The following is a 144,179-nucleotide window of genomic DNA, read 5'->3' as shown; positions in this document are numbered from 1 at the left end:
TAAACTATGCAAAATATGTTCTTATAGTGGGCTGTCTGTATAACCAAATGGAGTATAACAGAGTGAAGCCTCAATGCAGTGATTTCACGGGTTTGTAACGACCGACTGCGCGTCTGCATGCATGTCCGCGCACAATGTTTTGCTTTTGCTGTGAGCGCGTTTTTGCACCGTGCCGCAAGCTTTAGTCCGCAGCATATGAGCATTTGACAGCACACTAGCAACCATTGTTGCGTGGACGCTATCAGAACTCTTCAAAAATAATTTTGTTATGAAGACTTCGACGCCTAAGGCGACTGTGATGTGCCATCACGACGATTCAATTTTTTTTGTCTTCTAAATTCTTGGGCATTTGAATATTATTTCTCAAGTTGCAACACACTGAATGTTTATCGGTCTTCTCAGTGTGCAATTTCCCTCTCCTTCTTTTTCATAATCCAGTGCATTAATTCATAACACAAACATGACCATATGCCATGCCATGCCTTTTTTTTAATGCGCTTCTTACCGCTCCCTTTCCATTCTAGTGAACTTGCCAGAATCTAGTATCAGCAAGTTCATAGACCAAATAGAGCGTCATGACATTAACCGGGCAGTGGGCGCAGGCGAGCGTCTCAGTGAGCGTTTTCTGCTACTCACCGAACATCGCACAGTCCCGGCGCCGCAGCAGAAATATTCCTCGCGTCTGTGCTTATGCATACCCGAGTTGTAGCCGATGGCTGTCTGCCAGTTCTAAGGTTCGCCAGCCAAGCCTCACGCAGCTCCTTGCCTTGCGGCTACGTGTGAATAAGGCTGACACCGGGCTCCGTTGCGTGCACCCTGCACTGCGGCACCGAGCAGTAGCCTACCATGCTTCACGCCTCCAAAGACAGCCAATACCTGTTATAGTACTTTCAAACGTTGTCAAGCAGACACTCAAGGCGGTGAAGCCTCACCACATAATCAGAACAGTGGCGCAGGTGGGACTTTAAACCTTCGTTTTCGGCTCGCTTCGGCGCTTCCGAAGCAGCCAACGCAGCCGCTGTGTCCACGTGATCCCTCATGCCACGTCACGCCAATGATGGTGCCAGCTTTTGCAGTGGTGGAGCTCGCCCCCAATAATGTGGGTCAGACATAAAATTGTGCTGGATAACCGGGGTTTTTAATGCATTGCTTCTATGGGGACTTCGCAGGGACTGCGCTAATCCGTCGTAAAACCCGGGTCGTCGCAAAACTGGGGGACATATAACCGGGGTTCCACTGTAATAGCTTGAGCCACTGGGTATGTGCTCATGGTGGCGATGCGATTGTATTAACAGCACCATCATCATAGACTCGTCATGCATTCGTCATCACACTGTCGTGGATGCTCCATCGTCGTCATGCATTCATTGTCATGTTGCCGTTGTGATGCCATCATGCACGTTCCATTGTCATTCATGACGATAATGGAACGTGTCCGTAACTTTGCAAGTGTCCAGTGTCCATAACTTTGTAATCTGACTGTCGTCACGCCATCATTGTCACACAGTAGTCATTGTCATACCACTGCTGTCACTCTGTTGGCACCACACTGTCATCCTTCAATCTTGATGTCGCCGCTGTCACGCCATTGTCATCACTGCTTCATCCTTAGACAGTTATCGATGTGCATTAGTTATCATATCATTGTCATGTCGTCTTGGTCATTCGATTTCGCCATTCGGTTGTCGTCATACCGTCATCATCTAACAGTCTTCACGATATAGTCATCATCACTCTAGTATTACCATCACACACTGATTGTCATCCAATTGTCCTGATGCTGTCCTCATACAGCCTCCATCATTCCATCGAAGCATTTCTTTGCCATTCCATTGTTGTCACTGTGTCATCATCGTATAGTCATTGTTGTGCTGTCATGCTCATGGCCAGCCTTGACCCTGTGAGTGCAACAGCAAAGTGAGCCCATACCGGCAACAGCATATGCCGCATACAGCTAAAGCAATGGAGGTTTCAGAATGACTGCTACAGATTCTAAACCAACGCTTCTTCAGCAATGTGTCACTACATTGCTTGAATGCTGGTCACATTACCGTCGGCAGTCATTGCAAGATGGGTTTTGCCAGAATGTAAGAAGAATTCTTCAGCAGAAGAAGGTTGACTTAATCTGGCACACTGCACCATTTCTGCTGTACTATAAGCCTCATTTAATAACTCATTTCATATTTACCGTATATACTCAGGAAACGGCCGCAGGTTCTTTTCCGAGATTTGGGGTGAAAATTGGGGTGCGGTATTACACGGAGAAAAAAATAACATTTTTTTTCGTAAATATTTTTAGTGGTACTTGCCATTATTGAACTAAAGTACTTGCTTGTACTGGTTCTCCCTATTCTTGGCTATTCCAGTAGCGCGTCACCTGCCGGATGGAATAAATGGTGATAACCCAAAGACCAGCGATGACACAGCTTCAGAGGCAGCCACTAAATCTCGGAGGCTGTGCCTTTGCTACCTGGAGGTGCTGAAAACTCGGCACGGCTGCCTTGTTTTGTGACCAATCATTGGAAGAAAGCTTTGGGATTCTCATACCACACAACAGACAACACTGCCAACCGTCTCAAAAATCAAGGTCAACCGTCTCAAAAATCAATATACAAGGATAATATTTAAATATATCTTTGGGGGCTTTTTTTTCACGAAGTTCTGGGTGCTGCCTTTACAAGGGTGCATCCCTTACATACGTATGTATGGTATATACAGAAAACCCACATCACTTCGAAGAGATTATGTAAACAAGTGCGGTAAAAAAAAAATTTTTACCCAAAAAGAGTAGAAAGAACAGCCACACACCTAAACGTATTAATGCGCACATCACAATATTCACATACATAGATTATTTATCTTCTCTCTGGTGACCGCTTGCCATTCCTGACAAGAGTGGCTTTTCAGTAACTGCAGAAGCTGCACATACAGCTGAACTTATCATTGCTTTTCAACTTCTTTTAAAAGCCAATGAAATATTTTCAGTCACTCTTATATAGACACACAAGAATGACTCAATCTTACCTTGCCTTCTTGAACCTTTTGGTTGGAGTAGAGTTCTTTGGCAAGGCTGTGCAAAGGTCTCTGCAAGTCTTTATCATCAGTCCTGCAATATAGAAGAGAAACACGTCACCCACTTAGGTGCATGTTTCTCAGCTGACAGCACAATGCACATCTGATATATATAACCTCTACTGCTGATGACAAGATAACTTGCCATTACGAGCGTCCTCTGGTGCCGATGACACGTTAACTCACCATAAATATTTCGAAATTTTTGCATATGTATGTGCATATGCTTTCTGCTAATTTTGACACGAAAATGATACACAACTTTCGTAAATCTTTTTTTTTTTGCATTTCTACAACCTCTTTTGGAATTTGCCATGGAAGTTAAAGGGACACTAAAGGCAAATACTAAGTCAATGTGAACTGTTTACCTTTCCAGAAACCTTTCAACGCTTGTTTTGTGCCGAGAAATGACTTAGTTTACGAGAAAATTGTATCTGATGGGCGTGAATACCTTTGTCAAAATTCAAATCTCTCACCACCCAACTGAGGGAATGGTGACGTTGCATATGCAATCACCGCCTTTTCCTGCCGTTAGTGAATAAAACGGCGCCCGACAGACAGCGGCACTGAGCCAAGACGAAGCAGTGGATTCGCCGCTGCAGCTGCTTTTTTGACAAGTGGCGTAGATTGTTCGAACATCCCGCAACATCACATGGAAGTTCAATTCTTTGCTAATTGCAGTTTACGTGAATTTCACGAGCCAGCAAAACTAGCGCAGCACTACGCGATCAGGAAAGTACTGAAACACGAAAGCATGGGCAGCAGTGAGTAGAGTGAGAACGGAACCTTTCGTCCACCCATGTCATCAATGGTATAACTTCAACGAGTTTTTTCTAAACATGAAATGGAACTGGACAAGGAGCATTTATTTCATCTTACAATACAATATGAGGATGTTTTTTGCAAAGAGTGGTTGAGTACTAGTGACAAAATTTAACTGGGTGCTTTCGTCATCTGGCAAGTGCTTGAATGTCCCGGGGGAGTCTCTAATCCCGTGCTGCATTTACCTCGATTTCTCAATTATTAAGGCTCTGTTCGTAATAATATTGACGCCTTAGAGATTCTCGAGCACTAATCTATCACTTTAGCTTGACTTAGTATTTGCCTTTAGTGTAATAAGGCAGTATGTCTGGCAGACCCAATGTAGTTTCTGGATGGTTTGAATGCAGCATCAAAGGAAAATGTACACAATTGAATGGCCATTTCTGCTTCAGAGGAAGCAGACAGGATCTTCATTTGTTGTTTTCTCTCGTAACATTTGAACTCAATGCCCCTCCTGAGTATAAATTTGCCTGCTTTTCACTGCAAGATATTAAGTTCAATAACTTACTTAGTGAAATAGCCCTCTGCCACAGGATTCCCACCTCTACTGACCAAAGCACTTTTAGTGACTACACATAGAGCTCTTCTGCCCACTAATTTTCTTATGTTCATGTTTTTAACAAAAGCACATGCATAGTATGTGCCACTTATTCCCAATCCGTACATTAAGACTCCTTTATTGAGCACTAAATATATGCAGAAAGAAAAATTCCAAGACAAGAGCAAAAAGCTACTATTTCAGGAACTTACGAAGGCCCTTGCTTAAGAAGTATTCAATAGCCGACTGCACTATATAATGGCATAAATACGTAATAACATTATATGAGAGAAAATATACACATTCAGGCATGAACAGTTGAATTTAGGAAAATTTACAGAGGGCTCAATTGTTTTGAGGCACTGCTCCCTGGCCCTCAACGTCTTCCCCATCGGTCAGGGACACAAGAAAAGTTAACCTCCCCATGAAACTCTGTCTGCTCTCCTCACCCTGTTACAAAGACTTTTACAAGCTGCACTTCCCCACAAACCCGTTAGGAAGGAAACACATTGGCTCCGAAATGCTAGTTTATGTAAATGAACGTTTTGGTTGGAAACGCTCCTGAATTTTAATGACATAATGATATGAATTCCAAAAAAAAGCGAAAAAAATACACACACACATAAAGAAGTCATGAAAGACATGGGCAAGCGCTACTACCAACTGTTTATTCCAATCGACACACCCTCCGATTTTATAAAGTGAGCCCCGCACAAGTGTCGCATCCCTTTTTCCCATGTGAAGGTGCTAAACATAAGTAAAAACAAAAAAAGGTGAACTGCTGCCTGCTTTTGATAGCAGAATTCATGAAGTCCAGTTCGGCGCTGTGTAAAAGCAAACATGCTTCATTTACACAGATAGGTGAATTTTCGTGGATATGAAATGCTTCTAAAGCCACTCGAGCCATGTGGTTTTCAGAATTGCCTAAAATAGTGGTCTCAGAAAAAAGTGCCTCGCAACCACATGCGATGATATGGGCAACCAAATGTGCATATTTGTCCTCTTCTTTCTTAACTTTTAGCACATGCTCCCTGAGCTGGTTGTCGATGCACCGTGCATTTTGGCAAATGTGTGGAAATGCGTACATCGGCTAAACTGGTGGGATGCGTTCATTTACAAGATGATAGATGGTTAGCGTAAAGCAAGGGACAGAATGGTCATGCAAGGCCAACAGGCAGCGGCCAGCTCCTCATGCACACCTCTACTTTATCTTCCTTCGGCTGTGTCATGCAGCATGACAATATATGCTGATGCATAAAAACAAAATTAAAACCTCAAGAGGAGAGGCGAGGATGACATGGAAAGACAGGGAGGTTCAACAGTCTATAAACTGGTTTTCTACCCTGTTCTAGGATAGGAAAGTAAGTTCAAGGTGAGAGAGGCAGACACAAAATCAAACAATTAGGACAAAAAAGTGTACATAAATGTGATGTAGAGCATGAAAAGTCTCAAGCTCTGTCCCCTAGTTCATATGTCCTCAAGAAACACAACACATTCAACACCTTTTGTGAGGATAATCAGGACCACCAAGGAATCTCTCTTCCACCAAATAGAAATCGCAAAATAAAGCAGCACATTAACAAAAAGAACTGATGACACATTTTGAGCTGCTGTATGTGGCTGCTGTACCAAATAAGACAGGCTTATGCACGCTTTTGGACAACAGGCAATTCACTTGAGCGTTGAATATATATCGGGAATGTCATATGAGTAGCTCAATTTGCATTGTGAAGGAAGCATGGCTCAATTGCTCACTCTCTATGGCAAAATGAGCTTGCAAGCTCATGTGGTATTAAGCTATACACAATTGGATTGTGAATTCTGTGCTACTATGTTGTGTAGCATAAGCACCAAGTAGCTTTTGGCACACTTGTTGCCATGAAACAACTTGTGTGTTGTATTTGTGCAATGTGTCCCAAACCCAATACGGGCTGAGTATTATTATGAGTGATTTAGAATTTACAATGCATATGTGTTTTCATTAAAAAGAAGGCTAGTTCCATTTCCATGCTTTCAACAATGTTGCAGTAAATATCAAGAGCACACCAAACATTTCGTTCAAGGGACCACAGGCAATGAGCTCCTGTGACAGTTATAAGCAGAGGAGAGTGCAAGAAAGCACACCACCGAAGATGAGCCACAAACATCCCACAGAATCTATTTTTCTTGCTCAATTAAACAATTATGTATGTTTAAAAGTGAGTGTTCACACAAGCTAAGTGACTTTGTTCTTGTGGTTTAGTTGACAATACCAATACATATCACTTTATTAAAACATATTCAAATCATTTATACTTAGGGAATGAATATTGTTTGCAGAGTAGTTTGAAATAAATTTCGTCTTTCAGTTGAGGCCTCATCAAACCCTCAACTGACAGACCAGTTTGGGTGATTCCAGCTTTGGTCACCTGACTGCCCCTTAGGTGCCTAGCAGAATATGCACCACTCGCCTTATTCTAATCTCAGGTACTCTCCGTTCTCCAGTATTATGACTCAACTGCCAAAGTTTCTTTTAAGAGACTCTGCCGGTCCAGCAAAAAAAACATCCACTTCCTTACATATTTAAGATTTTCATGTAGCTTTCCTTATCAAGCATATTTTAAAGGGTAAATCATGACTAATTTGCCTTATATTAAAATAATTACATTCAGGTCGGTTGATTCCCGCCACTATATATACAGTGCTGTGCTGCTTTAAGTGCGATTTGAGACAGTAGTCGACTGATGAATTAGATGGCCAGGCAAGCTGAAAATAACTGTGCAGATTAACATACATGGTATACAGTACGTAGAGCACTGAGGTCTGCACTGGTTCACCTACGTTAAACATAAGCACTGCTATCACATAAGCAGCAGTATGCAGACAGCTACAGCGCTGTCGTGAGCACAGTAAAGCGGTGCCAGTGGCGTAGTGCCAGGAGGGGGCTGGCTGACTGGGCCCCTTACAGAAAATTTTCCGGCCAGCCCCCTACTCCCTTTTATGCGTGGCACATCTATGAACAAAGGCGCACATCCTTCGAACGCCCGCTCCAGACAAGTACAAGATGGTACATGCCTTCAGGCAGAGCAAGGACCTGCTCAAAGTAATAGTTGTATTATTATGCACCGAGTGTGAGAACCGTCAGGATCATTGCACAAAAGTGGCGCACTAGCTTACCTGCACACAAAGTTGCCTTCAAAAAACCCTGCGCGACTGGCTGGACATGTGTAACTGCCACTTCGAGAAAGTGCAGGAATTGTACCCATTTGCAGTGCACTGTGGCACGCGGAGCACAGCATAAAAGAAGGCACGTCTTCGGTTGCAAACGCGGCAGTGAGTAGAGGCACGTGAGGAACGCGGATAGGCGAAAAGTCTCCTCTAGGACCAGGACGTTCGCAAACGTCGCACGCATATTGTAACGGGTTATTGACGATCTGTCGTCCGAATTGTGCAGTGTGCCGCGCCAAGCACCGCTGTCGGTTTGCCTCGGCTTCGTGCTCCCGTACTGCCGCATCCTCACGCCGTACACGATGCTTGACCGCTTCCTGCTGCCGAGCTGCGGGGTCTAGTCGGCGTTGCCGCCTTGCTTCGGCCTCGCGCTCCCGTACTGCGGCATCCTCACGGCGGGCGCGATGTGCGTCCGCCTCCTGCTGCCGAACCGCGGGGTCTAGTCGGCGTTGCCGCCTTGCCTCAGCCTCGCGTTCCCTCACTGCCGCATCCTCACGGCGGGCGCGATGTTTGGCCGCTTCCTGTTGGCGAACTGCGGGATCTTGTCGGCGTTGTCGCCTTTGCTCGGCCTCGCGTTGCCGCAGTTCCGCGTCCTGGCGCCTGCGGCGTTGAAATTCAGCGTGCTTTGAACGCGAAACGGCACGCTGTTCCTCCGTCTGGGCTCGTATGCGGGCCCGCCTTGCTTCCTTACGTCTTAACTTGTTCTCGAGCTCCTCGGATGGTGTCCTCACGATACGCGGGGGCATGTTGGCAAGCAAGACAGGCAACTAAGGCGGCCTGGGCAACTCATCATACTGTTTCAGGGCAGCACCATGGCAGCACCACGGCAGCACAGGCTGAGATTTTGTGATAACGCGGGTACGCGGGTACGCGCACGGAGCGTCTCGAGCCACGGAGCGTCACTCTGCAAGTGGATGGATGCTACGAATATCCCTTTTGAGATCGGGTGGTGGGTAATGCGACCAGTGTCGTTATTACACGAAGCTATAGATATATCGGGAAAAATTAGCTCGATGCTCCTCTCTAAATACATGGGAACGGAGAAATAGCCTTTTTTGCATTTGCTTCTTGCGCCCATATTCGTGGTTGGCGGCGGTCGGAGATCGGACCGACGGACTATATACCGTCGGACTTGCGATATGAAAGGCACGACATGGAAAGGACGCGTCCTGTCGCGCGACCAAAATAGGGTCGGCAAGTGTCGCTCGCTCGCTCTAGTTTACCCGGTCTATGGGGCTCTTGCATTGCCCAGGGGGCGCTGCGAAAAAGGTGCTAAAAAGCGCCCTCTGTGCAAAAATGGGTCGTACCAAGCTCGGTCGTCTGCTTCGGAAAGCACGTTTACAATATGGACCCGCCGCTTTCGGTTGTGTTGTTTCACGGCCTGCAGCGAATATCGGGCGCCGAAGATTTTTTCAGGGGTGGCACGCTGCGTAAAGGCAAGAAATTATGCAGTGCCGAATACGTGTACGCCGTTCAAGAATTAGGCGGCGAAGTTTTAGCACCGTGTCAATCGCAAGTGAAGCGAGTCGCGTACGAAGTGGAACTTCAGGTAAGGTTTGCACGCCAGCTGCTAGATTCAGGCGCTCAAACGCGAGGAAATGCTTGTTATAAATGAATCCACAGCAGCGATAAGCAGGCATCATGTGTACAGAACTGCTCGAGCACACGACGGTACGTGCCGCGATGTACGAACTGCTCGAGCGCACGATCGTACGCGCCGCGACGGCAGTGGTCTTTCGACATGCCGCGAAACGGTGGGCCTCCTGCATTCTTTGTTGACTGCATGCCGCTAAAGAAGTAGTTATGCCTGCGTTGTAGTAGCGGCCATCTGTTCCTTTTAGTAACTGGTAATAACTGATGCAATGCATATGAGCTCGCACGTAGTACGTACGTGCGAATCGCGCTGCAGCGCGAGCTCGTACGCCGCTCGCTTGATGTAGGTTTTAATGACAGCGCTCGAACATCGATGTGCTGCAATCAATACTGCTTTGCTGCGTTGCCTCAACGTGCTGGCTTGAGATCAAGGATGAGCGCATTTAACTCTCTTAACCTGTGCTGCTCGTAGTGGAGTAGTGAATTGTCATCGAATGAGCCCGACCATTTGTGCTCATTTGCACACACCTGGTCACTTCACCACTTCGCATCGGTCGAATTGTTAATTGTCGCTGTGGCCGGGTCTCGAATCGTGAATTACCAGCCATGCCTGCTGCTATGTCGGTCTGCTGTCGGGACTGTAGGTGCAAAATACCGAACATTAGAACGCAGATAATCAAGCAAGCTTCAAGACAGGCGAAGCAGTCAGCATGGCGCGAAGTTTCGCTTACTCAGCGCGACGAACTGCAGCTATGCAGCGCGCCCGACGCTCCACTTCGTGAGGCCTTGAAGAAAAACGGCAGAATATGATGTTGGGATTCAGGCCTTCTTGTTCATGGCATCCCACGACGCAGAAGTAATGACGGTGACGCCTTCTCGAGGCTGGGCTAGGTCTCCGGATCGGCGCTACCGATTCCGTCTGCTCCCAGCATTGCGTCCCACGGCACACAGAGAGCCCGTTTTCGTTAAACTATAGGCTGCGGCGAGCTCGCAGCGTGGTTGACATGGTCTGCGAGAAGTGACGAGCCTTTTCGCACTCGCAACAGGGCAGAAATAAGTGCGAATCGACGCAAAACTCGGCCTAGAAACGTCCTTCGCCACAGCCAGGGCTCAATACAACCCAAGCTGGTACGACCCAGTAGCGCCGCCACCAGGCGCCGCTACTATACCTCAAACTCCAGCGCAAGACGCCCATTCGCTTGCATTAGCAAACATCGCCAATGCATATGGCCAATGTTTCCTGCACAATTTCTTTCTCATAGACCCGTCACAACTGCACTGATTTTGATTAGGTTTCTTACATTTAAAAGAAAAAGTTGAAATTTGTAAAGAAAGCAGTTTTTATTTAGGCCGTGGATTTTAAAATAAAAGTTATCAAAAATACAAAATTAAGTGACAATTCTCAGCAATAAAGAACGATATCACAAATCTGTAAACTGCACCTATAAATGTGAAGTGGACAAAATTGATGCAATGTACCTTTAATTTGTTAATTTTTACACAATTATGAATAATTTGAAAATGTGAGCTACATAATGAATATTTCTCTCGAATAGAAAAATTTCTTGGATGTCTTTTCTTAACCAGTAAACCGTGATTTTTGTTTCTCAATGTCACATTTCACCGGCTTCATTTTGAAGCATCAGTAGAAGTTTGTATGGCTGCAGCAGTAAACACTGATGTGTGGTTCAGCAACACAGTAGCTACGGTGCCTTGATGTGCATGAGGCAAGCCTACAATGCAGCCTGCATGAGAGCCATGAAGTGGCCGAATACGACCAGGGTGTCGGTGCCTTATTGCATAAACTTCACGAGAATAAAGCCCCTTTTGATACAAAAATATACATTCATTGAGTAAAACTTGAAGCAGCGCAAAGAATACGAGGACAGGAATCAAAAACAAATTCATCTGGATTTACTTTGTTGTGTTTCCTTTCAATTCCTGTCCTCGTCTACTTTGTAATGCTTCGAGTTTTACTCAAGATGAATCAACTCACCCAGATCAAGTTGTTGCTAATACATTCATTATATCTGATATGATCAGTATAAGCAGATATTCGTTACACGCTGGTATCAGCAATAAATATTCAAACTCACTTCATAACACAGCTGTGCTCATAAAATGGAGGTTCGAATATTGTTTCCACATTAGGGTAAGGCATGCCTTTTCACAGCTGCACTGGAGAAATAGCATTGAAACCCATGCCACCATGAACATGTTATGTTCATGGTCCTCCCTAATGCTGCAGACACTTCTTTCGTAGATGCGTGCCCTTCACTACTCACTACATCACAATTTCTCATCTGCTTGCGGCCGTGACAACCATGCATGTCATTTCACCAGTTGCTTGCATCAAAACACCCTTTCCCATAATACGGACAGTGCAGTGGGTACTGTTACGCACAACTTGCCGATTTTTCTTGTTGACACTGCGAGATAACTTCTCATATAAAGGAGGCAGAATAAACATTTATTTAACGAAAAGAAGATAGGAGCTTCCTTCTTTCTTGTTTTGCAGCCTACAACCCAATGGGGGAGGGGTCAGCACGGTGTATATGGTGGCTATTAGAAGACGGGTGCAAATTAACATGCACATTAAGAAGCACACATGAGCGCTACTACCAACAGCTTTATTAGGCTTTCCAAGATTTGGCTATAGATCCATAGCTGGTTATTTGCACCGCTCTTCAAATAGCTATCTCACACAAACTATAGCCCAACAAGAAGTACTCCTATGTATCTGGTGATACAAGACATCCGAGGGAATCTCTTGTCTCAGTATGGACATATGTGATGGTGCCTGTCATTGTTGCCCTAGTACAGCCTCGAGTTCGATCTTGATAAAGACTGAACTCGAGAGATGAATGTCATATTTCTGCAGGTGAAGTGCCCAATGGCTGAAGCGGTCGAACGGGCCGTCCACTTGTTCCGTGATAACTTGGCACTCTTCTCCGGAAATGCGATATGCACACTGTCTCAAGGGAGTCCATATATCACGTCGATGGTATGAGAAATGCTTGTCGTGCGACCCAAGGATGGTTGGTTGCAATCAAATGAAGAAACGAACTCCTTAAGGAGAGTAATAAGGTTGGTGCGATAAGATAAGAAAAGATCTGCGGCGATGGTGCAGTCGAAAAGGCTGAAGGCGGTGTTGATGAGACAGAAGTTATAGCGTCAAGGTGCAAACAGGTGGCGCCATGGTGAATGTCAAGATTTTCAATACACATGACAGCTTTTGCACAAATCCCAAGGTCTCACTGTGCGGTATGGTCACTGGACACCTGTGCAGATTAGATATGGGTATCAAAGCGGATTCAGATCTAACAGTGAGGATGGCGAAAGAGAGAAATAAGTCCTTGGGTGAGAAAGCATGTCAGACAGTCTAAACACCACGATGGAGTCTGGCATGACAGCACATGACAGGGTCACAAGCACTGACAGCTCCGGAGGTAGATCAGCATAAATGAAGACTTTGCAAACGCTGAGGTTGGCGCCGACCGATGGTGAGTCATATGCGGTGAAATGGCCACTTGCATGTAAGAGCAATCGATGATGGCACTATGACGTGATAGGAAGTCCTACTGGAGGATGAGACCATGAGAACAGGATGGCAACACAAAAAACTTGATACACAAAACGTCTTGGGGTGTCTGCGGTGAAACTGGAGCAAGGGAACCTGGTGCAGTGTGGTGATGTGGAATATGATGGCAGGGGTGGCCTTGCCATTGTGGCAGCGTAGTTGAGCGGCGGAGGTGTGACCCGGACAGGTAATTGGTTTAAGAGAACGCTACTGTGGTCTCTAGAATATTGGCTAGTCTGCCATCCACTAATGGGAGCAAGGACTGTTTCTGAATGATGGTGGCGGTGGTGCTGCAAGCAGTCCTCATGCTAAGGCACAGTGCTCGGCTGCCCGGCTGCATGTTGGCGAAGTGCGTGTGCTTCCAGCATAGCTTAGCCATTCCTTTCTTTTATTTTCTGGCACCGCGTACTTGTGCCGAATTAGAGCAATATTTGTTACAGGCACGATGAGAGGTTTTAGCTACGTAAAATGGTATTCGTTCACGAATACTTCTTTTGCTGAGCCATATGAAGCATGCCTGTGGGGTGGGGATATGACTCGAAACACAAAGCGATTGACTCCACAGCCTGGAATAGGTTGAGCACTCAATTTATTTAATCCTGCAATACTGCTGCCTTTTGTCAGCCAAGGTTGCATTGGTTAAAAGTGAAACAAAAAAATTCAAGAGGCACTTAGTTATCCCTACGTGGATGAATGTGAAAGCATTGTGACCACCATGTGATGCCTATGCACTTTCATTCAGCTTAATTTAACTTTGCCTTAATTAACACCAACGGTCATGGGTTGTTCTCCCGCCAAAGGTCAAGGGTACAAGTACCTTAATGAACTCTAGCTTAATTAAACCTGCCTTAATAAACTTTGTCTTAGTTGACATAACTGCCTTCATTGGCTCACTTGACTTTTTGGACCATCAGGGTCATCATAATGCTGAGAAAGCTGGATTTTCTGCATCACGAGCCATATAATGCTTCCGCATTAATAACCAACAGGAGGTACATGTGTGCGATTTGGCATAGTAGAGGGTAAAAAAAAAAAAATTCAAACCCAAGGTCATTCAAAAGCTACACAAGACAGAAAGCACTTCCGGTTAAGGGTGAGCAAAGACAGTGAGGAGAAATATCAGGACATTATGTCTTGATATTTGATCTTGATAGACCAAACTGCAAACAGCAAAAGTAAAGAAAACAAGAAAGAAGATCATTTTCAAAGCATGCACCGCTGATGCAAGGAAATGACGTGACATGTAAAGTTAATATCACACAAGAGCATCCGAATATGCTTCGACATTAGATAAAATTGTGGAAGCACATTCCACTCCGCGATAATCCCATGCAAATATCGAGCACATATGTAATCAAGCACACAGTCAAAACAAATTATAAAGAGAAGAAAGAAGAACTTTTAGAAAACAGTGTAAACAAATTACGGCACACAACATCCAATGATATCGCACGAGGTTTGTGAATAAGAAGAAAAACATTTATTTTTTAATAAATCAATTATAGAAAAAAAAGACAATTACAGGGCCCCGAGTGTGCGTCCCCGAAGTGATGCAATTGGTGAAATGCAATTATTTGCATCTTCTCATTTTCAAATGTTTTAGCTTTTCATTCTTTGCTGTGAGAGACTTCATGAAATAATGCCATGCACATCTTGGCATGCCACAACATTCCTGACAAGAAATGACCAACCCTTTCCCTACTGGAAAATGGGGGTAACGGAAGCTTGCCCTGGGTGCACCTGACCTTCCCTTGCACACTACTTTTCGTTACCTCTTCCTTTCCCTTGTGTGAATGTTTTCCTTCCCTGATACATACCTTCTGTGTCACGTTTATGTTTTTTACCCATTACCGGTGGGTTACTTAATCGTGATGAAGGTCAGGTGCACACAGGACAAGCTCTGCTTACCCCCATTTTCTGGTAGGGCAAAGGTTGGTCATTTTTTTGACAACCCCATGTATGTAAGTTGGTTTGGCGAGTATCCGCCTTTCAATGTGTGCCATTATGACTGGGCTGTCACTGATGTTCCAAGGAACACAGTACACAGTACGTTGAACAGTGATGGGAACATTCACTATCTGCCCTTTACCGAACTGTCTGATTCCGTGAATCAAGCGCCCAATACACCTGTGGCAGGAGCCCAACGCATGCGCACTTTCTCGCCTCCAGATAGTACCGTAAGGTTGCTGCATAACCCGCAGGCTTTGGCTTTGATTTCTACTTGTGGGCCCTATTTTCCAACGGTACGAAGCGCTTTCTTTCGCTTCGCGCGCTGTGGCTGGTACGCCTGGGATCTAGCTTTTTGGGATACGCGGCAGAACATTATTGTGCGCAATAGCTGCAACAGGACAAAAGCAATTGCTTCGACTTGCTTTGCTTCAGGTTGCAACAGGTATACCTTCGGGAACAATTTGCTGCATGCATGTTTACGTTTGTGACACATTGCACAACTCTTAGATAGCCTTTTTCGCTGCACACACTATGGATGCTACGTACGGGTTGAAGCTTTCTCTGAATCTGAAACTGAGACGTGTCGCATAACTCTCAGATAGCTTTTTTTCACTGCGCGCTCTACGACCACTATGGCTGCTACGTATGGGTTTAAGCTTTTGCTGGATCTGAAACTGAGATGCGTTGCACAACTCTCAGATTGCTTTTTCGCTGCTCAGGGTGGCTGCAACAGGACGAAGTGGTTGCTTTGCCCTGCGATTGCATCGGGTATATCTTCAATGGCACGATGTGGTGGATGTCCGTTCGACCTTGTGCAGCTGTTTGACAGCCTCTAGCTGCCAAAAATCCTATGTGTCTTTTTTTTTTTGCCTTTTCGAAAATGGCTCTTTTCGAAGGCATTCGAATGATGCATTGGCAGAGTTCAGAAATTTCATGCTCCTCTCACCGTGACCCTCTCCAGCCGATAAACGTCTCAGTTGCACGACTGAAAGCTGTAAAAGTGCTTATGCTGCAGCCCTTGGTGACAGACAAGCAGAAGTATATATACATGTATTGTGCAGGTAAGAATATCTTGCATGTAGCTATAGACCATTTTATTGGCGAGGAGGAATGTAGCCTCGATACAATGTGCCGCTTGTCTCCTCGCACTGGTATATGCGGATTCTGTTTTCTCTCAGCGGCAGCTTGGAAAGGTAGCAGTTTAATTGTGAAATTAGTGCAATTCTAACGTGTTCTGTCTGGGATTTCTTCGATATCAGATGAGTCAAGGTTGACAGACTATCACTCTGCTGTACTGGGCTGCAAAAATCATTGCCTGTTTGCGGCAGTGATTGGGCCCTGGTTGAGGAAAGGCTTCTGCCACACAGCCAGATCTCGAAGGTGGTGGTCCGGCATCAAGAGCGAGTTTCGTTTGCACACGCCAAGAGACACTGGCAAGCGTGAGGTGCATCTTCAGCCGTAGCGACTTCATGGACAACGCTGCTGGGATATCAAAGAAGCGTCCACTTTGTATTGCCAGCATAAACAGAATGAACCTGATGCCATCGCGTGTATGTTCGGAAGGTATTGTTCCCAGTGAGTGCATGGCGATGAACTCGGCATCCATGATCAAACTGCGATGTGAAAGAAAGGTGCGTGTTCAAGTCAGTCAATTATTGCGAATGGATGAAGTTAACTATTCCTTCGTGCATACACATTAAACTTATTCTGTTCAAACGTGTTCTAAGATTATCATGCTTCGCAATGAACATTATGACGGAAGTTGACCGAGGATGTATTATGAAAACTACATGCCGATTAAGAAATCAAAGTGTGTTCTTTTCCATTCTGTAACCAAAGTGTAGTGACGTGAAGCGCCGGAATGATAAGACAAGACTATGCATTGACGAGGAACCACGGAACTGCCCTTTATTCTCATGGCAATCGCTTATATACAACTGGCATAATTGACAGCGCCCCCTATACAGAACACAAAGCCATGCCTACCACGTGCCGGCTGGCCCTAGTTCACAAAGGCTCTCCCGTGCTTCCGAATCTCACCGGCAATCTGTCAACGCCGCTCATCATGTGCTGTATTAGTGCAGAAAATAAAGTTACTGTTGCAAAGAGTAATTGTTCATTTTTCAGATCTCTCAAGTATATGAGGTGCCCTTGCACACACACGCACCATTCGAGACCTATGAGGGCACATAATGTTTGAGTGCATCGCATGCATCTGGTTGATCGTGGCATATTCGTGGCCACTATCACAAGCTCATTTTATCCATATCAACAGCCCTTTCGACCGAGTTATTTTACAGTTCTTTATTGTGTAAAGCTTGATGCCCGGGTGCCAGATAAGCAATGTTTAGAATATTGTGCCGTGAAAATTTTAGGAGCACAAAAGCTAGCAAAACGTGTTTCCTCGGAGCTTCACAGTTACCTGGATTGGGGTGGACGCTGGTGTGGCACACCGCATTACACATGGAGACACCTCTTATTGTTGTCATCCTAAGTGATACCTTAACAAAATTCAAGGCTAGACATACAGTAATAACATGTTACATGTACACATTGCGTATACTTGACTTGCCTCCTATTTCGATTGTGGGCAGAGCTGTGGGAGCGCCTCTGGGCTTGTCTCCATTTGATAATGCAGCTAAGCTACAAGCTTAGTGACGAGATGCTAAGAAGTTTCCCAATCGAAACAACTTGTTGACACCTCTCGGGAAAGCGTGAAAACTTGCCACTCGTCGTCAACGGCACGTTCGCCGTACACCCTCCAGCGCAATCCCACATACCAGCCTAGCACCGGACGATAGACAGCGCTGTGATCGTAAAATGACGGCGCCCTCAATAAAATGGTCTATCATGGTCCACCATGTGGTCTATAGATCTGCGTCGGTGCCAGGAAGTGCACGCGTAACAGGAAAAAGATTTGGGCCAGCATCACAGACTTAATCTCGTGAAGACTGATGAAAGAGCAGAGCTGTTTGCGCTCCTTTCGCCCACCAAAGCTTAAACTTAGCTTAAAATTTTTTCGCACAACTGTGTCCAAACGTTCAGAAAGTCTTGCCTGAATCGTCCGTCTGCACCAGAAGTAGCCATCCTCTCTCTTCGCTTGAAGTTCTCTGTGACGCATAAGCCAGGATCGGACACTCGTCATAGCCGAGCCGCTTGACGTCGTTCATCCCGATGTGCGGCGTCGTATCATCGCTTTGCTTCTGCTTGTCTGGCCTGCAATTAAGGATTGTCACCCATCTTCCGGCGCTTAGCTTCGGCAGCATTAGCCTTATATTCAGGATCTTCCCGCTTACGCCTCATACACTCATGAGTGGCTTCCCTCCTCTTTCGCATTCGCTCGGCTTCTTCTTCAGGAGAAAGTATTCTCTTCGGTCTGCCCATCTCGACAGTAGATCAGATACTGACGCCGGCACACCACGGTGCGGCACACACATCTCTCTGGCCTCTCTTCCAGGAGAGCACCTGCACGTCAGAGCTTACGTTATTACGATTCCATATGACGCGCCTCCTCTCCATGGCAATTGCACCGCGCTGCACGCCCATACACAGCTGTCCGTCTACCCCTCCCTTACTTGGCCTTCCCCTTTTCCACTTTCCCGAGCGGAGTTATTTGTTAATGTTTGGCATGGCCACAGCTAGGCACTGCCACAGCTCAAGCCTGCAGCTCTGCTGTTAAAAAGTGCTGGGAGTCTTTTTGCGACGCGTTTTAGAAAAGCCTGTAATGCGTGCAGTGAAAGCCCCGTGTAATTCCCTATGCGAAGCAAGGCAAACCAACCGCTTCGTCCCGTTGCAGCTATTGGACACAGTGAAAAAAATGTAAGGGCACTTTGCTGAGCTACACTGCGGTAAGCGTGTAGTGTGTAAGCCTTTCTATGACTGCCTCTGTTGCTGTTGTCTGAACTGCTCTGTTTGATTGAAATGCACTATGATGTTGATTAAATCATTTATGCCAACCATTGCCGCTTGCGTTCTGCCTCTTTAGCACTGGTTCCGGGAGACGTGTTGAGTCGCTTTAGACGCTTTCTCTCGTTGATCTTCAATCTTCTGGTGTTGAGAGAATTTGGGCGCTGGCGTTCCCCACTTGAAGTGCCTTGTTGCTGGAACTTTTTCCGGAGGCGCTGTTGTCGCTTGCGTTCTGCCTCTTTAGCCTTCGTCCCAGGAGACCGGTTAAGTTGCTTCAGTCGCATGCATTCTTTAGCTTTCAACCTTCTTGTGTTGGGAAACTCTGGAAGATGCAGTCCCTTTCCACTCGAATGTTGTCGCTGAGCCTGCCGCGACTTGCGCTTTCGTTCAGCAGCGTGAGCGCGCTAGGTTGCTGGAGAAACGGGAGCTTGCTTCGGTAACATCCGACTGAGTCGGCTAGCGAGGAGCACATTTAATAAATGAGGAGCGTCTGCGTCTATCTGCATCTGCAGACGTTGTTTTGGAGCGCGAGGGTGGTGCCATCTACTGAGCGCACGCGCAGTACTCGCGCCACTCCGATTACGTCACGAGCGCCGACTAGCGGAGCGTGACATGTTCTGCGAACGGACACCACCGTGGTCGCGAGCATGAGCCATTAGAGAGTTTTAGAATAGGAGCCCCGATAGTTTGGGACCCCAAAGAGCTTTGCAGTTAGCGTTGGAGCACGCAGGGGTGAAGAACACGATGGTGAAGAGTTATAGGATAGGGCTTTGCATTTGCGGATAGTGTCTTCCGCTGACAGCGTCACTACGGCGTAAAAGAAAAGCCATTAGAAATAATTAAATAAAATATACCATTTTATGCTAAGAATCGTAATTTTTGACTTTCGTGTTTTATCGTTTAATTACAATTTAGAGGTTATTCTATTAGCAGCAAACAATTATCTACCCTTAGTTTTTATAACCCACCGTATGTACCTTCACCAGCCAAGCTAAGCCGTGTGAGGCCTACGAGCCATAATATCTACAATCGAATTCGGAATTAGCGGCATCTAATGAATCAATCTTCGTAACACACACTAGTTGAGAGAAAGCGATAACAGCAGTCACTTCTCTTAGCTTGCGAACTTCGCATGTTAGCACGAATCGAACCCAGTTTGGTGCTAGGTTAGAGCCGGAGGAAGGAAACTTCCTCCATGGAGCCGTCGCTTCGGTGGGTGCCACCATGTGTGCTTACCCAAATCTTTTGGGGCAGCTTTTGGGGCTCCCGCTGTAAATCAGTGAAACAGCGTGCCCAACGCAAAACCCAAATGCAGTTTGCGTCACGCGCTTGCGCAGTGGCTTGATGCTATAGCTTTGTGGCCCCAAACGTTTGGGGCCCCTATTCCAAAACTCTCTATGAAAGGCTTTCGCCTTAAAAGCGCCCGCCGATGTTGTGCGACGCGCCTCAGTTTCAGATTCAGCGAAAGCTCCAACCCGTACGTAGCAGCACGGGGGAAAATTGGCTGCGTCTTAGCTCAGCTAACCCTGGGTATGCAAAGCGAAAGCTTGGTTAAGTCTTGGTTTCACTTGGTTAACCTTTGATTTAGCTGTAACACAAAGCCAAACGGATTGTTGGTAAAGTCTTCATAGAACCAGATACACACTCGGCCAATCGAATGGTGTGGTGGACGAACCGTTGGTTCACTTCCTCGTCCACGGCCGCTGGGGCTGTCGCAGATTCTTGCAAAGCCTGCCTTAGTCTACGATTGTGGTCCCGCTTCCGGCGTTTTGCGAGCCTAACAGCTCGTTCTTCCTCACTCTCCGACGCTAGCTTCGCGCGCTTGGCATTCCGGGCTCTCTCCAAAGAAGCAGCTCGCCGGGCGATATCCGCGGGGTGGTCAGACGCCGCTTGACGACGACGGCTCAAAGCCTCCCGCTCCCGCGCAAGGCTCAAAGACGGGCCGGTCATGGAGAAAGAAATTGCCCGGCCTCGCTCTCATCAATGGCCAAGCTCACACCGCACTCCGTACTAACTTTTTTCTCTTTCTCTATGCTACGCGAGCGCGGCGTCTCTATGGCGGCGCTAGCTAGGCGCGCGGTGAGTCACGTGGTCAGACGGCGGCACAGCTGCGACCGCTGCGACGGCGAAACTCCGCCTCCGCTCGACTATGTTAGTAAATTAAAGGGCCCCTGAAACAATTCGGACAAATTTTGTAGACGCGTGGGGTACAGCTAAAGTTAATCATTTGCACCACAATTTGTGTGGAACGTACGGAGGATTACAAGTTACCCTCCTGCCCTTCTTCATAGACATGCACTTTCTCCTCAACTTGTTCGCCGAGTGATCGGGGTTAAGCTCCGCCTTCACTGGCTCTGCGTCATGATGGAACGTCGTAGCGTCGACTTCCGGTTCTCTAGAAGCGCGCGAAATGGCGAAATCTCCACAAAATCTCTCCGCCAGCTACTCAGTTTGTGTTCTAGGACCCCTTGCGACGCGTCATATTACCCGATGCGAAGCATGGCAAAACAATCGCATTTGACCCGTTGCAGCCATCGTACGTAATAATGTTCTACAACGCGTTACGTCACAGCGCGCGCACGAAAGAAAACGTTTTGTACCGTCGGAGAACGGGGCCCGCAACAACAAATCGATGCTAAAGCTCGGGCGCGCGGGTAGCAACTACCTGAAGGTGAGAGAGTGCGCGTGTGTTGTGCGCCTGCTGCTTTCGTAATTCTGCGCGCCTCGGAAACGGCGTCGTGGCTACATTTGACGGCGTTTTTTACCCGTCAAATTTGGCAGGCACTCTGGGAAAAAACTTCTACCACACCACATATTGGCGGCGAGGAGTTACGGAGTCGCCCTCTATCGGAAGCGCCTCGCTGGCGTAGTATGAGGGATCACGTGGCGCGCTCCTCATAGGTTTTGCTGTCAGCGCTCACTGAAAACACCACGCGTGAGCTCTCCCGGACATTTCTGTGAGTACTTTCGAAACGAGAGAAGTTTCTTACTGTCTAAATAATAATCTTGGGCAAACTGAAAACACACAATCGTTTACAGCCGCTATCTCTTTACCGAATACGTACAGTGAACGCCACTGCGCGCGGTCGCCGCGATGGAGTCTCCCGAACCGGCTTCTTGCGTGAAAGGTAGGTAAACGCTGAGAGCAAACTATGTGAAATATGTTCTTATAGTGTTTGTATAACTAAATGGAGCGTAATAGAATGAAGCCTCAATGCAGCGATCGCGCAGATTCGCAGCGACCGACTGCGCGTCTGCATGCTTGTCCGCGCACTGTTTCGCTTTCTGCGCGCGCGCGTTTTCGCACCGTGCCATGAGCTTAAGGCCGCAGAATATGAGCATTTGACAGTATACAAGCAACCATTGTTGCGTGGGCGCTATCAGAGCTGTTCAAAAATAATTTCATTGTAGAGACTTCGACGCCTACGGGACTGTGATGTGCCGTCGCGACGATTCAATCTTTTTTTCTTCTAAATTCTTTGAGCTTTCAATACTATTTCTCTAGTTGCGTCGCACTGTATGTTTATCGGTGTTCTCAGCGTGCAATTTCCCGCTGCTCCTTTTTTTGTAATCCAGTGCATTAATTCATAACACAAACATGACCATATGCCATGCTTTTTTTAAATGTGCTTCTTACCGCTGCCTTTCCACTCCACTGAACTTGCCAGTATCTATAGTATCGACAAGTTCATAGACTAAACCGTCATGACATTAGTCGGGCAGCGGACTCGGGCGAGCGTCTCAGTGCGCGTTTCCAGAACATCGCAGGCCCGGCGCCGTAGCAGAAATCTTCCTTGCGTCTGTGCTTGCTGCATACCCGAGTTGTAGCCGATGACCGTTTGCCGGTTTTATGTTTCGCGAGCCAAGCTTCACACAGCTTCTTGTCCTGCGGCTACGTGCGAATAAGGCTGACACCGGCCTCCGTTACGTGCGTCCGGCTCTGCGGCACCGAGCAGTAGCCTACCATGTCGCGCGCCTTCAAAGGCAGCCACTACCTATTGTAGTGCTTTCAAGCGTTGTAGAGGAGACACTCGAAGCGTGAAAATTTCGCCACTAAATGAAAACCGCAGCGTACGAGGGAATTTAAGCTCGTTTTCAGCTCGCTTCGGCGCGCCCGAAGCAGACGACGCGGCCGCTATGACCACGTGATCCCTCCTAGCACGTCACGCCGACGGTGGCGCCAGCTTTTCCAGTGGTGGAGCTCGAGGCCAATATACCACAGACCAGTAGGAACCTGTCAGAACTACGACAACTCTGCCATTTCCTCCGTCAAGCTTAGGCAAATGGGAGGGAAACTCGGGGTATACATACCCGTTTACAGTACTGTATGCGGGGAGCACTCCTCTGGTTACAGCGTCTTTGCAGGTGGAGCAAACTTGGTCTACGTTGGGGTAATGTTCGCGTAGCACTTCGAAGGCGTTGTCGCGCTGTTCCGGAGAACGGATTCCCGTAACGAGTGTCACGGTGTTATCAAACCAGAGTCGGTCACAAACTGTGCAAGACGTTCCGAACGTACGGGCGAGAAACTGACGTTCGAACCGTTTCGTTGTCGGTTCACCACCGTTGTCGGCACTGGTGCTGGCTGCTTGTGGGGTACCGAGGCGACGCTGTTGAAGACGCTCCGATTCCCTGGCCCGATACTCGGGGTCGTTAGCTCGTCGCTGCCGTTTCGCTTGGACATCCCGTTCCCTGTACTCGGGATCGACAACTCTTCTCCGGCGTTTCCTCTCGGCCTCCCGTTTTCTGAGCTCGGGGTTTGCCGCTCGTCGTCTTCGGATTGCTTCGGCCTCCCGCTCCCTCAGCTCGGGATCTTCCTCTCGTTGCTGTCGCATTGCCTGGGCTCGGGCGGCTCTAACGGCTGGATCAGCACGCCGACGGCGAGCCCTTTCACGGGCCAGTGCTCGCCGTCGTTCGTTGAAGGCTGCCTGTTCCTCGGGGGAACGCACAATGCGTGGCCGTCCCATCCGTTTTCCGATACCGAACTGAACGGAAACGATGCCGGCGCAGCGCGCGCGAACCCCTTTCCTGTGCTCTCCCTTCCCAGCGGAAGCGAAACGGCTCCGATTGGTTGCGCGCGCCGATGCAGCTGGAATTCTTGCTAATTACTCACTCCAGCGCCGGCGCAGCTGTCAGCTCGGCAAACCGCCCTATTGTGTGCACGTTCGCACAGGTGCTCTGCTCTGGGAGCAACAGTTTTTTTTTTTGCGTGACCACGACAGCGCCACTAAAACTTGTAAACCAATACAACCTTCGCTTGAAAACCGGAGACTCGGAAGAGGTTGTAAACCTCCTGCACCAAGCCGCTGCGGTGCATGCAGACAGCCAAGCAGACGACAGCAAAGTGCGTAGCAGTAAGACTGCTTGCAGCACCCCCTGCACCTTCACTCATGAAGCGTCTCGCCCAGTCTCTATGGTGCAGACTAGCCTATATTCTAGGGACCATAACGGTGCCATCAGAGATGTGAAAGAAGCGGGTAGTCGGCATAGGAGAGCGGTGCCGTCACAGAAGCTTAGTGGCCGAATGGGGGGAAGTGCGTCAGATATCTGGGCACGGATGGCTTATTGCATGGGCAGAGTCAGTGGTTGGGCAGGCTTCTGGCTTTGAGGGAGCAGCAATAACTGGTGGGCCACTTCCTCTCAAAATAAATCCTTCAGCTGAAGTACAAGAGCACAAGGATCGGCATGGCCAGCGGCAACTGCAATGGCCGCGGGACGGAGTAAACCTGCGGCCCCTTTTGGTGGCCGAAGTTATGCTGGCAGCGCAATTCATCGAAACTCTGACATAGGTTAAAGAGAATGGCGACACTGAATGGACTCCTGGCAAGCAGCATTGGAACCGAGTCATCCTCAATATCCTTCAGAATACATTTGATCTTCTCATCCTCGGTCATAGTTGGATTAACACTGCTGCAAAGATCCAATGCATCCTCAATATAGCTGGGAAAAGACTCGCCAGGCTGCTGTGTGCACTGGCATACGCACTGTTCATTGCATAGCTTGTGGGTATACAGTGGCCAAACAGTCCAAAAACAGGCCAAACACTTCGGTGAAATGTGTTTTGAACACAGACCAACTTCAGATGATTTGTGGTTCATAAACTACAGGTTTTGAACATCAGAAAGGTAAAATAAGAAGTTTTGTGTGGTCGTCCCACTTATTGTGAGTGCTTACACATTCATAGGAGGACAGCCAGTCTTTGACCTGAAGTTCTCCGGTCCCACTGACGGAGAACACTGACGCAAGTGACGGTGGCAGCCATTGCACAGAACACCTATATAAACATGTCAGTCAGTCATGGTGTTGGTGGGCAATGCACGAGTGCTGAGCTCCAGGGTGACTTAAGGGAGTCCAACAACCTCTGCCAATGTAATGAGATTTAATTACAGCAGGGATAACCAGTCTAGCAGCAGTGAACAGCACGAGCTTCCTTGCCTCCGAGAGTGGCTCACACCCAGTATGGGGGATTGGCCAAGAATCAGGTGATTTAGGAAAAAGATAATCCAAGTCTGAAAAGAATCACTGCTGAGAAATTTTGAATGGCAGAAGGAATGAAGTCAGATTAATTTTAAGGATTTAACAAGGAAATCGTCCTGACTCAATTGTATAAACCATTACAACTGCACCGACATCCCTGTGACAATCTCCCAGAGAAGAGGCTCACTCGCTATCACCGCACAGGTTGTTGTCGAGCTGCCACCAAAAACATGAGGTGCGGCTGCTTCATTACAACACCTGTATTATATACATGATACATGTACCACCCCTCGTGTAAGCACTGAACATATATTTATAATAAAATATTGGATGGAAGTGGAGACTATATACACTGGTACCAGCCTATGACAATTTGGAGGCGTTACTCAAGTCATAGCACCCGATTCTCCTGTATTTAGCCCCCTACTGCATTTAGGCAATTTATTATGTTTCTATTTATGCAACACAGACTGCATGCATAGGCTGCTATATGAGCTTGCACTGAGCGGCAGCAACAGAGCCATTAAGTCTAGGTGCAAAATCGAGACAGATAAATTGCAGTACTCCATGTGATTTGCTGTTGCTTGTGTACAGGTAGAAGGCTCAACAGTGCTTTTTCTGGAACACCTACATGTGATTGATATGCTACCGTCGGTGCAACAAGTACTGTGCCGAGAACATATCATTGCATTCCTTGCAAAATAATTACAGAACAGCGATCCTACATTTGTCTCCTAAAGCAATGAAGCAAACATAGCATCAGATAGGCACCACAAAAATTTCTGGCAATTGCTAGTTTTAGCAGGTTTACAGGGAGGAGATGCGTTTTAGCAGGTGAACACAGATATACTCTGTGAAATCCAGGGTTTGACGGAATCCCGTCTAGAGGGGAGGAGGCATGACAAAGAAGGTAACACCAACCAAGAAATTTTCTTGGCCTGTGTTCCCTTTTTCCATCAGATGTCCTCTGCAAAGCTCTCTTATCAGAGAAAATTCTTCACAGCCCTTATTCCGCAACATTGTCTGTAGGAGTGTGCTCAATTGAATTTCAGCCTTTAACCAATAAAACATTTCTTCAGGTTTATTAAATGAACAAGCTAGACTATAGCTTCATGGGGCAGCCATCTTTTTCTCTTGGGTTACGGGTAATGTGGAGCTGAAATTGACTGCGCCCCCACTCAATCATCAATTACAAAAAATTAAGTTATGGGGTTTTACGTGCCAAAACCACAATCTGATTATTAAACACATCATAGTGGGGGTCTGTGGAACAATTTGGATCCACCTGTGTTCTTTAACATGCACCTAAATCTAAGTACACAGGTGTTTTTTCATTTTGGCACCATCAAAATGCGACTGCCGTGGCCACAATATGATCCCGCAATCTCTTGCTTAGCAGCACAACACCATAGCCACTAGGCAACCATGGCGGGTCACCTATTACAGGCCCTTTCGAAAGTTGCATGAAAAGGTGCACTAGCCTTATGCAGGGGTAATGACTTGACCATACCTAGAGGGTTCAAGTTCCTTCACAACGAGCTAAGTGAGCCCACTGAAGCAAGACAGCCCAAACCATGTCAAACACCGAGCATTGGCACAACCATGACTGACAAATTTTAGCATGAAGAGCTGATCTGACTGCCAGAATCGGTTTATAAGAATGCTACTGGTGTGTGCAATGTAGTCAGTATCAAAACTATGTGGGATCTTCATTGCGTGGCGGAGCAATGCAACTGCACTGCTGCGCTGCCTACTGTCATGCAGCAAGGTATCAAGGCACCTGACACTCCCACATCAGGCGCGCTTTGCGAAACCTCGACACCATGCTGTGCGACAGTAGACAGAGCAGCAATGCAGTTTTGTTTCGTTACACCACGGATTGCAGATACAGCAAGCTTTTGTAGTTGACTGTACAATATACAACGTAACACAAGTGCCATAATACTGTGCCACAGCAAACACATAGGCATCAACAAGCTCCCAAGTGGAGATCAATAAGCAGTTGAGCATCTTTAGTGGTATGTACATGAGAGACATGGACAAGCCATTGCAAAATCTTTTAGTAAGCTTTACTTGAAGAGCATTTTTTCCTTAATTCTAGCTTGTGGCTGGGGCAAGTGTGACCACAATTTGAGTGGTTCCAGCTTCAACAATTTGCTGTAGTTGCTTGTGCATGAAGGAGGAGTGCACTGAAGCTTGCAAAGTGAATGTGCACTACAGTCAATTGTTTTATAGCACTAGCAAGACCATCATGACCATGCTTCCACAATGTATGCTTAAACTTAAAGATGCAATAAAATTGAATGGTGTTTTTTGCACATTGTGAGCTGTGTTCGATTTAATTTGTGTGCAAGGTTCTTACACTATGCATCATTCTTACATGTAATGTGCAACTTGATGAAGCTTATTATCTTGTCCCTCAAAGCAAATGATAATGCTGGTACACAGCACAAAATGCTGTAACACAGGCTTGTTGTGTTGATTGCTCTACAATGAAGTCAGTATGGGTAGGTACAAATGCTTGATGGCATATATGCATGCTGAAAAAAATGAGAGCGCAGAGATAAATTTATCTATGTAGCTGCAGCATCTACATAATTAGGTCCATCTTTTGCGACTAGAAGGCCAGTGAATTCGGGAACGCATTTCTCCACAGATTGGATCCACGTCTGCAACTCTGTCTTCTACCAGGGTTACTACGTGCGGAAGCAACACTTCTGTGCTGCCTGTGGCTCGGCGTGGCATTCACGAACTCCTATTCCTTCCGCAATGGAATAGTCGACAGCCCTAGTGACACCTGCGGCTGCGAGGACACGATCGAGCACCTCCTCTGTGACTGTCCCCGTTACTATGCACCAAGAAAAGTGTTCGTTGCCGTGCTAAAAAAACTGGAAAATCGCTCCTTCACAGAAGAAAGAGTTCTAGGACACTGGTCCAGACGGGTTTCAGCACTCAAGGCCTTAAGGGCTTTGCTGAAGTTTTTAAGGGCTTGTGAATAGTGTGACCATCTTTGAATGTTGTAGTGCATAGCATCGCGTTACTGTGTGAATTTTTCTTGGTTCTCCTTTTATTCCCTTTACCCCTTTCCCCAGCACAGGGCAGCCAGCCGGTACTTACACTGGCTAACCTCCGTCTTTCACCTTTTGCCTCTCTCTCTTTTTCTAATTAGGTTTTGGTAAATGTGGATTGGCTAAGAACAGGTTTATAGAGAATATGGTTTGTTAGGTACTTGTTTGCAGGATATATTGTGAAAGAAAAATTCCTTAACTTGGAATATTCCCCATTTACTAACAGAACAATACTTTTATTCATGAAAAATTCAAAGATGTCACCAGGAGCACTCGATAAAAGAACAAGCACAGATGCATAATCATGAATCACGTTACAATGACTTTTGACAAAACAATTTCATCATTCAAAATTTTCATAATGCATACTATTTTCTGAAGCAGCAGTTGCATGGGCATATACCTCTAGCACATGTCTGTAGTTCACATACTGTTGTTGGCCGAGATATCTCAAGGTTTTCAGATTTGAATTTGGTATCTATCTATGCAAGTGTTTATTTTCTTGCTATACTGAAGTTTAGCATATACTGCTGTGTCTTCCCACTCTGTGCCTTGGTTTAGTGCTGCTTTCTCCCTGTAATTTCTTGGTACTGCAATATATTAACAATAGGTAATAAATTATTCACACTGATGCTCTTCCTGCCACATGACTTGGATTGTTATTCACACCAGCTGTCCTCCCTCAGTGTTGGAAGTTCCACATTTGTGTGGCCCAGGTGCACTCGCTCCACTCACATCTTTTTCTTTTACTTGTTGCTCAACTTGCCAATCTTTTCTTTCTGTCACCCAGTTCAGTCATATGTCTGTGGTCACAATCCCTTCACAACTTGCTGCATGTGAATCAGAGTTATTGTCTTCACCGCAGCCATGAAACCATGGATGTGGGTAGTCAATTTCACTATGCTAAAGCATCCTTTCTAGTAGTGAGGACAGTGCAGTCATACATTGGGACCACTCTCTCACTCAACTTAACGCTAATGCGTTGCATGAACCTCTTGCCACACACCGAGGAGTGGGGCTTCTCGTTCGAGTGAGTCATTCAATGCCGCGTGACGTTGGCCTTGAAGGTGACACTCTAGTCACATGGCATACACAGGCAACAGCATTCGCCACCGCTTAGTTGCAACTTCTGATGATGCATAATGTTGGTTGCTTCAACAAAGTGCTAGCCACAGCTTGGACTCTCGTGAGGCTTTTCTCCTGTGTGGAGCCCTCAGGTGCGCACCGAGGACATCCTTCGCATTAAAGCCCTTTTGGATGATGTCACACATGAAAGGTCACTAGTCAGTGTCGGTCCTCTTGTGATTCGTGACGTGGCTCCTGGGAGAGTGAAGAATGGGTAAAAAAAAGCCAAATGAATATTACAGTGCAGAAACTGCTGTTTACTTGTAAAGCAAATGAAATGCTGGAAGAATGCGCCAGTGTACACTTGGAGCCAGTGTACACTTGAAGCTAAACATACTAGATTTACCAACAATATTTTAACAGCTACAAGCTCAAATCAACAGGAGAGGAATGTGTTGTTTGAAAAGTTAGCAAAAAATGAAAAGGGGCCTGCAGTGCTACTGAGAAAGCTTGCTCGGTGGCACTAAAAAAATCACTATGTCGAAATCTCCTGCACTCTGTGCGATGGACATAAAAGCAATGTGTGGCACTGTGATAATGGGTTAAAAATGTAATGTGCAATATGTTCACACAATATCTTGAGTAACGCAAAAAAATCTGGCACCATGTTTTACAACTATATTTTAAGCATTGCTTAATTATCATACAGCCATGAGCAAAGCATTGCAACCATGGGAATGACGCATGATCATGATGAGCACATGCTGCACCAATGGCTACCTGGTGGAAGCTGTTGTAGCCACAGAAGTCGCACTATGGCCTCTGGGATCGCAGTGCATGTTACTCGTACGCGGGGGCTGTGGAAATGCCATCAGCAGGCTTGGTGACCATTGTGCATTAACTTCCTCCATGTAACATCAATGCTTTGTCACTACTGGGTGCCGCACTACGACGTCATGGCGGAGTGAAGTGTGCAATCCAGGGCTGTGAAAATTTAAGTTTGTTACCCTCATTTTGTTTGTGTTTTGAAGTTTCTGTGACCAATAACTTGGGTTTGCGTGCGTGAATTATATTCCTGTTAGTCTGAGTTCTTTGACATGCTAAGAAAAAGTTCAGAGCAAGAAGGGTGGCCCTAAAAAGTATTCGACAGCTTCTTTGGGAAAGAACGAACAAATGACAATGCACAACACAGTACTCAAGGCCAAGAGTATCCATTTTCCTCTTGCTGGTTCTAAGGCCAGACAGTTGGATCATATTCAAGATGGCAAAGATTGCCAGATGATGACACAAGTACTAAGGTAGTGCACCCATCTTGTTCGTACCACTACTGCCATTGCCTGTGATGTTCGTAACACACACAGGCAAATGAAGCTGACTAATTAGTAGTTGTAAGTTTTACTCCAAGGCTAAGTGCAATACATCTGTTAACAAATACATCATGGACGGGAAAATGCTTCCACAGGGCTAAAATTGAAGCAACTTAAATGAAATCTCATATCTGTAAAAAGGTTTCACTCCAGAAATTCATAGGAGCAGAAGTTTAGTTTGGGCCTAGTACATAAATCGCCAAAATTCAGAAAAGACAAAGGATTCTAGATGACATAGTGTAGCTTGGTAATGAAGAAAGGTACAAGATATCTTGAAACTACACTATACTAAAATGTCCCAATGACTATACATCTTGCAAGTGGAAGCAGGCATTAACACAAACTATTTATTGCAGCATCAATGCAGAGTGATGATTCTTACTGCTTTCATCATCACCCATGCCAGTGTAATGAAATGTTTAGCTTCTGTCATTCGACGATTTCCTCCTTGTCTATGGTCATCTCGTCACCATCACCATATCTCTCACCACAAATGTGTGTTCTTCAAAAATTAATTTTCGCTTTATTGCTGCTTTTCATTCTACAACATCGTCTATTTCATGGTCGCACCTTATCTGAATGTGGCAGCAGCTTATGTGAATACATGCTGGCACTACTGAGCTTAAGTGAAATTATTATTTGTCATCAGAAAAGAACTCATAGCCTAATCAGATGCAGCACACCAGTCAGGAAATCAAGATGTCCTAAGTTCGAACGCTGGCTCAGTCAGTGGTGTATGACTTTCTTTTCTTTGCTTCATCACCCGACTACCGCTAACAACAGTGTTTAGCAAATGTCTGTCAGACTGGCAAGATTAGTATGACTGGTTGAAACCTACAAGTGAAATCAGCCATGAAGCGGTATGAGCCTTGGAATAGAAGATGAAGAAGCGCAGGAGTCTGGGTTCAGGAGAAGAGAAGGAGGAGGTGAGAATAAAATGTAGACAAGATGGACGCCAGTTCCACAGCAATGCTTTACGTTTACTGTGTCCTTTAAGTAGGAACGCTACATTATTTTGGCGCAGCCGACAGCAAACTCCAACATGTGGGTGAGATTTTTCCTTGAGGAGACCTCCGCGGACAAGATCATCTTTTCGAGATACCAAGCTGAAGATGAACCAGCGGTGGAACTACCTCGCGAACTCAACTCGGCAGAACTCATGAACCTGGTTTTAGAGAAGGCTTCCATGGACCTTGATGAACTACGTCGGAACGGTGCTGTGAACGTGAACTTGCCTCTGGTGATCTTCGACGAATTAGTTCTTCAACCGATGCGTCGGAAGGACTCTGGATCACAGTCGTCGACGGAAGAGGTGAGCCTCGTTTTGAAAGCACTTCGGCTACAACAAGAACAGATTTCGCAACAAAACCAGCTGGTGACATCGCTTATAAGCTCTTTAAACGCTGAGAAGCCAGTGACTAAATTTGTAGAACCTGATGCATTCGACGGCATGTCATCAAGTCCAGAAGGTTGGCTTGAATTCTATGAATATGCCGCTGGAAAGAACAACTGGCACTCTAATGAGGACAAGATTACTAACATGCGTAGTTACTTAGGCGGTGTTGCACGGAAGTGGTATGATTTGCACATTATTGAAGAGCCTGGCAACTCTTGGAATCAGTGGAAAGAAAAATTCTTGACGACATTCCGAAGCAACCCAGTGCAAAGGTGGGACACCGCGCTTAATTTCAAATTCAAGCAAGGCTCCCTCGTAGAGTATTTCTTTGACAAATGCCGCCTTTTAAAGCTGGCCGAGCCTATGCTTCCTCCGTCTGCCGTAGTAGCACTAATAATGCACGGACTGCACGCGCAAGTCCTGAAGCAAGTGCAACTACGGTCACCTAAAACTATGGACGGGCTCCTGGAGTGCCTTCACGACATATCATTTACTTCAGAAGAAAATATAAACGCTAGCTCAAGCGGTCACTTCACATGGTCCGGCACGGATTGGTCAAGCCGTAATCAGCGAGAACCGCGCCGCCTTGCAGGCGGCACAGAGAGCTTGGGTTGGCGCGCTCCCAGAGGTCGGGTGCATAACATCGACAGCGACCCTGTTCCCCTACTTTCGGACGCTGAAGAGGCTCCGACGACAAAAAACTGATAAACAAGGGTGATCAGTCCGACCCGATGACCACAACTGAGACTGTTTATTTAACTTGCTCTAGCCTACTTCACATCCCTGTGAAAGTGGGAAACAGACACATGATGGCTTTGGTTGACAGCGGTGCTTCTGTGTCTATAATAAATGCCAAGCTGGTAGATGCAAGTCACCTGCATAGTGGAAGAGTACTACGGGTGCAAGGCTACGATGGAAAAGTGACAATGCATAATCAGTGGGCCTCAGTAAACATCGAGTTCCAAGGTCATGAAATAGCGAGTGAAGTACTGGTGATTGAGGGGGTGACGTATGACTTTCTGCTATCCAGACCAGATATAAAGAAACTAAAAATCAACGTATACTAGGACGATGCGGTTTTAGTGGAAGGAATATCAAGGCAAGAGACACAGCCGGATAGAAAGGACAACCTGCGAGTTGTCAATTGCGCGGAGGATATTGCAACGACCTATCCTGAACTAGTATGCATAGGAAGCTATCCACCGGCGATGACGTCACACAAGGTGCCTTTCGAACTCACCGACAAGACCGTCATCCGAAAATCACCTTACAACATGTCAAGAGAGTGCAAGATATGGTTGAAGAAGGAATTGCAGGAGATGCTAGATGCCAATATAATCCGGCCTTCGGTGTCACCCTTCGCCTCTCCCATAACTATTGCGCCGAAAGAAGATGGAACTTTCAGACTGTGCACAGATTACAGGGTTCTCAACCGACAGACAGAACTTATACCATTTCCCATGCCGAAGATAGACACGATTATAGATGAGACAGGTGGTTGCCGATGTTTTTCACGTATTGACTTGTGCAAAGGTTTCTGGCAGATCCCGCTAACCGAAGAAACAAAAATGTACACTGCTTTTATCACGCCCTTCGACCTGTACGAGTATAACCGGCTTCCTTTCGGCTGGAAAAACTCACCAGCATGGTTCCAGAAGATTATGAACGAAGTCCTGAAGCCTTTCCTAGGTGTCTTTTGTAACGTGTACATAGACGATATTATCGTCTTCTCCAAAACAGAGACGGAGCATCAGGCACACCTGTCCCAGGTATTAAATGCCTTGAGCTTGGCACACCTCAAGGTTAATTTTAAGAAAAGTGCGTTCTTTCAAAGAAAAGTGGTGTTTCTTGGAAGAGTCTTTGATGGGACTACCAAAAGCACGAAACAAGAGTCCGTCGAGAGGATATCCCAACTGGTAAAACCATATGACGTACACTCATTGCGTGTATTTTTGGGATTAGCAGGACATTTCAGGCCCTTCATAAAAGACTTTGCCATCAAAACAAGATGCCTCACGCGCCTAACACAGAAAGAAGTTCCATTTGAGTGGAATGAGGAATGTGAGAGAGTCTACCGTGATCTGGTGCACAGAATATCTGCCGACCCTATTCTACGCATACCAGATTTCACTTTACCCTTTGAACTGAATACCGATGCCTCACACTATGGGACAGGTGCAGTCTTGTACCAGAAATGTCCAGAAGCATCCGGCCGAGAAAAGCGACACGTAGTAGGTTACTACAGCTACACCCTCAAGCCACCTGAAGTCAACTACACCACTACTGAAAAGGAAGCTCTTGCAGTCCTCAAAGCAATTCAGTAGTTCCGTACGTACCTAGAAGGTGCGAAGTTTACTTTGTTCACCGATCACCAAGCCCTCACTCATCTCTTGAATATGACCCAACCTAAGGGACGTATCGCCAGATGGGTGAACTATTTGCAGCAGTTCGATTTCACCATCTCCCACAGACCTGGACCCCTTTTGACTGATGCAGATGCATTGTCTAGACTGATGATACAGGCCAACAACGAACAATCGGCAGAAATCAATGAAATTAAATTGTGGGAAGGCACTGAACAATTGATTTTTAGGGAAGGTCGCTATCAAGTCCCGCCAACGCTGGTTTCCAGGGTGCTTTATTTGTACCACGATAGCCCAGAATCTGGAGGACACGACGGATTTTGGCGCACCTACAACAAGCTAGTCAAGAGATTTACGTGGCCTCACATGAAAGACGACGTCAATCGATACGTTCGTTCATGCCACATTTGTCAAATCAACAAAGTGAAATATAAGCAGCCTACAGACGCCATGATAATACCTTGCCACTCAAACGTGCCTTTTGAAGTTATACACCTGGATTTCGCCGAGCTAAATAAGAAACGAGAAGGAGTCCGAAAAACGCAAGCTTTTCTTCTGGCCATAGATGAATGCACCAGGATGGTCGCGGCACGGGCAGGAAAAGAAGATGCGAATAGTGTCATCGCCCTTCTCGAACGGGATATGTTTAGGACAACCAAGACAATTGTATGTGACAACGGTCCAGCGTTCAAGAGCGAAAAGCTAGCAAGATGGGCTCGAGACCATAATATATCAATCCAGTTCTGTGCGCCATACCATCCCGCAGCGAATGGGCTTGCAGAGCGTGCTATATGAGATGTTAAACAATACATCAGGATGTACGATAGTTTCCCTGGTGGTTGGAAATGCTCTTTAGAAGCAGCTGTAAGACATCACAATCGCTCCTACACCAGCGGCTTGGGATGCAGCCCGCAATTCGCTTCTTCAGGAGAAACCCCTATTCTTCAGGCGGACCGTGAACTTGGGCTGTTAGAAAATCTCCAGATCGTCGAGGAAAGGAAACAGAAATCGCAGGAGGAGAGGTACCGTAAACGAATGAAAAAAAATTTTGACAAGAGACATTGCTCAGATATTCCAGACATTCAAGTCACCGACCTCATTCTAGTTAGGAAAGGAGTAAGAGAATCCAATGCCAAATTTTATGGTCCTTACTCTGTGACAAAGACGGCCACTCAGAAAGGAATATTGAAGACTGTGTGGTACATTGGCGAACGTGGCTCAGTTGAATGTGCTTCGATTGGAAACGTTTTCAAGTATTACCCCAGGAGGGGTTAGCAAAAGAAACCTGGAAGGGTGAAGCGGTATGAACCTTGGAATAGAAGATGAAGAAGCGCAGGAGTCTGGGTTCAGGAGAAGAGAAGGAGGAGGTGAGAATAAAATGTAGACAAGATGGACGCCAGTTCCACAGCAATGCTTTACGTTTACTGTGTCCTTTAAGTAGGAACGCTACAAGCCAGTATCTGCAAGAATGGCTGATATTGTGCAAAAACATGTCATCACTAATTTTTTAATCTGCCATGTTATTTCCACACACACAGAAGACTGCAGATTTAAAACAGCACGTGTAGAAAGTTTTAATAAAGCTCTCAGGTGTTACATGTGAATTTCAAACCATTCCAACAACAAAGTTCTGGCTAGGTAAACTGTAAAGTGACCTACACACTTTTGACGAAAGGAATGCTGACGAAGCAGAACAGCATGCAGGGAATTTCAGACCCTACTCTCAGGTTGGGGACGGAAGAAAGTCATTAGAGGTCACATAAAAGCATAAAAAGTGCCCATCCCCAAGTTACACAAAGTAAAAAACAGGCACACTTACTGCACAGGACCAATGCATTTGCCCTTCTTTGTCGTTAGAGCCAATCTTCACTCCCTACCTCCATAGCAAGTGGACATTCACTCTCACACTCCTTAGCGTCTTTGGTAGGCTCGTGAGACTGGAGCAGTGTTGCAAGAAAAAGAAGACTGGGTATCTGAATGTTCCTAGACTGTTCTCCCCTCCTAAGATAAGTAAAATGAAATACATGTTTAGCACACAGAGGGATACCTGCAACTTTAAGGACGGCCATATAAATTAGCATCGGAGAAGCTAGCTTAAAATTCCAATCCACACAACTGCCTCACACAGCTAATCCTGAAATTTGGGTCCAAACCATGTTTTTCACTGTTATTTATACGTCTCCATAACAAAGCAATATAGGCAGTGATGACAAAAAAGCAACAACACATGAGCCAAATGTAAGAAGTCATCCAGTGTATTCCTATGTCCTCAGTCGAACACAAGTTATTCCTACTTGACAGAGACCTATGTCATTACCTGCCAGGACATTTTCATTTGTAATAAGAACCATTAGGTATGGGGACCCAAAGTCAGTCAGGCTGTATGAAACATGAAACTGAATGTTCCTGCAGACCCATTCACGAAACTGAATGTCATTTCTTAAACCAGGTTAGCATAGAGCCGACATCTGGTGACAAAAACATTAGACCGCCTTGTTTGCAATAATGTGAGAATGCTGTGAATGTCTTCATACTCTGCCCATATTAAATTGTAGCTGCGAAACATTTTTAGCATCAGAATGCTAGAACCACTGAGCCACTACAAGGGATGGTGGCTCATCCATCGTAGGGCCTAGCTATAAGAAATATCCGAATGCCCAACCTGCCAGTGCTTTTGTTGACATAACAAGCTGCTGGAGACACAATCAATGTGTCCTACTGCTCAAGACTGATGCACCCACATGCCAATGATGCCAGTGCCTTCAAACAACACTACAACTGCACGAGAAACATAGACTGGACAAAAGCGGCCTCTGTGACATTTTCGATTGGCCAGCTATCAAAAGGCTGAGGTGATGACCTTTAGAAGAGCAAAGTATGCATTGAAGAGGTCTGTTGATCGTCTGAGAAAAAAACAAGGCTCTTTAACATCCCAGCTTGAGTCCTTTCAGGAAAAGCTGTCGACAATGTCAGAAGAGTCACTTCATGACAAGCTCAGCCCTTTGAACATTCCTGAAGGTGAAGGAACTGTTAAGGAGTGTGTAGCAGCTGAAAAGTGCACCAGCAAAAAGAAACGGTACTAAAGTGAAGAGTGGCTCCTACTTTGCCTATGCTTGCACATTCGTAGCCCATCAGGCTACTCCTTCCTAAGCGAGAACAACATTTTGCCCCTTCCATGTGTGTCAACAGTCAGAAAATACCTCTCAATGGTGCATATTAAGTATGGTTTTCACACTAGTTTTTTTAGTGCTTTAAAAAAAAAAGCTCTCAACAAAAGATGCTTTTAGAAGGCATGGAATTCGTGCTTGATGAAATTGATGTCTGAAAAGAACTGCGAGTTAAATGAGAAACAATGACCTATCCTGGACATGCTGACTACGGAAATAAGCCGAAGCACCAAGGCAGCTAGCTGACCATGGCCTAGTGTTTGCATTCCATTCTTTTGGTGAGAACTACTCCCAACCTGTTGGTGTTTTTGCAAGCCACGGTCCTACAAAAGAAACTGTGTTGGTCGAACTTGCAATGAAGGCCATACTCCTCCTTGAACATTCTGGTGCATACGTCAGGTGTGATTGTCTGTGATGGTGCCACGACAAACCGATCCACATGGAAGCACTTTGGTGTTACTGGTGCCTCAAATGGTACAAAGAACTGTTTTGTTTATCCTGCACGTGAGGAATGAAATGTTTATGTTCTTTCAGACGCACTGGATCTCATCAAGCGCATACGAAACCGGCGTCTGAAGCAAAAACTATTGTGTGTAAATGGCAGCCACGTGATGTGGTCACACTTATGACATTACTTTATGTAGTTGACGCCAAGGTCGAAGGCATGCAGAGGGTGCCCTAAACTTTCATTCCTGCATATAAACCCTAGCAAGACCAAAAAAAAAAAAAATGTGTGTTAAGCTTTGAGGCAGCTATTCAGCTTCAGTGTTGCAAAAGATTTAGAATTTTACTTGCAGAAGGGAACACTGGGCTTATACTATATCAAAGGGACAGTTGAATTTACAGTAAGGCTGAATAACCTCTTTGATAACTGAAACCGTAAGCATCCCAAAGAAGGCCTCAAGGAAGGCTGCAAAGATTTCAGCGTCCTATAATCAACTTTACAATGGCTAAAAAACTGGGAAAATGATGCGAAACGTGGTAAAGTTGATCCTTATAACTTCCTGTCCCAATCAACTGCTGAAGGACTGCGAGTAACTATACGTTCAACAATCCAACTTTCAAAGTACCTGTTAGAGAAGTGTGGCTTTAGATATGTGCTAACTGCTAAATTTAATCATAATGTTCTTGAAAAATGTTTTTGGTGTCATATGCCAAACAAACAGTCGGAATGACCACCCTTGCATGCCTACATTCTTGCAGTTATATACATAATGTGTTTTCAGCATATAGTCTTGTGAAGCAACCAAGGTTTGGTAATTGCCAGGTGCAAACTACTGAAGAGCCATGTCTTTTAACTCTCTCTGACCTAACATCAGCATTCTGGGAATCTGTTCCCATGGTGCCAAGTCTAGAGGAACTGAAGCAGAAGCTAGATGGCTTAGTGGAAGAAGAAGCTGAGTGTGAAAATATATTTTCAGATATATCCTTATCAGATGATGTGACTGACTGCATAGTTTACTATGTAGTAGGATTCTTGTGCCAAAAGATATCGAAGCACACCAGCTGTCAACAATGCCGCACTGACTTGACGGCTACAGGTAATGCAACATCAAGGCCAGAAGCAGCATTAGTAACGTGCAGGATGCAAGGAGGATTAGTTCACCCAAACATTTCCCTGTTCATGTTTTTAAAGAAAGTAGAAAAAATATTTTACAAACATGGTGGTGAAAGGTATGCACATGACATAACAATACACAAACACGGTTGATGTTATGTCACAAGTGATTCATTATTATATGGGAATCAGAATGAGACAGTACTGCAAGCAGCTGCGAAACACCGAAGTAAACAAGACACAGAAGCTATGGAAGTTTTTGAAGCTTGTCTAGTATTGTTTCTTGTGTTAAAATGTTGAATGTAATTCATTGCTTGGACATGTTTATGTTGTGTATGTGCTGTGCTGGAATAAATAATGCACTGTCCAATAAACAAAGCGAGTTTTCTTTTTCTGGTCCACTGTATTGAGCACCATTCGGCTTTCTTTCGTATTATTTGGAATCCCCATGCAATATAGCTTTCCACAGGGCAGATAGTGGTGTAATTAATCCTCGAGCTATAACTGCTCTCTTAAGGCAAAATTGTTTATTGCATAGGTAATGTCAATACTGTGGATAAAATTATCAGCGCGTTATTATGGATTTGTTTCTATTTATCTATTTAAAAACACAGAAGCATGTCACCTGCTTCAGAGAACAGCTTCACAGCCATATGTTGCAAGCTGTCACCCATTTGGCTTCAATCTCCCTTAACTGGCGTGCATCTTAGAGCACTCTGCTTCCTGCATATGTGTACAGGATTATTGAATATATTAGCGGTGCATGGCAAATATTCTGTTCGGTCAGTTGACCTCAGCTGCAAGGTTGATGTAAACTCAATATGACACTTGTGCTAAGTTCTGATAAATATTTAAGTTTTAATTGGATCACTTAACTGGTCGTTGTATGCGCTTTAACTGTTCCTGCGCAGACCATCTTTGGTACTGCACAAAACGAGTGTTGGTTTCTTGCAGATACCCGTCTGTTTATATTATGGAGTGGAAGTATGTCTCGCACATTGCGCAGCAGCGGCACATTTTCACTCATTATACGATGCTGAACATGAAGTACGTAGAAGCAATCTTGCAAAAACGAATAAAAAGCAAATACAATACACTCAATGCATGCGTAGATTTACTAGAATGCGGCCACAGCATCGGCTGCCCGTCCATTACGCAGGTAGGTGCATCGCCAAGGCCAAGCATGACTGAGCTTTTTAATGCTACACGCTGAGCCGTTATGCACAAAACTTTTTGAAGAATTAATCTTTAATGTGTGCTCATGATATAGCACGACCACTTTTTTCACAAGCCCCTACGATTGCTTTAAGCACGCTCAAGAACCAGATCGCGTAAGCCTCTAGGCATAGCCAGGCGAGCCTCGACACATGTGGCGCCACCTTTCGGCAAGAAAAGAAACTGTTGCCAAATTTTCACGTCTTTTGATGTGTCGTCACTCCACCTAACCTATTTCTAACACCGTGGTCTGTGCTTTAGCTTAGCATATGGGAGCCTTACATGTAATTTTACAAGTGACAAAATGTAAGCAACTACTTTACCTGTAGCTTTGGACATTCTTCAGTCTGCACTGCAACAACAACCTGTAAAAGAATCATGTACACACAATACGTGAACACATCTAAATAGGTTTTAAATAAATCAACCAAAAAAGGTAAGTCACAAGTTCAAAAATAGAAAACTCTCAGCCCTCTGTTGTGTCTTGCCTACATTCCCCATTTCACTATCACAATAAACAACAAAAAGTTAATCCCTAATTCATGGTGTTTCTACTCGTTCTAGGCTTTTTGAGAAGTATGAAAAAAAGGTGCTGAAATTTTTTGTTTAATCGTACATGACAAATGATATCTCAAGATCCCTAGCACTGTCACACATATAAAAATGAACCAGTAACGCAAGAATGAATGTTTTAACTGTTCCCGACTGTACTTATTAAGTAATTGTTAAGCCAGGGTGCTAACAAAACAGAAGTTGTAAAACAAATCACAGTAAATAAAGCGGACTGAATAAACATGTTCTTACCTTCATGCATTTCTCAGTTGGCACTTTAGACATTTTCTATAGAAAATAAGAAAACAAACCTGAATACCACAGGCAAAATTGCCTCACACGAAGTACAAGGATTTCGGATTAATTCAGACTGAACTGAACAATACACCTTCACTACCTTTATGGCATCTTCCGTCTGCACAAAACAATCAATCTGGAAGGAATACCCTTGTTACAAATGTGACTATCTTCAGTGCACAATGATTAAATATACTTATTCATTTAAACATAAGACTAGGTTTTTCCCCAGACTCCTTAGTCTAAAGTCACACCCTGCCTCTTATGTAAGGCTGATAAATTTAGTTACTTTGCCAATACGGTAGCTCCTCAGGATCAAATAAAGTTCATTATCTGTCTGTTTATATATGTTTATATATGTCTGTCTATATCCTGCAATCCAGATTTTAGACGGCAGCACAAATTGTAGCACTGAACCTTGGCAGGCGAGGCAGTACCGTATTTATGCGTACATAACCCGCACCAATAAATCGAAAAAATTAAACACAAAAGGTGGGGTGCGAGTCGTAGCAAATTTTGCCTTGAGGTATGACTTCACTGCAGTTCGAATTTTATCTTAGTCACACTCCAAGGCGAAATTCGCATATAACTCACATAGATTATTCCAATTATTCTGGGGGCTTACAATCCCTCGGTATTTCAGGCAGCCCCCGCCAAGTCTGAGTAATCCTCTGGCTACTCTATTTGCCTGATATTAGTATGCATACTTATGTTCTATTTCTTGGATCCCCAACTGCACCCTTGCATTTTAATCGTAGCTGCCTTATAATATAATAAATACGGCGATAAGACAAAGAGCAAGAATTAAACAGCACAAGAAAAGTGAAAAACAAATCACCTTTCCAGTGCCATCTGTCTGCAAGCAACAATCAACCTGTGATAAAACAAAAATAAATTGTTTGATAAGTTGAGTGGTGTTTACAATTTCAATGCATATGCCACTTGAACAGTTTATGATTAAAAATGTAGATTTGTCTAGCTAGGTGCGCATTAAATTGTTTCATGAACACGAAAGCCTCTAAAGGGGCACAAAAGAGCAACGCTAAATCAGATAAGACTGGCAACCTTTTTTTTTTTCAGAACTTTATTTGGAATTACTATAAGCACTCATGCATGGGCTGCTCTTCTTTTCAAGCCCTTGACAAAATGTGGGCCTTGCACAAAGGCATGCCATTTCGAACCAGTTTTTCCAGCAGTGCATGATCCCAATGGATCCCCTTGTGCCAAAAGAGTGCATGCATACCACACACCTGGTGCCCTTTTGGTCCTCATCACTGTCCCTGTTACTGCTACTCATGCAGATTCATCAACACACTCACGGATACAGTCGTCCTCTGGGCCGTTAGTGGTGTTAATATGCCTATACGTTTTTCATAATAGTGTGCAAGACCACCACACACCACACCTTCAGATACTTTTCTATAAGACCATTTTTAAAAAAAATTTTGGGCTGATGAGCTGGTGCTTCGGCCTTTACTTGAGTTTAAAGGGACTGTGCAGCACCTACCAGGGGTGTGGCAGTGTTCTGTGTCAGCGCCACTAACAAGTAGTCCAGTGCTAATCTTTTTAAGCAGCACGAAACGAGACAAAGGGCGGCAAAAAAAGTGGGATGAAGATAGTCCTTTGTCTCATTTCACGCTGTTTAACAATAAGAAACACCAACTAGCATCTTACTCCAGTGTTAATGTTGTGTGCTACTGCGCGCTACTCAATTTTGGAGACATTATGTTTGCTGCCTTTACAAGCCATGCATTCCTTTCAATATGTGCTTGCGACTGTTACACTCACAATTTATGGGTGCAGTGTGCTGACATAGCATGACCCTCAATAGCTGAAAACGATTACAACGAACAACCATTGAGCAAAATATGCTCTGCTGCATGCTCAACCATTCACGTTTAGCTAGGGTAGCACTTACTGTTCCAAAATCACCTTTATGTGTTTCTAAAGCAGGGAGTAGACGCTTGTGACCAGGTTATAATAGGTGTCAGTTTTAGGCACATCAATGCTTCTACAGAGTAAAAACATGAACAATAAATTGCGAGTGGTGTGAAGCTATCCTATGGTTTGCAAGTCTGGGCAGCAATGAAACAAATTAGTGGCGAAGCAAGCATGCATCACAATGCTTGTGTGACGCACAGTACACAGTGTCAATGTTAGCATGGGCACAGCTAACAAACAAGTATAAATTACAACGCAGCAGCTGTAAAGATCCACATATTGAACTCGTGGATATAAAAACATGGACTAAAATATTTTTTATTGCAGTCATGTATTTTAGCTCAGTGCCAAAACTTGACAAGTGTAACACAGAAAACAAAAATCTAAGAAGATAGCTATGTCGAGGCCCACCCCTAATTTAAATAAAACATCTAGTTGCAAGCAACTCAACAATACCCAGCAGACTCTCATTAAAGTGAACTGCAGCATCAACACCTTTGCTTAGTTGTTACCGAGACACCACAGTAATAAGAATCAAGGTATTGTGCTTGTTAGGATGAAACTGCAACAACCATTTGTAAATTTTTTGTTCACAATAGAAGCTTTCTTTACAGTGCGAACACTACTCTTGCTTGCCATAGTCTGCTACAGCTAGCAAGTGAGACATCTCCACAGCGCGCTACCAAGGCTGCACCACCGTCACTTTGCCTGCTCCCTATCAGTATTTAGCAGCAGTTTGATTTTTAGAGGACAAAATAAAATTCCATACCAGAAACTTGCCACCACTACACCAGTGTGGCATCAAGAAATTTCAAATTATTTTCTCACATTTTAGATGTTTTTTGCAGAAAATATTTTTGAAACTCTCTAGGTTGAGGGTCTGGTTCATTTAATGTGCAATGTACTTCATTACAGACAATCAGTGAAATCAAAGTCAAGTTCATCATCAAATTCCATGATGTCACAGCAGGTTCGTGTAGGAATGCCAAGGTGCCACTGCTGGCTATCTTTTGTTATTACATCTTTTTTGGGTTACCAAGCCTCCTTTCACATTAAGAGTGGCTGTTTTGCTACCCCAGAAGCGTAATGTACCAATACAGATAAACACAAGATTGCTTTCTATCCTCTTTTTGAGGTAAATGAAATATTTCCAGTCAGTTTCAGAGGCATGCAAGAATGACTGAACCTCACCTTGCTTTCCTGAGCCTTCTGTTCAGAGTTGAATTGTTTGGCAAGGTTGGGCAAAGGACTCTCCGAGTCTTCATCATCACTTCTGCAATATAGAAGAGAAACATGTCAACCCCTTTGGTGCATGTTTCTCAGCCAGCTGTGTAATGCACATTTCATACGTTTCAAATAAGGCAGTGTTTCTAACTGACCCAATGCAGTTTCTGGATAGTTCGAATGCAGTGGCTAGAGGGAGTGTACAACTGAGTGGCCAGTACTGCTTCACAGGAAGAAGACAGGGTCTCCATTTCTTCTTCTCTCTATACCAATATTTGAAGTCAATGCTTCTCCCAAGTAATCATTTACCTTGTTTTATTTGCAAAATAGCAAGCTTAAAAAATTTAATTGTCCATTGCACTCTGTGAAAGTGGTTGATCAGCGAAGCTGCTATGGTGAATGGTAGAGCTCTTACTTCCTATTTAGTAATTACGTGATACATAATTATCGAGAAACTCTCTTTGGAACCTTGCGTAGGTGCTGCCAAATCCCGGCATCGTGCCCTCGTGGCGTCGACGTCTCTTTGCGGCATTCTCGGCGTCACAATATGTGTCGTCGGCTCTTGCACGTCGCTTACGTATCACATCGCGGGCATGCTCTTCTCTAGCCACTGGATTGACACGACGTTGATGGTCTCTCTCCCGCCGCTGCCTTAGCTTTCACTCCTTGTAGATACGCTGCTTTTCATGCATACAGATCATGCCTGGCCTTCCCATAGCAATGATGGAGCGAAAGGGTACCAGAAATTCCCCTTGGTCGCCTTATTAGGCACATGCTACGTTACGCATTATGTCATACATTCACAGGAACACAGCTGTGACGGAGCGCCGTTTTAGACACAGGTGGCCATTAAACCGAGCTTTCATGTGTGCAACCATATGCGTTTACTTTTGTTTTTGGCTCTTTCACTCTCACTTTTCAGGGGAGAGTTTTTTCACACAGACACCAAAAAATCCTGGATCCTAGCCATAGACAGCTTCGCTGTAATAAATTACCCTGTGAGATTACCTACTGTGCACGGAGCTCTTTTGCCAATTAATTTGTTCACATGCTAGCTTTTAATGGAAGCAAATGCCTAATATGTGCTATTTATTTCAAATTTGATCATTAAGATTTTTTTTGTGCAGTATCACTTTTTGCAGAATAAAAACAAATGCAGGATGGAAGCAAGCAGCCACTGTTTCAGCAACTTACAAAGGTCTTTGCCTGTATTCAACAGCTGACTGCTTTCCATGATGGCATAAATACAGGATAACTTCATAGTTGCATTTAAAGAATTGGTGCAGCATACAAGTCAACAATAAATTTACATGGTCATAGAGACCCATGCATGTATAAAGAAATACAATATTAAAGTACTGCTGGCACAAATGCACAAAAGTGTTCTAAGTGCTCTCAACGACTTTCTCCTTCTCGGCCACTTTCAAATTGCAACCAGAATAAGATCACTTTGTATGACACACACAAGCACATTTTCTTGCAGTAAGAAGAAAGCTAGCTGAACTGATGACTGGTGCCCACAGATGATCCTGCTGATGCTCCGGTGCTTCAAAAACAAGTGAATACCAAGGCCACCTGGGTTTTTTTTACACAGGTGGCATTGGTTCACATGATTGCGTTGTTTGAAACAAAACACTTTGGGAGTCCACTGGCTAGCTTCTTGAAGCATCTGATTAGTGGTCGTCATGCAAATTACTGCTATTTGAAGGGCCGGCAGTGACTAAGGATATTACAGTGGTAGGTTTCAGGAATAAATTCACTTGACATAATTATGCACATCTGGTCTGCTTCACAAAGCCTCTGTAGTTCAAAGAGCACAAAAATAAATGATTGAGAAATTGAAAAAGAGTCAAGAAAAAAAAGCAGAAAACATACACAAAAAATAACAGACCTTGAGATAACTGCTGCATTAGATACTACACACTTCTGTGTCTTTAGCAAGGCAAGTCCCACTTTCACTGTCTTTTTATTTTTGGCCAGCAACAGGCTGTTCACTTCAGCATTGCATAGCATAGTTTTTTTAGCATTAACAGACATCTAAAAAAATTGACTGCGGTATTAGCACAATTAGAATTCGTGAGCTAGATTACTCTAAAAAGCAGACATTATTTGCATGAGAAATGTAAGTGCAAATAAATTAATAACCACACTTTTGCAGCTTAACTTTAAGTACTTTTTGGACGTACTGCAACACGAATTGCAGCCAGTGAGTTCCCAAGGCATATCTACTTGGAGATGACTACTGAGGATGACACTAGGGGTGGTATTCTCAGGTGATCTCTCTCAAACATAGTTTCACTTTTGTGAGATTTCGCAAGAAGAGGCATTGAACTCGTCAAAGTACATGGCTGACAGCGCTCGTGCGTGTGCAAAGATAGCAAGTTTGGCACAGTGTTAGAAATGCTGTCAGCCGTATACATGGATGCACCTGCTACCAAGTGTCACAAAAGTGATCTCCAAAAGTGATTACCCACGAATATCGCATCAGCTTCGGGATATGTGTTCCCAAAATGTGCAACGAAATATACCGACTTTTCAGTTAGTTTTGAGCTTTACTTGCAATGCATAAAAAGGCGGGTTGATAAAAAAGTAAGTGGAAGAACAGTGCCTGTTTGCTGCAAGTTTAACACTACTTATTTAAGAACTGGTGCTAGTTCCAAGATTTGTTCTAAGCAGGTATGCCTTGTGAAATCAATGGCCAATTCATAAATTGCAATATGTGCACTAATGTAATGGGGTAAAAAATTATTAGTGAGATTTTGCTAATTAGTGAATAGCATATTTTGATTTCTTTGTGCAGGCAATGATCACCTCTTTGAGTAATCCAGATCAATGAGCAGGTTTCTGCTATATGCTACAGGCGATTTTTCCAAATTCTGTTCATTACAAAAAACACACAGTACGGTCGGCAATGTCATACGAGTAGCTGAAATTGTAAGCGAAAAGGGAGTGCAACCCCCAACTGTATGGCAGCAAAAGCTTCATGCTCACGTGGTTCTCGGCTACAGTATCAGCTGTTATATGTCACTATGTTGTGTAGCACAAGTACACTTTGGCACGCTTCTTGCTATTAATCGCATTAAGTGCTGTATTTATGTAATTTATCTACTACCAGCAAAATAGGCTAAGTATCTAGATGCATGATTCAGCATTTACATTGTGTCATGTTCTCACAAAAGTAAGGCTAATACCATTTTTTACACTGTAATTAACATAAGTGGCAGTAATGTATTAAGAGCAAAGTGTACACATACTTCATGAAAATGCACCACAAATATCCCATTTCTATCCTTTTTTTTTTCAATTTAACAATTACACTTGATTGAAAAGCAGCATCTACATAAGTTGGGTGACTTCGGTCTTGTGGTTTGGTTGACCCTCTCAACTGCACATCACTTTATTTAAACATTACGATTGCATATCATCATGTTCAGAATGGTCAGACAGCTTTCCTCAGCAAACAATTTTTTAAGGAAGGATGGTTCATGTTAAATGGACGTTCATAAAACAAATACATTCAATTCAATACTCGATAAATTCATGTGCACAATTACAGCATTTGTGTTGTCTTCTTGAACTAGGCTGAAGTGAAATTGGAGACAGTAAGTTACGACACTTATGAGTGTTCTTATTGGCTTGAATGAGCAAGTAGTATTACTGATGAACCATACTTGGCAGGCAACACCGTGGAAGCTACGCAAGTCATGCAGTCATAGAAATCTCACTCTGCATGTTTTACGACAGTTGCTTTTGGTCGACATTAGCCCAAAATAACTATGTCGTATATTACAACTGCAACCTGTAGACGTAAGGTTCTGTAATATCAAGTATTATTTGTGCACTTTCATGCTTCCAAAGTGTAAAGTGCTATATTTGGTTGTGGTCACAAGGAATGCTCCGCACTCACTGGTTGCAGAAATGTATTGCTCCACTTGTTCAGTAGTAAATAGGTTAACATCTGCGACACCTTCCACGCAAAACTTACACTGTATATTGTGGCAGACAGGTACAAATGCTGAATTGAACAACGTGGTACATACCTATATTTTTTTTGCATTTGTGATGCACAATTTTTTTGTTGCATATAGCATTGTACAGCATACAGCCTTCATAGCATTGCGTGCTTTGCATGAAATGGAGTACAGCAGGGTTGCACTCTACGTAATTTACTGGACATACTTGGCAGCGGCTGCAATGTTTGCGGTCCAAGGTGTCAGTGAATCAGTGACAGGGATTGCCACAGGCAGTTAATTAGAGTTGTGGATGTTTTAGCGTAGCCATTCTTCAGTGGCGTACAACATTCTGTGCGTGTCAATGCCTATGCCTGTGACCTGTGCGGCACAACAAAGCTCCACTATATTAAAAGGTTCCCTCGTGCGGAGGCAACGAAGCCTACAGTTATGAAGATGACACAATGCAGACGTGGAGCTGTCTAAATATGCTGTTTCTTCACCCAAGTATGTAGCAACCGGCCCAACCAAAATTTCAACTGTTGAAGTATAGTAGTAGTAGTAGTATAAGACATTCAGTCCAAAATTAGTATGTTCGTGTATATGCTCCCCACAGCCAGCGCCTACAGTGCTGTCATGAGCATGGAAGGCTGACAAACACTTTCTTCTTTCCATTGTGAGCACTGCTGTTTACATGTAGCATTTGCGTCAGACCTGTCAAGATCTCTGCACAAAGTTGGTGCACCCGCTTACCTGCACACCAAGTTGACTTCAAGTAACTCAGTGGGAACTGCCGGATCTAAGCAAATGTTACTTCGAGAAAGTGCGGGAACTGTACCACTTTGCAGTGCCTTCTGGCACGTGGAGCACAGCATAAAGGAAGGCACGTCCTCGTTTGGAAACTCGGCACTGAGCAGCGGCACGTGAGGAGTGCGGATAGGCGAAAGGTCTGCTTTAAAACCAAGGCGATGGCAAACGTCGCACGTATATCCGAATGGGTTGCCGAACTGTCCTCCGAATAGTGATGTGTGCTCTCTCAACCGCCGCTGACGCCTTGCCTCGGCCTCGCGTTCCCGCACTGCTGGATCTTCACGTCGAGCACGATGCTTGGCCGCTTCCAGCTGCCGAACTGCCGGGTCTTGTCGGCGTTGTCGCTTCGCCTCGGCTTCGCGCTCCCGCACTGCTGCGTCCTCACGGCGGGCGCGACGTTCGGCGGCCTCAAGCAGCCGAAACACTGGGTCTTGTCGGCGTTGTCGCCTTGTTTCGGTTTCACGTTTCCGCACTGCCAAATCCTCACGCCGTGCACGACGTTCGGCCGCCTCCTTCTCCCGAAGAGTAGCGTCTTGTCGGCGTTGTCGCTTTGCCTCGGCTTCGCGTTCCCGCACTGCCGCATCCTTACGGCGGGCGCGACGTTCGGCCGCTTCCTTCTCCCGAAGTTCGGGGTCTTGCCGGCGCTGCCGCCTGGCCTCTGCCTCGCGTTCCCGCACTGCTGCGTTTTGGCGTCTACGGCGTTGAATTTCAGCGTGCTTGGCACGCGCAGCTTCACGCTGTTCCTGCGTCTGGACGCGTATGCGGGCCCGCCTTGCTTCCTTACGTTTATTGATAAATTCGCGCTCCTCGGATGGTGTTCTAATGATCCGCGGTGGTGCCATGTTAGCGAGACGCAGCACGCTTACCGCATGAGCGAAAAATGGGAAAACAGCTGCCAGACTCTTTTTCCTTTTTCAATAGAGTTTCCCGCAAACTCTAAACTGGATGGATGTTATGAGCGCCTCCTTTGGAACGGGACGGTGGGTTGCGCCACCAACCTTTTGCTATTATACTGCTTAATGTGTGAAACAAGAAAAAAAAAACAACGCTATGAATTCCCTTAACCAAATTTCCCGAAGTCGCGAGCGCCGCATATGGCTGGCGGAACCACTGGGTACCACGCGTGGCTTCCGAAATTCTCATCAGACGTGCGTACCGATCTCAAACGACGTTCACCTCACTTATATGTCAGCGTAAGTGATGTTTCCCACCCTGTATAGAGACATTTGCCCCTGGTGCGGCGCCAAGCCCACCTTATATCACATTACATGGGAATGCGTTCAGAATAAGTAATTCCTTCAAATAAAAGACCCGAGTGCGGAGCAGTGGGAGAGGGTGCTCTCCAGCAGCGACCAGAAAGTCCAAAATGGACTAGTAAGGCACGCTCACCGAGTAGCAACCCTCAGTGGTGCCCTGGAATAGGGGCGTCGACCCTGCGCAGATGGGGAAGAAGACCGTGAAGACGGCCGACCACATCTGCCACCGCTAATTTCTAACCAATTAGAGCAAATAAAGTTTTTCCTCCTCCTCCTTGCAGACATTACAGGTGACAGCTATTCTAGAGCCAGACGACCAGCCTTTAAAAAGCGCACTCAAAGGATTGTGCCGTCTGTGGTTTCACCGCGGTACCGATAACGTTGGTACCGATCACGTAAACACCCCGTTGCACCGTCCTCTTTGGAGCGGGTTGGTGGTTTGTGCCACCAAGCTCTTGTTACTATATTGCCTAATGTCCTACGTATGCTAAAAAAGACACAGAAAAGGAAAAAAAAACACTACAAATTCTCATAACCAAACTTTCTGAATCCCTATTCTGAACTTCGTTTTTGTACGCCTTCATGTTTGTCGTTTCCCTACTTTTCTTCCACCAATTTTCCAGTCACCTTTTACTACGTTTTACATGATACCAATTAAGTGCACTCCAGGCATGAAGCGGGGACCCCACTTAGTGATATGCGGCCTGTACGGTGAACAACGCAGCGACAAAGAATGTCAAGCGAAAAGTCAGAGAGGCTGAGATAATTTCATGGGTGGCGGCAATGGAGAAGAAACTTGCCATGAGTAACTATCTTAAGAGGAAAGAACGAAATCAGGAAAGAAACAATTTGTGATAACTCAAAGGGAAGCTCATTACTTTTCGAAACGAGATCAGGATGCCTTAGAACACGCACTTATAAAGCGAGATATAAGAAGGAAGAAGAAACATGGGCTTGCTGCGGTAAAGCTAGGGAAACGATGGCGCCTGTTTCATTAGAATGTGAAGAGTCGATTTACGAATCACTGGCCTCCTTAAAACCCTTGGGTTCAGCAAGAGCAGGTTCTCGTACCTATTAAATTGTATCGCCATAGTGCTCTGTGTTTCATTATGACCGCATTTCTCTTCCCCTTCACTGCTATTGTTTTTTCCTGTGTTTCCACATGTCTATCGCCTTCGTTTATCCATATATAACAAGGTATTTATATTCTTTTAGGCGAGGTATTTCCTGGCCCTGCATCACTACTGTCTGTTCACTGTTTTCATTGAATACAATAACACCTGATTTTCTAACACTGAATTTCAAACCTAAATTGTTGCCTTCCTGTCCACAGATATTAGCCAGACGTTGCAAATCACTTTGTTTGTTAGCTAGCAACACAATGTCGTCCGCATAAAACAAACCTGGAAGCTGCTGCCTTACTACTGCACCCTCCTGTTCGTATGAGAAAGTAAACCCGATATTACTTCCTTTTAGCGCCCTTTCCATCCTCACCATACAAACACAAAACACAAAAAACACAAAACAGAAAAAAACAATGCGTTAAGTAAAGCGCAGGAATGCCTGCGAACATGTTATTGCGCCTTTGTACGTCGCCCTTTTCATCACGCCGGGCTTGGCGATAGAAATTTTGTTCCAATAGCATAATGTCATAAACCAGAGTGCACAGAACTGCCATCTAGGATGCTCTGGTTTAGTCCAGTGGGCAAGACCCTTGCCTTTTGAGCGTAGGGTCGTTGGTTCCAAACCTACTACCAGCAACGTTTTTCCTATCGAATTTATTCTGTTTTTTATATACTAATTTCTTTAGAGCGATTACCGAGGAAAAGTTGGAACGCAGGCAAGAGCTTGCACGGACAAGGAACGCGTGGAGAACACAGGCTTCCGAGAGCGAGGGTGACGTGGCGTCGCGGCGATGCCCTCTCCCTTCACGCAGCGCCTGGCACACAAGCGTGGCAGCAGGTGTTCCCCCTCGCTCGCTCTGCTCCATCGAGGCGCGCACGGACGTGGCGTCGCAGCCAATGGGAATTTAAGCGCCATTTAGCTACTACAGACACCGGCTTCCTCGCTCAATGGGCTGCAGTTGATGCTTTCACATCAACAAGAACCGACAAATCATCGCGAGTGCGCCATGAAAACGTAACAGCAACGACGAGAAGCCAACGCCATACACGCGCGTGTGCACACTGACGACTAGCAGACTACGCCAGGAGCAATCTACACCGAGCGTGGTGACCAATACTACTTCGACTGATTTCGCAGGGAACGGTGTCCTTGAACATTCCGTACCATACTGTTCGAAAGACCTGTAGACTCGCATTGCAAGGACTCGAGCAGAGCAGGTCGACCGACAGCTTGAAGTTGCCTTCACAGCGAGCTCTCATGCAGCGCTTCAGCGGCTTCCCCTCATTGAGGTCACACACGAAAGGGCGCCACTCAAAGATCTCGGAGCTAATAGGGAGTTTAGAATTAACTAAAATGTGTACTTCACTACAATATGTCAATCATATAATTTAATGCTGCAGACAGTTGGTCGCAGAAAATAACAGGAAAATAAAAGCAGTGCCGCATCTCTTCTGTTCGTAAGGCAGAAGTCGTTGACCACTTCTATCATAAAAAGGGCCACAGCGTAAAAGATAAATAAAAGGAGGCGGGACCCGCAGTAACTTCCGGATCCGGCGTACATAAGAAAAGTAATCGTGTGGTTTCTCCCCTCAGCGGAAGGAAGGCTGCACAGGTGAACGATCGGCGAACCGTCGTTTACGGCAAGGATGCCACTATCCAAGATTGTTACTTCTCGCATCGCCATTTTAATAATGCTCGCCGTTTTCCTAAGATTCACATTTGGTAAGTACGAACAGTGATTCTGCATCATGATTCATCCTACTGCACGTATTCTTTGGAACTGCCAGAGATTTATGACAACGAGCAGCAAGACCTACACGTTGCTGTCATTGTCATTTTCTTGCTGTTGGTGAGCGGCAGGCTCATGGTACGTAGCAAGAATGTGGAGTCCTCCAAAATTCGCCGTTGGCACCACAAACATCACACGCACCTTCCTTAACAACATTTTTTTTTGCTGTCATAACTGTAGCTAGATCGCAGTATGAGCGTGCAAGGAATTAAAAGACTGATTTTGTTGCACTCTACGTTTTGTCACAAGTTCGAAAGTATAGCGCACAACATCGTGTATTTAGCGCATCATACCAATGTAAACGAGGATAATAAGCAAGGAAGTTGTATTCACTTGTAATGCGCCTAAGGAGCAGGGTGGCGAGGTTAGCCGTAGCCGGTTGTATAGGAAAATAAGAGAACAGGACTCAACATATGCTAGTTGTGTATAAGTTATAAGCCTGTACGTCACGTCTATTCAGGTCACGTACGCATACATATGCGCCAACCGGTAGTGGCGTGCTATTCTTTGATCTGCATTATTTTTTATTTGATAACTACTCCGAGACGTCTTAAGTGTTAACGCACTTCCTTAACTGATTCTTTAAAGTGGCTACGAGCGTTGACAGTAAACCTTTTCTGTTGATCTATATATCACCTCAGTGCAGGTCCGTTGTTGCTGTGTGGTTTTCGTTTTCCGGGGAGGAGAGCGGGTGGCTGTACGTTTGAAAAAATCGGGGTGGAAAAATATGCCCTCCTCGCCACCTTATACACACATTAGTATACGCGACTGGTTTGTGCACCGTGTTGGCCAATGTGTTGCCCAGTGTGAAGGTGTTGGTCAGGCTTCAGCAAGCATCGACCACTGTGCTCATATTTGTATCCCGACACTCCACTTGATTTCAGTATATGTATAGGATTTGTAAGCTGAGTATGGCCTGCGTGCTGAATTGTTGTGGGAGCAGAAGCCTTAGTCAGGCCACACGGCATTTAGTTTCTGCTTCCTTTCAGTTGTAAACAGGAAAAATAAACCCATTATTCCATGGCCGTATATGTGTGATAACTCACTCTGCCTGAACAAGAGTGCACTTTGCCTTCTCACGGAGTTGCTTTTCACAAACAGCCACTATTTTTATATTCAGGAGGTAAACTGAGTCAAACAACGGAGCCAGTGAAAGGATGCCCCATCGTGGAAGGAAATTTCACTTTTCCGCTGCGCAATACGTCCCTACTGGGACTATATTGCGCATTAGGCAACGGCGAGAAAATCCAGAATACGACAGAAACGGGCCCTCGCTGGATTGGATCGGTAAGCGAAAGCTGACTACAAAGCTTACTTTAATGAAGAGCAGATGAAAGTTAAGTAGGTTTTTCCTGTTTTTCCTGTTCTACAACCATGAAATGCGTACCTTCCTATGAAATAATATATAGCAGCGATATTTTACACAACTGGATGTTGTTGTCATTAAGAGCCTAGCAATAATATAATCTTGGCCGCAGAGAGCAGAAAGGCTTAACCGAATGCTTTCGCAGAACGTTTTATAGAGGAAATTGTTTATAGGCAGTGTCAAAAAGGTTTGAAATACATTTTCCCGAAATCTTGCCAATACATGAGAGCCCAGAAAAAAAAAAATTCCCTTTACCTAGACGGCATTGACACTGCGTCCTTCAAAGCGACTGAGCAGTCTGACCTTTCCAAGGAATGGTCAAGTCGGCACGCGAGAACCACATATAAAATTATCTTTACAGTGATAGCAGTTATACGCAGTTCTCGGATTCATGCATGGCGCTCACATTAATTGTACTTGTTTTTCTTTAGCTCACCTTTAATGGCACTTGTCGTGTTTGCTGCGCCCGAGGAGGTGCCTCTACAAACACAACCTATTCCGTGATTAGTAAGCTTCCCAAAAAGATATGCAAAAAACGAAAATCAGTGGTAAGTACAACTTTTCTCCGAGTGAAGTAAATGCGAGTGACGTTTTTGAAAGCGGAACTGTCTTCATCAGGACAAACCAATATCCCCCGATGAAGTAAGTTCCACTTCAGAAGCTGTGGTTTAATTAAACCTTGTCTCTTCGACAACGCTTCATGTTCTCTTCGTTTTGTAAATAAATAAACCAACAAAATAAATAAATAAATAAATAAATAAATAAATAAATAAATAAATATGGCCTTATGTAGCCTGAAATCGTTCTTGCGATGTGGAATTTGTCTTTTACTGCAGTGATAGACTGAAATGCAACGACAAAACATAACTGTGAAGGATGTTTGAAGCCACATTCTAGCTTCCTTGCTTCGCATCTGATTTTCAAGAACCTTTGAAGGAGGAAGCACGGAAAAGGAACACCTGCTTGCTTACCGTATGGAAACCGAGGCTACTCTCCGTGTTTAACTTTGGCGTGAAGCTGGGCGGCACAACGGGAACACTCAAGTTGTCGTAGCTACTCCAGTACTTGTCTTCTTCAATCATTGTTTCTGTCATCATCTCTGTACTCTATATCAGCTTTCGTATTCATTTTAGTGACATGTAACGATTCACAACCTTGACAATATAGATCTAAAGTGAACAAGCTGAATGAAGCGGCTCATACTTTTCTAGAATTATGCAGGCACATTATACAACAAGGAATAAAGCGGCAGGGCACATCTTTGACACGACATATTAGTAGTGTGCCATGGGCTTTCCTTCAGTGCTGTCCAATTTTTTCTGCTGAATTAGCTAGGAAAAAACTGCCGTAGCAGTTTGGTTTTGAGAGTTTGGTTTTTTCAGCAGCGATCAGTGGAAGGGGAAATTGCTACCAGGGGAAATTTTTGACTTGCTCATGAGCAGTGTTACTGCGAGAAATCAATAATTGGAAATGTAGTCTGGTCGGCAAGTAGATAAATATCACGAAATGAACAGAGCGCCGATCAACAAGGCTTCCTTGTGGAAGCCAAAACGTCAAAATCTTCAACAACACCATTTTGGTCGGCGTTCAGTACTGCTTAATATGAATAGTACTACAACCGTTGTAATCATAGAAGTCCATCCTTTATTTCTTTGTCGCGATTTTAAATGTTACAGAATACAATTTTCATCGCTAGTCCATATAACCAACCAAATGACGCTTCCACTTTTGTTCTTAGTACAAAAAAAAGAAACTACGCTAGTTAGAGCAAGCGCGATGAAAGAGGAAAATGTCGGTTAAGCTATAAGGTGAATAAATAAACGCGTTGTACAGACGGTGATGTGTGTAGGTTTTGCTGTATATCTACAGATGACGTTGTGGCGCTAAACAAAATGGATAATTTGTGGATTTATTCTTATGTTTCAGAAAAAAAAAACCCTTTAGATCGAGGACAAAAGGTACAGGATTTTGAAGTCCTAGGCCTAAGGCAGCAGATCAGGTTAACACCACAAAACACGTTTCCGGCAGCGCTTTGAAATAAAGGAGTACTGCATGAAAACAAAACAAAACAAACTAACTCAACTTTACTGCTCACATTTTATGTCTTCACGGGTTCAATCGCCTGTTGCAAAGGTCGTTTACTGATGGGTGTTTAAGGCAAAGACGGTCGTTAGCCTTGATTGGGGCGCACGTCAAAGAGTAATCTCAGGTTGTAGATTAGTTCAGAGAACTCCCCCAGCTACATTGGCCGTCATAGCCTCATAGTGCAGCTTCGAGACGTTAAACCCATAATTACCTACCGTATAACTACCTTGTTAACTACCGCATAGACTCGTGTACGGGCCACACCGGTATAAGGGCCGCACCTCCAACTTGGCAGCCCCAAATTTGTGAGAAAAATTTCCAACGGCGAAGCAATCGCGTTCAGTGCTCCGATGCCACGCGCTCACATCTGCGAATTACCCGCCGTGGTTGCTCAGTGGCTATGGTGTTGGGCTGCTGAGCACGAGGTCGCGGGATCGAATCCCGGCCACGGCGGCCGCATTTCGATGGGGGCGAAATGCGAAAACACCCGTGTGCTTAGATTTAGGTGCACGTTAAAGAACCCCAGGTGGTCAAAATTTCCGGAGTCCTCCACTACGGCGTGCCTCATAATCAGAAAGTGGTTTTGGCACGTAAAACCCCAAATATTATTATTACATCTGCGAATTTTCGCGCGCTGTGTACTTCTCCTTGCCGCTACTGGATGGCTAGAGCCAGGGTGTGCACATTATGCGGGGTGTGCACAAGTCACCGGCAGTGGCGGCACCATTTTGACCAAAAAGTTCGGTGCCGTGCAAGCACCGCACCTCGCCCAAATTGTGAAAAAAATGCGGCCCTTATACGTCCTTTACGTCTCATAACGGAAGCCGTACTATAAACGACACTACACAATGCGCTCGGGAATATTTTTGCCTACCTCATGTTATTTTACGAGCACTTAATGAATAGTACAAACGGGAAACAGGATTGACAAGCGATCAAAGCAGAAAGCTGGGCTAGTTGGTGTATCATCATTATTCAAAAGACTAGCGCAATATAGCAGGGACAAAGACAGAGAAGACGACAAGAACATTCACGAAGTTTTGGACTCAACAAGCCTGTTTTGCGAGAGAGCGATAACCTTGTAGCCCTAAGAATTCACTGAAAAAAAGAAAGACACGCGTGGTGGTAGCCTTGATACTTGTATTTAAAGCTCCATTTTGCGGAATCAACAAGTTTAATGGAGGGAGTGGAGACTCCAGAGCCTGACCCCGGTGACTCTGACTGAGGATAACGAAGGCTGACGACGGCATGACCACCATTGCCGTTGCTAAAGACCTCACGTCAACTGTGGAGGAAATAGGCAAGCGTATGAAGCTCGCCCATGTGGGGTACGCAAGGTTCTGCTTGTATACATATAAGAGGCATCCGAAACCACTAATCACAAACGAAATCCAACGCAAAGGCTCATCTTTCCAAAGCAGCGTTTGACAGGGACTCTGGGTGCCACATTTTCCAACAAATCTACGGCCATGACACCGTGTTACCAGAAGCAGTGTACCTGCAGAACTGAAATTGTCGGCACATATTGCTTGGAATCTAGCGAGTTGTATGGCATTTGGTAAGGCACATATCAAAATACTATGTTCTGAGAAACGCTCGTGCTACGTGCTATGTCGTGCTATGTCTAAACTACGCGCTATGTGGAAATTATAGGCTTCTTGCGATAATTGAAATCATAAGCTATGCCCAGCGCATATAGATGTTTGTAGCAGAAATGTTCGTAACGTACTGTACGTGTGGCAGAGAAACGTGTCGACGGAGCATCGATTTTAATGCGAAGCATTCTTCGCCAATTCAACGAATTTTTTTCGCGGTGCATCTAGCAATGTTTCTCGACATTTCCATGGGACAACGAGCAGACATTTCCACCGTGCGCAGTAAACCATTTGGTAAGTAGCCGTCCATGGTAAGCATAGATCTGAAGCTTCAGCTGGCGGCCGCAAGGTGGACGATAGAGGAGAACGAGGCAGCGTTTTTGAGCGATGGAGCTCATCGCGCAAGTGCTATACGACACTTCCGTCAGTGACCAAGCACAAAACGCTTACACTGGCCAACGATGTGGTGACACACCTTTGAGACTACCGCCGGGGTCACTTTTCACGTCACGTGTGCGGGGGGGGGGGAGCAGCCGCAAGGGGGACACAAATGGGCGTCGCGCTGGTTTGACTGGTTCGGTTTCCCCACAGTGTATTAGGAGGAAGCTTTAATTCGGACGACTGCTCCGGTGCCGCCAATGCCAATTAACATACATGTAATACGTAGAATTGCTTTTCTGAGATAACCCTCAACCGATTTTGATGAAATTTGTTGCATTTGAGAGAGAAAGGGCCACTTATAGTGACCGCTGGAAGCAAAATTTTGATGTAGGACCTGAATTCTTTTACAAAAATTGCTGAAAATGGGTCAATCTGAAAAAAAAGTACAATCCAAGCTCTAGGTTTGTAAAACCGAAACTGCATCAAAAACAGTTATCGCTGTTCTGTCAATTGAATGCCTGCGAACATCCAAAGCAGACAAATGGTATTTTTAAATTTATTTCTTATGTTAATTTGTTAGAAGGTTTACAAGAGTTTTGCTGAAGTCATACTCGCATATTAGTGGTGTATTAAAGAGCCATGTATACAAAATCCAGTTTGTTCGCTTTATATGGGCTATTATATGCAATGCCAGAATTGGGATATCATTCTTCATTGCCGAGCTAAAAAGTTGTATACTTGGTAGTTTCGTATTCTGAAAACTTGTGAGTTTCCAACTTTTTTCAGAAATTGAAGGCCAATGTACAAAATTCGCTTGCGACAGTCACTAGATTTTAACTTTTTTCTTTAAAATGCACGAAACCTCATCAAATCAGGGGCACTGTTTGCCGAGGAAAACGATTTGTCCTTTTGCGTGTATTTAAATAGGAGCTTCCAAGGCAAGGCACTAAAAAAAATTGGAGGGCGCTTAAGCTTCGCCTTCAAGAGTGGAACGTGACAGCGTTCCCGCCGACCCACCAAGGGGTGTAAGACAATGCGCTACGGCAGCAGCGATCATTTACGAGGCGCCCCGCATCGGACTTTGCACCCATCAATCACGCGGTGAGCGTCGAGCAAGGCCCTTTATACAGCCCTTTATACAGTAGGTCGTGGTTCGGCGCGACAACGAAACGTGCGCCTGAGCAAGGGAACGAACCAAAGAACTCGGTGTCTCGGAGGGGGAAACGATGTAGGTCAGCCAAACGACGTGATCGGCACGGGCAGAGATATAGACAGATAGTGATCTATAGAAAGGAAGGACGCTTGATTCTGCAGCGCGTAAGGGAGCACGGCGAAGCGTCGTCAGGGGAGAGGGAGTCCGGGTCGCGACGCGCCTCGCACCGGTCCCCGAACAGCCCCAATGCGCGCGTGGCGCGCCACCTGTCGGGGCAGCGCCGTACATTGAGAGTAGGGGGTCTTCTGTGTTTGCCGCAAGATGGCTCTGCGTGTGCGGAAAGCGCAGAAGAAATGTAGCGGAAACGCACTTCGCTACTCGTGTAACTGCGCCTTCTGTAAGTTACATGTTCATAATTACCAATATACACCACAGTATAACTTTCTACGGCTCGCAGTCACTAGATGCGCTTTTGTACCGCTTTGAAGCATCGAACTCGTGGCTGAGTGGTAGCGTCTCCGTCTCACACTCTGTAGACCCTGGTTAGATTCCTACCCAGCCCATCTTGCAAGTTGTTTTTATTCATCAAGTGCTTCCCGGGATTTATCGCTCACGGCCAACGCCACCGACAGCAACGACACCGGCTTTTCTGCTACACGAGCTCCTTAACGCTGTCGCGTTAAAAGACACTTAAAGAACTAGGCTCGAGCCGTTCGAACCCCACCAGCTAGAGGTGCGCCGGCTTCTCGTGTTACAATAGTTCTTGCCAAGTGGGCACGTAAGCAGTTCCCGCCAGGATATAATCTCCACACAAATAAATATTCGCTGCAGAACAGTTACATGATTCATAGAACCATTCTCTACAAATCAATACTGTTTCGCATTACGTAGACATAAAGAGCAGCTGAGTCCGCTACTATATATTTCTTCTTGCAACTTTGACCTTACAGCTGCCCCTCGCGGTCAAATTTCTGAGATTTCTTTGGCTTTCACAATCGTCCTCTGCCTATCGCGACATAGCAGCGTAGCGCTTGTTTCCCGACTACTCCGCGAGCCCAATAGCCCCGCCAATGTTTTATTGATAAGGTTCTTCAGAACTATTTGGCCGCAGAGCTTCCAGCAGAAATCCAGCAGAGCTTCCAGCACTCCACAGAGCTTCCAGCAGAAATCTGTTTCGATGCGACTCCTCGCGACGTATCTAAAAGTTTGGTAAAAAGAAGGAGTTTGGAAGTTTGCGAAGCGCCTGGATCCATCGATGTGGTGGCAAGGACTTTACTTCAACCAACCCTTCAGCCCCCTCACCTGTCGTGTGCTGCAGATTCCGTGTTCTTCAGCGGCATGTGAAAGAAACTGGTCCGAGCTTCGAAATGTGCGCACACACCAAGCTATGCAACAGGCTGCAGGGGGTAGCGTGTAAAAACTTTTGTACGTGCACTTGAACCTCAATGTCCGGAAGGCTTCGTCCTCAGCACAGCGAAGCGTTGACACGCCGAGCGTAAATGAATGGTACAAAGACTGACAGAAATGTCGGTCTTGACGCTCTGATCTGAGATCAATACCTTCACGAGAAATTGTACCTAGATTTTGAACCCGGAAGCTCTGCTGGGGCTCTTGTGATGCAATAATTAAACAAATATATTCTTTGCAGTGTTAGAGAAATATATGAGTCAGGTTTTTCAAAGATCCATGCGCAATCTTCCTTTTTTCAACTTTTGGTATTTTCTTAACAAAATAGCATGAACTAGTTTTTTTTTTCACAACAATAAAATTTTGTGAAATTTTGCATCTCTACTTCGGCATCGGCTTCACGTTGGATCACGCCGCCGTCACCGCACCATCGTCGTCACATTAGCGTCGTCTCATGATTGTCACGCAGTCGCCTTCACAGTACAGCGACAGTACGACGATGGTATGACGTCACACCATCGTCGTACTGTCGCTGTCGTCACGCCATTGACGTCACACAAACTTTGTCACTCCAGCGTCCTCAAAACCTTGTCGCCATGTGGGCGTCGTCACACATTGTCATCACACTACCGTCGCAACTCTTTTGCACACATTTGCGTCGTCGATACCATTCAGAAGTGCATCTCATGATATAGATTATTATCAGAAATTGTTTCTGAGGTAGTAGCAGTAAAAGATCAGTTGTCATCGTTAAAAGGTGCGGGGGCTTTGCACTTGCTTTTGCATTGTAGATAGCATGGGTGCCGACCTATATGAGAAAAAAAACTGATTGTTTGTTCTGCCACAAGCGTCAAACTACGCGGGAGCTTATGGAAGCCTTTCATGTTGATAGGAAAGATACTTTAGCAAGCCGTCTGTCGCTCTTAGTAATAAAGAGCTGAGATATTTGCAAGAAAGTTTGTCAAGGTAGATTGTTAAGTTTTATAAGGAAAGTCTTCTACTGGTTATGGTTTTTTGGTTTTTGCTTTGACGTACTCGCTTATTCCACGTGGTTCGCATGCATAGCCACTTTAGTGGTGTCCCTGTCGGCCATGTTTAATATCATTCGAAATAAACCTTAGTTGTGAGTCAGAGCACGTGTCATGTTCTTCTCTGCCTAAGTCCTTGTCCATTTAGCGCGGTTATTTTTCAAAACATGAATCACGATCAGCTCGCCCAAACTTCTCTTGTAGTACACTTTGGAAGACTAAAAAGGAAGGAACAAAAAGAAAGCAAAAGTGAATGAACTTCAGCAGTACTTTGATATTTTGCAGGAGTAATAAATGGATGGAAAGCACAATAAAATACTAAGTAATATTATAATTGAAGAAAAATTATAGTGATAGAGCCATCGAGGAACAAGAGCTCAAGAATTTTTACTCCCTTCTATTGCAGCAAAGTCCCGTCATGATATCCCTTCGATAAAGCAGCGTCTTAGGTGAGCCTTGATGAAAACAAATTTGATTTAATCATTTCTTGTCACTGCAAATTGAAATTAGGAACTGCGCTATTGTGCTTCTACAAACTCGTCCAGCCGGAACTACGAGGACAGTTTGTATCTTTCGCGCATTCCCGAGTGCAGTAAACATCTGCAGTCTGCAGTGCGTAGAAGACGACCGCTTTTACGTAGTTCCAGACGCGCGATACGTCATCACGACGGGGACGATGTCTGCTTGTAACTTACCCCCAGCAACTTTTCTTCTCCCTACGTCATTCTAAACTTCCACTTTGGTTGTATCTTGGGTTCATTTCACTATCAGACAGGAGTTCGGGTTACGAACTTGAAGGTATAAAAAATACGTGCCGAAGTGCGCAGGGCATCAAAGATCAACGTATTGTTCTGTCATTGAGTGGTCATCAAAACCGTTGATGGAAAGACGACCCCTCTGTTGATGCGAAACCTTTCGCACCGTCAGAACTACAGTGTATTGTCAAGCCACCCGAAAGTATCTTTCACCTCGCACGGGCTGTGTCGGAGCGGTCACCCGAAAGCAGCAAATCTCAAAACGTCACCCAACACTCATGATGAGGAGATGAACTTTCATGACCCCTGAAGTCGGCAGTTGGCGAAAGCAGGCAAATAAATGCGGTTGTTTTTGGAGATAACTGTTTATATATCGAAGATTGAATGTTGTAAAACCAGCAGAGCTTGAACACCGCAGCTGCGTGCCTGACCACTTAGGACGAGTAAAAAGACAGAGAAAGAAATGCTCGGCATTGTCGTGGTCCTCCAAATTCTTCGGTGCTGCCACGCAGGTAAGTCCTCAGTTGCACCTTGACTGAAATTTCGCCATTCTCATGAAATGGGAATTGATGACTAAAATGATTGTATAACATATAGGGATTATTTTAATCAATGTCGATTAGCAATGATTTAGACGTTCAATTGTTTTGTTGCCTCCAATTTATTCTCCAACGATGCTTGTTAGCGTGTGCATTCTTGAGAATAACAGTACTCAGCAATACTTCTAAACAGCTTTTAGTATATGCCCACATCTTATGTTGTTTGTATACTTATTTGTTTTTGTTTATTTATGTAGCGTTCCTAACTAGAACGGCAACAGAAATGACATCATCTAAGTGAGACGGGTGTCGTCCGCCATTTTATTCCCACTTCTTCCTTCTCACTTCTCCCCTAGCACCTTCCTTCGTCTTCTTTCATGCGTCCAGCGCAGACCGCTTCACTCTTCCGGATTTCTTTTAATTACACCTCCTGGGGTAATACTTGAATACGTTTCCAATAGCGGCGCACTCCGTTTGGCCCGAGGCTCCGGCGTACCAGACATTCTTCAATATTCCATGCTGGCATGCAGTCTTAATAACTTGAAATGGTCCGCAATATTTTGAATTTGAGGGCACAGCTCCTTTCCTTACAAGGACATAGTCTCCAGGCTGTATGTCCGGTATCTCGCTACTGTGCCTTTTATCAAAGTTTCGCTTCATGCGGCGCTTGTAGATCTCCTGTTCTTTGACAGTTTTCCTTACTTCCGCAAGTTCGAGGTTCTCTAGGAGACCTAGCTCACGATCTGCAGGAAGTATGGGCGCTGTACCTGAAGTTACAAAATGAGGGCTGCAGCCTAAACTCGTGGTGTATGATCTGTTGTGATGCTTCACAGCGGCCTCGAGACAGCACTTCCAGCCACCGGCAAAGTCTGGATACATCTTCAGATACTGTTTGATGTCTCGTATGGCACGTTCCGCTAGGCCGTTTGCTGCCGGGTGGTATGGAGAAGAATACTTTATCATGATGCCGTGCTCCTGGGCCCACTTTGATAATTTGGCACTCCGAAAAGCCGGCCCGTTGTCGCAGACGAGCGTCTTTGTGTGTTTAAAACACTCAGCTTTGAGGAGGTCTATTACGCTGTTTGCGTCTTCTTTGCCAGCTTTAGCCGCAATCGTCCGTGTGCACTCATCTATGGAGAGCAAGAAAGCTTGCGTTCGCTTGACTCCTTCCCCCTTCTTTTTGAGCTCCGCGAAGTCCAAATGAATTACTTCGAACGGGATGCTTGAATATTCAGGGTTTGTCATAACGTCTGTCGATTGCTTGAATTTAACTTTGTTCACCTGGCAGAGGTGGCATGTGCGGATGTAATGGCTGATGTCGTTTTTCATGCCCGGCCATGTGAATCTCATGAGCAATTTCTTATAAGTGCGCCAGAAGCCATCATGTCCACCCGATTCAGGGGTGTCGTGGTATAGATGAAGAATCCTTGGAATCATAGTTGGTGGTACGTGATACCTTCCATTGATAAACTGGAGCTCTTCTGTACCTTCCCATAGCTTAATATGATTGATTGTATCTGGATTATTGCTTGATTCCTGTACAAGTAATCTTGATAGTGCGTCAGCGTCAGTGAGGAGTGGGCCAGGACGGTGCGAAATTACGAAATCAAATTGTTGCAGATAGTTCACCCATCTAGCAATGCGGCCTCTTGGCTGGGCCATGCTCAGAAGTTGAGTCAATGCTTGATGGTCCGTGAAAAGTATGAATTTGGCACCTTCCAGGTAAGTACGAAAGTACTGCACAGCTTTTAAGACGGCCAGAGCTTCCTTTTCTGTGGTACAGTAATTGATTTCGGCGGGTTTCAGGGTATAGCTGTAGTACCCCACGACGTAGTGTTTGGTTTGATCAGCTTGTTTGGATGGCTTCTGGTATAGAACTGCACCGGTAGCATAATGTGATGCGTCCGTGTTCAGCACGAAAGGCAAGGAAAAATCCGGTATTCGCAAGATGGGGTCCGACGATATTAGTTTTACAAGCTCACGATAGACAGCTTCGCACTTCTCGTCCCAATGAAAAGGCACGTCTTTCTGAGTTAAACGTGTGAGGCACCTTGTTCTCAGTGCGTAGTCTTTGATAAACGCCCGGAAGTGTCCTGCAAGGCCAAGAAAAACGCGCAGGGAGTGCACATCATAAGGCTTTACCAGCTTGGAGATTCTCTCTACCGATTCTTGCTTGGTGCTTTTAGTCTGTCCATCAAACACCCTGCCAAGAAATACTACGGTATCTTGAAAGAACGCGCTTTTCTTGAAGTTGACTTTGAGTTGGGCAAGACCGAGGGCATGAAGAACTTTTGAAAGATGACTACGGTGTTCGTCCTTTGTCTTTGAGTAGATGATGATGTCGTCGATGTACACATTGCAAAATGTGCCCAGGTAAGGTTTCAGAATGTCCGTCATAATCTTCTGAAACCACGCAGGGGAGTTTTTCCAACCAAATGGTAGGCGGTTGTACTCAAACAAGTCAAATGGGGTTATGAACGCGGTGTACTTCTTCGTTTCTTCACTTAGTGGAATCTGCCAAAAGCCCTTGCAGAGATCTATTCGTGAAAACCAATGGCAACCACCGGTTTCGTCAATGATGTCGTCGATTCTCGGCATTGGATAAGGTATCAATTCAGTTTGACGATTGAGAGCCCGGTAGTCTGTGCAGAGGCGGAATGTCCCGTCTTCTTTAGGTGCAACAGTGATAGGAGAAGCAAATGGGGATACAGAAGGCCGGATGATACCTGCGTCTAACATTTCTTGCAACTCCTTTTTCAGCCACACCTTTTTATCTCTGGACATATTATAGGGGGTTCTACGAACCACTGTTTTATCTGCGAGCTCGAAAGGAACGACATGGGATTTCATTGCTGGAGGGTAGCTTCCTATGCATATAAGCTCTGGGTACTTAGTCTTGATGTCTTCGTGGTGAAAAATTAGCCTTGATACACTAGGTTCTTCACCAGGGTCTTCTGTTCTTATCGTGTCTTCGGCCATTACCTTGTCATCCCAATAGAGGTTCATCTTAAGTTTTTTCATGTCTGGACGGGACAAAAGAAAATCGTAGGTGACATTGGGAATGGCCAATACGTCACTGGTAATAGCATTTCCTTGAAATTCAATAGCCAGGGTTACCCATTCGCTATGCATGGTCACTGACCCATCGTAGGCTTGGACACGCAATGTTCTACCAGCGTGCAGACGACTGGCATCCACTCGAGTCTTGTTGATAATAGATACCGAAGCTCCACTGTCAACGAGAGCCTTCACTTCAATGCCATCTACCTTAATGGGGGCGTACAATAAGCTTGACGACACCAAATATACTGTCTCACTGAAGCTCTTTTTCTGGGGCTTGTGATGCACGGTAGACAGATTATGTGGAAGTAGGTTGCCGTGAACTGCGGTAATTGGTTCTTCACCATCCTCACAGTCATGATTTACGCTTCCCAGAGATTTGTTTATGAAGCTGTGTTCACATTCAGTTGACGGCAACGACTCTAGATTGGAATCAAGTTGCTCTGTTCTACCATCTGGCTGTCTTCTCGATGTAATTCTTGGCACTGAGGTCTGTAGAAAGTTCAGAAGGTCATCAAACGTTCTTGGACCTTTGAGCTGGACATGACAACGGATCTCGATACACAACCCTTGCGTTATCAAAGCTACAACAGCAGAAGACGACAGCTTCGGTTCTGCAGAATACAACAGGCGACGCTTCTCAAGACAGTACTCAAGCAGAGAGCCACCTGTATAACTGAACCGCAGTGCCGCATCCCATCTTTCTACTGCGTTGCCTTCGAAAGCCCCTAAAAAGTTGCTTTTCCACAGTTCCCAACATGTTGTTCCATAATCCATGAGTTGCACGTCACACCATTTTCTGGCTATACCGCCCAAATAGCGGCGCATATGCAAAATCTTTGTGTCGTCGGAGTGCCACAGATTCTTGTCACAGGCGTACTCGAAAAAACACAGCCAGTAGTGTGCATTTTGCGATTTTCCTTCAAAAACATCTGGTTCAACAATACTTCGTGCTGACTGCTCTCGACTAAGCACTTGGACGAAAGTTCTCATTATTTCGATCTGCTGTATAATGTTCCTTTGCAGTTCCATAACACTCAAGTCTAGGCTCACCTTCCCGGCAGGCGTTTCCTCTTTGAGGGTGCCACGTCGTATGGGTTCCAGAACGAGTTCGCTCAGTGTCTGCAGTTGTAGATTCACTGTCACCGATCCTGTTTGCACGAGGGCTTGGCGGCTGATTGCAGCTTGTTGCAGTACCACGTTGATCAGCGCGGTAGAACTAACTTCAAGAGGAAGGTCCGTCGCTGGCTCACCGTGCACTTGGTATCGGGTGAACACAACAGACTCTGATGACGCCTGGTCGACGAAAAACGTCACCCGCATCGCTGGTCTTCGAAAACTGTCGGCTGCGCCAAAATGTAGCGTTCCTAACTAGAACGGCAACAGAAATGACATCATCTAAGTGAGACGGGTGTCGTCCGCCATTTTATTCCCACTTCTTCCTTCTCACTTCTCCCCTAGCACCTTCCTTCGTCTTCTTTCATGCGTCCAGCGCAGACCGCTTCAATTTATAATAAAACAAACAAAACAAATAAGCACCTGTTCTCAAAGTACGTGTTATCTAATCTCTCGCCAACTTCTTTTCTATAGGGTATAATATAACGCACAAACCAATTCTAACATATTCGGCTTACATTGCAGCTATTGTTTATGTTATTAGCTATCCTATGATACAGCTTACTGCGCTGAATAAGCAGATGCTATATTACTGCAATAACTTTATTGCACTTCATCTCGTGCTATTTCTTTTTTACTTTGCAGAAACTATTTAGATTGCTATTGCTGTTTCAAGTCTGTCGTTACACTTGTTTGTTTTTGCTACTGTAACTGCATTATTCCGGCTCGCTGTCATTGAGATCGCTGAGATCTTATTTATTGTTGTCAATTATAATAAAATCACTTATAATAAAAAGTAAGTGGTCAGCCAATTGAAACTTTATTTCCCTTTGCGCTTTGATGCTTGACTGTCTGATGCTGTCTTTTCACTTTGTTCGAGCAGGGAAGGAATGGCTAGTATATCCTACAATGTTGCAAGAACGCATGACTGCACCGAATTTGGTTCTGCGGCTGAATGACGACATAACACTAAATCTCCAAAGAAGCTCTGTGCTGGCAGAGAAGCTGTTGGTTGTCACGACTACTGAGCAAGACTACAAGTTGGACACGGTAAGCACAGAGTGTGTCGCTTGAATACTAATGCTATATTAAATGAGACTGTGCCAGATTAATTATACGGGAGCCCGCAAGGTAGAGGAAGGTTCATGGAAGTGAAAATTGCCATCTACGCTACCGTACCCGCGCAAAGGAAGCCCATGTTTCTCAGCAAGAAGTCTCTGCAGTCGAAGAAAAATTCGACCTGATGACACTGTATACTGTTTCGTAGTAGCGTTAGTCACAGCATCAGGCTTTGTAGACGTTTATAAATGAAAGTCTTAAAGCGAGCTCATCATTCAAAAGTCACTTCATTTGCACTCGAATAAAATTTTTCGTGTAAACTCTAGTTTGTGGCGCGTGCGTAGCATGGGGACTTTTTGTCGATTTGTGATCGCAGTTTATTTAGCGCACGCGTTGGAAAGAAATAACATATTGATCACCATCATTAGTTCGTAATAAACACTTATTACTGAGCGCTCCCGCGTGGCTAATTCTGTGTATTTGTTTTCGCATTAAATTTCCTACGCAATGAGCTCAATGAAGTCAAAACGGTCTGTCAGGGGGAGCATTGACATCGCGTGTGTTTGCTGCTTATATTTAGAACAAAGCTCAGCGTATTGGAATCGACCTCATTTCCACATGGTGTCATGCAAAGAAATTGCTCATTACCTCTCTTCTCAGCACAATGCATACACATCGGGACAAGCACGAGATTAGCGGGCACGGCGATCAAGACCTTGTCCTTCATTAGTAAGAAATTTAAAATGATTCTGGGGTCTTACGTGCCAGAATGACGATATTATTATGAGGCACGCTTTAGTGGGGGGACTACCGAATAATTTCGAACATTTGGAGTTCTTTAGTGAGAACCTAAATCGAAGTATAAACGAGCGTTTTTGCATTTCACTTCCTTCTAAATGCGGCCGCCGCGACCAAGATTGAATCCACTACGTCGCGATCAGCAGCTCAGCGTTATAGCCACTGGACTATCGCGATGGACCATGGGAATGAGAATCCTGTCAAGAATATAAGCAGCTACTCAGAAAAGCAAAACGCACAAGTCTACAGAAAACCGAGATTATCACAGTGTGTTCGCGCTGGAACGATGTGATAGCGGTGGACTATTTATTTATTATGAAACAAAAAAATGAACAGAGTTCGCTCTGTAAACCTAGCATTCTTAAGATATTTTCATCCATGGTGCTGGTGTGGAACTGAAGTTGCACACATTAACCTTTGCCAATGCGACTATGTTCCGGCACACAATGCGACTTTGAAATTAGAGGGGTTGTGAGAATTCTCGCGCAGTGAATTTCTTTTATCTAACAAAGACAATGTTCTGTTCAACCATAAAAGGAAGGCTCTTGCAATATTGCATTTTACAGCCAGCTATCTTCAGTGACATTGAATTGAATAGAGAAAACGGCTTTTCTTGACAGGTAAACACATCTGGTATACAAGAGAGGTTGTACCACGATACTCACCACCAGTCCTCCGTGATGATACAACATGAAAATGGCGCAATGCATGTGGTAAGTTTTTTTGCACGACTCTGCTTAGATTTTGGAACTTGAGGGACCTACTTATGTCAGAATTTATCATACGTCTATCACATAGACACTGCAGGACAAACGACTATTTCAGCAATGTACGATTACCCCTGGCTTGTGTCATTCGACTCTGTCCAGTGGCTGCAACCTTTAGCGTAGATTCACTATTGTGTGATCACAGTTGTTTGCATAAACTATATCGTTTCTTACCGTTTTATTCTGCATTCTTTTGTATTTTGTTGATATATTCATTATCATTGTCCGCTTTACCGATATATTATGCTCACTATTGTGTAATTATCATACTAGTTTGTAACATATTCAACTTGCGGATATCATTTACAATATGCTCTTACGTTTCTTTGTATTTGTTTAATAATGACGATATATTGAAGCTGCGTATTCATTCCGATGGCTACAGCCTAGTCAAGCTGGTTAAACCAGCTTTTTGCTCTAGCATCCATTCACAATTTGTACTTTGGAAAATAATAAGGGGATTTTATTTGATTTATCAACATTTCCACCACGCCACGTAACTTTCGCTCACATCGGCTGCCCCACTTCCCTTCCCTTGGTACCCATTCTCCAACTGCGCTACCAATTCTGTAATTACTAAAGTAAAATTTATGGTTATCAACTTGTGCCTCTTTGTATCGCAGGTTCTGAATTTATAAGACTTTGAGCCTACGATGGGCTTTTTGCGTTCAATAAATTTCATATCATTAATATAGGAAGGAGTCATCAACAACAGGCTGAGAATCAAGCCTCTACCAGAGGGCGAACGCTCATCGCTGGGTCAAATACAGCATAAGCTGTACGAAGTTGACGAGATCAAAGACAATTTCTTGAAAACTGGTAAGCATTCTTCTTACCGCCGGTCTCAGCCAGCCGTTATGAATGCAATGTGGCCGGTACATAAGATATCGCAGCATGCTGCGCCTCTTTCTTTGCCTCCCTCTTGTTCTTGTAATTTGCTCTCATCGAATCAGGAACAACGTAAGACTAGACAACAGTAGTAGCTCCTGCAATGATGGCCTCTCCTTGTCACCGCTTTCGCTTTGCAGTAGCCAACGATGCCTTGTAGGTCGCAAGCGCATACGCAAGTGCAGCCCATGCCAAGATATTCTTCCTATCCCGTTGCGGAGAACCAAGCTTGCGTTCTCAGGGCCACGTTTTGCAGCAAACACGCTAGGAGTATGTCGGAACACGGTGGCAAATTCAGTGAGACATGTACAGCAGCGCCCGCGCGACCCCTAAACATCTCACGAGCGTCCTGCGCTAGCCCGCACCTCTTTCTTTCACGATGGTGCCGGGAAACCACTATGCACACAGGGTTGTTTACATTATGCAAGATGTCTATTGAGACCTTATACTAAACACCATCATGAACTAACTTCTAGTTTCCCGAGCTTACGCCTTAATTTTACAGCGCTAAAAATATTGCCATAACATCACGAAAGAGGGTATTTGAGGACATGAAGAAAGCCAAAAGGTGAGCCGCTCGTTGAGTATGCGCTTTGCGTGCTGCAAATGTATATATAGAATTGGAAAGAAAACAAAGCTGAAAGAAAGTCTAAGGAAAGTGTCAAAAGACAAGACATGTTAACATCAGCGTTTGCGGACATTGGCTTCTGTATCGCGGCCCGACCTACAACATTGAAAGCACTGCAACTTCAATTGATTTTTATTTCTTCTTCAAATCAGTTACATATTGTGAAAGTGGCCAAGAGAAAAGTCGGTACATCATGGCTTCGGAAAATACTTGGTCCCTCCTTAGCACCCACAATAACCAAGAAACAATGTCGTTAGCAAGCGCAACGAACAAAGAAAGTAGACAGTGTTTTGGAGTACGTTATACATGCTTTATTATTATTATTAGATATCAAAACATACAAACACAAAGTAGACAGGGAGGTAGCAAGCTGACAACTGCTACCGAGAGGGGCACAACACCTGCCTACTCTTTCGGGAGGAGGGTATGAAAAGAGAAGAAGATAGGAAACAAAGAAATATAAAAGAAAATAGTAAATAAACAAATGACACAGACACGGACAAAGGAAAGTAGAAACACGGAAAAATGCATGTACACTGAAGCAATACAAGATGCACCACAAACGCTGGGTGTAAATTTAGTAAGAACGTAATAATATAGGCGAGAGAGCTTAGCATACTGGATATGGTCCATATAATAGTCTTTATTACATAACATGTTTAAGATATATAATAGTCATGCTGCCTGTTTCAGTTGGTAAACAACTCGGCTATCTGTGTGATTGATGTGTGAAACACACACCTAGCGGCAAAAAGGACAATAATGAAAGACAAAACACATTATATAACTGGTGCCAAGTGGTGAAAGGGGTGAATCATGTCACTGTGAGCAAGGAGGCTCGTAAACGGAAACTTGTAGACATGCGTTCAAAAGAAAACCTTAAAAGTCAACCTAAAGAAAGATAGCCTGATCATTGGGTCATCTCATCTCAAAATAAGCAGTCCCGATCAATGTGAACATGGTGACAGGAGCCGGACGCTGATGCATCACAACAAAGGTCGCTTCTATGACGCCAGCGCCAAGGATGGCAAAGTATCACTCATGTGTTTGTTGCAAGAAGAGTTTGCATTTATGGTGACCTCTTGACCTCAGGGAATATGATGATGATACTAGTTGCAACAGATGGCACCAACATGCGTTGAAACAGCCTGAGAATTGCTGAAAAGCAGGAGAGGGCGGGAAAGTGGGTGACGCCGGATTACCGAGATATATTGTCAAATATGTACAGCCGGGACAAAGGCCAAGGAAGTCAGAACTAAGGTGAAATGGAGCGAGACAAAATGGAGTTTCGGCATTAGAAGTGAGAGAGCAGTTGGGATAGCTAGCATTCAGATGCAAGACAAAAGAGAGAAAAAAAAGCGTTCGGTGTTGGAAGGTGATAACGAGAAGAAACGAATAGAAGGCGTAGAATTAAAAAAAAAAGATGTGAGAAAATTTTATGGAGAAGAGCGGCTGAGCATGGCGTATGAATTGAGACAGTGGTCTTTTTCCACCGAAGAGGCTTGCAGGACAACATTTTTTTTGGTCTTTTGTTTGAGGCTATGGTGTTGGGCAGCTAAGCCCGAGGTCACGGGATGGAATCGCGGCCAAGGCGGCCGTATTTCGATGGGGGCGAAATGAACCCCAGTGTATTTAATTTAGCTGCACGTTAAAGAACCCCAGGTGTACCAAACTTCCGGAGTTCCCCACTACGGCGAGTCTCATAATCAGAAAATGATTTTGGCTCCTAAAACCTCATAATGTTTAGTTTGATAAGAATGCCACACTAGTTAACAAAGTGAGTTCTAAAAAATGAAGAGTGAAAGGACCAACGTTCCATAAAAATTCTGCAGTTCATCACCGTGGCGAGCGGCTTTGTGTACACAATGATCGCTAATGATGTCATTGATAAAAAATGCTGTGTCCTTCCCCATAAATAATCACATAATTAAAAATGGCTTCCGCACCTGTGATAATATTTGCGGCATCCAGTTAGTGGGCACCAAATACTACTAATTGAAAACGATACCTGAGAGAAGTAAATCTCTTCGAATGCCTTCCCTGCACTGTGGTCACTGGCGCATTTTGTTATGTATTCCCTCACTTGCGAAAATTACCTCTCAGTCAATTTTTTTGATGCACGTTACTTTTCACTCGATTCTATTTTACTACGTTTACACATGTTTTTTTTTTGCCATCACGCACTTAAGCTTCACGCCTGCCTAGTTAATCATCTCTGATCTGCATGCTCCTTACGCCGTGGGGTGTATATGAAGACGACAAGCCTCTTTTTGTCTATTTAAGCTTGCTTTTGTACTCTGTCGGTCCGCAATAAGTATAGTACTAAGGCTGCCATTGCGAAAATTATCACGGAAGAGATCGCCCACGGAAATAACCAAAAAGCCCAGTTAAGAAGCCCACAAGAACTTAGCAGTCATGAATGTTAATGCCTTCGATAACAATTTCTTACGAAATCTAATTGCTTGTTAACCTGAAAGCCGATGAAGATGACAAATTTTTTAAAGCTTTAGTTCATGTTAGAGAGACGGAGGACAGCTTTATTGTCATTGCTGCTCTCTCCCCGAGCAATTGAGATAATATGTACAGCACTATATATACTGTTATTTCAGCTTATTGCGATCCAGTTGGAACAGGAGCAGGAGACATTTTGTTTGGGCGGCTGATTTACTCATATTTACTCATGTACACGTATGCACAAGACAAGGCGTTCGCAGGAAGAATGAGATCTGACGTTGTGAACACTGCGGTCAGGCAGTCGAAACCTCAACCCGAAGACAACGTTTCGACAAGTCCACTCGCTTAAGCGTTGTCTCCAGGCTAAGGCTTGTTTCGTTCACGCATTGCTGATCGCACATGCAGGTCACTGTTATTAGCTAGAATTGCTCTTCAGCGCATTTTGAACTTGATTAAGGACATTTGATAGCTACAGATGCACAGGTACCGACTTCGACCTCTAGATCTTTCGTAATGAAAACTGAGCTGGCAACAAGGTGAAATGAAAACTGGAAACTCTGAGGGAATAACCTAGAATAGAGGCGGGCAAGTTAAATTGCGTAGCACGACGGTGACTTCTCTGGTTTAACTTTTCATTGGTGAGTGTGCAGGTGCCTTCGTAGTTTGCAGGTGCAGGTGTCTTTGTAGGTGTCTTTTTATTTCAGGTGCCTGCGTAATTTCGCTACTTCTGTAAACTGCAGTTGATATTCGGCCTTCATGGTATTCGCCTCAATTGGCTGTGTTCCCAAGTTTTCCGTATTTTTTACGCGTATTTCCATCGTGTTAGTTGCTTGATTACGTGCTTCTCTGTACGATGCCTTTTGTTCGAAGGCTTTGATTATTAAACCAGTTAGGGTTTACCGGGACCTCGCTCTCGTGAGGCGTTAGTTTAAAATGCCGCAGGGAAGTCATTTGAAGATAAATATTAGGTTCACCGCCTGCTCACGTTACCGTCGTCTTGCCCCTTATTGTCTTCGGCATTTGAAATGTGAAAAGAGGAAAGTGTCTTGTCAGCTGCGATACACTGCGGAATGAAGCGCTGCCTTGAATGACCCCTGAGATGACTATGTGACAGTTCGGCCGCAGTTGCCCAAGGGAAATGGATGGAAAATTACAAAGTTCTTCACGCCGCAAACAGACACACGTATGTCGCCATTGTGGACGGTATGGTGGGGTGGCGACTCATTGTGCGCTGTCGCTGCGCAAGTGCAGCATGTGTCGTACAGTTTCCTTACGAGAAAGTAGGATTTTGAAATGGAGAAAGCAATTGAAAGTCCAGCAATTGAAGCTCCTTTGACAGACATAACATCTGCTCCTGATGAAAAGAATAAATAGTGAAGACGACACTCACGCTTTCTGTCCCCCGAAGGTACTCTTTGTACAGTGCTGTATTACAGAACGTCTTAAGTAGAGAGATCTGTAAAAAGACGAGTTATGTAGCACAAGGCAGTGATTTATATTCTGGCCATTTCTCCATTGTCGCTATGAATAAACAATAACATTATTCACAAGAAAGCTATGTCGCGCCGCGGGGTGTCTGTATAAGCATCGCCTTTAAGAGTGGAACGCCATGACATTAAAAGATCGCTCACTGCTTCTCACGCTTTCCAGCAACTGCAGCTTATGTAACCTTAACGTTTACCGCAAATCGCTGCCGGCGAACGCTATGCACGAAAGCAAGCTTTCTCGTAGAAGCGCGAACTCCTGCGTGGGCCGATCCCAAAAGTAGTGCACAGCCACGCCGAAAAATTCCATAATTTTCAGGTTTCTGTTATTGTTTCGCACTTTCATATTTAAGTCTAATGAAGTTTAACATAAAAGGCATGCGCTGTCAGTGTTTTCTTTCATGACATTTGCTTGTGGGCTGTCATCGTCAAAATTCCGAAGAATAACTTTGTAAAGTATGTTAGACAAGCTATGGGCAACTTTAGCGATATAATGTTGTGGCAGCATAACCCGCACATACTTCATGTCATATAGCAAGGCGTGACATATGCACATGCATAAATATATACGGAAATTTTCGACCGCAATAAGAGCATAATGGGATGGGGACGAATGTATGACGACGACAGTGTGACGTCCACTGTATCACGAAGACTCTATGGCGACGGTGGTGTGACACGCGATGGTCAAACGATGACGTCAGGACGAGAGTCGGATAACGAGGCTGAAGTGACGGCAACAGATTGACCACGACGACATCACGACGAGGGTATGACAATGAATGCGCGACGAATGTATGACGAAAATGAAGGGAGTGGTGATGATGGCTTCAACACATTTGAACGACAAAGCTGGAATGTCAACGTTGCAACGATCACGAGTGGCCTAGTGCACTCTTAGGCAAAGTTACACCCTTTTGCTTGCCCCTTCTGCCACACAACAATAATCGCTAACTGCCTTGATGCGTTTCCTTTCTTTAACGCTGCGAGCCCCGTACTTTCCAGTAACGAGCGGCACGCGCGTTATCAGCATAGAACAGTTTACACCCTTTGGAGTGCCCCTTTCGATAGAGAGAGAGAGAGAGGCTCAATACGGTTGAGGTAGGCAAAGAATGCTAATCGCATTAAAACAATTGCACTTGACTCAATGAAGCAATGGGGTATTATGCAACATTGTGGTAAAGCTATATAGCTGGACAGGATGAGTCAAATTCCTCCTTTAAATGCACCAATATCATGCGAAGCAACATTGAATGGAAGCGAAGTGCTTAGTAAATACAAAGTGCAAGGTGAAAAACACAGATTCCCAAAGAACTACGACAAGAAATTCAAAATGCCGTTTTTTGCTAAGCGCAACTTGATAGAACATAACTAACACGGCGTAACGTCGTCAAGTGGTGCATGAGAAGTTACATGTCCTTTCCCCGTGTGAATACCCCTTTAACCACTGAAATAGTGCACGACTGTCCCTTTGACTGAGTGGAATCTGATGAATGGAGGACTATTATACGCATCGCCTTTAAAACGGCATTGTAGCAACATGACATCCCCCTCGTTATTTTTACCTTTCTTCTGCGCTTAGCATGCCAAGTGACCGCAAAAATAAGACTTCAGGTGAAAATTTCCGTTGGCAGTGGCATTGTCTTTTCTGTATATGACAGATAGCTCTGATTGAAAAGTGTCACAATGTGCGATATCCCTTCGAAAAGAGGTTGCATTAAATCCAAAAGCATTGTGTCACACAGCGGAGAAAAGTTAGTAGAAATTGTCTGTTTTGCATTACGTTGCCTTCTTTTTTTAACCCCTTTTCCTTTCGTATTTTGCTTCCCTACTGCTATGACGCCAATGTTTAATTAGTGACTTTGGCCTCCTTACACGAATTTTAAGCGTTCTTCACCACAAATGCACGTCTATTATTTTCAGAGCAGAAGCTTCGACGCTCATACTGGAATCGTTATGGCAATGGGTTTCGTAAGTACTTTTGCAGTGGCATCCTACTCACTTGCAACTGCAGTCACAGTTATAATGACGCGGTAGTGTGAGAAGGGAACACCTTCTGTAGATATATGACTTAAATCATTCTCTAAAAGACACATGCAAGAAACTTACGCGTGAGCGTGTAAGGACACGGGAAATTATTTACTTTTTTGCACCCTTTTCAGCTCCCTACGTAGTGAGAAGGACAACACCTAAGCCGGCAATGAACGTTGACAAGTTCGTTGTGGAGGTTCATGTGGTCTCCGACAAGGAGCACCAGAAGCACTTCGGGACAAACAAAGAATTAATTGCTTACTTCGCTGTCATGATGAATGCGGTAAGCAGGTGTTACCTTAATGTATTTTACAGCCACTGCTTGTTGACCTTAGTCAGCTCAGCGAAGAAGAACGTTACTCATGCACAGAGTCGAAAGATCAACGCTTCACGGATGTGTCGTTATCACTGGTGCACGTATTCATTCACTCGTGCGTAGAGGAGAAAATGATTGAGTTGAGCCACTTTAAAGGAAGATCTACCTCCTAAGCCTAATTTTCGAACACGGGTGAAATGCATAAATGCCCATCCTTACGTGACTCTGAGTGGATAACACAATAATACATGGCGCTTACTGTGTCAAAGCCACAGGTTTATGCGAGGGATTCCATACCCACGGTTTAAGGATGATTGGGACTGCTTGCAAGGATCTGTAACCTAAAATATCCAAAAATTTCAGTACTTGATTGCGTTTGCATACCGCCCCGGTTAGAATGCGACCATAACGGCTGGGAATTGATTCCGCGCTTGAGCTCTGGCTCAACAGCAAAACGCCGTGGCCACTTAGCCGCCAAAGCGGGTGGGTGGCCTCTGAATTTCTTTGAATATAGTCGGCCGTGTGAGAAGATATAAGAAAAAAAGGCAAGTTACAGTCATGGTTGGAAGATAGTGTTTTATTTAGAATCTCATATTTTTAGTTCCTTATGGGCGCTTCATAGGTTACGAACTGGAAATGAGAGTGAAATAGGGGACTTTCACCTTCAGTGAGACAACTTATGCGCTCGTTAACACGATTGAATGAGCAAATCGTTTTTATTTTCATTATCATTAAACGTGAAAAGCAGAAAGGAAATAGGGTGGCAAAATACCGACAAAATGTAGGCAACGTGCCGGCAAAATGTCCACAGTGGAAAAAAAGAAAGCCTACAGAAAGCGCAAACAGGAAGTGTACAAAGACAGAGAAATAACTAAAAGATTTATAGAAAGATCTACTTCGAACGTGGTCAACCATGCTTTGAAATTTGCTGCATGCTCGATATACATTAAAAGAACAGCTCAATAAATACAGCAACTTTGTTGAGAAAAACATAACTGTGCACTTGGACAGCCAGACGATTGGGCAAAAGCCGCTTAATTGAACTGTAGACCTGCAAAGAAAGCAGTCACAAAAGGTAATCCAGTTCGGATTCCTTTGGAACTCTATGGTTATTATGAACGACTAAAGCGAAACAAAAAAAGAGAAGTGGGAACGAAGATGGACTACTTAAAACAAGTAACGCATCCGGAAGTGCTTGTGGAGACTATTTCAGGCCGAAATATAGCACATAATCAAGTCTTCTGATTAGTTACATATTCAGTTAACTGTTCCGCTATCCATATTGCAATAAAAAACAGCGCATATTTGCAATTTTTGTTCCGCAATGCATTCTCAATCTTTTGCTGGGAACTATTTCATTTGCATGAAGGGCGCGCAAGGAGTTATGTATACAGTTGCCTTAGCACATTGCTCAGCTTACTTTTTGCGTCCCTCCATGCTTGACGTATTGGCGCTCGCAGTACTTCAAATTAAAATGAGTTTTGCTCCTTGCATAAAAAAAATACCTTTAAGGCCGCGTGTACTGGCGACGGCTTTACTAACATAATTGATGAAAGCATTCTTTATTCTAGGTGAACTTACGGTATCTGGACATGTCTGCGCCTAAGATTAGCTTTATCATCGTCGGAATAACACGCAGTCAGGTAAGTACGCCGAAAACCTTCCAAGAGAATGGGAAGATGTGAGAATGTCTGTGTTTGAACAGGCTAAATCTTTGTTTTGCGCCAGTTGGGCACACGGCCTCCGTTCAAGCCGAAGTCCCGCCATCTAAATCCGCGGCAATCCCAAACCTTCATGTCCGTTCTGCGCTTAAGTGTACAAATTTGGAGTAGTTGTTGCTGATTCATGCGTCTGACTGAACGGAGAACTGAAAATATGTCACAGATAACACGAACCGCCGTGTACAATATTGTTCAAGTGAAGCGCTATCTTCGACATTGCTTATGCAAACACCCGTTAAGTTGTGTCACAAGGTTTTCTACCTCACGCGAAGAAAGACATCGAAGCGGAGCTGCTTAGCACAGTCGTTGACTCGGTTCTGCAGAGTGTCTTTTCTGACGTGCTCGACGAAGTGTCTCTAGCACTGTGGTTGTTGCGAAAATTTAGTGACAGCGATTCACCCTCTCCAGGAATGAGGTCGGGTTGCGAACATGTTCCTCTAGTGTGTGCTGAATGTGCGAGCAAACTTATGCTCTGTGTCGGAATAGCCCGATCAGTGAGAGAAGCGATGACTTCAAAGTAAGTTTTATATGTCGCGTGTAAATGTGGGTCGTGGGAAGACACGATGTTCGCGCCCTCTCTATGAATGTGGCATCCGCTGTGCTGAACATGCAAGATGGCGGCGTAGGAGAAAGCTCAAAGTTTTTTTTGTTATCACACCGTCGAGGTAATGCCCTCATGCCGTTTTCCAATTCACTATACTATTTGTGTTTGCTACAAGTATGACTATTATAAAATTCATTTACTTATTTGTTCACACTGCGGACCTCCTGAGGCTACTGCGGGAATGGGAAGTAGATCGCATATCAAGTGGACATAAAAAAATGTGTTAATAGCATTAAACCAACTCCTCCAGGAACGTTCTAACATTTCACAGTTAAAGAAAAAAATGTGTTTCTACGTGTCGTTCCTTGACTGAAATGCTAAGAGGTTCAGGCTGTGAGACCTACGGGTGCGCAAAAGTTCAGCAAGCTTTGTGTACAGTATTTATCTAAGTATGTACAGCATGGCCAGAAAAGTAGGATATGCAGGATCTTTAGGCGTTTAATGCCGCCACGTGTTTACAGCTGGATTAGCTTCAGGCTAAAAAAGTTCCAAGGTGAGGAGCTCCTATCGTAATTGCGACAGATAAAACGTAGTGTTTTTTTTATACAAACACAATGTTGTTTACATAATTTTTGTGAAAAGGGTTCAAACACGCACACATTACAGAGGTCAATGCACTAATAAGGAAATGTGTAATTGATCACTTGCGTACAAGCTTGTTGAAACTCGATCGCTAAATTTTACAGCGATCGTTGACCATTACATGGTCACGAAAGGAAAATATTATTCCCACGCGACTGTAGCGCGCAGTTACAGAATAAACAAGTACGGGTATCTCAGCAAGAAGACCTTGCAGTTAAAGAAAAGTTTCTCCTGCAGCGGGATTCGAACCCGGGACATACTCCGTACCGTGGCGATCATACTCATATTTCTCGTTCTTGAACTTTCCCCCACATTTCGGGCTTCCGCATAACTGATTTGCTATGTTTAGTGTCCCAATGCTTCGAGTTGTCGATTAATTCAACCTCGTTCTGCGATATGCTAGCCTCATGCTTAGCTCAGATGGCAGAGCGACCACCCCGGTAAGGCGGTGGTCCCGGGTTTGACTCCTGCACCAGGGCAAAATATTCTTCAACTGCGAAGCTTTGTTTCTGAGAAACGCGCATGGGTTTCTCTTGTACCATCGTGCTACAGCAAGGTGGATGACAGTATTTCTCTTTCACCAACGTAACCATGTCCACCTGATTATAGTTGGCATGGTTCGAATAAGGGGTGCAACGCTCTAAAGGGGCCACTGTGGCCATAACTTTCTTGATGCAAATGTTTGCGTTTGAGCTTGTAATTAGCCAAAAGCTTTAGAAGACGGCGATTACAGTGCGAAACCAAATACTGGTGCTTCTTCATTTAGTGATGGTGTCATTTTCTTATTCATTGAATTCAAAGCGTTGCGAAATTTGATGTAAAACACGTGCTTTTCCACCTGCTTGCTAGTGCTACAGTAATAACTGTTTTAAGACGCAGTGGATCCATCAGGTAAGACGAAGATGATCTGACTACACACAGAAAGCACGATAAGATTATACACAGAAAATGAGTCTGATTCAGTGGATCTATGTTACCTTAACTCGGATATGAGTCCGACTAGTTTTGGAAGCTTTGTATGTCTTACGTCTATAAAATTAAATATAAAATTGAAATGAACATTATTCTCATCCTCTTACTGCGCAGACTGACCCTTTTGCCAGGCTCGTGCAAGGCACTCTTGAGGCGAGTCGAACCTTGAAGGCATTGGTACAATATTACGAAGAAGGAAATATACCAGATAATCCTGACGCCGTGTACCTCATAACCGGGTAGGAAAACGCCTAGGTATTTTTCGAATTTTTCTCGCTGAAAAAAAAGTCAAGCGGTGGTCCACGTCTGTAAGTCACTGTGTTGTAAATGTGAAAATAAGCGGTTGGCGCGTTCTTATGGGCGGGTAGTTCTGCTGTGAAAATTTGGATGCCGTGCAATATCAAGTATTTTTCGCGTTATTTTTGCAAATATTACACGAATTTTATATGTAATATTTATAAGAAAGGCAGAAATTGTGCAGGAAATACCCACAAAATGACAGGAATCATTTTATTGCATACGGAAACCTTTGGTTTTGCAATTGCCGCGCAACACAATATAAAGGAAGAAAGAGTGGGGTGATTCCTTGGGGCTTCTATCTTAGGAAATCACAGTGAGAGACAATGCGAAGGACGCTTGGAGCATTTAGAAGGCGCATGCACAGCGATTTTTACTTGATGTTCTTCGTTTAGGTTCGCCCTGTGATTGCAGGGTGGAAGAACTCGCCCAGCTTTCTGTTCGGCTAAGGAACTCTGCTAAGGAATCGAATTATACGTAAAGTGCTCACGGTAACAGTAGGCGTGATGCTTTTATACAATATTTGCACATGTTTTGCAGCTTAGACCTGTCCAGCGTAGAAGGTGGAGTGCTGAAGAAAAACGTCGCAGGTAAGCGGAGTGGCCGTGCTTTGGTTTGACCACTTTGTTATATAGTTAATGTCAGGCATGGTTAGAACTTTTGTATTCTGTGTAGAGGCAGCATTCCAATTTTGAATGTCTAGCGTTGCTTTGCATTTATTGTATACAGAGAAACAGCACCTCATCATTAGGCAGCCATATGATTCCTGGCCCTGCCGCATTGAAATCATGATAGGCCTCTTGTGTAGCGTATCCACCTATCTCCACTTCGTGAAAAATCAAGACCCATTTGAACAAACATACCGTTTGTTTACATACCGGCGTACCGTATGCCGGTATGCCGGTATGTATGTATACGGTATGTATGTACGGCATACCGGCATACCGTAGGCCGGTATGCCGTACATGCTGGCTTTTGGCCTCATTGCGACTACTGTTGACAGCACTCGAGGCGATGTCACGCCGGCATGACGCATCAACTGATCTACGCACAGAGTGTTTTTTATTCTTTCAGTTCACTTGTCATGTTCTTAATTCTGTTGTTGCTGCATCTCCGGCATTGCAAGGCCATCGAGATGTTTGTTCTACTGGGTCCCTTTTCACAATATAGAAACAATGAATGAATGAATGAATGAATGAATGAATGAATGAATATGAGGTCCATTGGGCTTCCGTGTAACCGCAGGAGATTCCATAGGCTGTAGTAATTTGTAGATTGTCGCCGTTCTATAGCGTCGAAATTAAACAATAGTGGTCCTGAACTTGAATACCAACTTAGCATATTAAGTACGGCACACATTCATGATAAGAAACGCGCTATTTCCTCGCTCTGCAGGCTGTCTTCAACAAATGCACAAGAAAATGGCGTCGTTATTTAGATTTGCGGTAGAAAATTCGAGCAATCAACAAAAACCTATTGGAAGTGCGTGTTTATTGACAAAACAATTTGCGACGTTCGCACTCTGCTGCCGAAATGTTCTCTTATTATGCGAACAAAATGAGAAGGTTAATTCTCTTTAAAGCTTTGGCACATGTTTATTGTTTTTGCTTATCAAACGTGTACTCTGTTCTTAATGTGTTCTGTTTATTTGGGAATATACCTTCCTTTTATCTTATGGTTTGTCTTCTTACTTTACGTTTTGTTTAACTATATTTTATGGGCTATAACTTGAACATCTACCACTGAGACTGCCCAGACAACACGCAAGTCGTTGGCTTATGCGGGCTGGCTACTGCTGTCCATATATGGCAATAAAAATTATTATTATTATTATTATTATTATTAACATGATTTACTAATCAACCTTTTCACTTCTTACTTTAGCGCACACATTACAGTATATGATGCCAATGTGTTCACAAGGCACATACACTTAGAATGAATGTTGTATATAGCACTAGCTTTAACATAAGCGCCGCAGAACTTGCGACAAAAGTGCACTGTTCAATTTACTGTTTTTCTCACAGATTGCATCTTTTTTATGCACTGATGCTCGATATAGCTGCAGCAACTTCAAGTTGGTTACTGCCGTTGCTCTGGAAAACGCTACACTGACGTCACATCACGGACATTTTGTTACCCGCAGGACTTGCATACGTCGGCGCTGTCTGCACTAAACACGGAGTCGCTGAGGGAGAAGACATTGCTACTTCTTACGACGGGGTGTACGCGATGGCCCACGAGTTGGGGCATACGTAAGTGGAGCAGCTGCTTAGTTCGAAAGAACGAGTGTGTACTGAAAGCCGAGATAAACTTTAGATAGAAAAGACCGAAGCTTTATTCACTAATCACGGTTGGGCACCGGCTGCACAAAACTTTTTTTTAACCAAAAGTTGGTCGTGCTGAAATTCCGCAGTGTGGTTTTGGCGTTTTTTCATGATACAGTGCCCATATCATGAAATACCAAAACACCAACCTCAACTGTCTTTAATGACATTAGGCCGTAGAACGTCAAGAGCTTAAAGAATTTGTAGAACTCGCGGCCAGCAAGAATAACGAAAGAAAACCGCCGTCCAATCACTCCGTACACATGGTTAACCAGTGACGCTGAAACGTGCGGCCCCGGTGTTAATCACTGGGTTAATTCTGACGGTTAATTAAAGTATTTCTGAATATTTAGACGGGCGGCATTGACATGTGTACTTGTTTGTCTTCCTCGGGTTACCACTTTTTCACCGGCTAGCAAAGGTTAAACGTTATCGATCAGCACAGGACGCGCCTGCGTGTATCGCAAGTTTCTCGAATGTTATCGATGGTTCTATCCGTCGTCTGTTCTCACCGAATCTCGTGTAATCTCATTGTATGCGCGACGCGAATTGTGTAGTACTTTCCGGAAGAGACGCGGGCACGAGCGATCATTCCGGAACCTTCGATGTCTTATCGCTCATGCCAACGCGCTTGCTCCGCAGATCAGATTTCGACGATCGCCGATTGTGTTCACCACTATCGTCGTTCTTTGAGTTTAACTTGCTTTTCTTTCTTTCGCGCATGCGCCTAGTGTTGTGCAGGAGGAGTAAGCGACAGATGGATGGACGGACGAAATCGGTTAGCCACATACAGCTTCGCTGTAGAAGGATGATTAAATAGCAGCGAAGATTTATTGGAGAGTGGCATTGTTGGGCGTCATTAACGCATACTACAAAAGCAACCTTTTAGTTATAAGAGCGTTCTTCATTTGTATTGGTGCCGTGTATGGCATGTGCTATTATTGTGACTCAGATTGTTGCTTTCAGTATTTTGTTTTCTACTATCGCCGTGTTGTGTGATATCGTTGATGTTCGCACTGTCGCTTTGGGAGGCCCTTTGCAATGTCATGGTGTTGTTTTGACTGCTATGCGATAACGTCCTCAAATGCGCATTAATTGTTCTGCTTTTTCTCGCACAAAACTATGCACAAAAATACATAGAACTGTACATGTGACTTTAGCACATGTTTAAGAGCCAAAGTTTAGCCCGCGCCATATTTGTGTGCCACCACCTCCTATCATGTGTCAATGAAAAAAAAATACAAGTGACCCATAATATTGTCATTCAGGTTGGGTGCAGAACACGACCTGACCCCCAAGTGTCCGTGGTCCCAGGGCTACCTCATGAGTTACGTCGACGGAGGAACGAATAAGTACCGGCTTTCCCCATGCAGCGAAGAACAGATAAGGAAAACTGCGAGGTAGGTTGTTGTAATATTTCGACGTTTGTGTTTCAAACCAGCGTAGCTAGCTTTAGCGAACGAAAGATGTCAGTGACCACAAAATAAATCTGCAGATTTCGCGCGATTCCTACTGCTCCGAACTCATTTACAGCGACAGCAGCATGCGGTTCCCAAAGGGGACTCCGTTATATTATGAACAAATTGTGATGATGATGATAATGATGAAAAAGATAACGCTCATGATTTTTATTGGCAACTTTCGTTGAAACAGAACGGCAACCAGCCGTCATCTAGGCTGCTTAATGTAGGATGGTTTTACTACATCTGTCGCAATCTAGCATTTTGCCCTATCTCTCCGCGATTCCTTCTTTATTCATTAAGGCCGTTATTCTATATTGTATAGTTACCTATGTCTGTAACGACTCTGGTTCCATCAAACTCTTCGCTGCTTTATTTCCACGAATACTGTAAATGTGTCTGGCTCATCTCGACTGCTGACCAGTTAATGCTTCCATCCAGTTTGAGTCCCAGCCTTCTGGAAAGAGAACGTTTCCTACTGGTCTCGCTAAGCGAATACCTTGGCATTCCATTACAATCTGCTGAGCCGTTCGTGATGTACACAGCGCCGTTCTCGTCAGCTACGCTATTGCCCGTTGCGATCTTCTAAATGCAGGCAGAGACGCGCCAGTGTCCTCGGAGTCTGGGTTGAGCGCAGGACACCGCCCATATTAATGAGTGCCTAAGCTGCGTGATAGTGTGATCAGTTCACAACTGCATATAGCCAACAGTTCGAATCCTAGTGGCGATGTTCGGCAGCTTTCTTTCTTAGCCTCACGGAAAGGGTTAAGCTCAGGATGTGGAGGTGGCCTTAAAGCAAGAGAGCGGCACTGCAACTACAATTTTCCATTCCACCAACAGTTGAGCAAAACACAAAGAATACTCAATAATATGGTGCAAGATCGAAATCGAAATGTTTACGGTATTTCTAATGGTTTGAATTGATGTTGGAAATACTGGAAGAAGTGGATAACTTGCGATTATTTATCCTTGATGGGACACCATCAGCAGCGGCTGATTGCAGTCACACGTTCGTTTATCATACCATTTGTTTTATCGCTTTTTCTTACCATTAAACTCAAGTTTTGTAACAGCGAATGTCTACAATTCCACTAGCACCTTCTGTTTGAATAGGCCATAATATTCACGACTTCTCAAGCACTGTGTCACCGTGTCCTTACTTCGTCCCACGCTTTCGCGCTGTTTTGACTTCGAGATATAAAGCTAGTCAGCTTCAACGCCTTCGTTGATTGAACGAATCAATCAATCAATCAATCAATCAATCAATCAATCAATCAATCAATCAATCAATCAATCAATCAATCAATCAATCAATCAATCAATCAATCAATCAATCAATCAATCAATCAATCAATCAATTTTAATTCCAGTTTGTACAAAACCGCATTCGTTCACTTCTAAGGGTCAACGGTATGTAAAGCCTCGTGCACAACGAAATGAATGAAAAGGAGTGTTGTCCTTTGCTTCCCCTTGCGTACGTGTTTTTCTTTTACGCCAGTATCTCCAAACCATGGATCCCTACCAACATTCTAATTTTCTGCCATTCTAATCGTTCATAAAGGGCATCACATCGATTTGATCGTTCAATTCACTCATGGTGCTGTAGAATGCAGTCAAACCTAGTTTTTTTTCTCTGTAGGAAGCTTTCAGCAACTTGTATAAGTGTGCTTTCCTCCACAAACCTAATGGAGCCACACAAAGAAGTTCCAGGCCAGAAAGTGCTTGAGGACTACTACTGCAGAAGGATCCTGAAGGAAAAAGCACACGGAAGGACGGTTACCCCAGTGAAGGTGAGCAGTTCAAAAATTAACTTTCGTTGAGTCATTTCTCCATAAACCACTTCAGATAGGGATTCATCTGAGTACTTATCTGTCTTACATCTTGTTTGTGTATTTTTATGTTCTTCCGTACAACTTCAACGCTCCCCTTCGCACAAATGTCGAACCAAATAGCCCAGCAGTTTACTATACTGAAAGTTTAACAGCACAGAGCAATCACAGTGCTATTTTGCAATCATAAGAACAAATTCATCGTCATGCAAATTAAAATCAACTAATCAGGTGACACTTTATCACTACTTTGCACTGAAACCTCGTCATAAAGCCTTAATACGACGCTATTGCATCATCACACTGAGGCCTTATCACTGCCTGGCTATTCAAGAAGTGCTTACATGTTGTAATAAGCCAAGATATCTCCTAAAGGAACACTCAGTCATCAACTATGATGTTTGAAATTGGCATCCACGCTATATGTAACAATATTTTCGAAGACTGCCATTTGCTATTTACCAGTAATCTAGGGTTAAAAGCTTAACATTGCTATAACCGCCCGTGGAATCTGTTTTGCCTTCTGTCCCAGGTGCAGTACTACCACAACAGTCATGAATTGAGCCAGGCGATAATGTTGCACAGCTCCACAGCAGTATCTTACAACTACTACTGCAATGATCCACTGTATCCTAAAATAACGGATATTTTGATGAGGTCAACTTATGCGTTTGTCTAACGACAGGTTAGCTGAAGGAAATCATCTTGTGGTTTTTAATATGCTATTATAAAAGGGGACAATATTTTAAATCATCCAGTCAAACCAATTTTATTTTCCAGTAGGCACGCTGAATGGTCATTTTGGGTTAAAAGCTACACAAGAAGCTTAACGTGTCCCCTAAAATATTTTACAAGACACAAGCTGTCAAACAACGTGTGTACAGTTCACAACAGTACGATATAAAGATAAATAAAAGCAAGTAAACGCTGGAATTCATGAAAACGAGAACGGAGACGAAATAAACGAAGCAGAACATTAATTTTGTACCTATGTTTATACTTTCAGACTTTGGAGCTTAGCAGCAAGTGTAAGATGTACTGTTGCTACATAACTGGCTATCAGAAAATGTGCCAGCAAGTGCGCATACTTGAAGGCATGGCTTGTGCCTACAGAAAGGTAAGTGTGTAGCTTATTTTGGAATGCGACACCCAGTAGCTTGGAACTATTCGAATTCTAGAGCTCACGCACAGCGAGTTCATGAATTTGAAAAATTCTACCCTGGCAAAAAATTTTTACGGAAACAGGGCATCCTGAAAAGCCATAAGGAAAATAAAAGCTACAAAAGCCGACATCTGAGGTCACTCTCAGCCGCTTCGTGTTCCGCCACATGGGCAATGCACATATTACGCAGTTTCGTCGAGTGAAAGCTCCCCTACCATTTTTATCTTGCACGAACCTTCATTCTCCTTATCGGCTTCTATATAATTGATTTGCCATATTCAGTGTCCCTGTGCTTCCAGTTGTCGAAAAGTTCGCCCTCGCGATGCGATCATGCTAGCCTCTTGGTAAACTCACATGGTAGAGGAACCCCCCCCCCCCCCCCCCCCGGAAAGTCGTTGGCCCTGGGTTCATTTCCCGCAACGGGACAAATATGTCTGTAATGTTTCTGCAATACGTACACGTAATGCGAAGACGTCGGATCGTTCCCCGGCTGCGGCAACTTGTTTATTCATCCACTTTTATTGTCATTAATTTATAATTTCTTTAATTCAATTAAGAAATACAAGTCACTTCCCCTATGTTTTCCTTGGTGTCTGTTGACTTCGCATGATATGAATTAATAAATATCGGGCCCCTCGGTTAACCCCTTTTCTTGTGATGCTTTAGTAGCAGCACTTTTGAGAAAATTAAATATTTTTTCTTCTTCTTTCAGACGTGCAGGAGAGGAGTCTGTGGATTTCACAACTGGAAATAGATCACGGTAAATAGTATGCTGCGTCGATGTCCTGTAAGGACATAGCCAGGAGTACGGCTTCTCGAGCAATAAATCATTAACAGCGACTTACCATCCAATTTGTATTGTTATTTCGAGGCTTTTTATCAATCACGAAATCCAGGAACAACCAGCAGCTAGCCTCCCAACTGCTGATTGACCTAATTCGAGGGCTTTGGTAGCGCTTCCATAATAAAGCTTACTTACTTGCTTGTTCGATTGGTTTCGATAGAGATATTCTTCAAGGTATGCAAAGTAAAAAAAAAAAATTCGGTGCTCTTCCAGTTTGTGAAGGATGACCAGTGAAGATACATACGTAGGCCCCTTAATGGCGAACTGCACCCTCGCCGCGGGTCGGCCCGGCATTGCCGTATCTTCGGGATCAGCCCACGTATGGGGAGTGCTTAACGCCTGCTTCACTTCCGCCGTGGGTCGACCTGGTATTGCACTATATTCGAGATCGCCCCACGTAGGGAAGTTTTTTGCTAACCACGCCAACAACGACACAAAAATTGCCTTGGACGGTAAAGGTATACATCTTCGCTGTAAAAGTGTCAAATAAAGATGCGTAGCTCTGTATTATGCGAATATTCCAACAATGTCGTTGCAAACTTATTTCCCGCTGTCGAACTAGTTTGCGTGGGCTCGTCTGAAGGCCTTGTGGTTGATATTGAACTCCGTGAACGCGTTAGCTTCATGGATTCATGGATTCCTGTCAACTTAGTGCTGATAATCATGCACAAACGAGAGAAATGTACCACAGGCGCAACATATTGTCACGATCGATGCAGAATACATTGGAGAGCCCAGCTGTAGGTGTAGAACGTTTAAGTCAGTTGCACAACCACCCCGGGAAATTGGCCAACAACTTGGTAGCTTTCCGTGTTGCTACAGCAATGAAAACTTTCTAAAGCGAAGCTTTATTTTTGCCTACTTTTCCGGATTTGGTGTAGTTACTGTCCGCTGAGTTGGTCAGTGTCGCGGCGAATAGGTTTGCGGAAATTTATAGGGTGTCCCACATGACTTTAGTCGAACTTTAAGGTTACGCAAATGCCACGTAGCTGGACAAATCCAAGGTAATGTTGTTTGCAGTCGCTTGGAGATACTCAGATTTCCTTGCATTCCGCTTAATGACATAATTAGTCTAAATTATTATTCAACTTCTCAAATATTGTTATTATATGAGAAGTGTCAATGAGAAAATTGACACTTTTTATACCGATACGGCTTTCTATGGCTCAATACGTGCTACATAACGGCGTTTTTCCAAGCATGAGAGGAGTCCGCGAATACGCGCAAAATGCCTCGAGTGGTCGGTCGGGCGGCAATATTGACCATTGTGGAGGACAATTGTGCACTGACAATTATGGTGGGCCTTGATTCTGAAGGAACGCTACCGCAAAACCTAATACTCGCAACGCCAGTCTTTATTGCCTTATAAACCAACATCCAATTACTAATTCCAATTACTCTTCGATAAGAGAAACTATATTCAAATACAACGCACAGCATTCCATTAACTTTATCTTTTCTTGAATCCGTGTTCACATATAACTACATTAAATTTGAGGACAATTACTACCTGCCCAATACATGGGACAAGTATTGGTAGGTATACATGCACAGACAAGCCCCACATGTACCTCTGTTACATAGACGACACAGTTACAATATGGGCACATTGCCAGGGCAGTCTGGATAACTTTGTAACATTATATTTTCACACTACTGTAAAATTAACATTGGCTTCTTCAATAGTGTGCACAAGCTTTCTGGACACTACAATATGTATTGACAATGGGACACTAAAGACAACTTTGGATAGGAAACTTTTGGCAAACAACAATGCCTAAAGAATGCAAGACACCATTCCATACATTGCAAATGAGGTATTTTCAATGGTCAAGGAACCGGACTATGTTGCATTTGTGTTGAAAAGCAAAGTACATAAAGACTCGAAAACCTTAAAGAAACTTTACCAATCAAGAGCCACACGAACCCTTTCTCAAAAAATCCCACACTGACGCAATGAAACTTCAGCAAACCGAGGTCCTCAAACACAGCCCTAAGATTACAAGAACACCAACGCTTTTCTTACTACCAAATTTTGAAGCACACTGCCAAACGTGAAAAACGTCCTTAATAAATACTATCCAGTTCTCATCAGCAACCAGAAAGTCAAGAGCTTTCCAGACCCGCCCAACGTAGCCTACAGACGCAACACTAATCTCTAGGACATTCTTGTACATGCCCAATTAAGGACAAAGACGAAGCCAACTTCCTGTGACTGTGGAAATCAACTGTAGTGTCCGCAAGCCGAGCACATTGGGCACGACTTGTGGACACTACAGCGAAGCACTTGAGCGCTAGCCTTTCGAATGCCAAACAGTTATCGTTCTGTACTACCACATAAGCTCAAGTAACGTGATCTTTCTCTAACTTCGTTGAGTGATTTTCATTTTATTTTTGACTGGTCGCGCTACGACTAGACACAATGCTGACAAAGTTGTGCAAGTGTTCTTGTCAACTACAGGGCTTGACTCACGTCAGTAGTGCGCATACTGTGCGTGTGATTGGATCTATGCAGATCTGCCTTCCTCTTTTCTTTTCATGGTTTTCTTTTATCCCTTACTCCCCCTTTTTTTACCTTTCCTCTACACGCGGGCAGGTGACGTGTTCCTTTCGGGAGGCCATTCCTAGCACTCTTCTCTGCCTGTGTACGCTGGGTGTTTATGTATGTTTATACGAATGACAATAGTAATTCAGGTTTGCTTAATTAAATGTTTATTTTGCTTAGCAAATAACAAATATCATGACCACTGCGCTAAGAAAGTCGCAGAATTAGATCGATAGATAGAAAGACCCAAATTTTATTTAAGCGGGTCCTACAGCAGTTATAGGATCTAGCTATGGCGAATGCAATACTTGTCAGGTACGAGTTACTTCTTCATGTACCCGCCCTTGGAACCCAGCCCTCCTCCAGAGCCACCATCGAGGCCTCCTCCAAGCCCTCCTCCAAGCCCTCCTCCAAGGCCTCCTCCAGAGCCCCCATCAAGGCCTCCTCCAAGCCCTCCTCCAAGCCCTCCTCCAAGGCCTCCTCCAAGCCCTCCTCCAAGCCCTCCTCCAAGGCCTCCTCCAAGCCCTCCTCCAAGACTTCCTCCAAGACTTCCTCCTAGGCCTCCTCCAAGACCCCCTCCAAGACCTCCTCCAAAGCCACCTCCATAGCCTCCTCCTAGGAGGCGAATGCACGATGGCTCGAACACTTGGTACTTGGGAACTCCACCGCAGAATATGTTGAAGATAAAGTCGCAGTAGTCGGCGCGCTTGTGCAGGTGTGACGTACGACGCCACATAGCGCATCCATATCCTGCCGGAAAGCAACGAAAGGTTATATGAAGTACTCGAAACGATGCTTTGTCCAAACGTTTCTTAGAACATCACGAGATTTTATGTTGGTTTCTTAATATAGTTCCACTTCAGTTCCAACTCTACGTGAAAAACTTATGAAAACATTTTCGAGCTATATAAAATGCATTTCCCTTAAAATCACAAAATATAAACAATGGCGTTACATACACTTGAACTTGAAATATGTGGGACACGCAGACTTGGTTCTAGTTACACGTGTGTGGAAGATTGTTCCAGAAAATACATAGGTACAGACATTCTGAGCACTGTTCTAGTTAGCAGTGGCTATTTTACTGCAACCTATAGTGGGAGCTTTAATGAAATGAGATTAAGGCTGTTGAGAAGAAGCAGAGACATCTCAAGGTTACGTTTATTTATTCTGCGGTGAGCCTTGCAAGATAGCAATACGTGGAGTGAAGGAATTATTCTGTAGAAGCTAGGTGTGCCTCAATAAAGTGTAAACACAAATCCACTAATTAAAGGTAATCATTTCGTGTAATATAGGTTGAAGAATAGCGAGCTATAGGGTTTTGTACACTGCTGTGACGTTGAATGTTTGTGCGATCCTTTTTCTTGCTTTTCATACATGATTTTCAGGATATTTTGACGCATCCATGTGGCGCCAGCTAGTAATTTTCACTTAGATGTACAATCAATAAATGAACAGCATCAAGGAAAGATGATTGCACTGGACCAAAGGAAGGCCACAGGTTTGAAAAATATCTAATGAAACACATTGAATCACACAGTGAGGTCGCAGAAAGGCCCTGAACACAGCTCGAAAGAATTTTCTGGGTAAGAGAAATGTCCGCGTGAAACTCTGTCAGCGAAAGGGACAAACACACGAGCTCAATCCGAGTAGGACATAGAGCAAGAAGGGCATTGCTTACGACTTCATGGTCACGTATTTATTATGATCTAACCATTACTAATCATAACCAAATCGCCTATCTGAGGACATTTTACAAGATATCGACAGTTTTCCGTAAGTTCTCCATGTAAGCCCGGAATTAATCTCTAGTGTGCTACACACGAAAATCGTCACGTCACTTATCTGGGCATTTAGGTACATTGTCGCAGAACTTACCGTTAAGAGCGTAACGATAGCGTCCGATAAAGCAAGTGCTGCAATCTTTGTAGATCGCATGTTGCTGCCACTCCGCGGGACCTGAAAGATACAGGAAGAAGGAATACATTTTATTCATGTATCGAGAAAACTGCGCGACACAGTCCTGCAAGTATGTGTAGCTGATTCTGACATGCCAGAAAAATTTCGAGCACTGCAGCACCTTCGTGTATGTACATAGTCTGTGTGCTGGTGTTTCGTGTGATGCTCTAAGAAAGTTAGCTTTGTACAGAGCAGTTGTTCGTCGGCGCTCGCCTGTGCTACATAATAATGAATTTTCTCATTCAAACCTCTAGCACTCTTATATTGCTGAAAAAAAGAAGAGGATAAATTAGTGCATTGTTGAGTAAGCGCTTCAGCAAAGTAAGCTACAACTGCTATAGTGGCAGAGTTCAATATTAAAAGGCAAATATGCCAAAAACAGCAGGTTTTTGACAGGCAAGGAACAGTATACCTAATAATCATATTATTATGCTCCTTTGTGTATATTTCTATCCCACAACGATATTTCTTTGGCGCTGTTGCAGGTGTTTCATTAATTTAACGACGTGTGTTGTGCGAATTCCCACAAACGACGCTTTGAATGTACAAATTTTGGCTCGTAGAAAAGCACTCGGGAAGCAGTGTGACATTGTTGAAGTATCCTTCGGGAATCCTGCTGAGTGTTGCAAAACGATACTGGTCGTGATACGGTATGACCACTTTAGGAGCATGTAATGAGGATGGTTACCAATTATCTACGCATGACGAAGCAAGAAGCTTGCCAGCAAACCATGCTTGTAATTAGGGTCCTTGCTTGCCATCGTAAGTGAAACCTAGCAGGGTATCTGCACGTAAGGTGAACTAAAGGTTACGATTACTCTGTGCATGGCAGAAAAAATCATACCGGCGACTAAAGGACTGAACCGAACCAGCGCGCAAGTAAAAGAATGACTGATTGATCAGCATGATCCTTAATATTCCTATTGATATGTTATGCTTTCAGTGCCACTTTATTTAGTTTACTGAATGAAAAACGCTGGCCTTAGGTCACTGAAAAAATATAGTGTATAGAGCCTGTTGTGACGTCCTTAAGGAACTAGTTCCTACAATGTGTGTTCAGGTCGTTGTAGTGGGATGCAGCTATAGCAACTCGGGATTCATAAATTAAAAACAAAACAAATTAAAGAACCGGTGACCAATGTCAACTTGAAAAGAAAGGAACTAAGCTAAATATCTTTGGAGACCTGAATGCTTACGCATTCGATAAGTATATCTTTCACTTCCGTGTTTACTTACCATTGTTCGGATAAAAGGTGTACAAGTTCCTTGCCCAGTATCCTGGTGTTGAAGAGAGAACATAACTGCCGACACTGGAAAAATAACGTAATTCAGTCACACCTTGTTTCGAGTATAAGTTCATGACGAAGTCTTTTGAGCAGTCAATGCAACATGTAATAAACATTTGATCACTTCTATGGCTTGTATTTCTCTGTTTTAAAGCTTATGTACACTTCGGCTTCAGCAGTTTAGTTGGTCATAGCCCCTTATTAAAAAAATATTTTCCTGACTAGATACGCTTTGTTATTGGCTTAAAATCGTGATTCGCTAATTTTTTTTCTTACTAACATTTCTAGCGCAAGATGGCTTTATTGATGCGGGTCCATATCATTTGCGCGGCTTTTAACGTCTGAAAAGGTGAGCATCATGCGGCTGAAAGTTCTTCCTTTACAAAAATGCATTGCAATATATTTTACACAATTTATGGAGCAGTGCAACCCAGTTAAGAGGCGAATCACATTACTATTCTCATTCATACTTTAAACACTTAAAAATAAAATTGAAAATACACTGACCGTCGCCGAAGGTAAAGGAGCAACAAATAGTAAAGTTGGGTGATGTACCACTGAACAAGAGGCTTACACGAGGTAGCATTCAAATTACCAATTTATGCAGAATTGAATTGATTCGAAGGCACTGGCTTGTACCTTTTAGCGTAACTGAGAACAGTTCATGACCCTATGGAAGTTCTCATGGCGTAAACCGAACTTTTTTCAACTTTCCACAGGCTGTCGCACATATGATGCAAGAAGCTAGATTTGCATCATAGTCTTTGCATAGAGCGTTAAAAATACTGTAAAGGAGAGGCTGAATGTTACAAGTGTATAAACAATGCTCCGTGGGGAGATTTAAGAGTGATGCATGTTTTTCAGAGAAAATGTCTTCGAATTCTATCGTAATTTTGATTTCCGAAAGTAATTTGCAGTGCGGCGTAGGCCGTATTTGTCCGATAAATAAAAATGTGATATTGTGCGACCATGCCTGCCAACAATTGCCACTAAAACTGAGGAGTGACGTAAAGTAAACGTCTACGCTTGATCAAAACAAAATTAAATTATTTGGTTTTACGTGCCAAAACCACGATCTGATTATGAGGTACGTCGTAATTCGGGACTCCGGACCATCTGAGGTTCCTCAACTTCCACCTAAATCTAAGTGCACGGGTAGGTTAGCATTTCGCCTCCATCGAAATGCGGCCACCATGGCTGGCATTCGATCCCGCGACCTCCATGCTTAGCAGCCCAACACCGTAATCACTAAGCAGCCACGGCGGGTGATCAAAACGAAGAGGTAGGGTGTATCGTGCACTATACGTGTGTTTTGGTTTAGTACAATATTGCATACTAATGTTGATTGGATACAGCTTGCTAGATTGCAGGAACCTCAAAGTAGGCGGTAATCATCAGCAGCTCACCTACAGTCAGAACTGCAATTAATCCATTGCTTTAGGGACTGAATACTTCTGATAAGGAAAGTGAATATTCTAGAAGATGCACAAACGCAGTGTTCAGTATAGAACCATGCTTCCACGAACCCCTTTGAATTGATTAAATGATATCACGAACCGGAAACAACTTGTGCCTTTGTTTTTTAGTCATCAGCGGGGGCTAAAACATGGCTTCAAAACATTAACAACCTGTACGCCTGCCCGAGATATGCATCATTGCCTTTGTAGAAAGCGTCCGTTTAAGCTCTGAAACTGTTTGCACTGTTTATACCCTCGACAACTCGACAATAGATTCCGTCTTATGTTCGCCAAAATTCTTACACTGATCCACATCCGCGTCCGGATCCGTCCTGGCTCCATGAGAATCTGGCTGGGATGGTGAAGTTCCTGAACGGTCCAATTCTCTCGTACAACACGCACCTAGCGTCTCCACCGTAGTATGGGTCGATGGGGTAGTTTCTCTTCACCATGACCCACTTGCCATTACGGGGATAGCACTGCGTCGCAGAAAAGGGAAGTTAGGCGCGGTTGCACGAAGAAAATGAAGGGAAAACGTGTCTTGACACGTTGTTACCATATTTTATGTTGTTCGCCCAACCTGCAGGTTTAAGGCAATCGCAGGTGCCGCTACTCTCTGCCGGTGGGGCTTCAGAAGTGTGCCGATCAAATTAACCTTTATTTCCTATCAGAGAAAAGCTGGACGGCGTTTTTAAATAAAAGCCACAACGTTATACTGACGGAGCCCAAAATACTGACATTGCCGGAGCTATAAAAGGCACGGTCTGTATTCACAGCTCACACGGACGATTGAATTGTTTAGCGGCTGATCCGTTCGAGTCGTTATCTTGCGTAACCAAAATTATATACTTTTTGTGCCAGGGACTCATCTTTAAGATTCACAGTGTAAACCATGCAGTCCACAAAAAGTTTTTATTAGCGCAAACTGCTAAATATGTCGGCCTAAACAATAAGCCCAACTTTCAGGCCGGGAAATAAGTATATATACAGTATTTAACAGAACTGAAGACAGCCGGCTTTGATCGCGAATCATTCAGAATGCTTTTTTTGAATTTCTTGCAATTAAAAAAAGAAACTAGTGGCCGGGTGGACATTGGGTGGGCAGGATATCCCACCTGCTAGTGGGAGGTTACTGCCTTGTTTTTTAGTTTTCTATGCATAAATAATGCCACGTACTGCACGAACGTTTTTATATTCCGTGCGAAGTAAAAAAGATAAAACTGTTAATGTCTGTGGGCTCACCAGGTGCCGTATTGTATTTAAATCGGGACTGAACAGCACCCCAGAAATGGAAGTAGGCGCTCTGCACCAGCGAATGCGCTCTATATTACGACTCATAATAAAGAGGTGTGTTTTCACAAGTGATTGGAAACATCTTGTGCACATAAAATAATCGCAGGCGCGGCATGGAATGCTAGGAAACAGGGACACGAGACAAATAATGTGATACTACACGGCACTCTGTTCTACTCTGTGTGGCCCTTATCTTCGTCACCTAGCGCTTGTATCACACCATGGCCAAACAACACGTCCACTGCAATGTGTTTCTCGCAGAAAATGTTATGACACTTGCTATCACAAAGTACGAACTCATGCTTCTGCAAAGCTGAGACATTACCTACATTACCTACATGAATTAGCAGTGGCGGCAGCGATAAAACACGGAGCTTCAAGTTTTTACATTTCGCCTTTCGTAGGTTGGAAATTGTTATTTCTGCCACAGCTGCTTTCCTATTAGATTTGCTGCTGCTGCCACTCTCTTTGAGAGTGCCGTGTGGTACTCTTGACTTTCTACTGTAAGCAGCCCCGACGTTATGGAAGAGCTGACGAATGCATGCCAGGAACGAAGGTAAATGAGCAGATCGCTCGAAAGAGAATTCCTGAAAGAAAACATAGATGTTCACAATTGAACAGATTTTTTCAGCAAGCGCTTTGATGGCATTGTGTCCGAACTGAGTGCCATCAAGAAAGAAAATGCCAAAATCCGAAAGGAAAATTCTGTGCTGGCTACTGAATGCAGAGAGCTGAAAAAGAAAGCCGCACTTGAAAATGAAGAAAAACTAACACAGTTAGAACAGTATTCTCGAAATACGAACATTGACAACAAATGGGTGCCAAAGCTTGTGTAAAATTCTGGAGAACATTGGCAAGACGATCAATCAACCAGTTTCCAAAGTGTGCCACAGGGTGCTCACATTCTGAGCAATCGGACCTCATTGTTCAAGTCCTCACGAGGTCAAAGCGCGGTGCTGTATTTGAAAAGGCAAGAAAGGCGCGCCTTTCTACAACCGATCTTGGATACACAGAACAGTTTCCGGTATTTGTTAATGAGCCCCGAGCTAAAAAAGCTTTCGGGGTTCACGATTGTGCGAAAGAAGGAAAAGGGCTGGCGCTTCGCCTGGACGAAAGGCGGAAAAATGTTCGTAAGAAAAACTACATCGTCTCCCACACCATGCATCTGCAAAGCGCATGACCTTGATAAAATTAATTAGGTAGCACCGAGTGCGCTTGAAGCACCACTCATTTCCGCGAAATTCTGTGATTATATTACACCTAGCCATGCAGCTGCTTTACCTACGAGATGTGATAAAAACTTGTCGTTTTCTCAGGAACCAACCGTTCTCTCCCATTAAATGAATTCTTGTCTGTACTCCCTCAACACTGCGCATAAACTTTCTTTGTCGCCTATTGTATTTCTTTCATGTATTGTATTATCCACTCCTGCTATAGCCCGAGCAGGGGCTGCAGAATGTGTAAATAAATAAATAAATAAATAAATATAAATGCTCAGTCAGAGAAATAAAGAAGAACATATTCTTGCGTTCCTTGCCACGCTCGCTTTTAAGCGCGATGCATTAATGGTCACGAAAACGTGGTACCACAATACCATAAATGTTCACAGGTGTCCAGATTACACAACTCCGTTTTTTTTAACCGGCCATCAAAAACAGGAGGATGCATTATGGTGAGGGCCAAAATGGAATTAACTGTCACCTAGTGGATTCTTGTTCTCATGTGACATGTGATTAGGAAGTGTTAAGTGTCCGATTCTCTGATTTTATTGTTGCTGTTTTATACCGACCGCCAAGCGGAAATGTGCATAATATTTTTTTCTTGATTACTGCTTAAGATGGGTTAATGGCACTCGTTCTAAACTTATATTTGGAGGTGATTTGAAGGTAGAGTTATCCAAGAGTTATGTACAACAGCAGGGATAGTGCAGACTTTTAAAACTAAACGGGTTTCATAATAACTCTTCCTACCCGTATTTAGAGGGATTTATCTAAGCTACTCGACAAACTTATTAATAATATCGAAAGCACGCAGGTAGTGTCGAGTATAATTAGCGCACCAATTAGTGACCACCTAGCAATATGTTTTTGACAAGCCGTAGTTTTTCTTACAAACACACTACGCATCACATTAGAACAATCAACGATATAAGTTCGAGCACTTTAGCCGCTTTTCGTAATTATTTTCTGATAAGCGATTGGTCAAACGTTATACGTACTATGATCTTGGCTAGTAGCGCGAAGTGAACACGGACACAGAAAGGAACAGACAGGACGAGCGTGTTGTGTCCGTGTTCACTTTGCGCTACTAGCCAAGATCATGTTACCGTACCCACTCGCCCAACTGTCTATCCTTTTGCATTATACGTACTAAATGACATCGAGTAGCCCACAATTTATTTTTGAAAATACTCGAAGTTGTTTAAGACAATACCTCCCTTTTGAAGATACTTCCAGTTCCCGTAAATGTAAGAAGCCATGGGTTACGAATAAATACGTACGAAGAATAAACTCTATAAAGCCTTCCTAAATAACGAAAGTCAAGGCGCATTCAAATTATTTAAGGCTCAAAGAAACTGGGTTAATAATCTTTGCTCTGCTAAAGAAGGTGTTATTTACATAACCTGCCTGATATGGATGTAATAAAAAGCCGGATGTTGCATGGAAAAGACTTAATGAACTTCTAAATCACCACGAAATGGAAAAATCGATCACTCAGAAATCATTTCTGGTAACTGAACTATTTCCGAAGTTGACCTAGTTAATACATTCAATGATTATTTTACGTCTCTGTCAAGCACCTGGAGTTATAGCCCACAGTGCTTGCGGTGCCTGGATGCACCCAGAAAAGATAGTGCTTTTCTTGCTCCAACTAGTACGAATGAAATAATTACTCTTTTCATCGCTTAAAACATCAACTGCTGTGATACCGATGACTTGCATATGCGACCAGTCAAAGAAGTCTTGGACATCATAGCCCCCATATTAAAACACGTTTCTAACCTTGTTTTATTGCTTGGAAATTTTCCGGAGAAGTTACACAAGGCTAAAGTAATTGTTTTATATGAATGTGGGAACGCAAATGAAGTATCCAACTACAGGTCAATGTCCCTATTTCCCGTGTTTTCGAAAGGTTTGGAGAAGCTAATACCCAAAAGGATTATTTATTTTCTTGGAAAACATCATATTGTAACAAATGCACAGTTTGGCTACCGGAAAGAGTTTTCTATGCAATAGGCTCTTTTATTACATAAATAAATTATATCAGACTCCTTTGAGCGTGAAATGAGTACACTAGGCATATTCGTACACTATTCGAATGCCTTTGATAGCATAAATCACACTACATTAGTCAAACAGTTCAGCTACTATGGTTTCCGGGTGGTATCTTTGGATCTGTTAAATTCTTACCTTAAACATCACGAGCAACAAGTATATATAAAGCAACACGTTTCAAAAAGAAAGCAATTTAGTGCCGATGTTCCATAAGGAAGCATTTTGTGGCCACTCATGTTCTGCCTGCATATCAGTGACGTAGGCATAACTGATAATTCCGCACAATTTATAATGCACATTGCATCATGGAGTACTGACAAATCACAGAAAGTACGCGCTGTTAAAAGAAAAGGTGTGTTGCTGAAGCCTAAAAGACTGCAAAATGGATGCTCAGATAGAATTATATTATAAAAATTCACATCTTTAAATAGTCCCTTGCGTTAACAGTCTTGGAGTCTTGTTTGAGGAAGATATCATGGAATAAACACACAGAACTGATTACACGAAAAATTACACGAGTCTGTGGTATACTTCACAAATGCAAATTTTACTGGCCAAAAATATTAAGCTTCCTATTTGCAATATTTTGCTTGCGTCACATATAATGTAGTGCCATTTAGTGTTGGGCACGATTACCCTACCATGTATATATGTCCGTTGCCTCCATATAATAAAAAAGGCAATTCATGCCATCATGAATTTCCCGCATAACAGTCACACTGAAACACTTTTTTCATGAATTAAACTTAGTTACTTCACCTAAGTTGCACAAAAACATATTTGTTGAACGCTATGAAGCAGCCTTTTCCAGGAAAAATATCTTCTTTTCTAGCATTTCTTGTTTCAATGAAGAAACAAAAACAATGTGCTACTCGCCTTATTCAAGAATGATAACTACCGCGAACTCGAAGCAGCTGCACAAAACAGGTGTTACGCTACTTATTGCCATGCCATTTACCCTGCGTTTGTGTACTTTTGCTAGTAAGCTGCTTGCAATGTGTGTATATATATACATGCACATCAACATAGGTGTATTGTTGTATTCGTCTGCCTGTAACCAGAACCTATCAAGCGATCGCATTTCGGTCTTATGATTGTCAGCTACACTTCCTTTAAGCATGAAATGCTGTTTTCTTCTGTATTGCTATTTCTCTTCTTTTTTTCTTTTTTTCGTCTTTAAGTTTCTTCTTTGAGTTGCACTTGTCTTAGATTATCTCGCTTTACTATATACTTGACGACTGACATAGCCCCTTTTGTTGATACGCATCTGTTTTTCTTCTGTTTTTGCTATGTTGCTGTGGTAGGCAATGTATTAGCTCTGCGGTTACCTTTGCCATTCGTCTGTGCCATGCTAAAGGGACGGTGAGCCTCGCTGTGGCGTTTAGTCCTAGCCGTCAGCATGCTTCGGATTGCGATGTTGATGTGATTTAAGTGATTTGATATTTATTTGATGTGCACAGTATAGAATATTGCTTGACATGTATTTTATATCGTGGGAACTGTCCTCTAATTTCGCCAATAGAACTGCACTTCCACATATTAACGCGGCATAGTGTACTAACATACCTCCTTACAAAGTGTCGCAGCAGAGACCGTTCAGATGTCAAACGCCGTTGTCCTGTGCTGAGAAACATAAGTAGTTCTACTCGTTATTTCTCCATTGCAACTTAACGGGAACGTTTTTCTCAAGGACTTACATTGGAGGGATTCTGGTATCTTTGCAGATCTCTTCTCAGTTCTGGATAATCGGACCCCTGGGCGAATTCCAGCCCAAGCTGCAAGGTGAAAATGGCGACAGTTGCCAACAAGATACTCGAATACGACGTCATTCTTGCTTGTGGTCCCAGCGCAATGACGAGAACGCATCTTCGGGCGCTTCCTTTTAAACGCACTGCTAGGCAAATCGAGACACGGAAGGAGATGATTGTGTAACGTGCTTCAGTTCTGACGACTTCAAGGTGCAAGATAGAACAATGTCAGTAACCGCATGCTGACAATATGTCTTACGAACAAAGAAAACTGTCGAACAACCTTGCCAGTGACCTAACCTGTTCTTGCACTTCTTATTGTAAGCATATAGTTCCCTTGTTTTCAAGCACGTGGATCACAGCTGTCGTTAAGATTTAGACTCACAGTAGGTTATTTGCCTATGAGATATTCATGATTATTATTTGTGGCTTTCACTGTATCTCAGGCTTTCACAGCGAGTAGTTTGACGTGGCTGTCCTCTGCAGCAAGTCTATGCACTGAGAAAGTGTGGTCCTTGCCTTTGTTTTGTGTGTGTATGCACTTTTTTTTTCGGTGATATATTATGCCTAAAAAATGTGGCGTGACTGACAGAAGAAAAAGAAAAGCCTATCGCGATCCTGAAAGGCTGTTTTCAACGTGATACAATTACAAGGAAATGACCTTACAACAAATTTATTTATTTATTTATTTGTGATGCCTCAAAGTACACAGTTGTACATTGCAGAGGGGAGGGGCGAAAATACATTCCAAGAGTAAAAATACTGGATTAGTTCTAGGAATTCACAGTGCCGGGAACAAAAAAGCTATGAAAAAAACTAGTAATACATTCAGAACAACCAAGAAAGATACTTACATAATATGAAAATACAGAAAGAGTACACTTTACTAAGCAGACAATGTACACGTGTAAGTACATAATTATGCCATTTGCCACCATACATTATTTATGTTGATTAGTGCATTCTTAAAAAGTGTGGGGTCACTGATGCTTACTAATGATGTAGGTGGTTTATTCCAGTCGATTGAAGTCCCAGGAAGGAATGATTGTGAGCACGCGACGATGTTATGACGGGATACGTTAACTTTATGTACGTTATCACGACGAGCCAAATAATAAGGCGCAGGGTGGATCCAAAGAGGGCGAAGAGATGCGCTGTGGTAGTAGACTTTATGAAAAAGGGAAATGCGTGATTCCTTTCTGCGAGGAGATAATGATGGGATTTGAAGGGTGCTCTTCATTAATGTAACACTAGCAGTGCGATGGTAGTTAGCTAAGATGAAACGAAAAGAGCGATTCTACACTGATTCAATTTCTTAATTAATCTGATCTGATGAGGATGCCAAACAGATGAGGCATGTCCTAATTGGGGGCGGACGTATGTTGTGTAGAACAGCCGTTTTAATAAAACATGTGCAAGCGAAAAATTTCTCCTCAAGTGTCCTAAGGAGCGGTTAGCTTTAGGTATTAGATATTGTACATGCTGCTTCCAAGAAAGATCGTTTTTTATGGTGGTACTGGCAAGCCCGGTTTTCATTTAGTGCGATAGCAATTATATGGACACTTCAAGCGAGTTTATTGTCGTCGCCGTCGCCGTGAGGTTCTCTATAAAGACCAAGGGCGATAATGCTGTCACCGCGCTTTACGCTGTATGTGCGAGTGAACACGTGCGAAGGGAGCCACAGTGGTGGAAAGTGCGGAGGAAGCGCGCCATCTTGCATCGCGTGCGAGGCCCCCAACCTTGCGAGGGGGGGCGCTGCATTCTACTCCGGCTGCAACTGTGCATGTGGTGGCTGATCGCAGTCGCGTGGCCGTATCTTGAGAGCGATCTGCGTTTGGGGCAGTCTAGGTGCACCGGCAGCTTGTAGCTTTGTGCGTGCTGCTTGTTATCGGCGCTCTCTTTGCGTTGAAGCGATAGATAGAACGAATGTCGCTTCGCTCGCTGCCGCCGCCTTTCCTCACACCAGCGTTTCGATAGCGAGTGTCCGCGGTCATGGAGTGGGACGTGTTCATGTTCTCTGTGCGCACTGACATCATGCTTGTTAATTTAGTTGGCATGCGAATGTTTACAAGTTGATACGGCCGATAAAATCACTATCCTTACTTCGTATGGCGGTCTGCTATTTTGCTGTCGCAAATCGATGCTTCGCCATTCGGGCGAAACTGCGACTTTTATTATAACAAGAACGGTACACATTGTATTGCATATGTACTTTGTACAACACAAAACAAGTGTGAACAATTCAACGAACTGGTATTTATTCACAGCTAAATGAAGAGCATAAGAAAAAGAACTATGCGATCAAGAAGTGTCGGATGTCCATTGCCAATGAGCTCATTGGGAGGCGGATGTCTAATGACCCTTCAAAGACTTCCCAATCCCGGCAAAAACGTTCGCAGGTATTCATTGTATTAAGTCCTTGAAACTTGATCAACTACCTAATATTTGAAAATTTCAAGCTGTGCATATTAGGTGTTGTCTGACTTTGAGAGTCTTCATGTTACTTGATAATAAGTTACAAAGGAACGGCGCTGAAATCTGACGAAGACGAAGAGAGGCATGTGATTCAAATTTAAATGTATGTGAGAAAATGTTTTATTTTTGTGACCGTCCTTTTGTTGAGTATCTTGCTGAGTTCGCTTACTGCAACAGGGCACGCCTGTGATAAGCGAGCTTCAGCATGAACACTGTTTTGCGCGTACTATTTTACCTGTTGATATCATGCCACAGGGAGTAGGAGGGCCACTTTAGGCACAAACATGCCGTGGTAATGACGTATTAGTATTACAGAAGACCATGTCTGGGGTCTTCAATGCTGGCGCATGCAGCTTCGCGAAACTCGACGCACATACAAACACGGCAACAAAATTACGGAACAAGAAAACGTTGACTTGTTATTTTACAGGAGCATATTTCTGGACAGGGTACAGGGTTCAATATACCATGTTTTGTGATATTGTAGAAAAGGTGGTAGGTGGTGTGTCACTGTTATCTCTCTGTAGCACACAGTGTATGCATAGACGATATTTTGGGCAGGCACACAACTAACACGTTCAAGCACTTAGATCTTAGATCATAGTTTAGAGTAGATATTTATATTATAAATATGAAGAGAATCGTCATAAAAGTATTGTTCCGTGTTCTCGCATTTTAAGTGGTCAGTAAGGCAAAGTAACTGCCGTGAAATTATTTGTTGAATTTACCTCATTACGCACGATGAACCACAAAGCGCGGCTAGCAATGTGACGTAGTGCCCCTGTGACGTAGTGAGGCGGCGTGAAACGAAGCTTGCCTGTATAAAAATTTCTAGCAACAACTTTTAGACTGTCTTTATACTATTGTTACTAGAGCCTACCAACAGACAATTGAAATCCTACGAACTGTCTTTATACATCCTAACAACGCTCTAGTAACACCCTCGAAACAATTGGTCACCAACTCCCAATAGAAGCATGTTCATAGGATGACTTTAAGCTTCCTACCAATTTCATATGAACGTTTGTCTTTATGCGCCCTAGTAACATTCTTTCAAAAGAATTATGTTCATATATCTTCTGCCAACTTCATACCAACCACCTATTACATTCTTCCAATTGAAGAATGTTTGTAAACGTTCTGCTAACTTCCTACCAATCCCCTATTAACAAGCCTTCTTTATACGCCATATTAGCATTCTTCTGACTGAAGAATGTTTGTAAATGTTCTGCAGCTCCCTACTAATCACCTATTAACATTTGTCTTTATACACCCTAGTAACGTCCTATCAAGAATTGGCCACGGTACTTCAACTGACGTCTTACTATCCCCTTAGTAACATTTGTCCTACATACGACCTAGTAGCATAGTGTAAAAATTTGTCAGTATGTGTGAACATGGTAAAAGGCAGTAGGCAACCTAGAAGGTGCGCGTACATGGAAAACATATGCAAGTTTGTACTAAAAGAAGTTTATTCACACAAAAACATTTACGCAGAAATGTGAGAAAAGTAATAGAAAAATAATAAAAATCATAAGTAAATAATGACTTAGTTGATTACGGCGTGGCAGCTGTCGCATAATCTCTAGCAAGCATAGATTATAAAATATTTTTTACACTCAGAGCTGATGTCTGTGAGAATGTTGGCAGAGTGAACCCTGAGAAGAAACAAGACAGTCAGTGTTGCCATCATGTTCAGGTTAGCACTTCACATATAATGGTATAGGGAACATCTTTTTTAACAAGGTTCACGTGCAAATTCACAGGAATTCTAAAAGTGTAGCCGTCATCCCTGTTTACTTGCAGAGGAAATGGCAAAGAGGGGGACATATTGCAATGCATATCCTTTGCTTTGTTGTGTTCACTAAGTGTTATTAAAATTAAGAAAGTGTGCAAGGTCATTTCCACGAAAAAAAGGGAACAGCCGAAAACTATTTTTATAGCCCCCGAAGTTGTGGCCTCAATAATTTCAGTTTCCCAAAATATTTTTTTAACCAGTTATCTGAATAATAATTTATTCACTCAAAAAATCAATTACATGGTTCATTCATGGTCAAATGTGTAGCGAGCACTGTAGACACGGGCGCAGAGAAGGTGGACACGCGAGCGCTTATTCACAACTGTTTATTTTTGGAAAGACACAGAACGTAAAAGTGCCAGTTAGCTGCAACGAGCATGTGCAAAACGTGTCATCCATTTTTGTATAAAGAGATTACAGAGCTTGAAGCAGTATTCAAGAATACAAATTCTTTGTCAGTGATAGCAAGCAATGGCTGACTGATCTATATTTAAGCCCGCCTTATTATATGGAACCCTGCTGTAATTTAACGGGTTCGTTTATTTTCACTCGAAAACAAATTGTCAGTGTCAAAAAATACCGGTACACAATGACATAGGCTGCAGTGGTTAGACAAATGCGAATGATTTTCTTTCACATTCGCGCTTGTCTAACCAGTGCAACCAATGTGAATCAGTTCCCTGAAACATTTGTTATTGTGAACTGTGAAACTATACGCTCAATCTATCACTATATCTCATCCTGTACAGCGAGAGTAGGAAAATGCAAAGAAGGAGTTCATGATCAGACAATATTTACCAGACATTAAGTCATTGCGACCACTGTGAAAACGAAGTATTTGTACGCTTCGTGTTTATAGCAACTTCAAGCGAACCGCATGACGCAGCATAGTTGAAGTATGTAATAAAATTGTTCTTAAAACATTTCACGTCATTACAGTTCGCGCTAGAATAACGCGCCAAAATGCGGCATCAGAAACTGAAATCAAAATAACACCAAAATAATATGTTCATGAAAAATGATGGAACCGAACATACCTTTTATTATAATTTGGAGACAGACAAAACTTCGGCGCAGTGCTGCCTTTAGGAACAGCTGTTCACTATTTGTGCCGTTTAAAACACGGACAGTGCCAACATTAAACCACTTCACACGACACTGCATTGCAACTGGCAGAGAAGTTGCAGAAACGTTCACATCACGGAACGAAGAAAGCACCCTGGGCTTCGCAAACACGTTGCTGGTTGGCTTGAATCGATGAATCAGCCACAACACAGCATAAACATAAACAGCGGCACAAATAGCTACATTGCTGCTACGATACGCGACCAAACACCTACACGCACCGACGATACCACGCCGGCGTCGCAAAGGAACTGATGGAGATTGCGATGGTCTCCCTCTTTGCCTCGACTCGGACCACTGTCAAATTTGTTCACATGCGTGAGAGAGGCATGTAAGGTACCCCGCTTCGCCTTGACCCCCGTGGAACTAAAGCCGCTCTTTACGCCGAACCATGAACCCCCTCTTACCTAGGGAGGCTTGACTGACACCTAGACATTCATCACCTCTCGGTGACAGGTGTGGCCGAGCTTTGTGTGCGCATCCCCTTCGGGGAACTGCGCTCAGAGGGACGAGTGCAGTTCCCAGAAGGGCATGGCCTAGGTTGAAAAAGAACCTGACAAGGCAGCCAGTTTAATTTTGTTGTGCATTTAGGGGCTCTATAATTTTTTTGGAGACAGTTAATGTTCTGAGAACTGACTTGTTTCTCCAGATGTAACAAAAATAGAAAAATAAGATCATGTGGGGCAAATGGGGCAAATTATGTGGTTATTCTATTTTGCGGAAAAACATCCTTCAGCACTCGTCGCTTTTAAAGACAAAAATTTGCTTCGTGGCGCCCAACGCAAAATAATGCTGAAGTGTATTTTATAAGTATTTTTATAGTTAAATAGATGTCCAAAGCGTGGCGGACATGACATCACCGGTTTTCAGACGCCCGAAGCACGGCACAGGCGTGGCCTTTGATATCCTGGCTCTTGGTATCTGGAATGCCATAATTGCGGATCTCGTAAGTTAACCGCAACACCTTGTCGGAGCTCAGAATTTAGTCGCCGTGTTAAGAAGCGAATTCACTGAATATTAAGAGTTCATAAATATCCCTTTTCTATATGTTTTCTCACACAGCATGCTACCATCGCCGTAAGGCAGGTCAAATGGCATAGTTACTTTGCCTACACTTTCATGCGACGTCCTATTAGTTTCCATTAATGTACAGAAGCTGTCGCTGGAGGCAAGGACGAAAGCATTCGAATAGGGACGCGAACAAAGCTACATTTTCTATACAGCAATGATAATTTCATTCTTTTTTGACCGAAAGGTGTCACAACTTGCAGAGAGTTCAGCTTTTCTTTCTATTCGATCTGTGCGCTTAGGTCGACACTCGCGCTCACTCAGTAGCAGCTGGGTTTTGCAGCCTTCTGGATATTTGAGCGACAATGTTCCAGCGCCGTGTTACCCTGAGTTTCGGCCCTTTTCCTTCTTTTAACGAATATCGTGACGCTATTGTGCTGACACGTCCCAGCTTACGGCGTACTATTTATATCGCGGAGTGCACTGACCTGATTATCTCGTCGCAATGCCAATTGGCGTCCTTGAAATAGCAGTGTGCGTTAAGGGCAAATTTACGCTCGAGCCCCACGCCGCAACACCCGCCTGTCCGCAAGCATGTGGTCGGGTGAAAATTTGCACATTTCGCAGACTGGTACGCACCTCTGCTTACACTGCGCGTGCGAGCCCAGTGTATGCCAAAATTTGTGAACCAGTGTGCGAAATGGGCAGTTTTCCACACGACCGCACGCGTGCGGCAAGCGGGCGGTGTCACGGCTCAAGCGCAAATCGGCCTTTAATTAACCAGCCCTAAGGCCACGATAAAGCTGTGTAACTAGTGCGCGGCCTGCACAGTACTCCACTATCACACCGGTCAGGTGGTGTAGCTGAAGCAAACTTTCTAGAAATGTGCTGACGTCACCGCGTGCTCCTATAGTCCAGTAGAACCTTTAAAAAGATTAGTTCTAACATTTCACGAACATATTTCTTTACACATTTTAGTAGAACTCAGTCAACAATTCGCTACCGACTTGGATTGCAACAGTGATTTAAAACGAAGAGCTTGGTTCCTGAGTATGTCATATATCGCCTTTAATGTGTGTTGGAAAAATTTTTAAAAAACTTTTAACTTACTTCCTATTCTAAATATTTTTCGGCAAGCAGTACGAGCTATGGACGTACTTAGGATACATGTCCTTCAGAAAAAAATATTTTGATTAAGCATAGTAACACTTTCTTTACACGAAAATAACGAGCTTTTTGACGGAGTACTAAAGTTGTTATTTAGACAAAAGCAAGAAGATATGGTAACGGGGCGCTGAATATATTTTATACACAAAAGTAAGAAGCAAGTCTCTTAACGGTGCATTTAAAGTATTCTTTATACAAAAGCGAGAAGGAAGTCTTTTAACAGTGTACTAAATATATTCTTTATAGAAAAGTAAGAAGGAACCCTTTTAACAGTGTATTTTAGGTATTCTTTATACAAAAGTTAGAAGGAAGTCTTTTAACGGTTTATTAAAAATATTCTTTATACAAAAGTAAAAAGGAAGTATTTTAACACTGCATTTAAAATGTTCTTTGTACAAAAGAAAGGAGGAAGTCCTTTAACGATGTATATAACGTAGTCCCTTAGGACTAAATAATGTTTCCTGTCTGTCTGTCTGTCTGTCTGTCTGTCTGTCTGTCTGTCTGTCTGTCTGTCTGTCTGTCTGTCTGTCTGTCTGTCTGTCTGTCTGTCTGTCTGTCTGTCTGTTTTAACGGTGTACTTACAACATTCTTTATACAAAAGTAAGGAGGAAATCTTTTAACGGTGTATTTAAAACATTCTTTATACAGAAGTAAGAAGGAAGTCTTTTAACAGTGTGTATAAAATATTCTTTATACAAAAGTAAAAAGGAAATGTTTTAACGGTGTATTTAAAACATTCTTTATGCAAAAGTAAGAAGGAAGTATTTTAACGATGTATTTAAAATATTCTTTATAGAAAAGTAAGAAGAAAGTCTTTCAACTGTGTACTTAAAACATTTTTTACACAAAAGTAAGAAAAAAGTATTTTGACAGTGTACGAACAACTGTTACTAGAATGTAAATGTGAATAGACTCTCACTAAAGTAAATAGAAAGCTGATATAAGTTCTAAATAATGTTATTAGCCATTTTTGTGAGGGTGGCCATACCGCGCGACAGAGCTGTCCATCTAGCTCCTGCTGCTGAAGTGACTGTGCGTGTAAACGCGAATCACGCAAACCATTAATCAGGATCAGCTTATGAGTAGAGGGATGTGCGACTGCGTCTTCATTTTAACGCAATTTTTTTCGTCACAGAGGGGTTGAATGGAGATCACACAGTGCCGCGAGCGTAATCATGCAAATCAAACGACTAATCTCACGCCAGTTTCTCGTTGTAGTTATTTCGGTCCGCATAAGAAGGGAGGAACGGGGGGGCATCACGAACCGCAGAAACACAAAACTACATTTTCATGACGATTCCTTTCAACTTTCCTCAGTAAACATGCCCCGCAACGTTCGTAACTAAGTGAATTAATGCAACCCTTTGTGGCTCAGCGTTGCCCAAAAGCAAGAACTCAAAAAACATTTTTCGTCGTCAAGTACCGTGAATTGACAGGTCTAAAGCTATTTGGTGGTAGGCCTGAGTATTGAGCACCTTGAAAATGGAAACGGGGAGCGCACTGCCTGCTCATTGTTCCAGGAGAACAAAGGACGCACAGATGTTTTGTCCCACTGCCCCATGTATGAACAACGTAGGCCAGTGAATGTGTGCTCTCACAACAAAAAATAGGTTTTTATATAAATGAATATTTAGCTTAGTCTGCGTCAGGGGACATAGGCGGTTCTATGTGTGGCAGTCATGCACGTTCATAACGTGCTGTTCTTAAGTAACAAATCCGCAAAAAAAATGGTATTGCTCTGTGGCAACATTGAGCACATGTGGTTATGTGCGTAACGTTACGCGCGCAGGAGCTTTTCGTGAAATGCGGGCAAAATAAGGATGCGCGTTCACATCCGGATGTTCGTGCAGACGTGAACGTGGTACTCGGCTGTATTGTCATAGGCATGTGTGCGCGTATCGTGATTTTCGCAGCTTTCACGGCTGTACTAAGCGGACCAGCTTGTCTATATTGCTGTGAAAGTGAAAGTTTTTTTTTTCAACGAAAAGAGGGCTCCAAGACAAAACGCAAGAGCCTGACAAGGTCCTGGTCACCCGTAGAACATTGTGCACGAGCAGTTCACAACAAATTCACAGTGAATTTCTCAACCTTTGTAAAAAGCATGACGCAGTAAATTAATATGCATGAAATTTGAACTAGAAGAGAATAAATCGCATACACAACTTATCGTATGAGTGGTATAAAGATACATAACTTTGTACAAACAAAATGTCAGTCCTAAAACACAGAAACAATATCACGAAGTTCGCACATGTGCGTTAGAGAAAAAACATTTGAGAGGTAGTAAAATAAATGCAAATAAATACAAAGTCTGTCGACTAGATAAATATCTCATTCCGTTTGCTCTAAGAGGTATTTCTTCATTGTAGTTTTAAACCGTTTTTGTGGAAGGTAATATTCAGTTCCAAAAGGAAATTGATTTGTTACCATGGGAACTTGGTAGCTTAGTGTTTGCTTGCCATAATTGGTGCGTGTGATTCATCTCGGCTAGCGTGTTACAAAGGAACTGGGCTAGCATGTTACAAAGGAACTCGGCTAGCATGTCCCGAGAAACTTAAAGGTTTTTTTTCCCCCAAGAGTGACACATACTCACTGGAACGTGCCCAGGGACCACAAGTTGGTGCTAAATACGTTCAATAATTAGCAGCATATACCCAGTGGCATATACCGAGTGAACCATGTTGGTGTCAAAAAGATTTATTCAAGAACCACACATACCTGTGGCCCATACTCAGTGAGCCATGTTGGCGGGAAAGAGATTCATTGAAGAGCGGCACATAACCCAGTGGTGCATATACTAACAAACAATACTCATGTTGACCCGGTGACTGATTTACAACAAGGTTCCTTCTGCACAGTAGCACTATGCTCTGTTCATTCGACTATGGACTGTACAGTCATCAAAGTTGGCAGGAAAACAGACAGACAGTTGACAGACAGACAGACAGACAGACAGACAGACAGACAGACAGACAGACAGACAGACAGACAGACAGACAGACAGACAGACAGACGGACGGACGGACGGACGGACGGACGGACGGACGGACGGACGGACGGACGGACGGACGAGACAGACAGACAGACAGACAGACAGACAGACAGACAGACAGACAGACAGACAGACGGACGGACGGACGGACGGACGAGACAGACAGACAGACAGACAGACAGACGGACGGACGGACGGACGGACGGACGGACGGACGGACGGACGGACGGACGGACGGACGGACGGACGGACGGACGGACGGACGGACGGACGGACGGACGGACGGACGGACGGACAGACAGACAGACAGACAGACAGACAGACAGACAGACAGACAGACAGACAGACAGACAGACAGACAGACAGACAGACAGACAGACAGACAGACAGACAGACAGACAGACAGACAGACAGACAGACAGACAGACAGACAGACAGACAGACAGACAGACAGACAGACAGACAGACAGACAGACAGACAGACAGACAGACAGACAGACAGACGGACGGACGGACGGACGGACGGACGGACGGACGGACGGACGGACGGACGGACGGACGGACGGACGGACGGACGGACGGACGGACGGACGGACGGACGGACGGACGGACGGACGGACGGACGGACAGACAGACAGACAGACAGACAGACAGACAGACAGACAGACAGACAGACAGACAGACAGACAGACAGACAGACAGACAGACAGACAGACAGACAGACAGACAGACAGACAGACAGACAGACAGACAGACAGACAGACAGACAGGCGGGCGGACGGACGGACGGACGGACGGACGGACGGACGGACGGAGAGATGGACGGACGGACGGACGGAGTGGAAAGTGCGTGAAGTATCCAGAGGCAGTTAATTGCAATAATTCTCAAATAATGTAGCGACGCTAAAGGCGGGAACCTGTCGCGTAATCTTTCAGTAGAAACAACGTACACAGGTGTCTCAGGTGCACAAGTGTGACACAGGTGCACGAATGATGTGCTACTACACACGACCCCATGGAGTCGATATGCATCAAACGTATGAATATCTTCGAGGAAGCGTTCAGGTGCTCAATTGCTTTGTGATGCACTGATTTTGATGGCCATATGCATAACACGTGGACAAAAGAAAATATCGTGCAGACCCCACGCACTGTGACAGTTGGTCTAAGGAAACTTGCGGTGAGTCGGCAAGAACTGCAGTAAACGATGCATCTCGACAAGAGACCAGCAGCGTACATTGGCGATGAAAGCTCTTGGTAAACAGTCAGCCAAGGCAGCCGAGAAATGCGACACAGCTCCACAACTGAACGCAGCAGACAAAACCACCGGGCGCCACAAAGCTCTCGCGCGAAAGCATGTGTGCTAGAAACGGATAGTTGCTGTAAGCGGAAGTTTGTGCCCGATTGAGACCAAATACTTGTCCGATTACGCAAACTGAAGAAAAAGCCAAAGAAATATATTCGCTTTAATAAATGAATGGTGCGGTTGAAGGTCTACTTTTGTGGTAGTAGGAATATTTAGGTTGCGCTTATCGTTTCATTTCGCAATTTCGTAGATAGCGTTGCTGGACACTTCACATTATGTGTAGCACATGTACACATGTAAGGTACACATCTACACATCTACACATGTAAGGTTACTGCTCATACGTGTGCAGCCTTGTTTTAACGCGATAGCGTTAAGGGCACCATGTCGCAGAAAACCCTGTGTCAGTGTCAACGTTAGCAGAGTTGTCAGTGAGCGAAAAATGCCGTTTATATTTTGGTATGTCTATACGCCATGCTTTGCTATGACATATGGTATATGAGGGTTATATTGCCACACCACTCTATCACTAATGTTATTCTTTCCTTGTCTTGCATTCTTAACAAAGTTATTCCTCGGAATTTTGAGAATGACATCCCACAAAGAAATGTCACGAAAGAAAACATCGACAGCGCATGTCCTTTATGTTATATCTTTTAAGGCTTAATATTAAAAGTATGAAACAGTAACAGCAACCTGAAAATGATGCATCTTTATTTTTTTGGCGCGGCTGTGCACTATTTCCGAAATCGGTCATGCAAGAGGCTGCATTTCTACCAGAAAGCTCGCATTCGTGAACAGCGCTCTCCGCCAGCGTTTCCGAATAAACATTACGGTTATATAAGCTGCAGTTGCTGGGAAGCATGACAAGCAGTCAGGAATCTTTGAATGTTATCGCGTTGCACTCTTAAAGGTGAAGCTTAAGTGTCCTTCAAGTTTTGAAGCTATTCGGCAAGACAGCAGCAGCCGTAGCTAGGTTCGCTAACACAGATTCCGTTCTAAAGCCCGATGCTAGTCAGCTAAACGGAGAGAGAGAAAGAGAGAGGCGTATTGCCTTAAAGAAATATTAACACATATTAAAAGGCGACCACAGTATTCTTTCCGGCGAGGTGCCTAGATCAGGTTAATTGTTTTGCTCCTTAATAAGTAGGGAAGCAAGCTGTCGTACATCGTTTTACGCTGGGCAGGAGTCCCGCCTGGAAAGATCGAGTCGTTTAGTGACTCAGGCCTGGAGCCCGGCAAGGCAAATTCTTCATAAGGAGCATAGGCCAGGAGATGCCCATAACAGGTGGTGCGCATAGACCGGCTCAACCATGCTGCAAGTTCTACAGGTTCGGCTCAACTGCTTGTCAATATATTTGGCTCAGAACGGAGGCGCGGCTGCCGTGCCAGTGTGCAGACGGTGGAGTGCTATGCGTTCCCGGCGTGACCCAGGAGGGATGGGTTCATGACTTTCGGGCAGCAGCGCTTGTAGAGCAAGTTTTTTATGCAGCCAGAGCTGCGGGTGAGCATCGACAGCATCTGCATGATCTGCCGATCTCGCTGCAATGGAAGCGGGGTCAGGAAAATTGTGGGTGGGTAAATTGGTTTCCCGAGCGAGCGCGTCCGCTCGTCCATTCCCTCCGGCACCCATGTATTCATGAATGTAAACATCTTTAATCATCGATGATGAAGATGAGAGGAAATAAGGGCGGTTGCGCGGAACGCGCGCACGAGCAGGCATCGCAAAAGGTTCAGAATAGCAAATGGCTGAAAAAAAAGCATTCAACACAATTCTCCGTTCTCGTCTCTGTTTCACCTCGTCATAGCTACGTATGTATTTCTGCATTGCCAATTGATGCTCTTTTTGGATAGGCTTTGTACCGGTGCGGCTCTTTCTTCTGCTGTAAGAATCGTTTACAGTTTTTAGTTATATTAAATTAGGTCCAGAAGCTTCCTCGGCATGTGCTTTTGAAAGAACTCTGACAGCTTCTCTCTAAAGTGATAAGCGAATAGCAAAGCTATAACGCGAAATTGAAAGTATATTGTTTGACGGTACATATCTTCCAATATTTTCGTTCATAACGTAAACATCAACTGCTCTTGGCCTAGAATTTATCAATTCTTCTGTGCAACTCCTGAAGGCGAAAACCTGCGGATGTTGTATAGCAGCAACAGAAGAAAAATTTAACCGTGGAAACAATGCTACGAAAACTCGCTATATATGATATAGTTGGCGTATTGTATCCAGTAAGACAAGTGCTTGTCAGAACAGAATGAATACCAAGCGCTACGGGATACAGTGGTGTCACTGCAACTAGTACTTGAAGATCGCCAGAGTGACGAAGCCATCGCGTGTTGCATACGTCAATTTTGTTAGCTTGCTGGTTATAGAAAACGTTTACCTTCTCGTTGTTATTTGTTTAGTGTGCAAGTCATATGAAAACCTTTGCTTCAGCTAGAGCGAATGCACATCGCAGTTGTGGGTGTGACATTGGCGGTGAAGTGCTACTCGGCAAAGGAAGGTGTCATTTGGAATTCGCAGTAGCAATGCATTCAAATGAAGTCTGTCGATACGATGAGAAAGACTTCAATGGTAGCTGCGAAAAGACATTTCTTACATGCTGAACAGTTTGGACGAAATTCGTAGGGTTAAACATTGAGACTCATCCGGAGGGTGGCAATGTGTCCGTACCACCTTTCGGACTTAAATATGACCACGACGCTCTTCCTTCGATTCCTAATTTCATTCACTCCTTTCACGACAGCAATACATGCACTGCAGTGATGTCAAATAATTATGCGGCTGCAAGCCTGCGTGGTTTTACGCCGCATCCATAACACACAAAATCAGAACAATGTGGCAGTGTTGCTTGAAGACCGAAGCGTTGAAATCGATAGCCAGGTTGAGAGTCGCGCTGAAACTCCTCGGGCGGTAGTTTTAAGAATATAGGATGGCCAAATTTTGGCGTGACGTATAGCAGCGTTAGGCAACGGCTGCCTGAGAAGGATAGCTGCGCTAACTGGCAGCTACCAGGCACCTTTGATTCCAAGGCATACGAATCTGAACGATTTCACGATGATGGGCACCCAAGAGCGGTGCTGCTGCTGCAGCACCTCCATAGTGCAAGTTCCTTTGTGACCACTGATTCCACACGCGGCTTCTCGGCAGGGTCGCGAATGTGTCCGTGGTACGCACAGCTCTTGTGGCAGCAGCTGGAAGAACGAAACCTTCCCTCGCTCAGCTGCAGATTCGACTGGGTGTCCAGTTGACACCCTCGTTTTTTGCAGCCAAATGCACTGAGCGTGTATCGTGTCTCTGGAGGGCTTCCAATCCTCCACGTGCCTGGTACGCAGGCAGCCCAACGACGGGAATACTCTTGGAGTGTTCGTGTAATGATTATAGCAATACTATAGATATGTTGAACGAAAATCAAGGTGTGGCTAACAGAGGAGTGCTTCATTCGTTCGCTGCTTTGCGGATGCAGTTAAGAAGGGAGATTCGGGACATTTCGACAACCAGGGACAGTTCGCAAGTGAGCTTGTTTCACAAATACACTCTCGCTGCTCGCTCCTGGCACACCAGCTCAACACCTTAGGATGCACGCTTCCGTCCTTTACTTTATTGAAATGAGGCTAACGCGCCTAATCTTAGAGAAATGTTTATTTCGCAAGCATACCTTCAAGGGTGTGAATGTCATTTCAACACAATTTCAAAGTTCATTAGTTCGTGTGACGTATTTGACTATACAACCTGGTTGAAGGAAATGTTTTTCTGACCGAATGTGATCTATATAGATAGAGAGAAGAGAAAACATCAACAAATTACTCGGCCATACGAACCGCGATTGCCATCGCGGTTTACGGACTCAGTCTGCACACAGTGCTGACGTCATCAAGATACAGGAATCTAGAACTACCTGGCAATAGTACAAATAATGCAGAAGGTCAGGTTCACCGCCATTGTTTTTTTCCCGTTAGTGCAAGCTATTATGCACAAAAACGTTGAAGCCAGCTTTCCATTTCTCTGAGCTTTTTTGATAACACTGAAGGGCAGCGTCACTGGCACTAAGAGCACTGGAAGGACAGCAGCACAATTGAAATGCGCTTAAAAAAGGAGAATGCTTTAATAACAAAAACGAAACGGCCTTGTCAGAGAACACAATACGAGGAAACGACACCGCGGCGGATCCGGAAAACAATGACCTGTGTGTACAAATAAGCGGCATGCCAAAGGCTTGGGCTAGTATACATATACTGGACATATTTGTCAATACCATTTGCTATTAGTTACAGACACTACCACGTTTTTGTACCAGTTGTCTTTCTTAATATGTCAAATAAAAGAAAGTGGAATGTGGCACGTAGCACAATTCTAATACTTGAGCTGCATTGCGTGAAGAGGCGACAATTTCATGCACATTTAGTTGATATAAATAATTGACTACTTAAAAAGTTACTAACTGTAAAAATAAAGGACAAATGTGTAATCCATCGCTGTACTTTTTAGCTCATTACTTTGCGGCACATCTTATAATTTACAGATTGTAGCCGCTGAGCTTGCAAGGCATAGCCACTGGGAAACAATTTTGAAAATTAAACCAGTTTCGATATTCTCTGTCAAACTTGCGGTGATTATGCACTTTTGGTCCACTGGGTTGCTTAACAAAACGCTTTTTTACGCATTGAAGCAAGAAAATAGCTGACACCCCGCATGCCTTGGGAATAAGTACCTTAAAAGTGGTGGCATCCTGAAAATATATTCTAACCAAATACCCCTTGCCAATTCGTAAATTAGAACATCTGTCGCAACGTAATTAGGTAAACTTCATTAGTGTTGTTTTTTTAATCCATCGATTATGCCTCCCGATTACTCGTGCTAATAATGTGCATTTCTCTCACTAATTCAGCTGAAAAAGTAGAATCTAGCTATTTCCCGCAGGCAATTTTGAAGAATACTTACATAGTTAAAAATAAAAAAAACAGGCAGCTGAAAGAATTAATAGATGAATCAACATCGTTGACTACATTTAAAGCAATGAGAAACTACTATATGTAATAGAACGATACTTTTTAAAGATACAAAAAATAAATTTCGTAGCTAACGTGTTTTATTTAATGCATGCTTTTTTACATTTCTTTGTTCATACTGTACGTAGAAAACATAACACTGCATTTTGTAGTGTTTACATTGTAAACTATGTACAATGCACATATTGTGTAGGAGGGGTGGAGAGGACTTTCTTTTGCTTCCATGTTTTTTATATTATGAACTATGCTGGCCATACAGGAACCGACACAGAGCGATCTCATTGTGTAAATCGTATAAAAATATCCTTCGCAGATACATGCCAATCTGACCACCAATACATGAAATAAAGCGAAGCAATATAAGCTAGTTGTCACACCTTTCGGAAGTGTTAGGGGTCTATTCAGTTTCCTGTCTTTCTGCAGCAACGCAATGCAGCCTCCGCCGTAGCCGCCAACTGCCAGCCACGGCAGTCAAAGCTGCAGAACAGATTTGAGCGTTTCGCTCCCGCTATTCTGATAGTTGTTCACAGTTAAAAAAAACTGGAAAACGTTCCTATACGGATAAATGAAGGTGTCAAGACAGATAAGGTTAAATGAATTTTTAGACACTCGTGTGGGTGTACACTCTCCCCCATAACTGCCCGTAGTGTTCTTCCAAATCCTTCACAGCGTCATCGCTGCGTCCGATGAGGCAAACCTTCCATGCCTGCACGCATCACCGGCGTCGATAACTGCAACATATATATTCAGCATTGCCGTTTGTTGGGCGTGTTGGTAAACTGACTTGGAAAGCATATTTAGCACCAGTGAACAAGGACAGAAGGGAGACGACACCACAATGCGTTTTTTGGCGCCACAATGCAGAGTGGCGCCACCTCATCTAAATATTAATCACCCAAAAACGCCGTCTCCTTATCTAACAAGTCGGCCGAAGGGGCACTAACACACGTATCACTATTTCGACAGATAGCCTGAGCCTCCATAATCTCTCGCACATCTTTATCTTTGCGCTTCACAAGAACCCGGCAGGACCCATACACCGGCGCACAGCCGCATTCCTGACGGTGAGTTGAGAGATGACCATATTGCTTTTTTCTCACGTTTAGACTACGTTCCAGTAACCGGTCATTAAGACACCTTCTGGTTTGTCCGATGTACTTTTTTCCCACAAGACAGCGGAAGCTCATAAACAACAGCTTCTACGCAACCCACTGGTGCTTTACGATGATTCGTAGAGCATCCGACAGCTGGCTTACGGTATTGTGGTGTCGTCTCCCTTCTGTCCTTGTTAGCTGGCGCTAAATATGCTTTCCAAGGTATAATCAGGTTCCGTGCCACGACAAAGCTAATGCTCGCCATACTGAGCAGTAGACCAGACCAACGGCCCGGTTTATGGATCAACGAGCTGTAGCTCGGGCTGGGGCTGCTACTAAGTGAAAGAATAAACCAGCGTATGATTCTTGATGGTGATACTGTGTGTTAGGATTCACGCCATTTGGTAATCTCACATTCGTATTCCTATTGCATTACAGCACCAAATACGGGGTGCGATATTTCATTCTTACTAAGCAGGCTAGAGCTACATGCTAGTTTTGCAACGTGTTGATTATTTTCTTCAATTATGGAGTTTTATGCGCCAAGACCACTCAGCGTGTTACCGTGAGTAGTCATTAGGCATATCACTAAAGCTTGTTTCTCTCACGAGTAGCGAGGCAAAACATTGATGGGCAGTTGGAAATACAGAAATATGGTATTGTTGTTGAAGTTGGCCTGTTGAAGCTTTGGGAATTATTGCCCAAATACCGCACCCAACTGTAGTGAAGTTTATTCTATAAAAATTGTATTTTGACTTCAAATCTCCAGAATCTTTAATGACCCAAGACAGTCGTCACACACACAGAATATACGTGGGGCCACGCAATATTGTAACGGCTGTAGGAGCTGAGGCTGTTTGATAAATGAATAATGAGGCTGTTATAAAACTCTAAAATTGAATTTACGCTACGTTTTATAGCTTGTGTCGCGTTCTGGCTCAAAACAACATTTACATGGTAGTAAATAAATCAGAAGGTTTCATATTGATTTTCTAATCCCGATGTTCTCTAACGTGCGCTCAAGTATACAGGTTCTTGTGCATCGTGTTATCATAATGAACCAGTCTTTCAGACGTTGGAAACGCTGAAAACATGGCCTAGTACTCAGCTCAGCCATCCTGAATATGCGGGTGGGCTAGTAGGTAAGCAATTCAAACAGAATACATGTGAACAGCCTTGAAAACAGGAATGATCTTATGCAAGTAAGGATCCTTATATGTCAATCATAAGAATTACAGGGCGTGTTTTTCAAAGCACCAATTGTGCGTTTGAAGGACACAGCAGGGACAGTCATACCTAAGATGCACTGGACTTCAGCTTAAAAACAGACAGAACTCCCAAATTATGCAACAACCACTATTGTTCTGTCCTCGCTCTCAATGTTGAATTGCCTTGCTCGAGCAGTATGGTTATATGAAATTTGGATGCCCGCAAGCATTCAAAAAAATTATATATCTTTAGTTCCTAAAATTGCTAAAATTAAATGCAGAATCCTATATGATGCTCCGTCTCATTTTAAGTTTAAGATAATTTGAGCTGAATAAAAAGCGTATACGTACAACTCAGAGTCGAAAACAACGCATTTATTTGGTCGATCAGCCAACGGCCATTTGTTGTCAAAACGAACAAAGGTTCGATCAACAGCGTGGAAGTACAATCGCTTTTTTAAATACATTGAAACAAAACAAAATATCCTATCACAGAGTTTAGGTCTCCAAAGACCGCATAACCCAGCAGCATGAACATGTCATATGAAGAATCAACAGCATTCCTAAACGGCAGAAACTCAATTGAGTAGGGCGCAGTCTATGCCCTTTGTAATCGTACGTTGGAAAATGTCCTCAAGAATATTGCATCTCGAGTCTATACAACAGTGGTCTATGGTCTTGGCCCGCAGCCTTAATCGGCAGTTTGTTGAGCACGGCACAAGGCATTGTGTCGAATTTATCGTGGTTTTAAAAGGAAGCATTTCCGAATGAAATTTATATAAAAACACTTTCACTGTAGGGGGTATACCCATTCAGCGGACCCGCCTAAGTACGTCCTTATTTGGCCTCAATAAATTAGGTGTTCTATATATGGGATCTGGAAAAAGTGTGCCCACTAGAGCAGCATAAATCACTTCGCGACTCGTTGTGGAAATGTATTCTAGGTTGATTCTGGTGCTTAAATAATATTGGGTCAACAAACTCCCTGAGATGGACCAGAGTCAGTGATGGGGGATAAGTTGGGGTCTAGTTTGCCCATATATGCATTACAGTCTCGGCCTAGCCGCAACTGCTGTCGGCTTGACAGGCGTTTCTTATCTGCCACTGATCAGTGCATCTCCAAACAAACAAACAAACAAACAAACAAACAAACAAACAAACAAACAAACAAACAAACAAACAAACAAACAAACAAACAAACAAACAAACAGACAGACAGACAGACAGACAGACAGACAGACAGACAGACAGACAGACAGACAGACAGACAGACAGACAGACAGACAGACAGACAGACAGACAGACAGACGGCGGACAGACAGACAGACAGACAGACAGACAGACAGACGGACGGACGGACGGACGGACGGACGGACGGACGGACGGACGGACGGACGGACGGACGGACAGACAGACAGACAGACAGACAGACAGACAGACAGACAGACAGACAGACAGACAGACAGACAGACAGACAGACAGACAGACAAAAACAGTGATATTGTGCCTCTTGAACTGCAATAGGGATAGTGCCGTCAATATCTACTATAAAAACAGTTTGAGAAGTTCCGTTGCTCACCTTAGTGGCAGCAATGTATATTTATTTGGTATTCTCCGTTCTTCTGCTCAAAGCAATCAGTTAATGACTGTCACTGTTTTATTTCACCTATGAGGATTTCCGGAGACGACGTTCGCCTACGTATTTTAAGAATTCCTAAATAGATCAGAAATCACAACGCTTGCATTCTGAAAGAGAAAAAAAAAACCTTCAGGGCATTTGTTTATTCGCTGAGGCGTAAAAGATGCTCGGCACAATCGAGGTTATTACCTGATCGAAGAATTAAACGCGCGGAAGCTACTCTTCCACCGTCATTACTGGCATCCTCTCTTTCTCGTTTAAATCGATTATGATTATTTGCGGCGAAAATGTCAGGACTACCAAGAAAAAAAACGAGCGCGATCGCTGGTTAGAAATCAACTGTTTTAGGGTAAAGATCCGAGACAACAAAGTCCCGAGCTACCGGAAGAAGAACAGTACGTCCTGAAATATTCACTGAAGACAACCTAATCGTAGCAGAGCTGGTCTATCAACACTGTATCCCAGGACTCGTTAACAAAACATTTGCACTTGGACTCCTGCCTGAAAAGTCCCCGAGAGATGAAACGTCGAAGCTAGGTGACCATCAGAATGAAGGAAATAATGAGGTTCGGGCGAGAAAACGAGACAGTGTGACACTAAACTCTTTGCCAGTCGATATTCGCTTTATTCCGCCCAGAACAGAAGTGCAATGCAGCCAGGCGACTCTAATGTCTAAATACCCGGCATGCCCAGTTCTGGCGCGCATGACGGAAGGTACACCTGGTACTTTGGCGTGGAGCCACAGTTTTCGTCGTAGATGAATTCACAGCAGTCGGCTTGCATGTGGAACGTAGACACTCGGCGCCAGAAGCTGCATCCATAACCTGTGCAGACGGACTATTAGGTTAGGGAGATGCGTGCATCCTCTTCCACGCATATTGGAACGAAAGAACGCGAAGGAAATGCAAAATGGTCATTCAGGTTCGCGTGCGGTTTGCGATCTTGCATCGAAGAAACGGGTTAACTGGAGAGAAAGAAGTGAGATTTACGTGAGCAAATGCTCGGCAGACTCATGAGAGCGTGTTACTAGTAGCCCGAAATTTAGCCCACGAAATTTAGATGCAATATACAGAACTGCGATATTATTATTCATTGTTGTGTTACAGAGTTGCGAACTCCATAGTTTAAAGTGAAAGCTTATTTAGCGCCAGTAAACAAGGACGGAAGGGAGGTTGTCGAAAGGGAGGACGGTTGTCGTCTCCCTTCCGTCCTTGTTTGCTGGCGCTAAATATGCTTTCAGTTTACCAACACGCCCAACAAATGGCAATGCTCCTTAGTTTATTTTCATAAAATTGGCGCTTTACAATAGCTTTTATAAAAAAATTGACTGCCTAAATCAAAAATTTGCTGCCAACAGTGACTCCCTTTAACTTTTATATTTTAAATGCAGCGAATGCCACCAAATTTGATGCAGTGGTTGACGAGAAAAGTGATTTATCGTTTCCCATGTATTTAGATAGAAGCTCCCAAGCTAAAGCTTGCACTTAAGGGCGGTGAAAACTTGAGCATGATGCCCTGGCTTAAATACAAACGCCACAGACATCAAACTTGGAAAAATCGGGCTGAATACAATGAGCAGTTCGTGTGCGCACTCAAATGCGTGTAAGGGGATAAAAGCCTTTGCAAAAAATCATAAAATAAGTGTTAGAAAGTGCAGCGCGGCCCTTTTCATCTAGTTTTCCAATACACCGAGGTAACTTTGCATTACGGAAACTTTAGATTCATCAAAAATGGGGCCCATCTTAAACGCAATGTTTCGCGATAGTCTAACGTTTCTGGCTTAATTAGGAGCCTTACATATAAATATTTAACCCTAGCATTTTGGCTATATTATGCGGTATATGATCTCCGAATTTCCACCTCTGTGAACTAAACGAGGCGCCTCGTTTATGCTTGGTGAATACAAAGAACAGGTAATCGGTGATCTTGAAGGTAAAGTTGAAGATAGGTAGGTTAATTGCGGCTTTGGAATAAATTACGTAAGGATGCACTCCGGATTCTGAGTATGCCTTATGAACGGGGCAGGGTTTAGCTCTTTACCCTGACAACACTACAAATGCCGTCGAAACCAAACTTAAGAAATGGGGAACGCTGCGGCATATCTCTGTGCGACGTTAATTGAGTGTGGATGAATCGCAGCCTTTAGAAAGAATTCTTAATCAACTGTTCAAACCTGTGACACAGCTGCTTTCACCTATGTTTTCCTCTACCCCGTGGTACGTAGACCAAGTTTACATTTTGTGGATATGGAGGTCATGTTTAGTGCTTCGCGTGGGAAAACATTACCTTTCCTGGCCTAATTAGAAGTGTCACAAGTAATTACTCAACCATCGTTGTTTTTCCCATTCTTGTGCATTCTACGTGCCTTGTAGTAGGCTTCTCCAGCCTCATTGGTTAAGTAAATGAAAGCATGTAGTTTATATTTCCTTGAAATTAGGAGCAGGTCGTGGGTGAGGTGTAAGCTGATGTGTAAGACCCTACTTCCCATGTTGGTTTGCTGTGGTTTTATATAGATAGACGGATAGCGATATATGCGGCCAATGTTTCAACCATTCATAACTTATATAGGGGCAACATAATAAGGTGTGTGATTTTTTTACAGCTAAATGACATTCTTACTGCAACGCTAAATAAAAAGCAGCCTGTGGGTTGCTATTTTGTGAGGTTGCACAAGTTCGCTACATTTTTTCTTGATCATGTGATATTTTCGCAAAATTTTCGTAAAGTTTATGGTTTGTTTAATTAATTGTGTACCTTATGCTTGCCTGGTCTTGAAGTTCCTGAAGTATCTCGTGTTTCCAGTATATTTATTTTTCTTACATACGTATGAATTCGATACCACTGTATGGCATGCTACTCTGCTGAGCACGGACTCAGCCAAGCTCTCTTAGGTATTTTACATGTGCTTACCGAAGCTGAACAGAAATTTAGGAGAAAAAAATCAACATTGAGAATATGTTGTGACATTCGCTTGGCTCAATAACAACTCCATTTCAAATAGTCATCTAACTTCACTTCTGCCACAAAATGGTTAATAGAAAAAAAAATTATGGGGTTTTACGTGCCAAAACCACTTTTTGATTATGAGGCACGCCGTAGTGGAGGACTCCGGAAATTTCGAACACCTGGGGTTCTTTAACGTGCACCTAAATCTAGGTACACGGGTGTTTTCGCATTTCGCCCCCATCGAAATGCGGCCACCGTGGCCGGGATTCAATCCCGTGACCTCGTGCAATGGTTAATAGCACGTCGCTCAATCTTTTGCAACACATTAAAACGTGCAGCTTCGATGCGACTTGGCGGTTGAGAAACACAGTAATTTAATTCACGTTTTAATCATATTTCAGTGGAAACCTGAGTTTTGATATACAATGCACTCACCGTTTGCAGCGTAGCGGTGACGTACAACGAAACAGGTGTCGCATTCTGCATATATTGTGTGGTACATTTCTTGAACGGCGTCACCTGAGCCTGGCAGTAAATGCGGAAGTGATGATGACATAGTTAATGGGGTGTCGTTAGAATGCGTCAGATTTGGGAAGCAGTACAGAATACCTGATAAAAATATGAACAAAGAACAATCTTCGCGGACGTATGCCAATCAGAACCACTCACATCAAAGGCAGCGAAGTAATATAAGGCAGTTAGGAAGCACCTTTGAAGTACTAGAAAGGTCCCTAGGGACCTTAACTATTAGGGGCCTGTACCGCCACTGTCCAAAATCTACGCAAGCCTGCAAGCACTCCGCTTTATGTGGTGCACCTACTTCGCTATACCCGTGACATTTCATATGCTTCACTATATCCGGGTTTAGAACTTTTACACCCTCCGCTTTATACGATGCTTGCTCCTGCGTGCTGCGCCGGTCTACCGACGCCGGCATCTGGTTCCACGTTCCTGCTGCTATAAATTAAGGCCGCGATGCTCTGCGCGCGGAACTTCAAGACACGTCGGACGCCGGCGCGTCGTTGCTCTCGCAGTGGTCAGCTGTGTGGCGAGTGTCTCGCGAGTGCTGTCATCACTTTTTGTACTTTTCGTACTTTTTGTACTACATTTGTACTGCGCACATCGTGGGGTGTTTTTGTGTGAAAGTTCGACTGATACTTGTCTCATGCTTGCGCTGCTCAAGTATTGCTGCGTGTGGTGCCCTGTTCTGCGATTCCGTGAAAAGATGATACGGTGGCGTCCCATTATATGAGACTCCCGCTGACCTTATCCTGCTGCAACGGGAAATGGCAAGCGTATACCGAATGGACTTTGTTGTCTACGAAGGCTTTTCTTCGCCGGTCACATGCAGTCGCGGCCTCAAATAAGAAGACTACAGAAAATACGACATGTTAAGGAAGCTCGTACCCGGGGCTGTTCAAACAATTTTTCTTGGGTACCTATCATACAAAGGGTCATCAGTTGGGATGCTCCGGAAGCAACCAGCTAAAAGAAAACCACGTCCACCTGGGACCGAAAAACTGCAACGTCTAGGTGCGTTGGAAGAATCTCTCTCGAGTGACATACAGTGTACAAAGACAACAGAAGTGCATACGATGCGGCTGAGAACAAATCGACGCTGACCGCCTTTCCAGCTATTCTTGCCTCACGATACATAGCGACAATATGACGTCTGATATGGTGCCTTCACTTGCCCATATCTGCAAGGAAAACGAGGAAATTGCCGGGATCAATAACTGTCTTAACAGAAAAGTGCATAAATTATGTAAATAACGCACAGGACGGCGCTGTCGAGGCATTACTGACGCAGCAACTATGGCGGGAAGTCGACCGCAATTCAGCCAAATCAGTTTGAAATACAAGCAAAGAAGATATTGTGCATGTCATACTTGGCGAACCTCCCACAGAAAAGCTTGTGTAGGTCTTGCTTGTCAATATACGAAGATAATAACCTCAACAAGAAAAGACCGCCGCTCGTAACGTTGTACCTTAAGTGCCAGATGCTGTGGAGTTTGTTGTTGGGGACTCCTGACCGCGCAGACAAGAGGGTCGCAAAAGTGTCACTTATTTTTTTTTAATGCAGCTGCCCCTTTTGCTGCCGTGTTCTCGGTGTTGCCAGGAATTCAATTCTTTTTAATGCAGAATAAAGATATTGTTGAAGATCCTTTCTGTCGCGTTTCATTGCTTGTATTGTGCACATAAAGGCACAGAAATGCCCACTGAAATAAATTCTGGAATATGTATGTAGTGAAAACAAATCATGCCGCCGATGGTTTTAAATACTTGCGAAAAAGTAAACTCCCTCTCGAGGACATTTATTTGTACTTACAACATTTTTAGTCACTATAGGAAATTGGAAGAAATTATTGGGCGTGAACGCCCATTGAAGGCTGGCAGCAGCATGTTGATACCATTTTTATAGCGGCAAGCATAGTCACATCTGTCTTCGGCTTCAATCTCTCTTGGTAATCAGCGCCCGCTGCGACGAAGCAGACGGCGCGGGCGCACAGCCCCATACGGAGGCCGTAATCCCAACGCGGGAATAGCGCTCCAAACTGGCCGTATTCGGATGAGGCGGTGCACCGTCACATGAATGTTGAGCGTGCTCGGCAAACTTTCGTTGTCATTTGACAGGCCTATGTATTGACTCGACGCTCACCTTTGCCTCGGAGTCGTAGCTCGCATTCAGCAGCTGAAGAATGATGGAGCTAGTGCTCGTTTATCTGTCTGCGTGTAGCCTTATTCATTTACTCATTGAATACTGTTGATATAGGGCCACAGCAAGAAGAGGAACAGATAAAATGGAACACAATTATCAAATATACAGCACTGAAGGAGAAAAATAATGTCATTGAGTAATCTGGATTCACTCAAGTAATTCCATTTTCGATGGGGAAAATTAAAACTCGAATGTGTTTGCTCGTGCAAATATGCGATCCCAACGCGTCTAGCCTGTGCTGCTGTTTTCATATGAAAAGAAGTATGGAAAACTCCTGTCGTTGAAAACGGTACTCGCGAAATTATTCACAGGCCTTACTTTGTCCGTTGCATTTAATGTGAAACGTACGACTCTCAGCTTGTGAAACTGCATCGCGTGACTGTACGTCCCCTACAGATGATGTCAGACATTCTTGCTGTACTCCGCTTCATACTTAGTAGGGACAGCTGCTTCACGTGTCACAACTACAACGTCTACATGTATGGTTACACCATATTAAGGCTACTTTTGTGCACACTGGTGCTTGCAGAATGCGAGGTACTGTTTTTTGGGTGCCAGTGCAACCGCCGCGTTGTGGTTGCTGGTCGCAGAAACGTGCTGCTCCGCTAGTTCGGCGGGAAATAGGTTCACATCTGCGACGCTTTACGTGTAATAATTACGTGATATTTCGTGGCTTAAGAGCATGAGACTTAATGTGACATCAAATGACAAGACGCGTAACTCATACGTGACGCGCACTATCTTGTTGGCAATTGCGAGGAGTGAGAGAAATGTCTACAGTTTTTGAAAGCATTGCTTATTACGTATTACACAAAAATTTATTTCTCATATTACTTGGCCTGTGGCAAGCTGCTGCTCCTTCTGCCGTTTAACGCATTTTCCAGCAAGGGTACCTACGGTGCTTTTATACACCTCTATTTATGCACTTATTGCCTATGACTTCGCTGCACCAACCGCAGTAGCCCGTTCGATATTACTTACGAGGCAAACGTGTGTTTACACGTTGCACTGTCTTGCAAATGAATTTTTGAGGTAGTGCCGAGGTGACGGAAGCGGTAGTGCTATCCTCAATTTTATAGACTGCCACACACTCACATGTTTGTCACCTGTAATATTCAAGTAGGGAGCACTTAACGTGCTATGAAGTCTCGAAACTGCTGATAAACAGCCTCGTCAGTCTTACATGAAGATCGCTTTTGGATACTTACCATTGAGCGGAACAAATTGAAAGAGGTTTTTCCCGCTATAGCAAGGCGTTGAAGTAAGGGCTTCCCGACCCCATCTGAAAGACAAGAAACACTGTTGCACTTATGTCTTATGTTGATGTGTTAATAGATACTCATGCGTCACATGCACTTCGGATGTTTTTCTCATTTTGTAAATTGCTTCACTTGATCCTACAGAAAAATGACATTTCTTGGGGCTCGGAATGTTCGATTATATAACTGTGTGATATCAGTTTCGTATTCCTTCCTTTGTGCGCAGTTCCCATGTTATCGTGGACAGCAATGAATCCTATAGCATCCATATCACCACACTTATTCTGGAAATATCTTCTCAACGTACTTTGCCCATGCGCTTTTTAACGCACTCGCATTGTAGCAAAAACAATGGGCGACCTAGGGTTGGGCGCAAGTTAACTGAAATTGACGCGACAAGATATGTTCCTGATTTTTTTCGGAGGAGTGAAGGGATTGACATTACGTGAACTCAAATCAAGACAAAATAGAAGTCATGATTCTCCCAGGAGCAAAACGAATTCACAGGTTCTCTTATGTCATCTTTAAGACGACGTGAAGGTGAAAGCCCAAGTGCCAACGCATTAAAGACGGGCACATGACGTACACATCCTCTTTGATTCGCTTTATCAACTTCTCTTAGTCATCCCTCTTGATCCTCTTCCTAAACTTCTTAATTCCCCTAGTCATCATCTTTAATTCGCTTAGTGTACTTCGTTTAGTCATCCCTCTTTATTCCAAAGGTCGAGGGCTTGACTCCCACCCAAGGTCGTGGGTTCGACTGCCTTAATTAATTATATCTTAATTACATGTGCATATTTTAACAATATTTACCAAAGGTCGTGCGTTCGGCTCCCACCAGTGGTCGTTGGTTTGAGTGTCTTAATTAACTCTATCTTAACTAACTTCGCATTTATTAACTGCAAAGGTCATGGGCTCGACTCTCACAATTGGCCATCGTTTGAATCCCACCAAAGGTCGAGGGTTCGTAGCCTTTTTGTACGTTTCGTGTCGTCAAGGTGTTTTCGCTCAAGTTCTACTGTCCTATGAGACATATAAGGCTTTCGCTGTAATAATTTTCCGCTAAATGTCCCCTCTGAGTTTAGAGAACAGTGTAAATTTATATGTATACGGTATAAACCTGTTGCGTCGTCCAGGCGGTGCTGTTGGAATGCCGGTCAACTGCGACCTTTATGCGATGGTTGGTGTCGGGCATGCTATGAAACACTCAAGCACCTACTAATGGATACGTAAAGCTGCACTATCTTTGTTCGTCTGAGTTGCGCTGTGGCGATAATTATGCAGAAGTTCGGGCCTGGCAAGTTTCGTCGCATGTAACGTTTGCCTCAGAGATAGAAAGCAGTTGTGCACTATAAACAAAGCCGCATTCGCAGCCTCGCCCTTAAGCCGCTTTCAAACGGCCGAACTCGCAAGACGACCCATGTTGTGATGCAACAGAACAATTTTTGGGCAAGCTGACCTTGCATTGCTGACGAGGAAAATTAGCGCAATACAAAAGACAACTTGCATGGGAAGAAGCAACAAAGACAAGCCCAACAAACGACAAAGAGTAGTGCTGGACTTTGTCGTTTCTTCCTATGTCAGATTATTTTGACCTAATTTTCCTTTTAAGCATGTGATTCAAGCCTGTTTACTGCACGCGTAACATCTCAAAACTGTGTACCCTGAATAGCGACACATCAAGCTTTCAAAACCAAGTAAAGGCTAGTTTCCACAGTGTGTTGGAAATGTCGAGGTGAGTTACTCTATAGACAACAGCTACAGGGTCATTGCAATTGATGTAGAAGACGAGGAGGGACGCTCCAGCCATGCCTGGTGGCCTGAGGGCCTGCTGGCCAGTACTTTGTGGTCGCAGCTTCTCCAAGTGTGACTGACTACCGGAATTATTCTTGTATGGGTTGATACTGGCTGAAGTTAGACGGCTCACCTCTAGCGTACTCCCGAATCAAAAACATAAATTCTGACCGTGACTATAGGTAAATACGTTGTTTGACTTCTTGTATCTCGCATGTTTAGCTAGAGCGAGAGCATGTGGATGTAGATGATCTACGTAGAGAAGTGCGAGATCGTTAGGTCACAAGTTTTGGTATGCTTTCCTTTTATTGCATGCTGTATGTAGAGGTCCCGCGCAAAAGACCTATACAATACAGTTGCTAGATCACCTCTCACATTGAGAGAAAACCTGTATACCCCTCTGATTTGCACGCCTAGTTCCTAGTGAAACATTATTATAAAGAAATGAACCCCCGCTAAATAGAGTGCTTAATTTTCGCTTACATAGCTCCTCCGGTTCCACGCTCCCCATAGATGAAAGCTGCTGTCGTGCTGAAGTTGTTGTATTCTCCGAATCTTTTGTACATCACGCATTTGGCTGTGCCACCAAAATTGGGGTCGAAGTAGTAGTTCCTGTATATTTGGTACCACTCTCCTATATCAGGAAAACACTGCACACGAAAAAATGATAATTAATATTATTGTAATACTAGTAGTACATTAATATAACAATTATTATTAAAGTTGTTTTTACGATCATAATTATTCCTATTTATTATGCTGCTCCTTACTACACACTGAAAACTCGAGGTTCATGCAGCAAGCGCTTAAATTCCAACGCAAATGACTTGCCTTTGGTAGATGTTCAAGTTAAAGAGAGTAATAGCGCACGGGACAGGACAGACAGAAGGAAAGAGAAGTAAACGAAGAAAATGAGGGAGGTGGTCAGCACTTAGTCTGTTTCATTGTACTAAACGGTGAAAGCTAGCCTGCTTTAACAGTTCATTTCTAATACGTCAGGCGCCCTTTTACCCCATGCCCGACATCGTTCTTCACTTATTCTAGGGAATACTAAGCGACTGGGTCATGTTCGCTATGAATAAATAATTACTGTATGGCCTGACATTACATGGCTGCTTGGTGTACTGACACCATCAAAGGATGCTGTGTCGGATGTTCCAGTCGGAGGTTTGACGTCAGACAGACTTTTACATTGCCTGCCCGCACGCAGCAATTCCGGAAGAAGCAGCATACGGCAGCGCCTGGAAAGCTTTCCTCGGGGACCAGCGCATAGTGTTGCAGACGGCGGACTTTCTTTAGATGCCGTTGCCTTTGCTATCCGAAATGTAATTAAATGAGAACCTCACTTAGTATTAGTCTGGACATGAAATCGTGCTGCTAACAAAAGGCAACCTTTCACGAGGTGTTAAGGGTGAATTGGAAACGGGTCCAAGTTCTGCTGACCACCCCAGCTTGACTAGGTGAAAGCAAATCAAATCAAGTCAAATAGGAAGTCGAGCTTCTTAGCCTAGCGGGGAGAACAACATCCCGAGTGGGTGCTGAAGACAGGGACAAGTGCGTACAAATGCGCACAAGAGGGCGTCGACGGCGTATTGTTTACAGGGCAAATTATCGTGCCCCGCGAGACCACCGCCATCACATCGCTACGTGCTGCGAATCTCAAGTTGCTATGGGCGGATAAGGAAGACGGCTGTCACGATCCGCCCGGGTTCTTGAACAAGGGAGGGCTCGAGGCACCCTCCGTTAGACAGACGGTACGCAGCGTGGTGGCGATGAATGATGACTGACCGCTGAGCAGCTGTGCTCGTCGGTGTTTATTGGGTGCGCTGCCCAATGTTGCCTACCAAGCATGGCAGGCTACCGAGCCTGGCGGGCCAACGAAGATTATGCCCGAGGGAGCGTCACATGCTTCTTACAGCGGCTTTGTTCTTGCATCGACTGCCGTCTATAATGAGATGGCTGAGGCTGCCATTACTGGCAACTCCAATGACATGAACGTCAAGGCTCCAAAGATCAAGGTAAACTTTGTGAAGAGGCTTGACTGGCTGAAACTAGCAGCTTCGGCCTGCTCGACAAAAGGCATGAACCTGTTTGTTCGTCATAGCGAAGACGCACGAAGGTGACCTGCCCTTCCTTGTCATGGGGTCAGATCAAGGCATCTGACAGCAGCTCATGGGAAAGCGCCTGCAGCCTTTCGTTTCCTTCCTTGATTTGGAAGATCCATACCTTATCAGGAAGCTCCAAAAAGTCTCAGGCTATGTCCGGAGGGGCTGTCCGCCACAAGTCATCATTTGTCGATGTGAAATAGTTATATTTTCATTAACGCAGAATCACCATCACATTTGCGCAGTGGTGAGGCAATGCAGTGACCCTTGTGGGTGCGTTCGTTTTCAAGACTCATTGACATTGTCATATGAGCTTGGAAATTTTTAATATTTATTTGAATTCCAGTTCCACCAAGCACACTGCTAATCTTCTATATTAAAGAAAGGCGTATACATTTACTCGTGTCTTTCTCCAACTTTCAACGGCCTGCTTCTAACAAGTATGAGACATGCCTCATTGACAGCCTTCAACAAACAAGCACTGAGAAATCGTTCAGATCTGTAGACGACTATTGAGTTTTTTTTAATGAGTGCATCCATCGCGGCACTCAGCTTTGTACTGGAGAGTTAATTGGCACGTTTTGTGCATGTATAGATGAACTACAAATAATGACTGAATTTCCGACAGCTAAACTTTGGTCACTTGAGCTAAAACTGCTTTTATCTAATTACCATGTGGGCTGGTATAAAGGCGCCCATTCTAAGAAGAGCCTCTCACCTCATACTTAGTGCATTCAGACGAGGAACTGAAAAATGACGTTTTAAGGGCTGCCTTGTCCTGGCCATGCCATCTTCATGCGCGCTGCAGCTTTCGGTGTACAGGTGCTCAGACTGTGACTGGCAAGTTTTCTGGACAGTTTGCTATTTCTCATGAAAAAAATGTCTCTTAGCGCACATTAAACAACCAAAAATGACAAAAAGAATGAAAAACAAACAAAATACTTCGCAGTCTCACACCATGGTCATTCCATATGTCACCGAGTGTCACACTCCATAAAGCTGCAGCGGGAAGGGCAAGTTTGAGAACAGTTCTTTCATCAAAAAAAGTAATACTTCACTACGCGTGATAAAAAAGAAACAAGCTTTCTTTTTTTACTGCTGCCACAATGTTGTACAGGAACTCCCTCTCTCAGTGATCATTGCTACACTGGCCAAATAGGCTGACGTTTCAACGACCACTTCCGCGCACATGCCATTATAATGAAGGAAATGTAGGCACCACCTACCAGGGCACTGCCCGATATTGTTGTCAGGCCTCGCTTAATCACTGCAAAATACTAAGGCGCTATCGACACAAGTGTGCACGTGAGGTATATAAGGCTCCCTGCATCGACGAGAAAGGTGACACGTGTGTGAGTGAACAGTGAGTATCGCTGCTCTCCAAAGAAATCGCCTTACTTTCAAGCGGATGATGGCACCCCTTTTGTGATATTGGTTTTATGCCTCGTTTATTGTTTCTATTCATCCTTATTAATTGACATGCTTGTTCTTAAATACATATTATTTTTGGGATTTTGTTGCCTTTAGGCGGCATCAGATAGTGATTTTTCTATAAAAAAGTTTACACTTAATATGACTGAACGAAAGAAAAGTAACAACCAAAAAGTGAGAATTATGGGCCTTTCGGCTGAGATCAAAGTCTGCGCCAACATGCGCCACGGGTATATTTCTCGACGTCACGATTTACGTGGTTGGGGGATAAAAGGTTGGTGTGTAAGAAATCTGAAATAAATTGTGTGGTATAAGATCCCGAAACTGCATGGGCCCATTGGGTTATGTGGGACGTTGTAATGGAATGATCCTTCATTGATTTACAGTGATCCTTCGGAATATTTTTTATGACCTGGGGTGTGTTTCTTAACGTGCACACAAAGCCATTTGAAGACAAAAAAATTGCTGAAAATGACAAAGGACGCGCAATGAGTGATACAACAGTAAATGCGAGACCTAGAAGTTTAAGATGCGGGGGCAAATAGATATAAGAGTGCCTACATGGGTATATAACTCCTATTCTGGTGGATATTAAAAGGAAGGAGTTGAGTTGTGCAGAACACGCAATTGTTCGGCTATATGAATGTCGGTCTGTTAGAATGAACATGATGGAGGTCAACGAAAGAGAAACACAGTCAAGGACAATCGAGATTTGTAGGCTGTGTGATGAGCCAGGAAAAATTGGACCAATCGCCAACACCGGAACTACCCTCCTCATGTGGTTATCTACTTTCACTGTGCTATCTCGGCCACACCGAACCTCTCTCTACTTCTGCGTCCTCCTGGTCTCTCACAGCGAATTATATATAAAAAAAAACGTGTCAAGGTAGGCAATGATGTTTTCTGTTAAAACAAAAGTAACCTCTCATAAATAAGAAGAGCATTTGATTGGGCTCTTCAAACAAAATTGCGGGTCACCACCCGATGCTTGCGTTGGTGGCTGCGTAAGTTGGACGTGAGCAGATTGGAATAAAAACAGATTGCAACAGTTTTACGTTATAGGACCCCAGGTCACTTAAACTAACCCGGAGCATTCCCCTATGACGTCCCTCATAAACCACTGTGCAGTTTCTGGATGCCAAACCCCATAATTCTTTGGTTGCTTTGGTATGCCAGAACACGTGATTTTGTCTATATTCTCATTGAAATTGTTACTACAAGCCGAACCCCTCGGTTTTTTCTTAATCTTCTTTCTGCACCACTAATCAGAGCTATGCGCATGGGGAGTACCTGCATGCGTAATGTAATTAGGGTAACAAGTTGTACGTTAACAATTCGACTTTCAGGGAGGCGGAAGGCAGGCGGGAATCGACAACTTTCTCACCGTACTTGCGTCTTGATACTTCTGAAGGTCAGATCTCTCTTCGGGGTAAAAAAGTTCCTCACTTGACATTGCCCGGAAAGCTCCAAAAAGCACAAGGACTGCCACCGGCGACATGATGACTCACGGGGATTGCGCCTCCGTTTAGTGCGAGATGTGAGAGACACACCTAAGCAGCTTTCGTTCCAGAAATAGGGTGAGTGAAAAAGAAAACGTTGTGATCGAACGTGAGACTTACAGCGAAACTGAATGAGAAAACTTTACCGAATGCACCTACGCATGCGCACGTGTCACTACATAGATATACATTCAGCAGTAAAAATTGTGTAGAGTTTCCGGCCTATTATCGGCTGATAATAAGCGGTGTGATAGTTGTGAACTTTAACCGGACGTCCATAATGGTTAAACGAGTGCAAGGAGTGTGCATTCGTGCAGCTGTAGTGTAGAAGTGTGAGCGCTAAAGCGCAGGATTTATCCTCTTCAAAGGCTTGTAAATTTAGGGGAGGCTGTAATCACGACTCATGATTGTACACTGGCGTCTAGGCGTCAATATGCCTCACAGAAATTTGTGGATGCCCAGAAACTCACTAGCTGATTCACAGGAATATAACAATGACGAAACAGTGGATGAACATTTCTTTGTTTGATGGCGTCAAGTGCTCGTTGACATATTGTTACAATATAGCGTCGCCATTTTGGCCTCCGTTAGCTCCCCTGTAAATAAATTGTAAATAGCATTGGGCATCAACTACACGTAACAATATATTGCAGTGTAAGTGCTACCAGAGAAGCCAAGCCTCCCTGTTGTCAAACCTGCATTTCACGCTTCTTAGAGATAGTCTGTTCGCTTAGCCCAAGAGCAACAAAGGATGACAAGGTTTATTTTCCAAGCATCCCGCGTAGGAAGTGACCTCATCTCAACTACAACTGGAACCCTATGGGAAGGCTATGGAGCGGTGCGCGGCTGATGGGCTTACCTCTTACCCACAGAAAGTGGTGAATAGGGAGGAAAGAATGATCAGCACGAGGTGGCGGGATCGACTTTGGCAGTGATGGCGATGACGTATGGACGCTTAATACTGAAGCGCATTTATTTTTGCACTTGGCGGCTTGGCTTCTTTCTTGAGTGCTGGAAGAGGCCTCCTTTCATGCCAGCGACGCATCCTCGATTTCCTGGCCTGTGAAGTGACACTGCATTCACACCGCTTCCACCATCATCAGTGACGCCATTTGATACAAGAGTTAAGAAACTTGGAATCGCAGCGACGAGTGGGCGTTGTTTTCGTGCGGCGAGCACCACTTTGGCAGTAACAGAGATGGCGTGGGAACGCTGAATACTCAAGCGCATTTATTTTTGCAGGTTGTTGCAGCGTCATCGATAAAGCGCACTTGTGCGCCGAGTTCCTTATCAGCTACCAGCAAGAAACGTTGCTTGGCCGCAGCGGGTGTCCCTGCTCACGTGGTTTCTTTTCCGTAACCTAAAAGCTCAAGTACAGAGTAATAGAACAGTATGCTGCAGCTGCTGTGTTGCGTCACTTCAGTGGTGACAAAGATGGGATCGAGGCCACCCGAGTTTGACGAGACAGCAAGCAGTTGGGATGCCTACCGTGTTCGCCTCGAGGCTTACTTCGAAGGTAGCGATATTAAGGTCTCATCGAAGTGCCGGGCGCTTTTGGTAGCATCGCTCAGTGACAGCGTAGTTCGAGTTCTTCAGAGACGATGTCCGTGAACGCCCGTGAACAGCTTAGAGTACGACGAAGTTGTGAAGGTGTTAGAAGAGCACTGCAGCACGCAAGTGAACGAGACGGCGGCAAGTCACGCATTTTCATACGGAAGCAAGAAGATGGCGAGACAGTTAAAGACTTTGTGGCCGACTTACGACGTCTTGCCAAAGATTGCAACTTCGGCAGTTTTCTGGACAGAATGTTACGAGACCGGATAGTCTGTGGTATCCGAGACGACGACGACAGGCGGTTCCTGCTGACGCAAAGGAAGCTGACTCAGCAGGAAAATGAAGAATTCGCGATGTCTTCAGAAACGGCTGACCGTAACGTTCGTTCCGTGACGAATGCAGATGGCGAGAAAGGCATTAGCAATGCGCTCTTCGTTCAACGGCGTCGTGGCAGCGGACGAAATGCTGACAGCGGGTACGATAGACGAGACCCACACCCTTCGTGCTGGAGATGCGGCTCAAGTCATTCGGCACGCAAATGCCAACATGTCAGGAAGGTGTGCCGGAAATGCGGCACTAGAGGACACTTGGCGAGAATGTACCAATGCTGGCGCACCAACCAACCTGGATCATAGGCGCTCAACGAACTGTCCGATAAGGAAGACAGCGGGGAAGAAATGCTTTTCGCCCTATCCACCCGGAACAATGCTGACCAGAGGACGCGACCAATGGAACGAAACTTGGTCCGGGGCGGCAGGACACTGCGGATGCCGATCGACACAGGGTCATCCGTCAGTGTTATTCCAAAAAACATCTTTAAGAGGCACCGTAAGTGGTGGCCTGGGCTAGAAAGAACGCCACTTCGATTGGCCTGCTTCTTGGGGCCTCTTCCAGTGCTCGGCCGAGTCGCCATGAGGGTGGAGCACGGCAAGACGCAAGTGGACAGTTCGCTCATGGTAGTCGACTGTGACGGACCATTGCTCTTTGGTAGAAACACAATTCAAACTTTCCGCGAAGCCAGCTCGTCACTCTTCGAAGAACAGGCTGTACAAGGCGTTCATGCGCTACAGTCTGAAGACGGCATAAAAGATCTCCTTGATGAGTTCTCGGAGTTGTTTGAAGACCGGCTGGGCTGTTGAAAAAGTCCGCCCTTGAAGCTGCACAAGAAAGAAGGTGCGGTGCCACGGTTTTGGAGGGCTCGTTCGGTGCCGTTTGCGCTTCGCAAAGCAATGTCCGCGGAAATTAACCGCCTCTTTCAGCAAAGCGTTTTGTCGCCGGTGAGTGTTTCCGAGTGGGCTGCGCCTGTTGTACCAGTGGTGAAGAAGAATGGGGACATCATTCTGTGCGGCGATTTTAAACTCACCTTTAATCCCTCCACTCACCCGGAGCATACCCATTGCCAAAGGTGGATGACATTTTTGCTGCGCTCAACGGGGCTAAATTATTCACAACACTGGACTTGCGGAATGCTTATAACCAGCTCCCGCTTGATGAAGAGGCTAAAACAATAACCGTCATCAACACGCACTAGGGCTTATACTCATACAACCGATTAGCCTTCGGCATCTCTTCTGCTCCCGCACTGTTCCAGCGGCGAATGGAGTCGTTATTGCGGGGCTTACCAAGAGTGCGCGTATACTTGGACGACATTAGAATCGCCGAGAAACAGCATGACACGTCGACGCTTCGACAAGTGTTGCAGAGACTGCGGGACAGTGGCCTCCAGCTGAAGAAATCCAAATGTCGGTTCCGAGAGAAAGAAGTGCGGTTTCTGGGGGCACAAGATTGATGCAACCGTCTTTCACCCCCTGCGGGACAACCTCGAAGCCGTAACAGCTGCGCCAAAACCAGAGTCGGTAAACCAACTTAGGTCGTTTCTGGGGCTAAGAACGTATTACTGAAATGTTTTGCCTAATTTGGCTACGACTCTGGCTCCGCTATATCGCTTGCTGGCGAAAGGCCAACGCTGGAACTGCAAAAAAGAGCAGGAAAGAGCTTTTGAGGAAGCAAAGCGTGCTTTGTTAAAGGCAAATTTTCTGGTTCACTACGATCCGCAGAAGGAATTGCAACTAGAGTGCGACGCTTCATCAGATGGTTTAGGCGCAGTATTATCTTACCTCATTGAGGGCGTGAACCATCCGATAGCACTTCGTTCAAGAACGCAGACGTCAGCAGAACGCAATTATTCACAAATAGAGAAAGAAGCGCTGGCCTTGGGGTTTGGAATTTCGAAGTTTCGCGATTTCCTGTTCGGCAATCGTTTCACGTTAGTAACGGATCACAAGCCACTCATCGGGCTCTTCCACCCAGACAAACCGATTCCGCAGATGGCGGCAGCTTGAATTCAGCGTTGGGCGCTCCTTCTATCAGCATACCAATACAATCTGGAATACCGCAAGGGATTGCACAGTGGTAACGCAGGCGCTCTTAGTCGCATGCCTTTGCCAGGAGATAATGAACGCGGAAGTCAAGTGGTAATGGAATATGTGCTCTACACGCAGGGTTTAGATGCAATTGTCCTTCCATCTGAACAAATAATTGCTCTGACCCAGGAGGACGGCACACTTCGGCAAGTCCGGGAATGGATCGAGCGTGGCTGGCCATCGCATCTTGCCAAGAAGCAGCAGCATCTGCTTCCGTACTTCACCCGCCGACGCGAACTCGTCATGAGCCATAGCCTTATTTACTGGGGTCATCGTGTGGTCGTGCCGGAGACAGCCGGGCAATGCTTATTGAACGAGCTACACGATACGCATCCAGGAATCGGGGCCATGAAGAGGCTTGCGCGTACGTTATTCTGGTACCCCGGATTAGACAATGACATTGAAAGGTTAGTGAAAGGCTGCCGCTAGTGCGTGCAGTGTTGGTCGATGCCTGCGGCGCAAGTTCCTTCTCCGTGGCCCAAGTCTGGAAAGCGGTGATACCGATTGCATGTGGATTTTGCAGGCCCTGTTAATGGTTACCTAATATTCATCCTAGTTGACGCGGAAACCAAGTGGATAGAAGCAACGCCTGTGAAAACAGCGACCCAACTGTTCAGCTGCTCAGAGAAAGTTTCGCCCGTTTTGGTATTCCGTAGTGTGTGGTGTCGGACAACGGCCATCAGTTCTCGAGCTCGGCAATAGCAAAGTTCATGCGGGAAAACTGCCTACGCCACATCAGGATGGCACCGTACAATCCACAATCAAATGGGTTAGCGGAGCGGGCTATGCGAACAATAAAAGAGGGTCTCGAGAAAAACAAACGCGGCACATTACAGGAACAGCTGTCCCGTTTTCTGTTCCGTTACAGATCGACGCCTCTCGAATGTGGTAAATCACCTTCCCAGCTACTAATTGGATTCCAGCTCCGGGCAGGGCTGTCTGCCCACTTCCCAGAAGGCGAGGTACCTGCAGAGGCTGACGCGATCCAGAAACAGTTTCCGTCGGCCAATACGCAGCCACTGTTCCCACCTGGCAAGCCCATCTGGTCCCGCCTATTTCAGCGAGGGCGAAAATGGCTACCAGGGACTGTAATAGCGACGGAGGGGAATCACATGGTAAGGCTGCAGACACCCCTGGGAATACAGCGCCGTCATGTGCATCATTTGCGGACACGGCTAGCGGTAGCGACAACGCACAGGGAGAATGCAACAACGCTCGGCCGCAGCTCAGAGGAAACACAGCCGGCCGGGGAGACCCGAGAAGCAAGTGCATCGGAAGCGGGCCCAGTGCTACTTCGCCGCACAACTTGACTGGGTTTTTGAAGGGGGAAGAGATGCAGAGTCGTCGATAAAGCGCACTTGTGCGCCGAGTTCCTTATCAGCTACTAGCAAGAAACGTTGCTTGGCCGCAGCGGGCGTCGCTGCTCCCGCGGTTTCTTTTCAGTAACTTAGAAAGCTCAGGTACAGAGCAATAAACAACAGTATTCTGCAGCTGCTGTGTTGCGTCACTTCAGTTGGTGGTTATTTGTCTTCTTGGAAACGGCCTCATCGCATTGCCGTCGCTGTTCCTGCCGAGTGTGTTGTGGTTTGCTGGTTGTAGTTGGAATTGGGCTGTCGTTCGATTGTCTTGCCCGAGTTACTAAGCGCTAATATGGGGGACCATAACACGGGACCACTAAATGAGGTCACTGAGGCTCTTACGGAGAAACCGCCGAGTAGCATCAAAGCACTTGTGAAAGTAATAAATGAACTAGTAGCAGAGCTGGATTCGTTTGCCTCTGGTATGATGACTAATGTAGAAAAAATGGGGAGCTCCAATACAGAAATTTGCGTGAACTCATGGGCATAAGGCAATCGATCGATTTCATGAATGAAGGGTTTGAGTGTTTCAAGGGTAATGTTGAAACATTTCGTCATGAGCTTGCTGAGGTGAAAGCGCAAAATGTTCAGTGTCAAAAAAAAAAAAATGAACTGCTCCGCACAGAACTGCAGGAAGCTAAGAAAGCAATCTTGGAATTAAAACAGTTCCGTCGGAACCCAAACCTCGAGATCAAGGGGCTCCCAGTTGTTCA

The 144,179-nt window shown here is 44.3% G+C and overlaps 4 protein-coding genes and 1 long non-coding RNA gene across 21 annotated transcripts; 2 read left to right on the top strand and 3 right to left on the bottom strand.

Moving 5' to 3' along the window:
- Positions 1–28,425: 28,425 nt before the first annotated feature.
- On the bottom strand, positions 28,426–50,051 carry LOC135917857 (uncharacterized). 16 transcript variants are annotated; one of them, XR_010569439.2, is made up of 8 exons: positions 49,059–50,051; positions 44,323–44,404; positions 42,029–42,064; positions 41,291–41,326; positions 41,146–41,181; positions 40,665–40,706; positions 36,221–36,366; positions 28,426–29,530 (listed from the first exon to the last, which is right to left on the bottom strand). XR_010569439.2 is itself a non-coding variant. In XM_065451443.2 (8 exons), the coding sequence occupies exons 1-7, from the start codon at positions 49,955–49,957 to the stop codon at positions 36,255–36,257; spliced, it is 1,215 nt and encodes a 404-aa protein (XP_065307515.2). In that variant the 5' UTR covers positions 49,958–50,051; the 3' UTR covers positions 28,426–29,530; positions 36,221–36,254. The 16 variants fall into 16 exon arrangements, 13 of the variants coding, with proteins under 13 accessions (XP_065307515.2, XP_070383800.1, XP_065307517.2 ...); XM_065451443.2 differs by having other exon boundaries at positions 36,221–36,338; XM_070527699.1 differs by having other exon boundaries at positions 36,221–36,338; positions 49,982–50,048.
- A 3,032-nt stretch (positions 50,052–53,083) lies between these two features.
- Positions 53,084–56,676, top strand: LOC135917865 (uncharacterized). The gene is made up of 4 exons (XR_011509223.1): positions 53,084–53,218; positions 54,406–54,572; positions 55,083–55,199; positions 56,578–56,676. It is a non-coding gene; the product is annotated as an uncharacterized lncRNA (long non-coding RNA).
- A 6,734-nt stretch (positions 56,677–63,410) lies between these two features.
- On the top strand, positions 63,411–90,135 carry LOC135917881 (venom metalloproteinase antarease TserMP_A-like). Its single transcript, XM_065451493.2, has 14 exons — positions 63,411–63,567; positions 68,654–68,820; positions 70,248–70,340; positions 71,090–71,213; positions 77,772–77,819; positions 78,011–78,162; positions 79,767–79,838; positions 82,189–82,313; positions 82,912–82,961; positions 84,518–84,626; positions 85,967–86,098; positions 87,798–87,948; positions 88,994–89,104; positions 89,862–90,135. The coding sequence occupies exons 1-14, from the start codon at positions 63,519–63,521 to the stop codon at positions 89,901–89,903; spliced, it is 1,425 nt and encodes a 474-aa protein (XP_065307565.2). The 5' UTR covers positions 63,411–63,518; the 3' UTR covers positions 89,904–90,135.
- A 2,547-nt stretch (positions 90,136–92,682) lies between these two features.
- Positions 92,683–103,681, bottom strand: LOC135917859 (uncharacterized). Its single transcript, XM_065451456.2, has 5 exons — positions 103,506–103,681; positions 97,544–97,719; positions 95,734–95,807; positions 94,417–94,497; positions 92,683–93,288 (listed from the first exon to the last, which is right to left on the bottom strand). The coding sequence occupies exons 1-5, from the start codon at positions 103,635–103,637 to the stop codon at positions 92,861–92,863; spliced, it is 891 nt and encodes a 296-aa protein (XP_065307528.2). The 5' UTR covers positions 103,638–103,681; the 3' UTR covers positions 92,683–92,860.
- Positions 103,682–125,016: 21,335 nt separating this feature from the next.
- On the bottom strand, positions 125,017–143,591 carry LOC135917879 (uncharacterized). 2 transcript variants are annotated; one of them, XM_070526969.1, is made up of 6 exons: positions 138,991–143,591; positions 138,017–138,190; positions 133,580–133,746; positions 131,252–131,325; positions 127,760–127,849; positions 125,017–125,202 (listed from the first exon to the last, which is right to left on the bottom strand). In XM_070526969.1, exons 2-6 carry the CDS (start codon positions 138,128–138,130, stop codon positions 125,051–125,053), a joined length of 597 nt encoding a protein of 198 aa, XP_070383070.1. In that variant the 5' UTR covers positions 138,131–138,190; positions 138,991–143,591; the 3' UTR covers positions 125,017–125,050. The 2 variants fall into 2 exon arrangements, 1 of the variants encoding a protein (XP_070383070.1); XR_011508908.1 differs by lacking the exons at positions 133,580–133,746; positions 138,017–138,190.
- Positions 143,592–144,179: the final 588 nt, after the last annotated feature.

The sequence above is a fragment of the Dermacentor albipictus genome, chromosome 10, assembly GCF_038994185.2.
Source record: "Dermacentor albipictus isolate Rhodes 1998 colony chromosome 10, USDA_Dalb.pri_finalv2, whole genome shotgun sequence".
NCBI classification, from domain to species: Eukaryota; Metazoa; Arthropoda; class Arachnida; order Ixodida; family Ixodidae; genus Dermacentor; species Dermacentor albipictus.
The sequence above is the reverse complement of the archived record's forward strand: the minus strand, read 5'-3'. Positions and strand labels throughout refer to the sequence as shown.

Bases quoted from the DNA above. Each gene is read 5' to 3' on its own strand.
- LOC135917857 (XM_065451443.2), bottom strand. From the start codon at position 49,957: ATGGCACCACCGCGGATCATTAGAACACCATCCGAGGAGCGCGAATTT. The intron at 44,405-49,058 runs GTAAGCGGGTGC...TCTATATTGCAG, and splicing joins GAAGTCAACTTGGTGTGCAG to AAGTGATGATGAAGACTCGG. The intron at 40,707-41,145 runs GTAAGAACATGT...ATTCTTTTACAG, and splicing joins CAACTGAGAAATGCATGAAG to GTTGTTGTTGCAGTGCAGAC.
- LOC135917881 (XM_065451493.2), top strand. From the start codon at position 63,519: ATGCTCGGCATTGTCGTGGTCCTCCAAATTCTTCGGTGCTGCCACGCA. The intron at 68,821-70,247 runs GTAAGCACAGAG...TTTTCTTGACAG, and splicing joins AAGACTACAAGTTGGACACG to GTAAACACATCTGGTATACA. The intron at 70,341-71,089 runs GTAAGTTTTTTT...TCATTAATATAG, and splicing joins AAAATGGCGCAATGCATGTG to GAAGGAGTCATCAACAACAG.
- LOC135917859 (XM_065451456.2), bottom strand. From the start codon at position 103,637: ATGACGTCGTATTCGAGTATCTTGTTGGCAACTGTCGCCATTTTCACC. The intron at 97,720-103,505 runs GTAAGTCCTTGA...TCTGCGACGCAG, and splicing joins GATACCAGAATCCCTCCAAT to TGCTATCCCCGTAATGGCAA. The intron at 94,498-95,733 runs GTAAGTAAACAC...TGTATCTTTCAG, and splicing joins CACCTTTTATCCGAACAATG to GTCCCGCGGAGTGGCAGCAA.
- LOC135917879 (XM_070526969.1), bottom strand. From the start codon at position 138,130: ATGTCGCCGGTGGCAGTCCTTGTGCTTTTTGGAGCTTTCCGGGCAATG. The intron at 133,747-138,016 runs GTGAGAAAGTTG...TTTCGTGTGCAG, and splicing joins AGTATCAAGACGCAAGTACG to TGTTTTCCTGATATAGGAGA. The intron at 127,850-131,251 runs GTAAGTATCCAA...ATTTACTGCCAG, and splicing joins TCAATTTGTTCCGCTCAATG to GCTCAGGTGACGCCGTTCAA.